This window comes from Giraffa tippelskirchi, chromosome X (genome assembly GCF_054371585.1).
Source record: "Giraffa tippelskirchi isolate mGirTip1 chromosome X, T2T-mGirTip1v1.2.pri, whole genome shotgun sequence".
Lineage (NCBI taxonomy): Eukaryota > Metazoa > Chordata > Mammalia > Artiodactyla > Giraffidae > Giraffa > Giraffa tippelskirchi.
In genome coordinates this window covers 42,062,789-42,206,967 of record NC_137289.1, presented here as the reverse complement: position 1 = coordinate 42,206,967, position 144,179 = coordinate 42,062,789, and the positions used below count along the sequence as shown (strand labels likewise).

Below are 144,179 nucleotides of genomic sequence, written 5' to 3'. Positions count from 1 at the left end.
TCTTTTTCTTTGGGATGGCTTTGTTCACTGCCTCCTGTACAATATTATTGACCTCTGCCCATAGTTCTTCAACCACACTGTTAACTAGATCTAATCTCTTGAATGCAAAAGTAGGAAGTCAAGAAACACCTGGCGTAACAGGCAAGTTTGGCCTTGGAGTACAGAATGAAGCAGGGCAAAGGCTAATAGAGTTTTGCCACAAGAACGCACTGGTAATAGCAAACACCCTATTCCAACAACATAAGAGAAGACTCTACACGTGGAAATCACCAGATGGTCAACATCAAAATCAGATTGATTATATTCTTTGCAGCCAAAGATGGAGAAGCACTATACAGTCAGCAAAAACAAGACCAGGAGCAGACTGTGGCTCGGATCATGAACTGCTTATTGCCAAATTCAGACTGAAATTGAAGAAAGTAGGGAAAACCACTAGACTATTCAGGTATGACCTAGATCAAATCCCTTATGAGTATACAGTGGAAGTGACAAATAGATTTAAGAGACTAGACCTGATAGACAGAGTGCCTGATGAACTATGGACAGAGGTTCGTGACATTGTACAGGAGACAGGGATCAAGAACATCCCCATGGAAAAGAAATGCAAAAAAGCAAAATGGCTGTCTGAGAAGGCCGTACAGATAGCTGGGAAGAGAAGAGAAGTGAAAAGCAAAGGAGAAAAGGAAAGATATTCCCATCTGAATGCAGAGTTCCAAAGAATAGCAAGGAGAGATAAGAAAGCTTTCCTCAGCGATCATTGCAAAGAAATAAAGGAAAACAACAGAATGGGAAAGACTAGAGCTCTCCTCAAGAAAATTAGAGATACCAAGGGAACATTTCATGCAAAGATAGGCTCAATAAAGGGCAGAAATGGTATGGACCTAACAGAAGCAGAAGATATTAAGAAGAGGTGGCAAGAATACACAGAAGAACTGTACAAAAAAGATCTTCACGACCCAGATAATCACGGTGGTGTGATCACTCACCTAGAGCCAGACATCCTGGAATGTGAAGTCAAGTGGGCCTTAGAAAGCATCACTACGAACAAAGCTATGGAGGTGATGGAATTCCAGTTGAGCTATTTCAAATCTTCAAAGGTGATGCTGTGAAAGTGCTGCACTCGATATGCCAGCAAATTTGGAAAACTCAGCAGTGGCCACAGGACTGGAAGAGGTCAGTTTTCATTCCAATCTCAAAGAAAGGCAATGCCAAAGAATGCTCAAACTACCGCACAATTGCACTCATCTCACATGCGAGTAAAGTAATGCTCAAAATTCTCCAATCCAGGCTTCAGCAATACTTGAACCGAGAACTTCCAGATGTTCAAGCCGGTTTTAGAAAAGGCAGAGGAACCAGAGATCAAATTGCCAATATCCGCTGGATCATCAAAAAAGCAAGAGTTCCAGAAAAACATCTATTTCTGCTTTATTGACTATGCCAAAGCCTTTGACTGTGTGGATCACAATAAACTGTGGAAAATTCTGAAAGAGATGGGAATACCAGACCATCTGACCTGTCTCTTGAGAAACCTGTATGCAGGTCAGGAAGCAACAGTTAGAACTGGACATGGAACAACAGACTGGCTCCAAATAGGAAAAGGAGTACGTCAAGGCTGTATATTGTCACCCTGCTTATTTAACTTCTATGCAGAGTACATCATGAGAAACGCTGGGCTGGAAGAAGCACAAGCTGGAATCAAGATTGCCGGGAGAAATATCAATAGCCTCAGATATGCAGATGACACCCCCCGTATGGCAGAAAGTGAAGAAGAACTAAAGAGCCTCTTGATCAAGGTGAAAGAGGAGAGTGAAAGAGTTGGCTTAAAGCTCAACGTTCAGAAAACTAAGATCATGGCATCTGGTCCCATCACTTCATGGGAAATAGATGGCGAAACTGTGGAAACAGTGTCAGGCTTTATTTTTTGGGGCTCCAAAATCACTGCTGATGGTGATTGCAGCTATAAAATTAAAAGACGCTTACTCCTTGGAAGGAAGGTTATGGCCAACCTAGATAGCATATTTAAAAGCAGAGACATTACTTTGCCAACAAAAGTCCATCTAGTCAAGGCTATGGTTTTTCCAGTGGTCATGTATGGATGTGAGAGTTGGACGGTGAAGAAAGCTGAGCGCCGAAGAATTGATGCTTTTGAACTGTGGTGTTGGAGAAGACTCTTGAGAGTCCCTTGGACTGCAAGGAGATCCAATCAATCCATCCTAAAAGAGATCAATCCTGGGTGTTCATTGGAAGGTCTGATGTTGAAGCTGAAACTCCAATACTTTGGCCACCTCATGCGAAGAGTTGACTCATTGGAAAAGACCCTAATGCTGGGTAGGATTGGGGGCGGGAGGAGAAGGGGACGACAGGGGATGAGATGGTTGAATGGCATCACCGACTCGATGGACATGGGTTTGGGTAGACTCTGGGAGTTGGTGATGGACAGAGAGGCCTGGCGTGCTGCAATTCATGGGGTCACAAAGAGTCAGACATGACTGAGCGACTGAACTGAACTGAATTTCTTGAATCTATTTGTTACTTCTACTGCATATTCACAGGGAATTGGATTTCAGTTTTACCGAGCTGTCCTACTGGTTTTCCCTGCATTCTTTATTTTATGCATGAATTTTGCTGTGAGAAGCTGATGAACAGAGCCACAGTCAGCTCCAGGTCTTGTTTTTTTTCTGATTGCATACAGTTTCTCCATCTTTGACTACGAAAAACGTAATCAATCTAATTTCAGTATTGACCATTTGGTGATGTCAATGAGTAAACCCGTCTCTTGTGTTGCTGAGAAAGGGTATTTGCTCTGACGAGGGCATTCTCTTGGCAGAACTCAGTTAGCCTTTGCCCTGCTTCATTTTGTTCTCCAAGGCCAAACTTGCTGGTTATTCCAGATATCTCTTGACTTCCTTCTTTGGTATACCAATCCCCACTGATGAATAGAACAGCTATTTTTGGTGTTAGTTCTAGGAGGTCTTCTAGGTTTTCATAGGACTGATCAGCTTCAGCTTCTTTGGCATCTGTGGTAGGGGGATAGGCTTGAATTACTGTGATGCTGAATGGTTCACCTTGGAAAGAACCGAGATCATTCTGTCGTTTTGGAGGTTGAACCCAAGTAGTGCATATCAGGATTCTTTTGTTGATTATGAGGGCTCTTCCATTTCTTCTATAGGATTATTGCCCACAGTAATTGATATAATTGTCATCTGAATTCAATTCACCGATTCCTGTCCAGTTTAGTTCACTGTTACCCGGGATGTTGATGATTATTCTCACTGTCATTAAGTTAGTAAAAATATAAAGTAGAGCTAATAAGTTAATATGAATATAGAAAGCCCTAGTGTAGTCACTAAGAAAATAAAATTTAAACTATATCATTAATGCAAACCAAAAGCTACACTGAAAAATTTCATTTACAAATGAAGGCAATAAAGATAAAAACAAGGACAAAAAACATGAATTTTGGGAAAAAAAATAAAATAGTCATAAATTTGATCATATTAATAATGATGCAAAAGGCCAGGCTGGATGAAGCACAAGCTGGAATCAAGATTACCAGGAGAAATATCAATAACCTCAGACACACAAGTAACATCACTCTTATGGCAGAAAGTAAAGAAGAACTACAGAGCCTCTTGATGAAAGTGAAAGAGGAGAGTGAAAAAGTTGGCTTAAAGCTCAACATTCAGAAAACTGAGATCATGGCATCCGGTCCCATGACTTTGTGGCAAATAGATGGGGAAACCATGGAAACAGTGAGAGACTTTATTTATTTATTTATTTTTGGCTCCAGCATCACTGCAGATGGTGACTGCAGCTATGAAATGCAAAGACGCTTGCTGCTTGGAAGAAAAGCTGTGTCCAACCTAGACAGCACATTAAAAAGCAGAGACGTTACTTTGCCTACAAATGTCCAGTCAAAGATATGGTTTTCCCAGTAGTCATATATGGATGTGAGAGTTGGACTATAAAGAAAGCTGAACACCCAAGAATTAATGATTTTAAATATGGTGCTGGAGAAAACTCTTGAGAGTCCCTGGGACTGCAAGGATATCAAACCAGTCACTCCTAAAGGAAATCAGTCCTGACTATTCATTGGAAGGGCTGATGCTGAAACTGAGGCTCCAATACTTTGGCCACCTGATGCGAGGAACTGACTCATTGAAAAAGACCCAGATGCTCGGAAAGATTGAGGCCAGGAGGATAAGGGGATGACAGAGGATGAAATGGTTGGATGGTATCACCGACTCAATGGATATGACTTTTAGCAAGCTCTGGGAGTTGGTGATGGACAGGGAAGCCTGGCGTGGTGCAGTCTATGTGGTCTCAAAGGATCAGACACAACTAAGCAACTGAACTGAACTAAATAATGATGTAAATTATGAATGAATTGAACAATCTAATCAAAAAGCAAATATTCTGAGACTACATAAATATGATAAAACTATAAGCTCTCTACAGTAGACATAATTTAGAGTCAAAGATATAGATTTTAAATGAAATGACTGAAAAATACATATAATGCAAACATCAACCAAAGAGAGAATTGGGTATACTGTACTAAGAAAAAAATGATTTTTATTAAAAACTGATGCTAGGGATAAAGAAGGACATTTCATAATGATAAAAAGGGGACTCTATTAGGAAGACATAGTAATTATATATGCACCTAACAAGACAACCAAAAAATGCATGGAGGAAAAAAAAACCTGATAGAATTGAAGAAAGAAATAGACAATTCAACAATAATTGCTATACTTTACTAATCCACTTTCAATAACGGATAGAAAGACTAGGCAGAAGATCAACAATGAAATAGAGATCTTGAATGATAATATAAACCAGATGAACCTAACAGATATCTATAGAGCAATTTATCCAATACAGGATATACAATCATCTTAAGAGTGCAGGGAACATTCTCTAGAATACCCTATATGCTAGGACATAAGACCAACCTAAATAAATATTACAGGGTTCGAACCATATCAAGTCCATCCTCAAAATAGAATGAAATTAGAAAACAAAACATTTTGAGAAACAGATAAATATGTGGAAGTTAAACAGCATACTCCTAAATAATCAAAGGGTCAAAGAAAGAATCACAAGAGAAAGTAGAAAATACATTTGGATCTTCAACAATGTGGGGTTTAGGGCAACAACCTTTTCTGCAATCAGAAATCCATATATAACTTGTAGTTGGTCCTCTATGTGGATCTTCCAAATCAGTGATTTCACCTCTGCAGATTCAACCAGCTGCAGATGGTGTAGTGCTGTAGCAAACGAAGCAATGGACAAAGAATTCATCTCAAAAATATACAAGCAACACCTGCAGCTCAATTCCAGAAAAATAGACGACCCAATCAAAAAGAGGGCCAAAGAACTAAACAGACATTTCTCCAAAGAAGACATACAGATGGCTAACAAACACATGAAAACATGCTCAACATCACTCATTATCAGAGAAATGCAAATCAAAACCACAATGAGGTACCATCTCACGCCAGTCAGAATCGCTGCTATCCAAAAGTCTACAAACAATAAATGCTGGAGAGGGTGTGGAGAAAAGGGAACCCTCTTACACGGTTGGTGGGAATGCAAACCAGTACAGCCACTATGGAGAACAGTGTGGAGATTCCTTAAAAAACTGGAAATAGAACTGCCATATGACCCAGCGATCCCACTGCTGGGCATAAACACTGAGGAAACCAGAATTGAAAGAGACACGTGTACCCCAATGTTCATCGCAGCACTGTTTGTAATAGTCAGGACATGGAAGCAGCCTAGATGCTCATCAGCAGACGAATGGATAAGAAAGTGGTGGTACATATACACAATGGAATATACTCAGCCATTAAAAAGAACACATTCGAATCAGTTCTAATGAGGTGGATGAAACTGGAGCCTATTATACAGAGTGAAGTAAGCCAGAAAGAAAAACACAAATACAGTATCAGTTCAGTTCAGTTCAGTCGCTCAGTCGTGTCCGACTCTTTGTGACCCCATGAATCGCAGTACGCCAGGCCTCTCTGTCCATCACCAACTCCCGGAGTCTACCCAAACCCGTGTCCATTGAGTCGGTGATGCCATCCAACCATCTCATCATCGGTCACCCCCTTCTCCTCTTGCCCCCAATCCTTCCTAGCATTAGGGTCTTTTTCAATGAGTCAACTCTTCACATGAGCTGGCCAAAGTATTGGAGTTTCAGCTTCAAAATCAGTCCTTCCAATGAACAGCCAGGACTGATCTCCTTTAGGATGGACTGGTTGGATCTCCTTGCAGTCCAAGGGACTCTCAAGAGTCTTCTCCAACACCACAATTCAAAAGCATCAATTCTTCGGCACTCAGCTTTCTTCACCTGCCAACTCTCACATCCATACATGACCACTGGAAAAACCATAGCCTAGACTAGACGGACCTTTGTTGGAAAAGTAATGTCTCTGCTTTTAAATATGCTCTCTAGGTTGATCATAAGTTTCCTTCCAAGGAGTAAGCTTCTTTTAATTTCATGGCTGCAGTCACCATCTGCAGTGATTTTGGAGCCCCCACAAATAAAGTCTGACACTGTTTCCACTGTTTCCTCATCTATTTCCCATGAAGTGATGGGACCAGATGCCATGATCTTAGTTTTCAGAATGTTGAGCTTTAAGCCAACTTTTTCACTCTCCTCTTTCACTTTCTTCAAGAGGCTCTTTTGTTCTTCTCCACTTTCTGCCATAATGGTGGTGTCATCTGCATATCTGAGGTTGTTGATATTTCTCCCGGCAATCTTGATTCCAGCTTGTGCTTCTTCCAGCCCAGCGTTTCTCATTATGTACTCTGCATATAAGTTAAATAAGCAGGGTGACAATATACAGCCTTGACGTACTCCTTTTCCTATTTGGAACCAGTCTGTTGTTCCATGTCCAGTTCTAACTGATGCTTCTTGACCTGCATACAGGTTTCTCAAGAGGCAGGTCAGGTGGTCTGGGTATTCCCATCTCTTTGAGAATTTTCCATAGTTTATTGTGATCCACACAGTCAAAGGTTTTGGCATAGTCAATAAAGCAAAAATAGATGCTTTTCTGGTACTCTCTTGCTTTTTCGATGATCCAGTGTTTGTTGGCAGTTTGATCTCTGGTTCTCTGCCTTTTCTAAAACCGGCTGAACATCTGGAAGTTCATGGTTCACATAGTGCTGAAGCCTGGCTTTGAGAATTTTGAGCATTACTAGTGTGTGAAATGAGTGCAATTGTGCTGTTGTTCGAGCATTCTTTGGCATTGCCTTTCTTTGAGATTGGAACGAAAACTGACCTTTTCCAGTCCTGTGGCCACTGCTGCGTTTTCCAGATTTGCTGGCATATTGAGTGCAGCACTTTCACAGCATCATCTTTCAGGATTTGAAATAGCTCAACCGGAATTCCATCACCTCCACTAGCTTTGTTCATTGTGATGCTTTCTAAGGCCCACTTGACTTCACATTCCAGGATGTCTGGCTCTAGGTGAATGATCACACCATCATGATTATCTGGGTCGTGAAGATCTTTTTTGTACGGTTCTTCTGTGTATTCTTGCCACCTCTTCTTAATATCTTCTGCTTCTGTTATGTCCATACCATTTGTGTCCTTTATCGAGCCCATTTTCGCATGAAATGTTCCCTTGGTATCTCTAATTTTCTTGAAGAGATCTCTAGTCTTTCCCATTCTGTTATTTTCCTCTATTTCTTTGCATTGATCACTGAGGAAGGCTTTCTTATCTCTCCTTGCTATTCTTTGGAACTCTGCATTCAGGTGGGAATATCTTTCCTTTTCTCCTTTGATTTTTGCTTCTCTTCTTTTCACAGCTATTTGTAAGGCCTCCTCAGACAGCCATTTTGCTTTTTTGCATATCTTTTCCATGGGGATGTTCTTGATCCCTGTCTCCTATACAATGTCATGAACCCCTGTCCATAGTTCATCAGGCACTCTCTCTATCAGATCTAGTCCCTTACATCTATTTCTCACTTCCACTGCATAATCATAAGGGATTTGATCTAAGTCATACCTGAATGGTCTAGTGGTTTTCCCTACTTTCTTCAGTTTAAGTCTGAATTTGGCAATAAGGAGTTCATGATCTGAGCCACAGTCAGCTCCCAGTCTTGTTTTTGCTGACTGTACAGAGCTTCTCCATCTTTGGCTGCAAAGAATATAATCAATCTGATTTCGATGTTGACCATCTGGTGATGTCCATGTGTAGAGTCCTCTCTTGCGTTGTTGGAAGAGGGTGTTTGCTATGACCAGTGTGCTCTCTTGGCAAAACTCTATTAGCCTTTGCCCTGCTTCATTCTGTACTCCAAGGCCAAATTTGCCTGTTATGCCACGTGTTTCCTGACTTCCTACTTGTGCATTCCAGTCCCCTATAATGAAAAGGACATCTTTTTTGGGTGTTAGTTCTAAAAGGTCTTGTAAGTCTTCATAGAACCGTTCAACTTCAGCTTCTTCAATGTTCCTGGTCGGGGCATAGACTTGAATTACCATGATATTGAATGGTTTGCCCTGGAAACGAACAGAGATCATTCTGTCATTTTTGAGATTGCATCCAAGTACTGCATTTCGGACTCTTTTTTTGACCATGATGGCTACTCTATTTCTTCTAAGGGATTCCTGCCCACAGTAGTAGATATAATGGTCACCTGAGTTAAATTCACCCATTCTAGTCCATTTTAGTTCGCTAATTCATAGAATGTCGACATTCACTCTTGCCATCTCCTGTTTGACCACTTCCAATTTGCCTTGATTCATGGAACTAACATTCCAGGTTGCTATGCAATATTGCTCTTTACAGCATTATCACCAGTCACATCCACAGCTGGATATTGTTTTTGCTTTGGCTCCATCCCGTCATTCTTTCTTGAGTTATTTCTCCACTGATCTCCAGTAGCATTTTGAGCACCTACCGACCTGGGGAGTATACTAACACATGTATATGGAGTTTACTAAATCGTAAAGATAACCCTGTATGTGAGACATCAAAAGAGACACAGATATATAGAACAGTATTATGGACTTTATGGGAGAGGGCGAGGGCAGGATGATATGGGAGAATGCCACTGAAGCATGTAAATTATCATATGTGAAATGAATCGCCAGTCCAGGTTCGATGCATGATACAGGGTGCTCGGGGCTGGTGCACCAGGATGACTCGGAAGGATGGGATGGGGAGGGAGGTGGGAGGGGGTTCTGGAAGGGGAAAACATGTACACCCATGGTGGATTCATGTCAATGTGTGGCAAAACCAATACAATATTGTAAAGTTAAAAAATAGATAAATAAACTAATTAAAAAAAAAAAGAAAAAAAAATCTTTGTATAAGTGGACCTGCAGAGTTCATATGCCTGTTGTTCAAGGGTCAACTTTACTTTGAGAAGAATGAAAGCAAAAACACACCACATCCACGTGAGGGGATGTAGCAAACTAAACTCAAATAGGCAGCCATAGTAAACAATTAATTCTAGAGAAAAATTAATGACATAGAGAATAGAAAAACCACAGAGATACTCAACAAATTAGAATTTGGTTATTTAGAAAGGTCAATAAATTGACACAACTTTAGCGATTTTCATCAAAGGAGGAAAAAGACTCAAATTACTAAAATTAGGAATAAAAAAGGAAAAATTGCTACCAACTTTAGAGAAATAAATATAGTTGTAAAGAAATGCCATGATGCTAGTTAGAAAATTTAGATGAAATGGACAAATTTCTAGAGATACATAAATGACTGAAATTGACTCAAGAAGAAAATGAAAATCTGAATAGCAAGAGATAGAATTAGTCATTTTTAAACCTTTTGCCCAACCCACCTCACAAAAGGCCCCCTTACACTACCTAGATCCCGATAGCCTCGCTGCTGAATTCTACCAAGTATTTAAACCAAAAATCATGCTAATTCTCCACACATGTATTCTAAATGTGTCCACAGAAGTGGAAAGGAACATTTCCCAACTCATTCTATGAGGCAGTATTACTCGGATGACAAAACTAGAGGTCAGTTATTTTGTAGAATTCTCAATTTTGCTCCATCCAGTATTTGCTCATGATGAATTTCATGTTTTGCATCTTTGACAGGAAAATGACAGAAATGATACTGTGTTCATATCATCTCATTCTATCAGGTGGTTCATGATTTCATTGTGTCCCAATATTGATGATATTCACTTGGATCACTTGATTAAAGTGGTTGCTGACAAGATTCTCCACTGTCAAGTTACTCTCCCCTATCTTGTATTTTAAAACATTTTTTTTTTGTATTTTAAAGTACGTAAATATTTTATTCCTCACCAAAATTAGGTTTATTAATTTATTTGTATCTATTTTGTTAAGAGTCTCTTATTTTACTAAATGAATCATGATCTGTCACTATCATTATTTATTTTGAAGTTCACATTGTTCCAGCCTTGGACAGTGGGAACCTCCTTAAGCCTGGCTCTCTGTGCTTTTGCCATCTCCCCATCATTCTTTGACGGAGAAGGCGATGGCAACCCACTCCAGTTCTCTTGCCTGGAGAATCCCAGGGACGGAGGAGGCTGGTGGGCTGACGTCTATGGAGTTGCACAGAGTCGGACATGACTGAAGCGACTTAGCAGCAGCAGCATTCTTTGAAAAATTTGATGCTTTTGGTACAAGATATTCCAGGCTCATCTTGTACTTTTCCTGTCCTAGCCATGGAATTAACAATTTCTCCAAGAAGTCCCAAGTATTTTTAGTGGAAAATGGAATTTAGAATCCAATATATGAGATCTGTGTGTACTCATTATTTCCCAGTTCCTTTCATCGAGAGTCTGGGAAGTGTACACGTGTGTGTGCATGCCTGTGTGTGTGTGTGTGTGTGTGTATCCTCCCGATATAGCTCAGGCTCTGATATTACAAAATGCTGGATTGTCCTCAACTCATGTGAGTGCCTTTCTCAGCATATTCAGACTCTGACACCCACTCCAGGCAACCCTTTTATAAACATACCCCCCTTACCCTCCTTGCGCTTTGATACTCTGCACTGGCATACCCCCATGTGCAGATACTCTCCTTGTTCCACTCAGCCTCTAACTGCCCACACAGAGCTGGATCACTTCCATCCATGAATGCCCTCCTCACCTTGCTTGGCCTCTGACTTTCTACACAAACCTGCCTCCTCCTTGTGGATTTCGTCTTCTCTGGACTGAGGCTTTTACTCTGTATGCCTGGCCAGCTTCCTATTTAATATCCTCCAGATTAAACGGACTCTCATAGCAAGCTGCTCTGCTCTGTGAATGCCTCTTAATCCCACTTTGGCACTGATTGCCCATGACACATCCTAGCATGGATATCCTGTTTTCCCTGCTCAAATTGTGACATCTCATGCTACACACCTTCCTTCCCTGCTCTTGTGGATCTGGTCACTTCAACCTATTTGAGTTCTGACTCCCTATACTAGGCTATTCTGACTGCATGGATATCCTTATCACCCCTATTTCACTTCTAACATCTCACTCTGGCCCACTATGGCTCCATGACCCCTGTCACGGATACTTGTCTTGATCGATCTCACCTAATTTTTTGTGATGAGTTGCTCAGCAAGAGGGAGAAGGGGAAGAGAGAGGGGTGTTCTTGAATTGAGTTTGAAGCATAAGTGAGCATTGCCTATCAAAGATAGATAAACCACATTTCAGGTAGGGAACTTACATGTGAAAAATGGGGTATAGAAAAATAATTCTTCGAGTTTATATTTTTTTCCAGAGGGTTACTAAATAATGCATCAACATTAGTTGAAGAAACTTTCTTCTCCCAGTGTAAAATGACACCTTCTATCTTTATCATATTCTTGATGTGTATGTGTGTCTATGTATCTTAGTCCATTTGGGCTGCTATAACAAAATATCAGGCATAGAGGTGCTTGTGAACAACAGAAATTTATTTCTCACAGTTCTGGAGGCTAGAGGTACAAGATCAGGGTAGCAGTATGGCCAGATGAGGGCCCTTTTCTGAGTTGCACACTTCTCTCCTATAGGAAGTCTCCTGCGTATGAATAAGTTCCATTCTGAGAGTGCACTTTTAAGCCCAGTTTGTTGTAAGCCCAGCAAAGTTAGCCTTAGTACCCAAATAACAGAATCAGCTGTATTCTGCTGCTTTTTAAAAAATTAATTAATTTTTTTATTGAAGGATAATTGCTTTACAGAATTTTGTTGTTTTCTGTCAAATCTCAACATGAATCAGCCATAGGTATACATACATCCCCTCCTTTTTGAACTTCCCTCCTCTCTCTCTCCCCATCTCACCCTTCTAGGTTGATACAGAGACCCTGTTTGAGTTTCCTGAGCCATACAGCAAATTCCCGTTCCTTTCTGTTTGACATATGGTAATGTAAGTTTTCATGTTACTCTTTCCATATATCTCACCCTCTCTTCCCCTCTTCCCATGTCCATAAGTCTATTCTCTGTCTGTTTCTCCACTGCTCCCCTGTAAATAAATTCTTCAGTACCATTCCTCTAGATTCCATATATATGTGTTATGATATTTATCTTTCTCTTTCTGAGTTACTTCACTCTGTATAATAGGTTCTAGGTTCATCCACCTTATTAGTGAAGTGAAAGTCGCTCAGTCATGTCCAATTCTTTGCAACCCCATGGACAATACAGCCCATGGAACATTCTCCAGGCCAGAATATTGGAGAGGGTAGCCTATCCTTTCTCCAAGGGATCTTCCCAACCCAGGAATCTAACCCAGGTCCCCCACATTGCAGGCAGATTCTTTACCAGCTGAGCCACAAGGGAAGCCCATCCACCTTACTAGAACCGACTCAAATGTGTTCCTTCTTATGGCTGAGTAATATCCCATTGTGTATAAGCACCACAACTTCTTTATCCATTCATGTGTTGATGGACATCTAGGTTGCTTCCATGTTCTAGCTGTTGTAAATAGCACTGGAATGAACAATGGGATACATGTGTCTTTTTCAATTTTTGTTTCCTCGGGGTATATGCCTAGGAGTGGGATTGCTGGGTCATAGGGTATACTGCTCTTTTACACGTGCTTTCGGACATCCTGGGCTAGAAATAAATGTAGTGTTCTAGTGTACTCTATACAGTACTGTGCTGAAAAAAACACAAAAGCACAACCGTTTGTAGAGGATGCGCGCATGAGGCAATGTCTGCCAGACACGTGAATTAACTGACGTGACTGGACATGGGAATGCAAGTTTGAATCTTTGAAATTTCACAGTTTGAAGATTCCTATGTAAGGGACTTACTGTATTCTCACATGGTGAAAGGAGCTAGGGAGCTCTGTGAGTTCTCTTTGTAAGAGCATTAATCTCCATTCTTGAGGGCTCCACCCTCCTGACCTAAATATCTCCCAAAGGCCCCACCTTCTAATATCCTCACACTAGACATTAGGTTTACAACATGAATTTTGGGGGTGCCACTTTCATACAAAAGCTGTATGTGTGTGTATGTGTGTGTGTAGTTGAGTTGATTTCTGCTCTCGCTTCTTACCTCATGAGCTGTAAGTCTTACCATGTACCAGTACTAGTCGTATACCAGTACTTCTCTATGTAAGTATGTAGGCTAACCATATGCTTTAAAATATAGTAAGGACAACCTTCATGCTCATTCATCTTCTTTTTCAGAAATGTCCTGCCTCTTATAACATGTTTGTTTTTCCACATATATTATAGAATTAGCTTACTTCTCATACCAATCACATTAGTATTTTTTTGAAATCTCATCATAATTTTAGAATAATTTGGGGACAATTGATATCTGTATAAAATCTTTTCATACTCCCAAAAGATACATCTTTCCATTTCGTCATGCATTTCATTGTGTTTTTCAGTAGTATTTCAGAATTTTCTTCAAATAGCTGTTGCATATTTTTTATTTGTCCTTAAATGTATTCTTAATATTTATCTGTTTCTAGCTATTATAAATGATGTCTTCCATTATAAATGTAATTGGTTGTTAGTGTATAGGAAGACTGTTCTATATATTATTATTTTTATCCAGCCATCTAGCTCAATTCCTTTAAAATACAGCTGTCCCTCAATATCTCTGGGAGATTGGTTCTAAGACACCACTGCCAAAGATCAGATACCCAAATCCACAGATGTTCAAGTCTCTTATAATAAGAAGCATAGCATTTTAGGATTTGCATATAAACTGCCCATATCCTCTCATATACTTTAAATCATCTCTAGATTACTTATACTACCTAATACAATGTAAATGATATGTAAATAGTTGCCAGCATGTGGTAAATTTGAATTTTGATTTTTGGAAATTTCTGGATTTTTTTAAATAAATATTTTTAATCCACACTTCGTGAATCCCTGCATGCAAAACCCATGGATAGGAAAGGCTGACTGTATAGAGTACTTTTCTTTGGAGTCTCCTGTCGTCAGCAAATAATGTTAATGTTGCCTCCATTGCTCTATGTTTTAAAAATAAACTTTAAAAAACCTTAGAATGATTTTAGACTAACAAAAAAAGTGAAGATAGTTGCCATATATCAGAAAGTTCCAAAATATCACACATATTGTTATAAACTAGCATGCCTACTTTATTTCTAAGATTTGTCCTATTAAAATTTTCTTAGTTTTTACCCAATGTCCTTTTTCTGACCCAGGAACCCATCCCGGATCCCACATTGCATGTAGTAGATGTCTCCTTAGGCTCTTCTTGGATGTGACAATTTCTCAGACTTCCCTTATTTTTCATGACCTTGATAGTTTTGAGGAGTACTAGTCAGGTATTTTATAAAATGTTCCTCAACTTGGATTTGTCTGATGTTTTTCCTATTAACCTGGAACTATGAATTTTTTTTTTTGGGGGGGTGTCTTCCTTTGTGGTTCAGCTGGTAAAGAATCCAACTGCATTGCGGGAGACCTGGGTTTGATCCCTGGGTTGGGAAGATCCCCCGGAGAAGGGAAAGGCTACCCACTCCAGTATTCTGGCCTAGAGAATTTCATGGACAGTATAGTCCATGGGGTCGCAAAGAGTCAGACATGACTGAGTAACTTTCATTTTCACTTTCACTTCATGGATTTTGGGGGAAGAAGACCGCAGAGGTTGAGTGTCCTTTTTACCATGTGATACGATCTACATGTCTTATCCCTGGTAATGTTGACCTTGACCACTGGGCTGAAGTAGTGTTTGTCAGGTTATTCCACTGTCAAGTTACTCTTTTTCCCCCTCGCCATATTGCTGTATTTTTTTGAATGAAGTCACTATGTGACTTTTTGAATGAAGTCACTCTTAAGGAATAGGGAGCTCCACCTCCTTGAGAGCACAATTACCTATGTCAGTTATCTGAAATTCTTTCGCGTGGGAAATTTGTCTATTGTCTCACATGTATTCAATCATTTATTTATATCAGTACGGACCCATAGATATTCATTTTATACTTTGGGATATAATCCCAAAAGATGACTAACTTAATTTATTACGTTGCTCGTCTTGTTACAGTTTTGGCCATTGGAAGCTCATTCCTGTCTTCTTTGACATAACTCCGTTACTTCAGGGCTTTTTTATTTTTTTAAAATTTTAAAGCACTTCCTTTTTGATACAGTAAGATCCCCCAGACTCCTCTTCTACATTTCCTCTCTGAGCCCTACAATCAGTAATTTCTCCAAGAAGCCTGGTTCCTTTTATTGGAAAAGAGGATTGGGAACCAAGATCTGTGCTTATTTCTACATCATTGTTTCTTTCAGATTTTGGGAGTATCATTTCTCTTAAGCCCTTTCAGCTAAGAAGGCAAAGAAATATATGTATGTATACTCATGGGCCATCTATTTCACTGCTCAATTCAAGTATGCATGTGTAACAGTATCAGGATTGTTAACCTGTACCCCTACGAGAAAGAACACTATAAACTAGATTACACTGCTTTTATATTTTACTTTCAGTCTTGCAAACTCCATTCATTTCCGAAGTTACTTAAGTCAGGGGATCTTAGTGAGGTGGTTTCATACATTTGTAATATAATTCCATTCTTTAGTCAAATTCTGCATTCTATTCTTGATGTCAGTTTTTCTTAAATATGCATGCATTGCTTTACTTTTTGTGCTGTAAGGTTCTTCTGGTTTTGACAAATATGTAGTGTCATGTATCTTCCATAACATCATACAGAATAGTTTCACTGCCCTAAAACATCCTTTATGCCTGGAGAAGGAAATGGCAACCTACTCCGGTATTCTTGCCTGGGAAATCCCAGGGATTGAGGAGCTGGTGGGCTACTGTCCATGGGGTCTCAAGGAGTCACACACGACAGCGACTGAGTACAGTCATTTTTAAGAACAGTGTTGGCCACACAAAACACATCAGTGGCTCCTAGTTTGTGGCCTCTGGTTTAATATCTTACTTTCCCACTTGTCCCTCTGCTCCATAGGGGTACATGCCCATGGGGCTGCTCTGCTCAGCCCAGTGTTTGGATTCAACAAATGGAATAATGAAAATCGAAAACGGACCCACCCTCCCAGTAGAGCACCAGGTTCAGAAAGAATACATTGGCATGGAAATGGCATTCTGTCACTCCCCACCTCTTTTTCAATTGCCCTCTGGAAATTTCGCTATTTCCCTTTAAGCCCTACTCCCAGTTGACCCCTGCAAGCCTTCTTACCCTCGGCCCTGAAGTCATCACAATGGCCACATGGGTTCTGGTGGGGGCGGGGCCCTCTATGACGTCACCAAGGGCCCAGCCCTGGCTGGTCCTCAGTCTCCAGGTGCCAGGGCAAACCAGCGCACCAGGAGCTGTTTCCTCTCGGCTCACATGTGGTCCATCAAATGGTTCCTGTGCTTTTCCACGGGTGTTACCTGTGTCTGCGCCTTAATGTTTACTTCTCTGAGAGAGAGAGCCGAAGAAATCCAGGGGAAGATGCTCTGCGGAGGATACAGTCTAATTCAGCAAAATCAACCAGAGCATGCCCGAGACTGGCTTAAGATCATGTTTCCCTGGCTTTTCTTCATTGTGCTCATGTATGTGACAGTGAAGTTGATGGGAGAGAGTGGTGAGAGTAATGTGCAGACTCCTCCTGCCTGTCAGGGCGGTTCATTTGGCTCTCCGGGACAGAAAAAGAAAAATGCTTCCCCAGACAAAGACTATATGTTTGCCACCTTAACCCAGCTGGAGATGGACCTTGTGAAATTTGTGTCCAGGGTGCGGAATCTGAAACTTGCCACGGCAACCTGCAGTAACCTCAATGCTCCCAATGTCGAGGTTCCTGCAGACGCACACAATAACATTACACTGTATGAACTCTGGTGCGACGAAGACTCCGATTGAGTGGATTTGTATGTCAGAGTAGGAGAGGAATTGTTGATTGTTGACATACCTTATCCAAACTAATAAAACTATTCTGAAGCAAAAGAAAAAAGCCTCTGATATTTTTTATTTGCTCTACAGTTTGACCTTTTCCAGAGTGTCGTATAATTGGCAGCATGCAGTGTATAACCTTTTCCAGACTAGCTTATTTTACTTTATAACATTCATTCAGATTTCATCCATCTCTTTTTGTGATTTGCTAGCTAATTTCTTTTTATTCTTGAATAATATTCTGCTATGTTGATGTACCAAAGTTTGTTTACCCAGTCGTCTACTAAAGGACACTTTGGTTGCTTCCAATTTGTGGGTGAGAGAGAGAGAGTATGAATTAAGCTGTTATAAAATTCATGTGCATGTTTTTGTGTGGGTATTAACTAGCAAATCATTTGATGAGCAGTCTAGGAGTGTAATTGATAGATCATGTGGTATGACAATGTTTAGCTCTGTAAGAAATTGCTTCCAAAGTGATTCTACCATTTTGCAATCCCACTAACAAGGAATGAGAGTTCCTGTGGTTCCTCATCTTTGCCAGTAATTGGTTTGTCAGATTTTTGTATTTGACCATTCCAATAAGTGTGTAGTGGTATCTCATTATTTTAGTTTCACCAGTCTACTCTAAAAAGTTATCTTATTTCCGTATTTCCATTGCAGCATTTCCATTGTGTTTTATTACCATAAATTCTTCAGGAGTTTTATCTTTAATCTGAGGTTTAAATAGATCTACTGCTCAGCAGAACTTCTGCTGCTGTTTATACCATCAGTGATTATTTTGCTTAAATAGTCTTCTAATAATATTTTCATGAAGGACTCATAACTTGAAATCATGTATAACACTGAGCACGTTTTTGAGAGAGGGCAACAGGCAGGAAGGCCAGGGGTCTCCAAATGGAGGAAATAGGCTGCAAGTGTCAAACATTTTATCTCTCTTAAGCGGCAGGAAAAAACAAACTAGCGATATTTTTTCCCTTCTCTATACAAATTTGAGAGGTTTCTCTTAAAATACTGTGTTGCCATGACACCTGGTTTCAGCTGAAGTTAACTACTCTCAAACTTTGAGTTAACCAATGCATTTTTCTTATGGAAATGTTTGTCTTAAGCTATGTTAATGTACTGTGCATTTACCCCAAACACTGTCTTTCGCCTAAGGCTCAGAACCTACTTGGCAAACCAGTATGTTATACTCAGACATTGTTCCCCTAATCTATGTAAATGAAACTATTTGCATGATCTGCCTTTCTGCAAAATTCAAGTCAATCCTTTTATGGCCTGGAATGTCCGGTGCCCAGATTATTCGAAAATACATCTTATGGATGAGGGGTGTGGTGTCACTCTGAGTTGAAGACATTCCTTTCTTACATTAACAAACTGCTAGTGACTATATAACATCCAGCTGAAGACTAGCAGGGAGGTACTCTTTCTGCCCCCTTCTGATGCCTATGTCAGCTTTCTCTATCTCCTTTATACTTTAATAAAACTTGATCACACCAAAGCTCTGAGCGATCCAGCCTCGTCTCTGGCCCAGGATTGAATTCTTCTCCTCCAGAGGCCAAGAATCCCGGCCGTTTTTCTGTGGCTCAGCAACACCCTTTCATCTTGCGGGCTCGTCCGGAATTCTTCACCACAAGGTAAGGATGCTTAGAGCTCTAGTTCTTTGTTCTCCGAGCGAACACGTTTTCTGCTGTACTTTACTAACTCTACGGCGTGCTTGTGTGAATCTGCGTGAAAGAAGTGAGGAGCCCTGCTCTGCGGTTCCGCGGTGACCTCATACGGCTTATGGCAGAAACCTGTCGGGGGTTTATACCGACCTGCCAATGCCAAGAGGCACCCAGTGTCTCCTTTGGGGACCGAGCAGAAATGGGCAAAGCGTGTGGACCGAACTCTCCTTTCTCGGTCAAACTTTTCGGTCTCTTTGACCATTTCATAGCTCCTTGGGAATTAGAAGTACTAACCTATCTGTCGGGTCATAGACTTTCAAGGGACTTGTGATCTATGCTGTTACTGTGTACTGTTCCTTGGGTCCCAAACTTGAGGTTGGTAGTCAGCAAGCGCCTAGCCTCGCTAGGAATCGAAAGTTTGGAAGCTAGATGGAGCTCTAGCTGCGGGAACATCTCTGAGGTTAAAAGTTACTCAGATTGGAACTGCAATGGATTTTTTTTCCTTTGGTAACACTGGCTCTTAGTGGCCCAGACGAGGCTCTTATACTGGTGTGGTGATGCTTGGAAGGAACATCTCAGTTTTATGTGCGCATTGGTCTTATTGTGGTCAGGAATATATTCAGGGTCGTGCACAGGCACTCAGGTGACAAATGTCTCCTCCAGCGGTCTTGGTCTGGGAGGCATTCTGGAAGGTTACTCTGATTGCACCCCGGGTGGCATCAGAGGCAAGCAAGGTTTTAACGGCGAGGAGCTGGACGTCAGTCAGGGATGCCATCAGGTCTACCCCTGGTGCATCCCCACCCCGTCTCGGTGGTAGAACCGGGAGGGACGAGTACGGCGCCTGCGTCGGTAAGGGACAGACTAAGTCCGACCAGAAAAAGAAAAGCTTTGGTGTCAAGTCTGTCTACACCCCCATCTAGAGCAGGGAGGGACGCCTCCGATAGAAAGAGGGCGCTGGTCGCTTTTTTTCTCTCTTACAGATGGGAGCTAACAATTCCAGCCTCACTCCTTTGAACTGTATCCTGAAAAACTAGGATAGATTTGATCCCCAGGGCTTAAAGAAGACACACCTGGTCTTCCTATGTGATACTGCATGGCCGCGGTACCCACTGGAGGATGGCGAACGGTGGCCAGTTGGAGGGTCTCTTAAGTATAATACTGTTCTACAATTAGACCGGTTCTGTAAAAAAAACAAGAGAAATGGGTAGAAGTAGCATATGTGTTGCCCTTTTTCTCTCTGCGAAATATGCCAGACTTGTGTCCTAAGGGTGTAGGTTTGGGTGTGACACCTTCAGCTCCCTCCTGTCCTCCTACTTTGCCCCCATACCCGGGGCTCCCAACTGAAAACCAGAACCCCACCCCACCCCCGCAAGAAGGGCTGCCTTGGTCTCAGTGGAAACCCAAACTGAGATTCAAACTGCCCATATAGAGGTCGAACCAACACCTGTCTCAGTACGACCTCAGACTACTTTGGTTTCAGTAGAAACTCAGACCATCGAAGTGAGAGATGGGATGGAAGACAGGAGACAAGGAGAGAAAGAAAATCAGGTTTCTCCAATCTATCCCTGGGATCTTCTGCGCAGAGCAGCCAGAGAGACTGAGGAACAGCGGCACAAGCTGTTGCCTCTTCATGAAGCACCCACCGGGAGAAATAATCAGTCTATGAGAGTGAATAAGCCTTTTTCTTATGAAGAAATACAAAGAATTAAGGAGGATCTGGGAGACTATTTAGAGGACCCAGAAAAATATATTAGAGCTTTTAAAGGTGTTACTTTGCTTTATGACCTTACTTGGAAGGATGTGATGTATATCTTGGGACACACGCTGACTCCCGACTCAAAGAGTCGAGTCTTGGAAAAAGCAGTTGCTTATGGAGATAAATGGCTTGGTAATGAATCAGTAGGGAAGAGGGAGGACGAAACAGCCGCTCTCCCCACTGAGAATCAGGCGGTCCCAACTATAGAACCGGATTGGGACTACAACACAGCTAAAGGAAGATGGGGTCAGAGTCATTTTGTCAGATGCATTCTTGAAGGACTCAGGCAGGCGCGTGCTAAGCCTTTAAACTATGGCAAATCGGCAAACATAAAACAGGAGGAAAAGGAAGCTCCTGGTCAATTCCTAGATAGACTGAGAGAAGCCCTTCGCAGATTCACTGAGATTGATCCCGAAAGTGAGGAGGGAAAAGCGATCTCAAAAGATGGATTTCTCACTCGGTCGGCTCCAGATATCCGCCGTAAGCTATTAAAACGGGCGTGTGGACCTAACCAGTCTTTAGATAATCTGTTACAACTGGCTCAGACAGTCTATTATGGTAGGGAATATGAAGAAAAGAAAGAAAGGCAGAAAAAGACAAAGAAAAAGGCGGAAGCCTTCGCAATGGCTGTAAGAACTGTTCTTAAATAGCCTGAGAAAAATGCCCAGAGGGACCCAGGTGAAAAGGGATGGGTTTGCTCTTACTGTGGAAAGGAGAGGCACCTCAAGCGGGATTGCTCTCAGGCATTTAAGCCGCCCCCGGCTCCAGGTCCTGTCTGCAAAGGACCACACTGGAGGAGAGACTGCCCGCAGAGGCGTAGGTTTCAGGGGTCTGACTCTCAAGACAATCAGGACTGAAGGTGCCCGGGGGTCCCCACACAAGCTCCCGTCCTAATTACACCTGAGGAACCCCGGGTATTAATAACTGTGAGAGGCCAATCCGTCAATTTCCTTTTAGATACTGGGGCAAACTTACTCCGTGCTTACTGAAGCCCCTGGCCCACTTTCTTCCCGATTCGCTTCCATAATGGGACTGTCTGGACGAGCCAAAAGGTATTACTTCTGTGTTTCTGTCAGTTGTGACTGGGATTCGGTGCTATTTTCACACGAGTTTCTGATCGTGCCAGAATCGCCCTCACCCCTTTTGGGGAGAGAGATACTGAGTAATGTCCATGCCTCTGTTTTCATGAATATGGAGCCCTCCCTTTCTCTCCCTTTAATTGAACCAAATGTAAACCCTAGAGTATGGGCTGATGGAAAATCGGTGGGTCGAGCACAAAATGCTATTCTTGTAGTTGATAAGCTCAAAGAATTGAGCACTTATTCCCACATAAGAAGCAGTATCCACTAAAACCTGAGGTTAAGGAAGGGTTAAGACCCATCATCGAAAATTTAAAGGAGCAGGGACTATTAATTCCCTGTAACAGTCCATGCAACACTCCTATTTTGGGTATAAAGAAATCAAATGGTAACTGGAGACTAGTTCAAGACTTAGGAATAATAAATGAGGCTGTAGTTCCTTTACATCCTGTGGTGCCTAATCCTTATACTCTATTGTCTGAAATTCCTGAACGAGCCAAATATTTCTCAGTAATGGATGTAAAAGATGCCTTCTATTCAGTGCCTTTGGCGGAGGAAAGTCAATTTCTATTTGCCGTTGAAGACCCTACGCAGCCAGCGTCTCAGTTAACCTGGACAGTTTTGCCCCAGGGATTTCGTGACAGTCCTCACTTATTTGGACAAAGTTTGTCCCGGGATCTACAACACTTTAATAGTTCTGGAGCGGTGGTGTTACAATATGTAGATGATATTTTGCTCTGTGCTGAGACAGAGGAAGCTTGTTCACAAGCCTCAGAAGATGTCTCAAACTTTCTGGCAGGCTGCGGTTACAAGGCATCAAGAGAAAAGGCTCAGCTTTGTCAACAATCTGTTAGATATCTGGGCCTAATCATATCAGAAGGGACTAGGGCCATAGGCCCCGAGAGAATTAAACCTATACTAAATCATCCCCTACCTATGACTTTAAGACAACCGAGAGGATTTTTGGAAATCACAGGCTACTGTCGCATTTGGATTCCGGGTTATGGGGAACTTGCCCGGCCTTTATATAAACGTATCGCTGAAACTGAGCAGGCCCAAACCGACAAACTGGTTTGGGCTCCAGATACTCAAAAGGCTTTTAAGGTTCTACAGGCGGCTCTCCTGCAAGCTCCCGCTCTGAGCTTGCCCACAGGGTCAGAATTTAATTTGTTTGTCACTAAAAGAAAAGGTATGGCCTTGGGAGTTTTAACACAACCCCGAGGACCTCACCAGCAACCTATTGCTTATCTAAGCCGACAATTAGATGTAATTTCACGTGGGTGGCCCCACCGCCTAAGAGTAATTGGAGCAGCGGCTTTATTAGCACCAGAAGCTTTAAAAATAATTAATGGATGAAACCTTACTGTACTGACTTCTCATGATGTGAGTGGAATCTTAAATTCTAAGGTTAATATCTGGATGACAGACAGTAGGCTTCTTAAATATCAGTCATTGTTGTTAGAAGGACCAGTAACTAAGCTTAAAGTTTGTGGGAATTTAAATCCTGCCACTTTCCTTCCTGAGAAGGAAAATGAAACACCAGATCGTGATTGTTCCCAATTTCTAACTTTAAACTATGCAGCTCGGGAAGATCTAATGGATACCCCATTAGACAATCCTGACATGGAAATATTTACAGATGGCAGTTCTCTTGTTCGAGATGGAAAGCATAAAGCAGGTTATGCAGTGGTGATGGCTGAACAGGTTTTTAAAACAAAATCTCTCCCCCAGGGAACTAGTGCTCAGTTAGCGGAGCTTGTGGCTCTGACCCGAGCTCTAGAGTTAAACAAAGGGCAGCGAGTAAATATCTACACTGATTCTAAGTCTGCTTATTTGACTTTACATGCTTGTGCTGCCATATAGAAAGAAAGGCAGGTTAACACAGCAACAGGAGAACCTATTAAACATTTCAGAGAGATCGGGAGACTTTTAACTGCTATATATTGTCCTGAGGAAGTAGCTGTTATGCATTGCAAAAGACACAACAGGGATGGGAGTAAAATAGCCCGAAGGTAATCAGCTGGCTGACGCCAGAAAAGCAGCACTTTACCCAATCCCCTTCACTACAGACGCCTTTGATCTGGACAGGTCCTGTGGAGCGGGAAAAACCACAATATACTGAGGAAGAATTAGAAAGATGAGAAAAGAGGAGCAAAGATTACTGATAAAGGATGGTTACAGTCCGAAGATGGATGATTAATAATTCCTGAAAATGCTCAATGGAAAATCCTTAAGGGTTTACACCAGAGTTTTCATTTGGGTGCAGAGAGTACTTACCAGATGGCTTCTCATTTGTTTGAAGGTAAAAATGTAATAAAAACTTGAAAGAACATTATCAAAAGGTGTGAGGTTTGTCAAAAAAATAACCCAAAGACTAAAAAGCTGGCAAAATCTGGATTACAACGAAGTGGAAAGGATCCTGGAGAGGACTGGGTGGGAAATTGATTTTACTCATATGCCAAAAGCTAATGGATATTCTTTTTTTTTTTTTTTGCTAATGGATATTCTTGCATACAAGTTTGGGTGGATACTTTTGCTGAATGGATTGAGGCTTTTCCCTGTCATAGTGAACAGGCTAAGGAGGTTATAAAGATTTTAATCCATAGAATTATCCCAAGGTTTGGGCTGCCACGGAGCCTTCAGAGTGACAACGGCTCCGCCTTTAAAGCTGCCGTAACTCAGGGGGTGTCTAAAGCTCTAGGAATAGAATATCACTTACACTGTTCCTGGAGACCCCAATCCTCAAGAAAGGTTGAAAAAGCTAATGACATTATCAAAAGACACCTGCGTCAATTAACTCAAGAGACTCAGGACAATTGAAGTCCTACCCATAGCTTTAATGAGGGCTCGAACTGCCCCCAAAAAGGAGGGACTGTCCCCCTTTAAATGTATTTATAGAAGGCGTTTCTTACGCACAGACATTGTTATAGACCCTGAAGCCTTGGAATTAACTAATTATGTAACTCGGCTCTCAGCTTTTCAACAGGCATTAACAGAACTCCGGGAGAGGACTCCTGACCCAGCCTCTGAGTCAAGCAAGCCTCTATTTGAGCCAGGAACTGAGGTCCTCATACAAACTTTGGGTCTGGTGGCCAATCCCTTGAGCCCCTCTGGGAAGGTCCTTGCCAAGTTATTCTTTCTTCTCCCACAGCTGTCAAAGTGCCAGGAATTGATTCGTGGGTACATCACACTCGAGTTAAGAGGTGGCACCCTGACCAGAACTAAGTGGCTTCATTTTATGTCTTGACTTTCTATGCTCTGACTTTGTACCTTTCAGATGGGCCTGATCATCTATGTGAGCCTACTTCTGCTGACTCCAAAGGTCCTGAGTCTGCCGTTTGATCCTCAAGATAATGCCTTCCTGTCCTGGGCTCACTCCTACGCTGCCTTTCATAATCGGTCTAACTGCTGGGTCTGCGGAGCACTCCCCTCTTCATCAGTGGAAGGCTTCCCGTGGTGGACATCTCCACTTCAAGGAAAAGACTTTCTCCAAGTCTGCGAATACCTTCGACAACAATCCTATGTGACGCCTCTTCTTAAACTAATGACATCTAACAACCCTAAAATGGACTGGTGCAACACTTTGTACCTTAACTATGGACATAACGTGACTTTTAATTTTGATTATACATTGTCTCGGTTTAATGACTCTTTTGCCACACATAAGGCAAATAGGTCTAGATCTAATGGCTTTTTACCTGATGTTTATCAAATATGGGATGAGGTTATATGGCTAACTCCTGAAAAAGGACGTCTAATATCTACTGCCCCTATATGCTGGGAACAAATACAGCCATCCCCGGAAGTTAGTCAACAACTTAATTATAATGATTGGAAACACTTGGGACTTTTGCCTCGGGAAATATGCAATGTAATCATTCCCGTGTTTTCCAACCCCAATTCAGGTCCTCCCTTTGTCTGGCCAGGCACTGATTGGGACTGGATATCTCAGTCACGCTGGCTTGCTCCAAACGGGACTTATTGGATATGTGGCTCTTACCTATGGGCATGGCTTCCCCCTGGTTGGACAGGGAGATGCACCCTAGGTCTCGCCTTTACTCACGGCTCTATCTTTTCAGAGCTTCCAAAAAAACCTGCTAATTTACCCCACCTTAAAACTCGGTGGGCAAGGTCTATATTTCACTGGTATGATTATTTGGCTGCAATGTTTGTTCCCTCTTTGGGAACTACAGACGTTATGCTACGAGTAGGTGCTTTGACTAATTTTACTCAACAGGCATTGCAAGATTCTCAAAAAGCTATTTCAGCTCTTAATGCTGAACAAGCACAAATTAGAAAGGTGGTTTTACAAAACAGATTGGCTTTAGATATTCGGAGAGCTGCGCAACGAAGAACTTGTGCCATTATTCATACCCAGTGCTGTACATATATACCTGATACGAGCACCAACGTTACTCATTTTGCTAAACACATGAACAAGATGATTGGGGCTATGGATACTCCTGGAGCCTCGATTGCCTCACTTTGGGAGACGTTAACTAGTTCCCCATGGGGGAAAACTAGTTTAATTACAATAATTCTGGTGATTTTGTTTTTGCTGTTTACTCCCTGCATCCGTAACTGTGTAACTGGATTTGTTTCTAGGTGCATGAGAGCTTTTAAGTTACAGATGGTGATGGTGGCTTAAATGCCTGCTACTGCTGCAGCTTCCTCCAACTACTATTCGGGGCCCCTGGATCAGACACTCTCAATATGAGAGTTAGGAGAATATGTTGCCTCAATAATTTAGGAACAACGCCCCTTGTCAGCTTGGAAGCAGTTATGGAACAAAAACGACATCCCTTTTCCCTAGGCAACATAATTCTCCTAAAAGAAAAGGGGGGAATGAGAGAGGGCAACAGGCAGGAAGGCCAGGGGTCTCCAAACGGAGGAAATAGGCTGCAAGTGTCAGGCATTTTATCTCTCTTAAGCGGCAGGAAAAAACAAACTAGCGATATTTTTCCCCTTCTCTATACAAATTTAAAAGAGGTTTCTCTTAAAATACTGTGTTGTCTCATGCATCGAACATGGAATGGTGTTCTGTTTCACATATGATAATATACATGTTTCAATGCTATTCTCCCAGAATGTCCCACCCTCAGGGCTGGGGCAATGGGATGACCCAGAGGGATGGGATGGGGAGGGAGGTGGGAGGGGGGTCCAGGAAGGGGAACACATGTAAACTCATGGCTGATTCATGTCAATGGATGGCAAAAACTGCTACAATATTGTCAAGTAATTAGACCCCAACTAAAATAAATAAATGTATTAAAAAAAATACTGTGTTGCCATGACACCTGGTTTCACCTGAAGTTAACTATTCTCAAACTTTGAGTTAACCAATGCATTTTTCTTAAGGAAATGTTTGTCTTAAGCTATGTTAATGTACTCTGCATTTACCCCAAATGCTGTCTTCCGCCTAATGGCTCAGAACCTACCTGGCAAACCAGCATGTTAAACTCAGAATGGCACCAGACCCCTCATCCATAGGATGTATTTTCGAATAATCTGGTCACTGGACATGCCGAGTCATAAAACGATTGACTTGAATTTTGCAGAAAGGCAGATCATGCAAATAGTTTCATTTACATAGATTAGGGGAACAATGTCTGAGTATAAGACATTTCTTCCTTACATTAACAAACTGCTAGTGACTATATAACATCCAGCTGAAGGCTAGCAGGGGGGTGCTCTTCCTGCCCCCTTCTGATGCCTATGTCAGAAGCTTTCTCTATCTCCTTTATACTTTAATAAAACTTGATCACACCAAAGCTCTGAGCGATCCAGCCTCGTCTCTGGCCCAGGATTGAATTCTTCTCCTCCAGAGGCCAAGAATCCCGGCCGTTTTTCTGTGGCTCAGCAACAACCTTTCACTAGCAAGTAAGGTTCTTAAAGAAAAAATCATCACTGGGCTCCACATGTCACCCACACCAGGAAACTGAAAGAATCTTTGTCATTAAACACTTCAACAGGCAAAACCAAACCGTTACCAATATCTTTGGGCACATGGTGGTCAGGATGCAGGGGAGATCCAGGGATTTCTTAGAGATGAGCCCAGGGTCCTGTACAGACAGACAGAAAGTGCCCTGATTCCATCATCCAAGGCTTCCAGCAGGAGGCAGCCACACTGGAAGCCTTCTAGAAAAGGATCTTCTTTATCAGAATAAACATTGTTCAAATTGAAAGCATATTGGTTATTATTTGCCAACCTAAAATATTCTTAAAAGCCTGACCCCAGATCTTTGCAGTTCCCACTGGTTTCTTTGTGTTCAGATTGTCAGGGTGGAAACATTCCGTCATTTCAAATTAGTTTCTTCTAATTCTGTTATTGGCTATTATATGAAGGAAAGGTCACACTTGAAAAAATACATAAGAAAATTCCTGCAAAAAGATTGAGTCAAGGAGCCCATAAGCTGCATGAACTCTGCCTTCTAACAGTTTCAATTTCAAAGACTGACGGCAGAAGAAGAAGGGGACGACGGGGGGCGAGATGGTTGGATGGCATCACCGACCCAACGGACATGAGTTTGAGCCAACTCGGGGAGATGGTGAAGGACAGGGAAGCCCAGCGTGCTGAAATCTATGGGGTCGCAAAGAGTTGGACACGACTGAGTGACTGAACAGCAACAAGCAGCTTCAATTTTCTGCCTGGAGAAATCGGATAAAATAGGCATCCTGATTTTTTCACTTCTCTGTTCAAACTCTGCTACAATGAAATTGATATTCATATCAACATGTAAGGATTTCTGAGTTTTGAGATGTCACACCAAGGTAAGAGGTGCTGGTGAAAATAGAACGCTACTGGTAGGCAAAACATTCTTAAAGCTTTGTTTCAAATTGGATTTAAATACAACACTACATGGTTACATGAAGTCTGAACCGAGAGTCTAAATACAGCAGGCAGTATGTAAAAGCAAATTTGACATCCCGTATGTGGGAGTAAAAGCTACCGGTTTTTGCAGTAGTCATATACGGATGTGAGAGTAGGACCACAAAGAAGGCAGAGCACCGAAGAACTGATGCTTTCAAACTGTGGTGCTAGAGAAGACTCTTGAGAGTCCCTTGGACTGCAAGGAGATCAAACCAGTCAATCCTAAAGGAAATCAGTCCTGAATATTCATAGGAAGGACTGATGCTGAAACCAAAGCTCCAATCCTTCGGCCACCTGATGTGAAGAGCCGACCCACTGGAAAAGACTGATACTGGGAAAGATTGAAGGCAAATGGAGAAGGGGACGACAGAGGGAGAGATGGTTGGATGGCATCACCAATTCAGTGGACAGCAGTTTGAGCAATCTCCAGGAGATGGTGAAGGACAGGGATTCCTGGCGTGCTGCAGTCCATGGGGTCACAAAGAGTCAGACACAACTCAGCAACTGAACAGCAACAACCACGGGAGAGTAAATGTTTCTTGTCAGATCTGCAGCTGGTATGCACAAATTGGTTGACAGCACTCTCCAACATAGATTGTCTCCAAGTCTGATTAAGTGTGTCACAAGGGCATGAATCAAAGTGATGTATTCGTTCCAGGATGGAATAGAATGTTACTTGGAACAGTCTGTAAAACGTACACCGAGTCTGTAATCCACTCAAGATTTCAAAGAATAAAACATTTACCTGAAATTTAAAGCCTCTTGGAAAGTTGTGTTCTATCTATGAAAACATTTCATAGATTTCTTTTCATAATCATTTTTCACAGTGATATAACACTTTCACTCCTCAGTTGCTGATGTTATTACCAAGATAAACTTGTCCTCATGGGTGTGGGAGATAAAGTTGACCCATTGTGATTGTTCTCTGGTCAAATGACTCTCGCAATTTCTAATTATGTTCTACATCCACAATATTTCTTGTTATACCCATCAAAGTCTACTTCTCAGATCTTCATGTACACCAAATAATAGATACCTGGTGAGTTCAGATTATATTAAACACTCTTTCCACAGCTCTTCCCATGTCGATTGAATCAGAACAAGGTGAAGCAGGGAGAAGAGTTGAAATTTTCAATGATTTCTAAGGCCTCTAAAAAAAACATTAGACAGAAACCCTAGCCTTTACTGGTCTATACGAAAGAATCACAATGTGCCTGTTTCATGAAATTGCAACAACTGACTAACTAGAGTTGCAACAAGTTGGAGTTATGCTTGGAATGATTTGAGTTGAAACAGTTTGGATGTGGCCATGTGAGGATATATATAGGATGATACATACTTAAGGAGGTATCAACAAGTATGAATCCATAAATTGATAAGGTATACTTTGTAAACAAAGATGAAACATTGAATTTGTTTTCACTATCTGACCCTTCCAGAATTTGCCATCATCTACTGACTCCCCTGGGGACTTGGTTTATTGCCACCAGATTAAAACTAGTTACATGAATCGTGGTTAGCTTTGTTCTCTTTGTTTGAAATTGTTTATGTTTCTCTCTCCTAGTATACTCTTATAAAGGCCACGATCTTTATCACTTATTTTGTCGATAAGGTTGTCTCTTGCATTTTCCACTGTGTAACCATCTTCCATGTATACAGATATTGATATGTCTATGTATATAGATATTTATGTTTCTATGTATCTAGGTATTTATGTATCTATATATCTATGCATATAGACATTTATATATCTATGTACCTAGACATTTATATCACTATCAATCTGGACGTTTATGTATCTATGTACCTAGACATTTATAATTAAGTACACTTATGTATACACAAATAGATGTTTTACCAGTGTAACAGGGCCTGATAAAAAGGGAACGCTCCTACAAAAAGAGTCAGACATGACTTGGCGACTGAACAACAACAACAAAATAGAAAATACATTCCGTTCACCTGCCACCAACAACACATAGTATGTCAGTGCCACCACAGTATAAAATAAAGGTTCGTTTAAAAAAAGAATGCTCAGGGGGACTTCCCTGCAGTTCAGTGGTTAAGATTCTATGCTGCCAATGCAGAGGGCGAAGGTTCGATCCTTGGGCAGGGAAATAAAGATCCCACGAGCCGCGTGGCATGGCCAATAAATACATAAAATTATTAAAATAAATACATAAGAATGTTCAGGAAGAACACACAAGCTTTGGGGTGTTTCTTCAGGTACATTCCATATTAAATTACAGTCCTGAGTTAAAACTCGAAAGTTTTCATTGCCAAGGTTATCACAACTGGGCATGCAAGAATCCTGCCGCCTTGTGGCCATTCCCTGAAATAGCAACCTTAAGAGTTTTGCTTATGAGTACCTCTTTGTTGTTCAGTCCCCAAGTCGTGACCCACACTCTGTGACCCCATGGACTGCAGCACGCCAGGCCTCCCTGTCCCTCATGATCTCCCGGAGTTTGCTCAAACTCACGTCCATTGAGTCGGTGGTGCCATCCACACAATCTCATCCTCTGTCGCTCCCTTCTCCTCTTCCCTTTACGACCCCTCACCCCATGGTGGATTTGGGGCTGACCTCGCACCTCACCCCATGGGGGAGCTGGGGCTGACCCCACATCACCCAGTGGTGGAGCTGGGGCTGACCCCACTACTAACCCCACAGTGGAGCTTGAGCTGACCCCACACCTGACCCCACGGTAGAGCTCGGGCTGACACCACACCTCACCCAACGGTTGAGCTGGTACTGATCCGACACCTGACCCCATGGGCCGGCTGGTTCTAACCCCACACCTCACCACACGGAGGAGCTGGGGCTGACACCACACGTCTCGCCACGGATGAGCTGAGGCTCACCTCACACCTCACCTGTCGGTGGAGCTGGGCCCAACCCCACACCTCAAGCCAAGTGGATCTGGGGCTGATTCAACACACCATCCGACGGTGGACCTGGGGCTGACCCAACACCTCATATCATGGTGCAGCTGGGGCTGACCCCACACCTCACCCCTGGTGGGGCTGACCCAACACCTCACCCCACGGTGGATTTGGGGCTGACACCACACCTCATCCCACGGAAGAGTTGCAGACTGACCCCACACCTCACCCCATGGTGGAGCATGGGCTGACCCCACACCTCACCCCATTGTGGAATTGTGGCTGACACCACACCTAACCGCACGGTGGGGGCTTACCCACAACCTTAGCCCACAGTAGGGCTTACCCCACACCTCACACCATGGTGGACCTGGGGCTGATCCCATACCTCACCCCACGGAGGAGATGAGGCAGGAACCCACACCTCACCCAATGATGGAGTTGGAGCTGAATACACACCTCACCAATGGAGGGGTTGGGAAATGACCCCACATCTCACCCCATGGAGCAGTTGGGGGCTGTCCCCACACCTCACCCCATGATGAAGTTGGGACTGATCCAAAACCTCACCCCACGGAGGAGTTGGGGACTGAACCCACACCTCACCCCATGGTGGAGCTGGTGCTGACCTCACACCTCACCCCCAGTGGGGCTGACCCAACATCTCATCCCATGGTGCATTCGGGGCTGACACCACACCTCACTGCACGTGGAGTTGGGTGGACCCCTCACCTGACCCCAAGTGGATTTCCGCCTGATTTACACCTCACCCCACTTTGGGTTGGGGGCTGACCCCACACCTCACCCCAAATGGAATTGCTGGCTGTGGGTTGGGGCTGATCCCATAGCTCACACCACGGTGGAAATGGGCCTGACCCCACACTTTATCCCACGTGTGTTAGGGCTGACGACATACCTCAACCAACTGTGGAGCTTTGGCTGAACCCACAACTCACCCCAAGTGGAGTTGGATCTGACCCCACACCTCACCTCAAGGTGGACCTTGCGGTGATCCCACACCTCATCCCATGTAGAGTTGCACTAACCCCACACAACAACCCACGTGGAGTTGGCGGTTGATCCCACACCTCAGCCCACGGTGGACCTGGGTCTGATACCACATTTCAACCCAGGTGGAGATGGGGCTGACTCCGCAGCTCAACCCACATGGAGTTTTGGCTAATCCCACTCCTCTCCCCACGTGGAGCTGGGGGCTGAGCACACACCCCACCCCACAGAGGAGTTGGTCTGACCCCACACCTCACCACGTGGCGGGGTTGGGAGCTGACCCCACACCTCACCCAATGGTGGAGCTGGTGCTGACCCCACACCTCACCCCCAGTGGGGCTGACCCAAACATCACCCCACGGTGGATTTGGGGCTGACAACACACCTCATCCCATGGAAGAGTTGGGGACTGACCCCACACCTCAACCCACGGAGGACTTGTGAGTAGACCCCAGACCTCAGCCCACGGTGGAGCTGGGGCTGACCACACAACTCACTCCACAGTGGAGATAGGGCTGACCCCACACCTCACCCCACGGTAGAGATGGGCCTTACCCCACACCACACCCTACAGTGGAGTCGTGGATGACCACACACCTCACCCCATGGTGGACCTGGGGCTGACCCAACACCTCATCCCACGGTGGAATTAGGGCTGACACCACACCTCACCACTCGGAGGAGTTGGGGGCACACCCCACAACTCACACAATGGAGGAGTTTGGGGTAGACCCCAGACCTCACCCCTCTGTGGACCTGGGGCTGACCACACACCTCACCCCACAGTGGAGATGGATCTTACTCCATACCACACCCTACGGTGGCGTTTTGGCTGACCACACATCTCACCAGATGGTGGAGCAGGGGCTGACGGCACAGCTCACCCCATGGTGGAGCTGGTGCTCACCACACAACTCACCCCATGTGGAGTTGAGACTGACCCCACACCTCACCACACATACAGTTGGTGCTGACCCCACACCTCACCCCTCGTGGGGTTGTGTGAACCGACACCTCACCCCACGTGGAGCTGGAGCTGACCTCAATCTCACCCCATGGTGGAGTTAGGGGCTGACCCCAGACTTCACCCCACAGAACAGTTGGGCTGACGCCACACCTCACCCCATGGTGGAGCTGGGGCTGAACCCATACCTCACCCCACGTGGAGTTGGGGCTGATCCCACAGCTCACACCACAATGGAAATGGGCCTGACCCCACCCCTCATCCCACACGTGTTAGGGCTGACGACATACCTCACCCTACTGTGGAGCAAGCACTGACCCACAACTCACCCCAGGTGGAGTTGGATCTGACCCCACATCTCACCTCAAGGTGGACCTGGGGCTGATCCCACATCTCGCCCCACTGTGGAGCTGGGGCTGAACCCACTTCTCACCCCAAGTGGAGCTGGGGGTGAAGCCACTCCAAACCCCATGGTGCAGCTGGGGCTGACCTCAAACAACACCCCATGTGTAGTTGGGGGCTGACCCCTCACCTCACCCCATGGAGGAGTTGGGGGCTGACCCACACCTAAACCCTTGGTGGAGCTGGCAGTGACCCACACCTCACCTCCCTGGATTTCGGGGCTGAGGCCACACCTCACCCTCTGTGTTGAGCTGACCCCACACCTCCACTCAGTTCCACCTAGAGATGATCCTCTACATCCCTCAGGTAGAAAAATGGATGAACTTCACAATTACGTCTCAGAGAGCCTGAGTCTGAGCCTACATCTCACCTCAAGTGTAACAGTGCTTGTTCCCACACTTGAGCTCCTTGGCAGCTAGGAGTCATCCTACAACGCATCAGTGTTGGGTGGAGCTGAAGAAGATCCCAGGGTGGATCACACACATCACTTCGGTTTACACTGGAGTTTTTACCTGTCACCTCAGGTTAACATGCAGTTGATCTCCCACCTCACCTTGTGCAGAACTGCAATTGATCCCACCCCAGTCACCGCAGGACGTCTGTCTCAGCAGCTGACTGACAGGACATCCAAATGGGCTCATCCCTTATCATTGTTGTTCAGTCACTGAGTCATGTCTGACTCTCTGCGACCCCATGGACTGCAGCACACCAGCCTTCCCTGTCCCTTCACTATCTCTCGGAGTTTGCTAAAAACTCACGTCCATTCAGTCGGTGAGGCCATCCAACCATCTCTTCCTCTACCCCTTATCATTTGCTGGTTTAAGTGACAAATGAGGGGAGACTGACATTTTGTTACCGTGCCTGCCTCCCGAGACAGGCCTGGAGGTACCTGAGCAACACAGCTTTTATTTAAGGTGAGTCTGAAGGCAAAGCATGGGGGACGAGGGGCGAGGGCGGGGGTCCAGTGCTGGCGTGCAGGCTCCGCCTCTGCTCCCCATGCCTCCGTCTATGATTCTGTTCAGCCAGAAGGAGCCCCGCGAGCTATGTGAAGAGAAACAGCTGCTCCTCCTTGTCCTTGTCCATCAGCTCGTGCTTGGACTGCTCCTCGGTCTTCAGGGCAGGTGGCTGAGACTGGCACACTAGCCTCTTGCCCCGCTGAGGGGAGAGGACGCCGTGAGCCTGCACCCTGGCCTCAAGGTGGGTACTGAACCCTAACCCTAACCGCAAACCCTAACCCAACCCCTAACCCCTAACCCTAACCCTTTCTAGGACCTTGACACCACCTCTGACGGCTTCGTGGCGTCTTTCCTCTCTAGGAACGGACGCCACCTCTCACTGATCCCAGACGTCTTTCCTCTCTAGGACTGGACGCCGCCTCTCACTGATCCCTGACGTTGTCCTCTCTAGGACAGGACGCCGCCTCTAACTGATCACAGACCTCATTCCTCTCTAGGACTGGACGCCACCTCTCACTGATCCCAGACGTCTTTCCTCTCTAGGACTGGACGCCGCCTCTCACTGATCCCAGACGTTGTCCTCTGTAGGACCTGACGCCGCCTCTCACTGATCCCAGAGGTCGTCCTCTCTAGGACCGGACTCCGCCTCTCACAGCTCCGTGATATCTTTCCACTCTAGGACCTGACGTCTTCCTTTCTAGGACCTGAGGCCGCCTCTCACTGATCCCTGAGGTATTCCTCTCTAGGACCTGAGGCCACCTCTCACTGATCCCTGACATCGTTCCTCTCTAGAACGTGACACCGCCTCTCACATCTCCGTGCTATCTTTCCTCTCTAGAACATGACGCCGCCTCTCACTGATCCAGGAGGTCGTCCTCTCTAGGACCAGACGCCGCCTATCACTGATCCCAGACGTCTTTCCTCTCTAGGACCGAACGCCGCATCTCACTGATCCCTGACGTATTCCTCTCTAGGACCGAACGCCGCATCTCACTGATCCCTGACGTATTCCTCTCTAGGACATGACGCCCCCTCTCACTGATCCCTGAGGTCGTCCTCTCTAGGACGGGACGCCGCCTCTCACTGATCCCTGACGTATTCCTCTCTAGGACATGACGCCCCCTCTCACTGATCCCTGAGGTCGTCCTCTCTAGGAGGGGACGCCGCCTCTCACTGATCCCTGACGTCGTCCTCTCTAGGATGTGACACCGCCTCTCACTGCTCCAGTCTTTCCTCTCCAGGACGGGACGCCGCCTCTTATGGCTCCGTAGCGTGTTTCCTCCCTAGGACCGGATGCCGCCTCTCACTGATTCCTGACGTCTTTCCTCTCTAGGAAGTGATGCCGCCTCTCAGTGATCCCTGACGTCGTTCCTCTCTAAAACGTGACGCCGCTTCTCACATATCTGTGATATCTTTTCTTTCTAGGACCGGGCGCCGCCTCTCAATGATCCTTGAGGTCGGTCCTCTCTAAAACGTGACGCCGCATCTCACAGCTCCGTGATATCTTTCCTTTCTAGGCCCTGACGCCGCCTCTCACTGATCCCTGAGGTCGTCCTCTCTAGGACCGGACGCCACTTCTCACTGATCCCACACGTCTGTCCTCTCTAGGACTGGACGTCGTCCTCTCTAGGACGTGACGCCACCTCTCACTGATCCCAGACGTCTTTCCTATCTAGGATGTGACAGCACCTCTCACGACTCCAGTCTTTCCTCTCCAGGCCAGGTCGCCGCCTCTTATGGCTCCGTAGCGTATTTCCACCCTAGGACTGGACACCGCTTGTCACTGATCCCTGACGTCTTTCCTCTCCAGTATTGGACACCACCTCTGACGGCTCTGTGACGTCTTTCCGTGACGTCTCTCCTGTCTAGGACCTATCGCCGCCTCTCATTGGTCCTTGAGGTCTTCCTCTCTAGGACTTGAGGCCGCCTCTCACTCATCCCTGACGTCGTTCCTCTCTAGAACGTGCCACCACCTCTCACATCTCCGTGCTATTTTTCCTCTCTAGGACATGACGCCGCCTCTCACTGATCCCTGAGGTCGTCCTCTCTAGAACGTGACGCCGCCTCTCACTGATCCCTGATGTCATTCCTCTCTAAAACGTGACGCCGCATCTCACATATCCGTGACATCTTTCCTCTCTAGGACGTGACGCCACCTCTCACTGATCCCAGACGTCTTTCCTCTCTAGGACTGGACGCCGCCTCTCACTGATCCCAGACGTCTTTCCTCTCTAGGACTGGACGCCGCCTCTCACTGATCCCAGACGTTGTCCTCTCTAGGACAGGACACCGCCTCTCACTGATCACAGACGTCATTCCTCTCTAGGACTGGACGCCGCCTCTCACTGATCCCAGACGTCTTTCCTCTCTAGGAATGGACGCCGCCTCTCACTGATCCCTGACGTTGTCCTCTCTAGGACCTGACGCCGCCTCTCACTGATCCCAGAGGTCGTCCTCTCTAGGACCGGACTCCGCCTCTCAGAGCTCCATGATATCTTTCCTCTCTAGGACATGATGCCGCCTCTCACTGGTCCCTCACGTCTTCCTCTCTAGGACCAGACGCCGCCTCTTACTCATCCCTGACGTATTCCTCTCTAGGACATGATGCCGCTTCTCACTGATCCCAGACGTCTTTCCTCTCTAGGACCTGTCGCCGCCTCTCACTGATCCGTGACGTCTTTCCTCTCTAGGACCTGTCGCTGCCTCTTACTGATCTGAGGTCGTCCTCTCTAGGACCGGACACTGCCTCTCATGGCTCCTTGACGACTTTCCGTGATATCTTTTGTCTCTAGGATCTGTTGCAGCCTGTTAGTCATCCCTAACGTCTTCCTCTCTAGGCGGTGACGCTGCCTCTCACTTATCCCTCCGGTCTTCCTCTCTAGGAAGTGACGTTGCCTCTCACTGATCCCTGACGTCGTCCTCTCTAGGACTGGACGCCGCCTCTCACTGATCCCAGACGTCTTTCCTCTCTAGGACTGGACGCCGCCTCTCACTGATGCGAGACGTCTTTCCTCTCTAGGACTGGACGCCCCCTCTCACTGATCCCAGACGTCTTTCCTCTCTAGGACTGGACGCCCCCTCTCACTGATCCCAGACGTCTTTCCTCTCTAGGACTGGACGCCACTTCTCACTGATCCGTGACGTCATCCTCTCTAGCACCGGACGCCGCATCTCACTGATCCCAGACGTCTCTCCTCTCTAGGACTGGACGCCGCCTCTCACTGATCCCTGACGTTGTCCTCTCTAGGACAGGACGCCGCCTCTAACTGATCACAGACGTCTTTCCTCTCTAGGACTGGACGCCGCCTCTCACTGATCCCTGAGGTCGTCCTCTCTAGGAACGGACGCCTCCTCTCACTGATCCCTGACGTCGTCCTCTCTAGGATGTGACACTGCCTCTCACGGCTCCGTGATGCTTTTCCTCTCTAGTACCCGTGCCCACCTTTCAATGATCCCTGACGTCTTTCCTCTCTAGGACCTGTCGCTGCCTCTTACTGATCTGAGGTCGTCCTCTCTAGGACCGGACACTGCCTCTCATGGCTCCTTGACGACTTTCCGTGATATCTTTTGTCTCTAGGACCTGTTGCAGCCTGTCAGTCATACCTAACGTCTTCCTCTCTAGGCGGTGACGCTGAATCTCACTTATCCCTCCGGTCTTCCTCTCTAGGAAGTGACGTTGCCTCTCACTTATCCCTGACGTCGTCCTCTCTAGGACTGGACACCGCCTCTCACTGATCCCAGACGTCTTTCCTCTCTAGGACTGGACGCCGCCTCTCACTGATCCGTGACGTCATCCTCTCTAGGACCGGACGCTGCCTCTCACTGATCCCACACGTCTTTCCTCTCTAGGGGCCGACGCCGCCTCTCACTGATCCCAGACGTCTTTCCTCTCTAGGACTGGACGCCGCCTCTCACTGATCCCAGACGTCTTTCCTCTCTGGGACTGGACGCCGCCTCTCACTGATCCCTGACGTCGTCCTCTCTAGGAACGGACGCCTCCTCTCACTGATCCCTGACGTCGTCCTCTCTAGGATGTGAAACGTCCTCTCACGGCTCCGTGGTGCTTTTCCTCTCTAGTACCCGTGCCCACCTTTCAGTGATCCCTGACCTCGATCCTCTCTAAAACGTGACACCGCCTCTCACATATCCGTGATATCTTTCCTCTCTAGGACCGGACACCGCCTCTCACAGCTCCGTGATATCTTTCCTCTCTAGGACATGACGCCGCTTCTCACTGATCCCTGAGGTCGTCCTCTCTAGGACGGGACGCTGCCTCTCACTGATCCGTGACGTCATCCTCTCTAGGAGCGGACGCCGCCTCTCACTGATCCCAGACGTCTTTCCTCTCTAGGACTGGACGCCGCCTCTCACTGTTCCGTGACGTCATCCTCTCTAGGAGCGGACGCCGCCTCTCACTGATCCCAGACGTCTTTCCTCTCTAGGACCTGTCGCTGCCTCTTACTGATCTGAGGTCGTCCTCTCTAGGACCGGACACTGCCTCTCATGGCTCCTTGACGACTTTCCGTGATATCTTTTTTCTCTAGGATCTGTTGCAGCCTGTCAGTCATCCCTAACGTCTTCCTCTCTAGGCGGTGACGCTGCCTCTCACTTATCCCTCCGGTCTTCCTCTCTAGGAAGTGACGTTGCCTCTCACTGATCCCTGACGTCGTCCTCTCTAGGACTGGACGCCGCCTCTCACTGATCCCAGACGTCTTTCCTCTCTAGGACTGGACGCCGCCTCTCACTGATCCCAGACGTCTTTCCTCTCTAGGACTGGACGCCCCCTCTCACTGATCCCAGACGTCTTTCCTCTCTAGGAATGGACGCCCCCTCTCACTGATCCCAGACGTCTTTCCTCTCTAGGACTGGACGCCACCTCTCACTGATCCGTGACGTCTTCCTCTCTAGGACTGGACGCCGCCTCTCACTGATCCGTGACGTCATCCCCTCTAGGACCGGACGCCGCCTCTCACTGATCCCAGACGTCTTTCCTCTCTAGGAGCCGACACTGCCTCTCACCGATCCCAGACGTCTTTCCTCTCTAGGACCGGACGCCGCCTCTCACTGATCCCTGACGTTGTCCTCTCTAGGACAGGACGCCGCCTCTAACTGATCACAGACGTCTTTCCTCTCTAGGACTGGACGCCGCCTCTCACTGATCCCTGAGGTCATCCTCTCTAGGAACGGACGCCTCCTCTCACTGATCCCTGACGTCGTCCTTTCTAGGATGTGACACCGCCTCTCACGGCTCCGTGATGCTTTTCCTCTCTAGTACCCGTGCCCACCTTTCAATGATCCCTGACGTCGATCCTCTCTAAAACGTGACACCGCCTCTCACATATCCGTGATATCTTTCCTCTCTAGGACCGGACGCCGCCTCTCACAGCTCCGTGATATCTTTCCTCTCTAGGACCTGAAGCCGCCTCTCACTCGTCTCTGACGTCTTCCTCTCTAGGACGTGGGGCCGCCTCTCACTGATCGCTGTCGTATTGCTCTCTAGGACCTGAGGCCGCCTCTTACTCATCCCTGACGTATTCCTCTCTAGGACATGACGCCGCTTCTCACTAATCCCTGAGGTCGCCCTCTCTAGGAAGGGACGCTGCCTCTCACTGATCCCAGACGTCTTTCCTCTCTAGGACTGGACACCACCTGTCACTGCTCTAGTTTTTCCTCTCCAGGACGGGACGCCGCCTCTTATGGCTCCGTAGCGTATTTCCTCCCTAGGACCGGACACCGCCTCTCACTGATTCCTGACGTCTTTCCTCTCTAGGAAGTCATGCCGCTTCTCACTGATCCCTGACGTCTTTCCTCTCCAGTATTGGACACCGCCGCTGACGGCTCTGTGACGTCTTTCCGTGACGTCTCTCCTGTCTAGGACCTGTCGCCGCCTCTCACTGGTCCTTGAGTTCTTCCTCTCTAGGACTTGAGGCCGCCTCTCACTGATCCCTGACATCGTTCCTCTCTAGAACGTGACACCGCCTCTCACATCTCCGTGCTATCTTTCCTCTCTAGGACATGACGCCGCCTCTCACTGATCCAGGAGGTCGTCCTCTCTAGGACTGGACGCCGCCTATCACTGATCCCAGACGTCTTTCCTCTCTAGGAGCGAACGCCGCCTCTCACTGATCCCTGACGTATTCCTCTCTAGGACATGACGCCCCCTCTCACTGATCCCTGAGGTCGTCCTCTCTAGGCGGCACGCCGCCTCTCACTGATCCCAGACGTCTTTCCTCTTTAGGACTGGACGCCGCCTCTCACTGATCCCAGACGTCTTTCCTCTCTAGGACTGGACGCCGCCTCTCACTGATCCCTGACGTCGTCCTCTCTAGGACGTGACGCCACCTCTCACTGATCCCAGACGTCTTTCCTATCTAGGATGTGACAGCACCTCTCACGACTCCAGTCTTTCCTCTCCAGGCCGGGTCGCCGCCTCTTATGGCTCCGTAGCGTCTTTCCTCCCTAGGACCGGACACCGCCTCTCACTGATTCCTGACGTCTTTCCTCTCTAGGAAGTCATGCCGCTTCTCACTGATCCCTGACGTCTTTCCTCTCCAGTATTGGACACCGCCTCTGACGGCTCTGTGACGTCTTTCCGTGACGTCTCTCCTGTCTAGGACCTGTCGCCGCCTCTCATTGGTCCTTGAGGTCTTCCTCTCTAGGACTTGAGGCCGCCTCTCACTCATCCCTGACGTCGTTCCTCTCTAGAACGTGCCACCGCCTCTCACATCTCCGTGCTATTTTTCCTCTCTAGGACATGACGCCGCCTCTCACTGATCCCTGAGGTCGTCCTCTCTAGAACGTGACGCCGCCTCTCACTGATCCCTGATGTCATTCCTCTCTAAAACGTGACGCCGCATCTCACATATCCGTGACATCTTTCCTCTCTAGGACGTGACGCCACCTCTCACTGATCCCAGATGTCTTTCCTCTCTAGGATGTGACACCGCCTGTCACTGCTCTAGTCTTTCCTCTTCAGGACGGGACGCCGCCTGTTATGGCTCCGTAGCGTGTTTCCTCTCTAGGACCGGACGCCGCCTTTCACTGATCCCTGATGTCCAAAGAGTGGGACACGACTGAATGACTGAACTGAACTGAAAATCTAACAGCACTCGTATATTCGTATGTGAAATAATAGAGTATTGCATATGTAGACCAAGGAAACCTGCATCCAAATGTCTTTGCGTGAAGTATAAAATATACCAAATTTCAGGTAAGATAATCTGTACCTCGATTTTCATTTTTGAAATGTACAAAGTTTCTATTTCATGAGTGAAAATTTGCATCGTGCTTTCATATTTGAGCTATGGACAACATACTTCATGTCAGAAGATGTTAATAGAGATTTTCATATAGAAAATATATAAAATTCCGTATTTCAAGCAGGAAAATGTATGCTCAAATTTTCCTATGTAAGATATACACAATTCCATATTCATGTAGGAAAAAGTGTGCACAGACATCCAGATGCGTAACATTCCATAAGCCATGTATCACGACCAAAAATATACAACTAGATTTTCAAAAGGGAAATGCAGATTTCATATTTCATGTAGAAAACTCTGAACCCATATTTTCATCTGTGAAACATAGAAAAGTACATATTTCATGCAGGAAAATCATCCTTCAGGTGTACATATGTATGAAGCGGGGCATCCAAAGCCAGTGATCTGGAAGAACCCAGAGGAATAATGTGGGGAGGGATGTGGGGTGGGCTTAAGGATTTGTTGGACACATGTGTACCTATGGCTCACTAAGGTTGATGTATGGCAAAAACCGTCACAATGTTGTATAGTAATCATCCTCCAGTTAAAATAAAGAAATCAACTTAACTTACTAACAAAATCAGAAAGAAAAGCACAAGGAACTCTAGTCAGTGCTCTGGAGACACAAATGGGAAGACAATCCAACACGGAGGGATCTATGTTAGCATATAATTGATTCACACTGATGTGCAGGAGAAACTAATACACCAATGTAAAGTAACTATACTCAAATAAAAATTGATTTAAAAATATTACAATGCAACTAGACCTCCAGCAGTGAATAAATAAATGGGTCCCCCATTTGCAATGTATATGTCTTTAGGGGCATTCCGCTAAGTAAAATATTTCAGTTAGAGGAAGACAAAAACTTGATCATCACATGATATTGTTAGTTAAAATACCTGAGTTATAGAAACAGAGAGATGAATGTGGTTATCAAGGGCTAGTGGAAATGGACCATGATGGCCCAAGATACCAACTTTAGTCATACGTTGAATAATCTCACCAAAGAAGATGCTGTAAGAGGGCAGGAGGAATATGGAGCTGCACACTTAGCTCATGTCCATTAGTGAAGTTCGAAATCCAGCTCCACCAGAGTCAGCCTCTCAGAAGAGTTTAGTTAAAGATATATTGCAGGCTTTGCCCAGGGCCCTCCAGGTCCTCTGGCCTCGTGCCGGGTAGCAAGCCAGGGCACCTGGGGACAGGCTAAAGGCTGTGTCTTGCAGTGGCCCAGAGCCGCTTGCTAGAGCCACTCACTGGCCTGGCTCCAGGTTCAGAGCAATAGCCAAGCGCTCCCATCCCCACCTCCATGACTGAACGGTTGTGGCTTCTGCATGAGTCAGTCTACCGAACCCAGCCCCTGCCCGCTGAGGAGACTGAGGGTCAGCTGCATGCTGGACACCTGGCTCCCTCATTGAAGATGGCTGGGCAAAGTATGGGGACCTTGGTAAGAGGAGGGCACAGAGAACTGAGAGCTGCCTCTTCAGCTGGGACTGGCTTCCTGTGGGAGGATCAAGACTGGGTGCTGGATGAATGCTCCCAGTCAGGATAACCAGCATGCCCAGGGCCCCCCCCCACTCCTAAACAGGACCTTGGAGTGTGAAAGTCACGCTTGGAAGCTTTTCTTTCAGCATAGGGAATCATATTTGTTTCGATAGAGGCTTACATGAACACTGTTACCTCACCGTGACCTTATTTCACTAGCAGAGGATCTGACAGGGATACGTTTGCAACGGTTAATCACACCCCTCCCTCACCTCTCCCAGAAGTGTATTTGGCTGAAAACCCTTGGGGAGTTCAGGATTTTTAAAGCCATATGCCATCCTTTCATGGCCCTGCAATAAAACTCTCTCTGCTTTAAGCTCCAATGTTCTGATATTGCTTGGCCTAACTATACTGGGTACGTTGGTATTCATTAACAGTAGCACCTAAAGTCCTATTTCTGAAGAGGGTAACTATCTGAGAGAATACCTCACTCCCAAACCACATTCAGTCATTAAATTATGTGCAATTGATCATTCTTCCAAACACTGATGGCTACAACAAATTACCAGGTGAATTTAGGACAAAAGAACGGTGACAAATGTTGTCATCAGGTCTTCTTTGAGGAATACATGTTACTTTGTAACCTTTGTAATGACTGTGCTTTAATAGGATCATTTCAGTCACTCAGTCGTGTCTAATTTTTTGCGACCCATGCACGCCAGGCTTTCCTGTCCTTCTCCATCTCCTGGAGCCTGTTGAAAGATATGCCCATTGAGTCAGTAATGCCAATCCAACTTTAAATCAGTATTGAAAGTAAGCAAAACGTACATTTGACTCATGATAACATATTAAATAGAAAAATATTCATCAGGCACAGTACCAGACATATGAAAACATGTGTCTTTAGATTTCTCTTCTCTTGAAAATCAAAAGCATATGAAAAGGTTGATTAAAATATCTTCCCCCCCAAAGAGAACTAGCACATTCTATTTGCTGACACGAAACCAAGGCTGTGGATAACTGAACTATAACAAAGCTCTAAGTTGAGCTAGTTAAAACTGAACATTAGATTTTCTGTAAATCTATGTTCTATTGAGGTGCTTTCTAATTTATCTTCTCTGTATAGACTACATGCAAGAACATTTGGACTTTCATAAATACAAAATACACTGAGAGAAAATTAATTCGGCTATTCAATAGCAAACAGTTTAGTTACTGTTCTTTTTGAAGTCTATTTTCTTCAATAACTATACCAACATATTTTATGGCTGTTCTCTCTTTCAAAGATTATATCAATGGGTTCGTTTGAATCTCGATGGAGAAGAGGCACAGACTGTTAAAAACTGGAATAATGAGCAATAGTTTTTCAAACACTATGAAGAACACACATAATACAGTGAAGACTCATATAAAATACACATATGCTTGTAGTGAAACTTCATGATAAATGTAAAACTGCAACTGCAACTGGTACGCATACCGATTTGGTTAACATCTCGAAAGGATAGAAGAGAATCAAAACAAACCAAAGAAAAAGGGGAGAAGTTCATCCTGAACTTCAAGTTTTGTGTGGAAACGCTGAAGAATAGTGGACAAAGCAATACTCAGGAAAAGAAAATGTGCTCAGTGTTGTTCGATTAAAAATATTTTTTTCTAATATGCATGATTTCAACTTACGGGTCCTTCATGAAAAAGTTATTAGAGGACTAATGAAGGAAAGTAATCACTGATGGCATAAACAGAAGCAGAAGTTTTGCTGAGCAGAAGATCTATTTAAACCTCAGAAAACCAGTGAAGTTGGTCAGTCGTGTCTGACTCTTTGTGATCCCATGGACTGTAACCTACCAGGCTCCTCCATCCATGGAATTTTCCAGGCAAGACTACTGGAGTGGGCTGCCATTCCCTTCTCCAGGGGATCTTCCCAACCCAGGGATCGAACCCAGATCTCTCGCATTACAGGCAGATGCTTTACCGTCTGAGCTACCAGGGAGGCCCCAAATGTAGGCGATGTCAGGAGTGAGATTAAACCTCAGGTTAAAGAAAAAACACCCGAAGAATTTATGGTAATAAAACACAATGGAAATATGGAAATAAGATAACTTTTTAGAGTAGACTGGTGAAACTAGAACACTGAGATACAACGACAGACTTATTGGAATGGTCAGATACAAAAATCTGACAAACCATTTGCCGGCAAAGATGAGGGACAACAGGAACTCTCATTCGTTGTTAGTGGGAATGCCATTTGGAAGCAATTTCTTACAGAGCTAAACATTGTCAGACCGCATGATCTAACCATTGTGCTCCTAGATAGTTCAGCAAACGATTTGATAGCCACTGCCCACACAAAAACATGCACATGAATTTTATAACAGCTTAATTCATGCTATCTCTCTCCCTGTCTCTCTCTCTCACACACACACACACAAACACAAATTGGAAGCAACCAAAGTGTGCTTTAATAGACGACTTGATAAACTACTGTAGTACATCAACATAAGAAAATATTATTGAAGAATAAAACAAAGTGAGCTATCAAATCACAAAAAGAAATGGATGAAACCTGAATGAATGTTATAAAGTAAAATAAGCTAGCCTGGAAAAGATCACACACTGCATGCTGCCTATTATATGACATTCTGGAAAAGGTAAAACTATAGAGTGAATGAAAAATATCAGAGACTTTTTTGTTTTGCTTCAGAATAGTTTTATTAGTTTGGATAATGTATGTCAACGTTTAACAATGCCTCTCCTACTTTGACTCACAAATCCAGTCAGTTGGATTCTTCGTTGCCCCAGAGCTCATAGGTCTGCAGGAACCTCGACATTGTGGGGGCGGTGGTTACCACCAGTTGACGTGGCGAATTTCAGATTCCACACACTGGACACAAATTTCACGAGGTCCATCTCGAGCAGGGTTAAGGTATGGAAAAGGTAGTCTTCTTCAGAGGAAGACTTTTCCTTTTTCCTTCTGAGAGAGCCAAATGAACGGTCCTAATGGGCTGCAGGAGGAGGCTGCACTTTACTCTCGCCACTCTCTCCTGCCAACTTCACTGTCACGTACATCAGCACAATGAAGAAAAGCCAAAGCAACGTGATCTCAAGCAAGTCTCGGACATGCTCTTGTAGATTCTGCCGAATTAAAAAGTGCCCTCCACAGAGCAGCTTCCCCTGGGGTTCTTCAGCTTTCTCTCTCAGAGAAGTAAACTTTAAGGCGTAGACACAGGTAACACCCATGGAAAAGCACAGGAACGATTTGAGAGACCACATGGTGAGCCGAGAGGAAATGGCTCCTGGTGCGCTGGTCTGCCCTGGCACCTGGAGACTGAGGTCCAGCCAGGGCTGGGCCCTTGGTGACGTTTTAGAGGCCCTGCCCCATCCAGAACCCATGAGGCCATTGTGATGACTTCAGGGCAGAGGATAAGGAGGCTTGCAGAGGTCAACTGGTAGTAGGGCTTAAAGGAAGATGGTGAAATTTCCAGCGGGTAGTTGCAAAAGGGTTGGGGGGTGACAGAATGCCATCTCCTTGCCAGTGTATTCTTTCTGAACCTGGTGCTCTACTGGGAGGGTGGGTCTATCTTTCATTTTTATTTTTCCATTTGTTAAATCCAGACACTGGGTGAGCAGAGCAGACCCATGGGCACGTGGCCCTGTGGAACAGAGGGCCAAGTGGGAAAGAAAGATAGTAAAGGAGAGACCGCAAACTAGGAGCCGCTGAGGTGTTTTGTGTGGCCTTCACTGTTCTAAGTCGTGAGTGACTCCTTGGGACCCCATGGACTGTAGCCCAGCGGGCTCCTCTGTCCCTGGGATTTCCCAGGCAAGAATACTGGAGTGGGATGCCATTTTCTTCTCCTGGCAGAGAGGATGTTTTAGGGCAGTGAAACTATTCTGTATGATGTTATGGTAAATAGATGACACTGCATATTTCCCAAAACCCTCAGAATCTTACAGCACATAGAGTGAATCAATGTATGCATATTAAACAAATTTTGACCTCAAGAATGGAATACAGAATCTGTCTAAACTATCCAATTATATTGCAAATATTTAAAACAACCTCAATCAGATTCCCTGACTTAAGTAACTTTGGAAATGAACAGAGTTTGAAAGACTGAAAGCAAAAGATAAAAGCACTGTAATCTAGTTGATCGTGTTCTTTCTAGTAGTGATACAGGTTAACAATCTTGATATGGTTGCACATGCGTACATGAATTAAACTGTTAAATAGATGGCACATGAGTATACATACATACATTTCTTTGTTCTGTGAGCTGAAAGAGTCTAAGAGGAATGATACTCCCCATACCTGAAAGAAACAACGATGTAGAAATAAGCACACATTTTGGTTCCCAATACTTTCCCCAAGGAAAGGAACCAGGCTTCTAGGAGAAATTGCTGATTATAGGGCTCAGAGAAGAAATATAGAAGAGGAGTCTGGGGCATCTTATGGTATCAAAACGGAAGTGAAAAAAAAAAAAGCCCCACAGTAATGGGGTTATGTCAAAGTAGACAGGAATGAGCTTCCAATGGCCAAAACTAGAACAGGATGAGCAACGGAATAAATTAAGTAAGTCATCCTTTGGGATTATACCCCAAAGTATAAAGCAACTATTCATAAAGCAATTTGGTGAGGTCTATCAAGACAGGCATCCATGATAGGGGATGTGGTACTATAGTGGGCCAGATGAGATGGTAGGGATGAAGAGGATATCCATGAAGACAAAGTAGCCTAGTATGGGGAGTCAGAACCCAAATAGGGTGAAACGCTAAGATCCACAAGAACAGGGAAAAGAGGTGTGTAGTATGAGATGTGATCACACCATTGGACTTATCTGTGTCATTAAGATCTTTTCTGTATAGATCTGTGTATTCTCGCCACCTCTTCTTAATATCTTCTGCTTCTCTTAGGTCCATTCCATTTATGTACTTTATTGTGCCTATCTTTGCATGGAATATTCCCTTGGTATCTCTAATTTTCTTCAAGAGATCTCTAGTCTTTCCCATTCTACTCTTTTCCTCTATTTCTTTTCCTTCATCACTGAGGAGGCTTAAACTCTTTGCTCTTCTTTGGAAGTCTGCATTCAGATGGCTATATCTTTCCTTTTCTCCTTTGCCTTTCATTTCTATTATTTGCCCAGTTATTGGTAAGGCCTCCTCAGACAACCATTTTGCCTTTTTGCATTTCTTTCTCTTGGGGATGGTTTTGATCACGGCTTCCTGTGCACTATGACGAACCTCCGTCCATAGTCCTTCAGACACTCTCTCTATCAGATTTAATGCCTTGAATTTATCTGTCACTTCCACTATAAAATCCTAAGGGATTTGATGTAGGGCATACCTGAACCATCTCATGGTTTTCCCTACTTTCTTCAGCTTACGTCTGAATTTGGCAATCAGGAGTTGATGATCTGAGCCAGAGTCAGCTCTCAGTCTTCTTTTTGCTGACTGTATCCAGCTTCTCCATCTTCATCTGCAAGGAACATAATCGATCTGATTTTGGTATTGGCCATCTGGTGAGGTCCATGTGTAGTGTTGTTTCTGGTGTTGTTGGAAGAGGTTGTTTGCTATGACCAGTGCGTTCTCTTGGCAAAACTCTGTTAGCCTTTGCCCTGCTTTTCATTTTTTACTCCAAGGCCAAACTTGCCTGTTATGACAGGTATCTCTTGACTTCGTGCTTTTGCATTCCAGTCCCCTATGATGAACAGGACATCTTTTTTGGTTTTAGATCTAGAAGGTCTTGTAGCCCACCAAAGAACCATTCAACGTCAGCTTCTTCGGCATTATCGTTGGGGCATAGACTTGGAGTACTGTGATATTGAATGGTTTCCTTTGGAAACGAACAGAGATCTTTTTCTCATTTTTGAGATTGCACCCATCCCATCGGAGGCAAGTAGCCTAACCTATCCGTGCTTCCGTATCTCAGCCGTGTGATCTTAGGCAGGTTGCCTGACCGTTCTCTGCTTTCACTCCTGAGCTCTATGATCCTAGGCAAGATGCCTGTATGTGCTGTTCTTTCATATTTCAGCCGTGTGAGCTTAGATAAGTTGCCAAAACTCTCTGTGCTTCTGCATGTGAGCTGTGTGATGTTAGGCAAGATTGCTAACCTCTCTCCTTCCACTTCTGAACTGTGTGAACTTAGGTAAGTTGTCTGATCTCTCTGTGTTTCCACTTCTGAGCTGTGTTCTTTGTCAAGTTGTCAGACCTCTCTGTGCTTATGTGCTTATGTCCTTATGAGCTATGTGACCCTAGGTAAGTTGCCCGACTTCACTGTTGTTCCGCATTGAAGCTCTGTGATTTTAGGCACGTTGCCTGACCTCTCTGTGCTTCTTCATATGAGCTGTGTGATCTTAGGCAAGTTGGCTGACCTCCCTGTGCTTCCACTTCTGACCCATGTGATCTCAGCACCCGGCCTGACTTCTCTGGTCTTAACATTAAGAGCTGTGTGATCTTGAACAAGTTGTCTGACCTCTCTGGGCTTCCACGTCTGAGGTCTTTGATCTTAGGGAAGTTGCCTAAACTCTCTGTTGGCTTCCCTGTCTATCAACAACTCCCGGAGCTTGCTCAAACTCCTGTACATCGACTCGTTGGTGCCATCAACCTACTCATCCTCTGTCATCACCTTGGCCTCCTGCAAACAAACGTTCCCAGCATTCACGTCTTTTCCAATGAGTCAGTTCTTCACATCAGGTGGCCAACGTATTGGAGCTTCAGCTCCAGCATCAGTCCTTCAAATGAATATTCAGGACTGATTTCTTTTATGATGGACTGATTTCATCTCCTTGAACTCAAGAGACTGTCAAGAGTCTTCTCCAATATTCCAGTTCAAAAGCATCATTTCTTCAGTGCTCAGCTCTCTTTACTGTCCAACTCTCACATCCATACATGAGCACTGGAAAAACCACAGCTTTGACTAGAGGAAAGTTTGTCAGCAAAGTAATGTCTCTGCTTTTTTCATATGCTGTCTAGATTGGTCAGCGCTTTTCTTCCTGCACGAAGCATCTTTTAATTTCCTGGATGCAGTCTTGTTTCCTTTTATTTTATTTTATTTTTTTGTTAGGTTTTACGTGTGTGTGTAGGGGGCTTCACAGGTGGGGCTAGTGGTAAAAAAAAAACCCACCTGCCAGTGCAGGAGACAAGAGATGTGGGTTCGATCCCTGGGTTGCAAAGATCCCCTGGAGGAGGGCATGACAACCCACTCCAGTATTCCTGCCTGGTGAATCCCTGGACAAAGGAGTCTGACAGGCTATGGTCCACAGAGTCTCAAAGAGCTGGTTGTGACTGAAACGACATAGTACGCACAAATGTGTGTATGTATAGCGAGAACACAATTAGATATACTCTTAACAAATTTCGGGGCTTCTCAGGTGGCTCAGTGGTAAAGAATCCACCTGCCGTTGCAGTATATGCGGGTTTGATCCCTGCACCAGGAAGATCTCCTGGAGGAGGAAATGGCCACCCATGTAAACTCTAGAGCCTGGAAATTTTCCAGCTAGCATTCTTGCCTGGAAAAATCCCATGGACAGAGGAGCCTGGCAAGCCACAATCCATAGGGTCACAAAGAGTCCAATACGACTAAACAAGCAACAGATTTTGAATAATACTTTAAAAATCTTCCTTCATTGTGCATTTAATATCTGAAAGCTCTGTATTGATGTCCCCTATGGCATTACTGAAATTGGTAATTAGTGTCACTACTTGCTTTTTCTCTCTCTTTTTTTAATCAACCTGGTTGAAAGTTTATTATTTTGTTAATCTATTCAAGGTATCAACAATTGGTTTCATGGAGTTTTCTGGTACTACTGATTTTCGGGTTTCTATTTAATTGATTTCTGTTCAGATGTTTGTTAATCTTTTTTTTTTTTTTTTTTTGCTGGTTGTGGATTAAATTTTATTGTACTTTTCTAGCTTCTTCAGTAAGAAGGTTATTGGTCTTTGAACGATCATTGGCCTTTTTCCTTTTCTAATACAACGATTTAATGCTATAAATTTCCCTCTTTGAAGATTTGGTGTCACCTCATAAATTTTGATCTGTTGTATTTCCTATTTCTCCTTTGATCTTGGCATTAATTTGAAGTGGTTTTAATTTACAAATAGTTTGTGATTTTCTAGCTATCTTTCCACAGCTAATTTCTACTTTAATTCTCCTGTGGTCAGGGAATATACTTTGTATGATTTCAGTCCTTTTGAACTCATGACGTTTTTAAAATCGCATATCTCATGAACTTCCATATTCACTTTAGAAGAATATGTATTTGGTTGCTGTTGTTCTGTTGGTCTTTCCAGGTGGTGCAGTGGTAAAGAATCTGCATGCCAACGCAGGAGAGGCAAGAGACGCAGGTTCAGTCTCTGGGTCCGGAAGATCCCCTGGAGTAAGAAACGGCAACCCACGCCAGTATTTTTCCCTGGAAAATTCCACGGACAGAGAAGCCTGACAAGCCACGATCCATAGGGTCACAAAGAGTCCAATACGACTAACCATGCAACAGGCTACAGTCCGTGGGGTCTTAATGAGTTGGACACAAACGAGTGACTGAGCACATTCTATAAATATCAATTAGGTCAAGCTGGTTCATAGTATTATTCAAGTCTTCTATATATTTTCTCATTTTTTTGCTCTCTTATTGTATTAACGACTGGGAGTGAAAAGTTAAAGTTTCCAGCTGCAACTGTGGATTTGTCTGTTTCTCCTTTCCATTCTATCAGCTTTTGGCTCCTATATTTTTAAAATAGCCTACACATTCATGATTGTTACGTCTTCTCAATGAACTGAATTCTCTATCATTATGCACTGTCCTTCTTTATCTTCAGTAAAAGTCCTCATTCTGAAGTATAGCTTAATGGGATTAATTCAGCCTCTCCAGCTTTGATTTGATTTGGAATTTGAAGGTGTAAGTATTTCCACCCATTTAATTTTAAATTATTAACTTTTTTAGGGTGAGATCATTTTTGACCATACATAATGTGATCTGACCAACTAGGTCTTTAAGTATTTATCTGGCTTCATGGGCCTTCGCTGCTGCGTGCAGGCTTCTCTCTAGTTGCAGTGTATGGGCTTCTCTTGTTGCAGCACAAGGGCTTCGTTGCCTCGAGACATGTGGGATCTTTGCTCCTAGACCAGGGATCACACCTGTGTCACCTGCATTGGAAAGCAGATCCTTAACCACTGGACCACCAGAGGAGTCCCCCAAAGTAGGTCTTTTAGTTGACATGTGTAGGCAAGTTACAATTAGTGTGTACACAGTTCAGTTTTAAATCTCCCATCTGGATATGCTTTTCTTTATATCACATATGTTCTTTCAGTGACCAGTTGTCCATTTCTTCTCTTCGTTTAGATGGTTGTTTTCTTTAATTAGTCCATTCTATTGCCTCTATTGGCTTTCTAGCTATACATCTTATGAAAAATCTTTCTAGGGAATTCCCTGGCACTCCAAGGATTAGCTCTTGGTGCTTTCACTGCCATGGCTCCAGGTCCAGTCCTTGGTTAGGGAACTAAGATCCCACGAGCTGAGTGCACAGCCAAAATAATCTTTCTAGCGGTGGCTCTAGAGTTTACAATATGCATTTTATACTTCTTCCAATAAGCCCTCAATTAATACTATACCCAGTTCCTATCGAAGAACCTTAAAACTGTGTGTTTCCCTTTCCTTCCTGCTATTCTTTTCTTACATTTTATTTTTGCATATGTAACAAACACCACGGTACGCTTAATATTTTTGCTTTCAATGATTATCATATGAGATTAACTACTTTTAAAATGTATATTTATAAAAAGTATTACTATTTCCAGTATGAGTCAATTCTTTGTACAGACCCACGTTTTTCTATCCTTTTCCTTCTTCCTTAAGAACTTCATTAAAAGACTTTGTATGGCAGATCTGTTAGCAATGAATATTCTTAGATTTTTAGTTTGATAGTCATTGGTTTAAATATTTCCACTTCATCTTCACGTTTCAAACAGCATTTGCACTGATTAGACAATTCTGGGTGGTATAAATTCTGATGAGAATTCTGCTTTCTCAAATTTGTTCCTGTGTATGAAACGTGTCTTTTTGTTTCTCTTTCTGCCACTGCTGATGTCACATCAGAGTCGCTGCTGATGTTTGAGTCAATCTTTTCAGTAGTTGAGCTGGCCTTCAGTTGTTTTCTGTCTATAGACATTTTCGATGCAATACAGTTTTTTACTATACTCTAGACATGGAGAATTGTACCTTGTTGAGTTCTGGATTTTATGATAATAGTAATAGCAATAATAATAATTCCTTTCAGTAGTTTTGAGACCGAGCCTGTGATGCATTTCAGATGCTTAGAAGGAGATTTATCCTTTTCAGGCTTGCTTTCAATCATTGTTAGATTGGACCAGAGCAGTCACTAATCTAGGGCTAATTTGCCCCGCTACTGAGGTAATATCTTGCTGAGTAATGTGCAAGATACCTGCATATTATGAGTGTTTTCTTCCCTCTGGCAGGTAAGAAGAAGAACTATCTCCATCCCTCTGTGAACTCTGAGATCGCTCCACCCACTCCTTTTCGGTGGTTCTTTTCGTGGCCTTAGGTGCATTCTTCACACATATGAGCTGATCGGAATGGAGCAGGGGGCTCCCAGGGAACCCTGTACAAATATCGGTAGCGCTCGCTCCTGTTCTCTCTCTCTCTCTGCAGTCCTCCCTGCTAGGTGCAGCTCCCCTTTCTCTTGTCCTGTGTTCCAGGATTTCTAGCTGTGTTGGCCTCCCTGAATGCTGTACTCTGTTTCGTCAGATCTGGCAGAGTGCTGGCCTCTGGGTGGGTTCCCTCTTCCTGCACTAATGCTTGAAAACTTCTTCAGGAAGTAAGCCAGGGAAAATTGTAGTTCTCACCTCGTTTTCCCCCTTCTCTCAGGCATCAGCATCTTGCAGGTTCTACTATGTATGAGAACCATCACAAAATTTCAGTTACTTAAAGTGGGAGGATAAATACAAGCCTGTTAACTCCTCATGGGCTGAACCAATTCCTAAGTCAGTCTTGTTGTTTTCTAAAATGTATTTATTTATTTTAATTGGATAATTGTTTTTTTAAAAAGTTTATCTTTAATTGATGTCTTTACAATTTACATTTCTGTATCTATTTTGTAAAAGACATAATTTATTAGCACAATAGTAAACCTGTACCATAAATAGAGTGTCTGTGCACCGCAAGGAAAGATCCGCAACTCAATTTGGGGTGCACGGACTCGCTAGCTGTGCCACAGGCTCAGTGGTTGGAGCGAATTCGCATGCCCTGCACTGCAACGTGAATTCTTAACCATAGGATTACCAGGGAAGTCCCCTCAAGTCCATCTTAGTTAGTTATTGAATTCTGGGTTCAGAGGGTCAGTTATCTTTCCTTATGACGTGTCTGTGTTTGTGTGTTCTGCGATGAAATGGTTGAGGGAAACTCCCAAGGAGTTGACATGAGTGCAAAGACGTAACAACTTTGATGCAGTCCTGAAAATTACCTCTATTTATGATGCGGCGGAGGCTGTCACGAGGGTCTGGAGTCTGCACCAACCCCATCTTCTCTATTGTACCTACACCAGAAGCGGATCAGCAGGGAACATTTACCGTGGCCATGTGCTGCTCTTCCCTACCCTCACATGAGCTGGGTTCCCTTATGCACACTAACTGCCTGGCCCTGGGCCATGTAAGTTTGAGAACCCTGTTCCTGGACATCTTCCAGAGGCCCTCACATACAAATGCTCTGTGCTACAGGTATTGTTTTCATCATATGACCTTGCTTTATATATTAATAGTTACTCAAATATTATCTGAGTACGGGGCTGGTGAGATTCCATTAGTATATCAGTACATGGACTACACAGGTCATCTCACTCCACGTTCTCTGCTCCCAGGACCTACCACTGGGGTTAGTTATCACTGCCTCCTTGTTCCTTTCAAACAGGTTTCTCTGTATTTAAACCACACACACACACACACACACACACACACACACACACGGCTTTCACAAACACACACACACACACACACACACAGGGCTTCCCTGGTAGCTCGGCTGGTAAAGAACCAGCCTGCAATGTAGGAGACCCCGGTTCGGACCTGGGTCAGGAAGAACCCTGAGAAGCAATAGGCTACCGACTCTGGTATTCTTGGGTTTCCCTGGTGGCTCAGATGCTAAAGAATTCACCTGCAATGCAGGAGACCTGAGCTTGGTCCCAGTGTTGGGAAGATCCCCTGGAGGGGGGCATGGCAACCCACTCCAGTATTCTTGCCTGAAGAATCCCCATGGACAGAGGAGCCTGGAGGGTTACAGTCCATGGGGTCGCAAAGAGGCAGACACGACTGAGCGACTAAGCACAGCAGAGCACACACACAGACAAATACACACACAGAGCAGGCCCCACTATGAGCATCTCCCATTTGCTTCCCCTCCCCACAACTATTAACAGCATCTCCTGAAGCAGTTCCATAGGATCAGTACACACTGGTCCCCTCATTGTGTTCCACGGCCAGTGCGTGCTGCATGCTCTACCATGAACCCCTCACCGTTAGTTTACCATCCAAAGATCATTGACAATTAATGGACATAAAGAGGTTTTGCACAATTATTTGCTACCACCTTCCTTCTACACACAGGTCTACGAATGTGGGTGTGTTGATTATACATTTTTAAAGTGGAGCTGCTGGATCAAGACTCAGTCGGTCACCAATCACCCAATGAGCACCTACTATGTGCTGGGCACTGGGGTGACTGACAAAACTGGACAGAAAATATCCTTCCTTCAGGGACAGGACAAGGATTTTGAAAGGAGTGTTCACTTTGATAGATGCTGCCACAGCGCTGTCCAATCTACAGTGCAGGAGAAGTCAAGCTTGCTTCCTACCTCCTCACATCATTCTCAGGGCGGACAGAGGGGAATCCCCTTTCTCAGATGTCCAGGAGGCCACTCCAACCCCCATTTTGCCCACGCCCGTCCCCTGCACATTAGCATACACAGGCAGCAGTTTTTGGTTGTGGGGCTTGGAAGGCAAGGAATACTAGACCACTCTGCACAGCCCACGTGGAAAACGCAGGTTCAGGCTCTCGCGGGGTACAGCGACAGAGACCCCAGATCAGACCAGGGCTCACACAGGCACTGAGGCTGATGAGCAAGAGCTTGCAGTGGGGGCCTGGGGCCTGAGCACCGAAGGGCCAGTGGAACCCAGTTTCCAGGAGTGTTTGCTGCCCAGTCAACAGGCTGGAGAGGCTTCCCCAGTCAGTGGCTGCTTTAGCGAGGTCACTCTAGGAGTCAGCAGGCATCCTTGGGCGGGGCTCTGAGTTTCAGGTAATCATCCTTCTGAGTTGCAGTGTCCTAAGCACTTCTAAGGTGCCATCTCACTTCTTCTTCACTAGGTCCCTTGAAGAAAACCCTGTCACACCTGTGGGACCTTGAGTCTGGCTCTTTCTCTCACAGACCCTCACCCTTTCCCAGCAGCCCTGAGGGAAGTGCCCTGGACTCCTGGTCTGGGTCTGGATATTCGCTGGATCTTGGAGAGATTTTCCGTTCCTCCCTCAGCAGGAATTTGTGACAGACCCCTGTGTGTGGGCAGGAGAGAGGTGTCCTGAAGAATGCAGGGAGTAGACAGGGTCCTCACGGGATCCTCTGAGGAAGGGGGGTGCCAGCTGAGAGGCCACAAATGGAGTGAGGGTGTCAATGAGGCCCTGGGAGTCGGGCTGGGGGAGGGGCTAAAGAGGCCCCTGAGGTGGGAGGGGAGGCCTCTTGGAAGATGAGGGGAGGGGTGGGAATTTGCGGAGAGAGAGGAGTTGTGGCAGCTGTCACCAGGAGAGGGACTCTGGAAGATGACAGATGATTAGAGGGATGTAAGGGAGTTGTCATAGGCACAGTGAGGGGAAACCCTCTCCGATCTCCAGAATTCAGTAGCCCACAGTGGGTGCTGAGAGAGACGACCAAGTCCCCGGGGCTTCTTCTCTGGATCTGGGATTCACTCTGAACCTCCCATGGGGCAGGATACAAAGTTACCATGACCAGAGGTGACCGGTGATGGGGGGAGGGTTAGGGCCTAAGTCAGGGACCCAGACATGGGAAATCAGTTTCAGAACCCCTCAGCTCTAAGGCACACCACACCCCTGGAGTGAAACTGCCTTCCTCAGAATGACATGCTGGTGAATGCAGACTGCAGGGGTTGCAAGACTTGCGGCCTCTCTCCCTTGGTGTTGACTTAACAGAGTCTCAGTGCCACTGCCCACACGGAAGTCCAGAGGGAAAGAATTGGGGCTCTGTGTCCCAGGGTGCAGCCTGTCGGCCCTGTGCGGAGGGGTGTGACGCCTCCGAGCTAAAGGGGAGCTGTTAGCTTGAGTAGTGTCTACTTAGAGAAAAACATACGGTGGAAGTGTTGGGAGTCTAAGTTGGATTCAGGGTCTTCTGGGGACTAGAACCCAGGACACAGCTACTCTGTTAGCTCTGAGGAACCTGCTCTGAGGAGGTAGCAGAGAAGTCAGTATGATTTTGGCTAGGAAATACATTCAGTCAAGTATGGATATTGGTGAAAGATTACTGTGAAACACAGAGATCAGATATCACAAGTTACCGCTTTTCATGCTTTTCTGTGTTTGGGAAGATGCAAGAATCTGGCGTCACTGAACCTTTTCCTGAGGTATCCGTGCAACGAAATAAAGGCCAGCTGGTCCAAAGCATAGTGTGCCTCATCCTGTTTTTCACTCTGAATTCCTTCAGGATGCAGTGTCATTCAGCAACCACAGAGGTTACAACCTCACCCGATAGAACTGGCTGTGAGCAACGCTGTTTGTCTTAGGGATCCTAACTCATCTGAGGCCACAGTGGGAATTTCTGAGCTGGTTAGGGTCTGTGTCCTCAGGTGTGACATATTTGAGCTGCTTGGTATTGGTGTCCAGGATGAGCAGGCTCGGAACTATTTGTGGATCTCTGTCCCAGGTATGGAGTCTCTGAACTATGGGGAGGAGGGGTGGTCTTTGTCCAGAGGGATGGGCCTCTGAGCTGTTCATGTATCTGCAAATGAGAGTGTTCTTGAGATGAAGGCTGGATAGACCCCACTCTCACGGGTCTAGAAGTAGACCTGTGATTTCACATTTGCTATGATTTCTACCATGCCTGCCTACAGAGATGAAAGCTTGGGGCCCCATCCTCAGGGAGAGTAAGTGATGTGCAGTTCACAGGAGCCCATGGAAATAACTCTGATAAGAACAAAACTTTCTGACATGATGACCACCCTTGATAGGGGCCCTGTGACCAAATCTGTGTTCACACACTCACTCATTCAATCTGCCCAACCCACAACAAGGAGGGCACTGTTTGTAGATGGGAGCCCAATCCAAAGCCCAGTGCAGATGGAAAGTCTCAGCACCGGAGGAGGGGAGAAACTGGATGTAAGCCTGGGTTCCTTGGAGGAGGCAGGGAAGACTCAGCACAACCCTGGCCAGGTAGTGAGGGAGGGGGGCATTTGCACAGGGCCGCAAGGACCCTGTGACTGACGCACTGTCAGGATATTTCTCTGTGTCTCCCCATCACACACTCAGCTGGTTACCGGATATATGGAATGCAACCTTCTCATCCCCTGGGAGGTGGTGCTGAAAATTACAGAGGTGAGGCTCCAAGCAGGTGGGGAGAAACTTCACACTCAGCAATTTTCATGAGGCTCCACCACAAATGCAGAGACCCCTGCCTCTCTTTCCCCCATTAAAGCATTCATTGGCACTGAGGTCAGCAGGAGTGTAGTCTGGACAGAAGAGGTTGTGAGGGACCCTGTGTACAGCATGAGCCTCCCCATGACTGGAACATGTCCTTGTCTTGATGGGCAGAGGCCCCTGATGTGTGTCAAGGGAGCATGACCGATGCCCTGGCCATGGGTAACTCAATCACTCCCTAGAGGCAGTCCCCGAGGAGGGGCCTCTTTTCTCCTGTAGAGACAGGTACATCATCCAGTAGCAGGGCTGGGCACCCATAGGTGGCTGCTAACTAAGTGGGGACACTTTGCTTCCAGAAAGAGTCTCTCTGCTCCTATCTAATGCTCTAGCTTTGTCTTTCTCCCTGACAACTCCGTGCCTGTTACATCGTCCCTCTTTGCCTCTGTAAGACTGAATGTGACCTCACTCACACCACGAGGGTCCTTGTTCTGGCTCTCCTGAGGGTATCATCCATTGACATGGATGTTCACTGGGAGCAGTAGGGGGCATTCCCCTTGAGAGTGGGGATTCGAGGAAAGGCACGTTCAGCTTCAGAGGGCCTGTGGTTTTCTTGGGGGTAAACCAGGCGTTCCTCAACAATCATTGTCTGACCTGGGCCTCTGAAGGAAGCATGGGGGCTTCTCTTGTAGGAACCCTCCTGGGGCTCAAGTCAAAGTCCTCCCCATGGCCAGTACGCCCTATGGGACCTGCCCCTCGTTACCTCTCTCATCCAATCTCCTGGCTCTGCCTCCATCACGCTGTGACAGTCACATCAGCCTCCTCACTGTTTTCACACACACGACACTGAGTTCCACTCCCCACTTTTTCCACTGGCCATTATCTCTGTCTGGGGTACTCTTCTCCCAGAGAGGCATCTCTTCTAGGCTTTTGCTCAAAAGTCACAATCTTAGAAAGAACTTCCGTGACCACTCTTTCTAGACATGATCCCCTCTCTCTATTTCACTATCCCGATTTAATTTTAATCACGGCAGTTACAAACGCCTGAAAAATTACTTAGAGTTTGGGGGTGTATGATCCCAACAGAATGTACATTCCATGAGGGCAAGGTTGATTTTCTCCTTCCTAACACTCATAGTTGTGCTTCACACATACATGTGCTTCACACATGACTGAATGACAGAATGAATAAATTTAAACTCGTTGAGAGAGGCACAGCTAGACAGGCTGAGGATTCTGCTAGGGAACATATTCAGGGATGACAAGATGATGACAAAGCTGTGGTCTTTATCTCACCTACATGGTGTCCTTGGGTCCCCTTGGAGATGACCCCTTTTCTAACAGAATGGAAAGTCCTGTTGTCCTTTCACATATCACTCGCAGTCAGCGACAGAGGCCGTCCCCACGCCAGGCCTTCGGATTCCATTCTCAGTAGCTTTATCTCTTCTGCCAGTTGGGGGACTGTGGCCGCCTTTCCCCATGAGACCTATTCTGTGTTAAGCAGGAAAGCACAAACAAGCACCAATGCCAATGCTCAGCACAGAGAAAATTCTTTGAATGCTTCCTGTTACAATAGTGGCCACCACAGAGGAGTAATCTTCAGTTTATGAAGACTTTTTTCCGAGTCCAAGAGTGTGGCAATCTGTGGGGTTTTCCTCCTGACTTTGTCTTTCCACCCTTTGCATTATCATCCTGGGAAGGTTGGGGAATCTACGTCTGTTGTTCCCCAATCTCACCACCAAGAGGCGCTCGAGATGAAACAGTTTTGTCCTGGGATGTACCGCTGAGGGGTAGCGGTAGGACCACCCACTCTGGAAGGTACCATTGGGAGAGTGCGTGTGACAACACAGAGGGTCCCCTGACACCGCGTCGGGCATCGACCACAGTTCCCAGCGGAGGCACTCATGGCGCCACTGGGTCCAACCGCATTCGCTCCACTCCGCCTTCCCGCCGCATTTGAATTTGAGTGGACACTGATATTAAGCCGCAACTTTCTTTGTCTCTTTTCCAACTCCACCCCTTCGTTTTGACATGGTCACATCCAAGGTGGGGATGGCTCCAGAGCGAGAGATTGGCTGCCGCTTTGGGGGTAAGGCGACCGGGAGATGGCCGGAATTAGTTCTTCCGGAGCGCGAGTATACGCGGAAGTCCGGCTACTCCCGCCCTCCTTTTTCTCCTGCTCAGTTCCCATTGGCTGCCTGTCTTAGACAGGCACTGAGGTCGCGGAGCTGGACCTCTGGGCGCGAGGCGTGTGTATACCAGTGCGCCTGCGTTCGTTTGCCCGGCTTTTCAGAGTGTGCCATGTTTTCTCCGAGTTTTACCGCTTTTCCCGAAGGGGTTGAATGGCTGCCTTGGTTACTGGCGAGGTTCGGCACAGTCAGTGGCTGTGCAGGGCGACCGTGTTTCAGTCTTACTGAGCTCTCCCTCAGTCTGGATCAGATGGCAACGCGCGGTAAGTCGCACAGATGCATGCAATTCATGACCAGGGAGAGGTCTCAGGGCTTGTTTCGTGTCTCTCCCTGGAGAGTAACCTGGGTCAGGGAGCTTGGGGTTGTGTATGGCTACGTGTGACATCACAGATGCTGTTTTGGGTACGCTTGATCTCTCTGAGCCATTGGCCAGGATTGTGGGTGATGGGGTATTTGATCGGAGTGGATTTTGAGAGCCATAGTCCAAAGCCTCTAGGATGTGTGTGCCTGTGTGCCGGGATGTGCATTTTTGGAGCTTTGGGGCACTTGAGTCCCTGGGTGTGAGATGTCTGTGTAGGCGTCTGCGCCCCAGAATGTGAGATCTCTGAGCTTTTGATTCTGGGTCCCAAGTTGTGCTGTCTCTGAGCTGCTTTGAGGAGGGGTTTGTCTTAAGGTGGAAACTCTCAGCTGCTTGGGGTCTGCGCACAGGGTGCAGGTTTTCCATTTGTCTGGGAACTTTATCTGCAGGTTGTATGATGTTCTTGAGTTACTCAAAGTTATGTCTTTCTGCTTAGCGGTTTCTGTATTAACTTAGTAAGTGTCCGGAGTGGTTCGGAAGTCAGTCTCCGTGATGTGAAGTATCTGTGCGATTCTCATTTGTTTCTGTCTTGACGACCTTGGTCTGTTTGGAGGCTCTTTGTCGCAGTGTGTTTGGTCTCTGTCGTATTTGAGGGTCTGAGGCTCGAGTTGTGAGCTCTCTGTGCAGATACTCAGTGACCTTTTTTTGTGTGTCTGGGTATCTACCTGAGCTGTTTGGAGTCGTTGTGTTAGAAATAAAACCTCTTGAGTTCTTGGCTGTGAGGTCTCTGTCCAGGAGCTGAGGATTTGGAAGCTGGCAGATATGATTCCGAAGCCTGGAACCTGACATGCTGACTGTGTGTCATTGAGCGTGTATGATAATTAATTCAGTGGGGCCAGTGTCGGTCTTGGAGGGTACCTGTGCATGTTAGCGATGTGTGTAAAGGGCCTGGCTCCCGACTGTCCTTCAGCAAATGTTTTCTGAGCACCTGCCATATACCAGAGCGCTATTCGAGGAGTTTGTAACAGGACAAAACGGACCAAGTCTCTCGTTTCAGAGACCTGGTAGTCAGTAAGTAAATCAAGGGTGGGTGGCAGGCACTATGAAGAAAGATAATACTAGATCAGGGGAAAGGGGGTGTGTGGGGTATGATGTTATTATTTTATTCAAGATAATGAGGGAAAATCTCCCTGAAAGATGGCAATTAAGCAGAGATGTGGAGGAAGTGAGGGAGCAGGCCATGGGCTTACCTAAGGGAAGAGCATTCCAGGCTGAAGGAGCAATAAACGCAACAGTCCTGGCAGGGAAATCTACTTGAGGTGCTTCTGAATGTCAAGGAGTCCCGTGATGCTCTGAGTTTGTCATGTTTCATTGGGTTTAGCACTCATTGCAAAGGGTCTGGTGCCGAAATCTCTGTTTCTCCCACAATTTGTGGTCATCCGCATTTCACAGATGAAGGACTCAAGGCTCCAACGTGTGCCCTGCACCTTCTCTCCTAGCTATACCTGAAATTAGGAGTGAAACCTTCTGGTCCATGATGAGACAGAAAGCTTGAGTATACCAGCTGCAGGGATGATAGCATCCAGCTGAATGTCAGTCAGCCAGCGGATATCAGTTACAATATGGGAATCGCGCCTCATAACACTGCTACTCTTGATGCAGGGCAGGACTTAAGAAGGAGGAAGCAACTGGGGCAAAGGAGGGAGGCAGGAAGGAGAAGCTGGAGGACAATGAGAAAATAAAACCAATGGCTTCATCACATTGCTTGGATTTGGCCCATTTTACCTTGAGTAACTGGTTGTGTTAGAATATAGTCACCTTTTCTCTGTCCCTACCCATTTTTTCCCTCCCTTTGTCTGTTGTGCCAGGGATACCACCTGGGCCTGGAGATTTCTGTAAATTTTTCAACTACAAGCTCGATTTTTAAATAGATTATCTATTTCTTTTTGGCTCAACTTTGTTAGTTAGTTCCTTTCACCGAAATTGCCAGATGTAGTTATTATAATCATTCACAGAATCCTTTTAATTTCTGTGAGATCTGAAATCTATTTTACTTCCGATATTCGTAAGTGTTGTCTTTAGATATCTTGCTTTTTTTGGTCTACATGAGTAGACGTTTATGAATTTGTATTGATCTTTTGAAAGAGCCAGCTTTGGGTTTTGTTGATCATCTCTACTTTTTTTTTTTTCTGATATGTGTTCTGATCGCTATTTCCCTTATTTTGCTGACAGTCTCGCTACTAATGAGGTTTACTAAAGTCCCTGAGAGTTTCCCAAGCATAGTGAAAACGGACAGATTCTAGGGCACTATTGTAGCTGCACTAAGTGAGATGCACCGAGTGCGGATCATGAAATCTCCATTTTTCTTTTTTTAGAATTCCTCAGTTCTGATTGACATGGACAACTTGTCTAGGCACTACTAGAGCAGAGGAATGGTCTTATTTTGCCTCCTGCCAGGCTCTGTCTCCACTGGGAGCATGTGTAGGTGACAGGGGTTTGCTGCCTTCTCTGATGCACAAACCCAAGACCTCCAGTCTAGGAGACTCACTGACCTGCTGTCTGCTGTTCTGAGGAGGCTCTCAGACTATCCTTTCTACAAAACATCCTGATGCAGTCTTGCCAAGCCTCTATCTGAAAGATTTCTGAAGAAATCCGATTTCTATTTCGTGTGCATTTCTATGAGGTAAGATCAATTTGTGTTATGTGGTAGCTGTTATTCTACATATTTTGCCATAGCCGTTGGATCTTAGCCTTGACTGAATAAATACAGAACACACTGAGGTTTCCACAATGCCTCGAGACCGGTGGTTCCCTGACTGCTGGGCGACTCTGAGCAAGTAACATAGTGTCTCTGTGCCTCATTCTTCCATTAGCCACATAGAAGCACTAGCTTGGGTAAATTTAACTACTTCATGGGGCAGTGTAGAACACTGACCATGTTAAGACAGGGGAAAGTGTCAGAACAGTATGTGCCATATGGTACGTTCCCGGTCAATTCTAGCTGTTGTCATTACTGTAGTTAATATTATTGCTGTTCCACATTTCCCTGGATAGTGCTCCAGGGACACAGTGTCAAGACCACCTTTGACTCACCGCATGGACCTTGCAGCATCACTTCAGCCCTTCAGGGCCTCAAGAATGGATTGTATGAGGCATGGGGGAAGGATTTTTTTTTTTTTTTTAGCATAATGAGTATTCGGCTCTTCCTGTGGGGACATTGTGAAGCCTAAATACAACACTGAGGCTTCATCATGTGCTCGTATGGAAAAATTTAGTGCATATTCTCTATGCAGTTACAAGTCTAATGACCCCTTCCTATGATATGTATAATGACAGGAAGTAAGTGGTCACTGGCCAGTTATAGAACTAGAGTATATAAAGTTTTAAAAACCTTACAGAGGGTCATTTAAAGGCCAAGAAACTTCTTCACATAGGTTTTTTTTTATTTTGGCTTTCTTTTTATCAAGTGTAATTCCCCTGTATCAAATTCTGAAAATCTCAATCTAATGAAGATATGAAAATGTTAATAGTCAAACTTTCATCATTAATGCTTTATTTCTTGTTTAGTTTTCACATTGCCAGTTTTAGTGTGTTTCTTATTTCTTCTGCTAATATTCATGATTTTTAATCCAAGGGTAATGGTATGGATATTTTCTGAGGTAAATCATGAGGAGATCGTCAGCCATGATTTTGGATGGAGAGTCTGAGGATGGAACACGGGTGCTAGAGAGCGGAGTTGGGGTGGGAGGGGAAAAGGGTGGGGGCGGGGACGGGGGTGTGAGTACAAGCAGAAACGGAAGTGAAGAGAGGCAGGAAGATAAGCTCACCCTTCTGAACCGTGGTTAGCTCTCCATGTGTGCACGTATAATGAAGTCTTTGAGTACTCATCACAACACTATGAGGTAGCATTTTTAATGCTGTCATCCCTTTCGGCAGCTGAGGAAGCAGAAACACGTAGCGGTTAACGGGTGAATGAATTTACCCAAAGTCACCTCCCTGGCAAGAGCTGAGTCAGATTGGTGCCAGGTGGAGAGGAACAGAGACGTGTTGTATCTGACCCCCAATCTGGAACACATTGCGGTGTCTAGTGTACTCTGGATCAAAAGGCAGATCCACATGTCCATCCGCAGGAAACTTTACCGTGTACGGATTGAACACAGTGTCTCCTAAGTGCATGAAAGACCATGGGATGTCAGGTCAGCATGCACATATCACAGAGAACAGTTCCTGGTCCAAATAATAGATACAGTATCATGAAGACATTAACTCCCCTATCTCATACTTTTTAAAAATGAAGAGAACGGAACCTGGAAGGCAATAGATCACATATTAAGGGGTTTTTTCCCTCTCAATTGTGACATTCTAGGTAATTTCCAAATTAACCTATTTCTAGCTTTTAACAAATATTTATTTTTCATTGATTGATTATTATTTACAGTATTGGTTTGATTTCTGTCACACCTCAACCTGAATTAACCATAGTTTTCGGTGTACATATGTCCCCTCCCTCTTGAATCCCTCCCACTTCCCGCTCATTCCCACCCCTCTAGGTTATTACAGAGCCCCCGTTTGTGTTCCCTGAGTCATACAGCAAATTCCCATTGGCTATCTATTTACATATGTTAATGTATATTCATCCATGCTACTCTCTCCATTTATCTCACCCACTCCCTCTCCTCCCCTACCCTTGTGCACAAGTCTGTTCTCTATGTCTGCGTCTCTATTGCTGCTCTGGGATCAGGTTTATCAGTACCATCCTTCTAGATTCCACATGTATGCGTTAATATACGGTATTTGTTTTTCTCGTTCTAACTTACTTCCCTCTGTATAATAGGCTCTGGGTTCATCCACCTCCTTAGAACTGACCCAGATGCATTCCTTTTTTTCTATGGCTGAGTAGCATTCCATTGTATATACGCACCTCAGCTTCTTTATCCATTCCTCTGTCGATGGACATCTAGCTTGCTTCCATGTCTTGGCTACCGTAAATAGTGCTGGAGTGAACACTGGGGTACGTGTGTCTTTTTCAGCTTTGGTTTTTGGAAGGTCATATGCCTAATAGTGGGATTGCTGGGTCACATGGTGGTTTTATTCCTAGTTTTTTAAGGCATTTCCACACTGTCTTCCATAGTGACTGTATCAATTTACATTCCCACCATCTCTAGCACTTGTTGCTTGTGGACTTTTTGATGATGCCCATTCTGTCTGGTGTGAGGTGATATCACGTTGTAGTTTTGATTTGCATTTCTCTAATAATGAGCTTCTCTGGTGCCTCAGATGGTAGAGAGTCTTCCTGCAGTGCAGGAGCCCCAGGTTCAATCCCTGGGTCAGGAAGATCCCCTGGAGGAAGAAATGGCAACCCACTCCAGTATGCTTGCCTGGAAAATTCCATGGACAGAGGAGCCTGGTGGGCTACAGTCCGTGAGCTTGCAAAGAGTTGGACACGACTGAGCGACTAACACTCTAATCATGAGTGATGGAGAGCATCTCTTCATGTGTTTCTTAGCCATCTCTATGTCTTCTTTGGAGAAATATCTGTTTAGGACTTTTGCCCACTTTTTGACTGGGTTGTTTGTTTCTCTGGTATTGACTTGTATGAGCTGTGTGTATGTTTTGGAAATTAATAGTTTGTCAGTTGTTTCAGTTGCTATTATTTTCTCCCATTCTGAGGGTGGTCTTTTCACTGTGTGTATAGTTTCCTTTGCTATGCAAAAACTTTTAAATTAAATTAGCACCTAGTTATTTATTTTTGTTTTTATTTCCTTTATTCTAGGAGGTTTGTCATAGAGGATTTTACTATGATTTGTGTCATAGAGTATTCTGCCTATGTTTTCTTCCTAGAGTTATATAGGTTCTGGTCTTACATTTAGGTCTTTAGTCCATTTTCAGTTTATCTTTGTGTGCGGTGTTAGGAAAGTTATGACCAACCTAGACAGCATGTTAAAAAGCAGAGACATTACTTTGCCAACAAAGGGCCGTCTCGTCAAGGCTATGGTTTTTCCAGTGGTCATGTATGGATGTGAGAATTGGACTATAAAGAAAGCTGAGCGCAGAATTGATGCTTTTGAACTGTGGTGTTGGAGAAGACTCTTGAGAGTCCCTCGGTTTGCAAGGAGATCCAACCAGTCCATCCTAAAGGAGATCAGTCCGGGGTTTTCATTAGAAGGACTGATGTTGAAGCTGAAACTCCAATACTTCGGCCACCTGATGGGAAGAGCTGACTCATTGGAAAAGACCCTGATGCTGGGAAAGTTTGAGGTCAGGAGAAGGGGATGACAGAGGATGAGATGGTTGGATGGCATCACCGACTCAATGGACGTGGGTTTGGGTGGACTCCGGGAGTTAGTGATGGACAGGGAGGCCTGGCGTGCTGCGGTTCATGGGGTCGCAAAGAGTCGCACACAACTGAGCGACTGAACTGAACTGAACTGATGGTGTTAGGAAGTGTTCTAATTTCATTCTTTGCACTGAGTTGTCCAGTTCTTCCAGCACCACTTACTGAAACTGCTGTCTTGTTCCCATTGTATATTCTTGCCTCCTAAGTCAAAGATAAGGTGCCCACATGTGTGTGGGTTTTTCTCTGGGCTTTCTATCTTGTTCCCTTGGCCTTTATTTCTGTTTTTGTGTACTGTCTTGATGACTGTGACTTTGTAGTATAATTTGAAAGCAGGTAAGTTGATTCCTCCCGCTCCATTCTTCTTTCTCAAGATGACTTTGGCTATTCAGGGTCTTTTGTGTTTCCGTACGAACTGTGGCTTTTTTTTTTCTAGTTCTGTGAAAAATGCCATTAGTACTTTGATAGGGATCACATTGAATCTGTAGATTGCATTTGGTAGTATAGTCATTTTCACAATATTGATTCTTTCTACCCAGGAACCTGGATTATCTCTCCATCTGTTTATATCATCTTTGATTTCTTTCATCAAATTATAATTTTCTGTATATAGTTCTTTTGTCTCCTTAGGTAAGTTTATTCCTAGATGTTTTATTCTTTTTGTTGCAGTGGTGAATGGAATTGATTCCTTAATTTCTCTTTCTGATTTTTCATTGTTAGTATGTAGGAATGCAAATGATTTCTGTGTATTGATTTTGTATCCTCCGACTTTGCTAAATTCACTGGTTAGCTCTAGTAATTTTCTGATAGTATCATGGTATTCTATGTACAGCATCACGTCATCTGCAAACAGTGAGTGTTATACTTTCTTCTCTTCCGATCTGGATTCCTTTTATTTCTTTTTCATCTCTGATTGTTGTAGCTAGGACTTCCAAAACTATGCTGAATAATAGTGGTGAAAGTGGACACCCTTGTCTTGTTCCTGATCTTAGGGGGAATGCTTTCAGTTTTTCACCATTGAGAATAATATTTGCTGTGGGCTTATCATATGTGGCCTTTACTATGTTGAGGTAGGTTCCTTCTATGCCCATTTCTTGAAGAGTTTTAATCAGAGCCAATGCCCCCACAGACTGAGGGGTCCACAGGTCATGATTTTAGAGCCCCCACCACTTGATTTACACTGGGTGACTCTGCAAACCCTCCAACCCCTCTTGCGGATACAAACACACACAACAGCACAGCAGAAATTGTGAGCCTGTCTTTGTCTCCTGAGGTAATTGCAGATTTGTGGACTCACTACCCAGAGTTGTCACTGGCCATCCTTTGCTCATTCTTGTCCTGAACAGGGTCACCGCAGAGATGCGTGGACCAGTCTCCCCTAGACTGTAGACGTCTCCTGCCTCCTCTTCTCGTTGTTAGACATCTCATGTTCTTTCGCCTTCATCTCCCATGTCAGCAGGGGGCTGGGCCCATGCACATACACGCAAACACAGGTGACACAAGCACACACCTGTACACACGCATGTGCAAGGCACAGGGACACAAACAGGGAACAAATGTGTCAGTACCTGAAGAACCAGTGGTTCACACGAAATGCAGTGATTTCATATTTCTCATAGGAAAATCCATTCTGATCTTCAAATGTGAAATATACAGAAGTCCAACTTCCATGAAAGAGTGTTCAAGCCTAGATTTTGATAGAAGAAATACAAAGAATTCCATATTTTGCGAAGAAGCAGTGGTGCACATATTTTCATTTGTGAAACAGAGAGAACTCCAATACCATATAGGTTCTCCATATCTTAAGAAAACCAACGCCATGATTTTCGTCTGTGAAATATAGAGATTTCCATATTTAATGTAAGGAAGTCACCACCCAGATTGTCATATATGAGGTATAGAAAATACCATATTTCATGTAAGAAACTCAGCATCCAGATTTTCCTAAAGTGAAATACAAAAAGTTCAATATTTCATGATGTAAATTCAGCACTGACATTTTCATATGTAAAATATAGAGAATTCCATTTTTAACTGAGTAAAATTTCACCCTGATTTTCATATGTGAAATATACCGAATTCCATAGTTTAGGTAGTAATATTGGTGCACAGATTTTGATATCCAGAATATACACAATTCCGGATTGTACATGGGTAAATTAGCACCCAGTTTTTCATGTGTGACATACATAATGTTAAGTACTGCCTAGAGGAAAATTTGAGCAGAGATTTTCCTATATGATATATAGAAGATTTCATATTTTGTGGTAAATGGGTGTCCAGGTTTCACATGTGATTCTATAGAGAGAACTCCACATTTCATGTGGGAAAATTGGCAACTGTATTTTCATATATGAAATATAGACTTCAGGGTTTTTTTGTATGAATGTCTGGGATGGGATTTCCTTATATGAAAGATGAAAAATTTCTTATGTCATGTGTGAAAATCTGTTCACTGATTAATATATGTGAAAAGTAGAGATTTCATATTTCATGTAGGTAAAGTTTTTCCCAGTGTTGTATAATGTGAAATATAGACAGTTACATATTTATGTAATAAAATCATAAGATTTTCATATATGAAAAATACAGAATCCCATGTATCAATATAGCAGAAAAACCCTTCCTCCAATTATCACCTGTAAAATATACAGAAGTCCATATTTCATTTAGGAAAACTTCTAATGTGATGTCCACATGCAAAACACAAAATTCCACATTCACATTTGAGAAACTATGCCTACAAAACCCATGCTAATATTTTAATATGTGAAGTTTAGGGAATTTAATATTTAGTGTAGGAAAATGAAAGTCTATATTTTCAAATGCTAAACACAGAGAATTCCATATACCATGTAGGAAAATGTGCAGCCAATATTTATAAATGCGATACGAAGAATTGAACATTTCATTTGTGAAATGTAGAGAAATACATATATTGTAGAACACACAACGCCAATATTTTCATATGTGAAATATAGATTAGTCTATATTTCAATCAAGGAAATCTGTGCTCAGATCTTTTATATGGAATGTAAAGAGTACCACACCTCATGTAAGACAAGCTCTATCTAGATTTTCATTTGTGAAATGTACACATTTCGTATTTCTGGAATGAATATTTGCTACTGGAATTTCATATTTGAATGATAGAGAATTGTACATCTCTTGTCAGAAAATTTAATTGAGAAATTCATTTATGAAAGTAGAATTCCATGATTCAGCAGGAAAATGGATACTCAAATTTTCCTATGTGAATAATACAGAATTCCCTATGCATGCAGGAAAATACGTGCACATATATCCATATGTGAAGCAAGCAATATTTCATATATCATGACCAAACATATACAGCTAGATTTTCAGACATGAAATACAGATTTCATACTTCCTGGAGAAAATTCTGTACCCATATTTTCGTGTATGAAATATAGAAAGTTACATATTTCCTGTAGGAAAGTCATCTTTCAGGCTTTCCTATATGAAATATAGAGAATTCCATATTTGAAGTGGGAAAATCTGCACTAATACTTTAATACAAGAAATGTACAGAATTTCATATTTCATGTAGAAAATCTGCACCTAGATTTTCAAATGTGAAATATAAAGAATTCCATTGTTCGTCAAGTTAACCTGCCCTCATGTTTTGCAAGGGACATACAGAGAATTCCATATTTCATGTGGGAGAATCTAAACCAAGATATTCATATATGACATGTAGCGAATTGCACATATTATGGAGCAAAATCAGGGTCCACATGTCATATAGGAAATATAGGGATTCTATATTTCATAGAAGCATATCTAAGGTAAGTTTTCCATATTTGAAACATAGAAAATTCCATAATTCATGTAAAAAATATGAACTCAAATTTTCGTATCTAAAATATACACGTTTCATATGTCATGTAAGAAAATCTGTACCCTGGTTTTCATATGAGAAATGAACAAACGTCCATATTTCATCTCAAAACTTCCTCATCTTGTTTTTACTTGGGAAATATAGAGAGTTCCATATATTTTCTAAAATATCTGGCCTGAGAGTCCCACATACGAAACGTGGAAAATTTCATATGTGATGCGTGAATATCTGTACACTGATTTCTATATGTGAAATATAGAGATGTCATAGTTCAAGTAGGAAAATCTGTTCCCAGATATCTATATGTGAAATTAGAATTACATATTCTATGTCAAAAAATCATAATTAAGGTTTTCTTATATGAAATATGCAGAATCCCATATAGCAATATAGCAGAAAATCTACACTTAACTTATCATCTGTAAGATATACATGATTTCATACTTCATTTAGGAAAATCTGCACTCAGATTTCCACACGTGAATCATACAGAATTATATAATTTCACAGTTGAAAACCTAGGCCCACAACACCTGTGCCAATATTTTAATATGAGTTCTAAGGAGAATTTAATATTTAATGTAGGTTCCTGAATGTCTATATTTTCCAAAGAGAAACACAAGAGAATTCCATATGTCATGTGCAGAATGTGCACACAGATTTTAATAAGTGTAAAATAAAACATTCAGTATTTAAGCAGGAAAACCTTTTTCCAGATTTTCATATAGCATATTGCATGTTTCATGCAGGAAAACCTGTGTCTAGATTTTCAAATGGGAAATATAGAGAGTTACATATTTAGTGTAGAAACATCAGCACCCATGTTTTCATATGTGAAATACAGAGTATCCCCAAACAAGGAGATCTGTGTCCATATTTCTTTATGTGAAATATGAAATATGCCAACTTTCATGTAGGAAAATCTTTACCTAGATGATCATTTATGAGATGTACAAATTTCCTAGTTCAGTAATGAAAATTTGCCTCGGTGTTTCATATTTGGACTATGGAGAATTATATACTTCATGTCCGAAAATCTTAAGTGAGATTTTCATTAGAAAACTGCAAAATATTCCATACTTTATTCAGGAAAACATGTGCTCAAATTTTCCTATGTGAAGAATACAGCATTCCATGTTTATGTAGGGAAAAGAGTGCAGAGATATCCAGATGTGAAACATACAATAGTCCATCTATCATGACCAAAAATATACAGCTAGATTTCCAAACATAAATACAGATATCAAATTTAATGTAGAAAAAACTACACCCATAACTCATATGTGATATAGAGAAAATTGCATATTTCATCATTCAGGAAAATCATCATTCAGGTTTATATATGCATAAAGCAGGGCATTCAAAACCAGTGCTCTGGAACAACCCATAGGAATAGGGTGGGGAGGGAGGTGAGTGGGGCTTAAGGATGTGTGGGACACATGTATACCTATGGCTCATTAATGTTGATATATGGCAAAAAGCATCACAATATTGTACAGTAATTATCCTCCAGTTAATACAAATAACTTAATTTGAATTCAAAAACGAAAAAAGTGGAAGGAACTCTACTCAGTGCTCTGTGGTGACCTAAATGGGAAGACAATCCAAAAATGAAGGGATCTATGTATGCCTATAATAGATTGACTTAGATGTACAACGGAAACTAATATAAGATGGTAAAGCAACTCCATTCCAATAAAAATTGTTTTCAAAATATAACAATTCAACTATAGCTCCAGCAGTGAATGAATAAATGGTTCCCCCATTTGCAATATATATGTCTGAGGGGACATTATGCTTTTTAAGTATAATATTTCAGTTAGAGGAAGATAAAAACTATATCATCACATGATATTGTTAGTTAATTTACCTGAGTTATAGAAACAGAGTAGAATGTGATTATCTTGGGCTAGTGGAAATAGACCATGATGGTCTAAGTTACCCACTTTCAGTCAAAGTTTGTATAATCTCACCAAGGAAGATACTGTAATAGGGGCAAGATGGGCATGGAGCTGCCGTCCTTAGCTAAAGACCATAGAGGTTAGAAGACCAGGTCCACCAATAGTCAGCCTCTCAGCAGAGTGTAGTAAAAGGTATATTTCAGCCTTCGTCCATGGCCCTCCAGGTCCTCTGGCCTTGGTCTGGGTAGCAAGGGGTGGAGCCTGGGGACAGGCCAAAGGCCGAGTCTTGCAGAGGTCCAGAGACCTTGCTAGAGACACTCACTGGCCTGGCCCAGGGTTCAGAGCACTAGGCAACCTACCTCTGCCATCCCCACCTCCATGACTCAACGCTTGCAATAATCTGATTGGGTCAGAGTCTACAAGACCCAGCTTCCCCCCCAAAGTTAGGGTAGACTGAGAAGACTGAGGGCAACTGTGGGCTGGGCACCTGGCTCCCTCCTTTAAGGTGGCTGGGCAGGGTATGGGGACCTTGGTAAGAGGAGGGCCCAGAGACTGAGAGCTGCATCTTCAGCTGTGACTGGCCACTGGTGGGAGGACCAAGACTGGGTGCTGGATGAATGCTCTCAGGCAGGATAATCAGCTTGCCCAGGAAGCCCCTCCTCCTAAACAGGACCTTGGAGTGTGAAAGTCAAGCTTGGAATCTTACCTTTCAGCATTGAGACTAATATTTGTTTTGCTAGAGGTTTACAGGAACACAGTTACCTCACTATGACTTTTCTTCAAGAATAGAATATCTGACAGCAAGAAGGTTGTCAGAGCTAATCACATTCCTCCCTCAAGTTTTGTATAAGTGGGCATTCTTGAAAGTGTTTGGAAAGTTCAGGATTGTTAAAGGCATAAGCCACCCATCTCCTTGCATGGCCCTGCAAGAAAATGCTCTCTTCCTTAAACTGCAATGTTCTGATGTTGTTTGTCTAACTAACCCATGGGTACATCAGTTCAGTTCAGTTTATTCAGTCAGTCAATGTCAGTCGTGTCCGACTCTTTGCGACCCCTTGGACGGCAGCACGCCAGGCCTCCCTGTCCATCACCAACTCCCGGAGTTTCCCCAAACTCATGTCCATTGAGTTGGTGATACCATCCAACCATCTCATCCTCTGCCGTCCCCTTCTCCTCCCACCTTCAATCTTTCCCAGCATCAGGGTCTTTTCAAATGAGTCAGATCTTCGCATCAGGTGGCCAAAGTACTGGAGTTCCAGCTTCAACATCACTCCTTCCAATGAACACCCAGGGCTGATCTCCTTTAGGATGGACTGGTTGGATCTTCTTGCTGTCCAAGGGTCTCTCAAGAGTCTTCCCCAACACCACAGTTCAAAAGCATCAATTCTTCCACGCTCAGCTTTCGTTATAGTCCAACTCTCACATCCATACATGACTCCTGGAGAAACCAAAGCCTTGACTAGATGGACCTTTGTTGGCAAAGTAATGTCTCTGCTTTTTAATATGCTGTCTAGGTTGGTCATAGCTTTTCTTCCAAGGAGTAAGCATCTTTTAATTTCCTGGCTGAAGTCACAATCTGCAGTGATTTTGGAGCCCAAAAATATAAAGTCTGCCACTGTTTCCACTCTTTCCCCATCTATTTGCCATGAAGTGATGGTACCAGACGGCATGAGTTCTCTGAATGTTTAAGCAAACTTTTTCACTCTCCTCTTTCACTTTCATTAAGAGGCTCTTTAGTTCTTCTTCACTTTGTGCCATAAGGGTGGTGTCATCTTTATATCTGAGGTTATTGATATTTCTCCCGGTAATCTTGATTCCAGCATGTGCTTCATCCAGCCCAGCGTTTCTCATGATGTACTCTGCATATAAGTTAAATAAGCAGGGTGACAATATACAGCCTTGATATACTCCTTTTCCTATTTGGAACCAGTCTGTTGTTCCATGTCCGGTTCTAACTGTTGCTCCCTGATCTGCATACCGATTTCTCAAGAGGCAGATCAGGTGGGCTGGGGTTCCCTTCTCTTTCAGAATTTTACACAGTTTCTTGAGATGCACACAGTCAAAGGCTTTGGCATACTCAATAAAGCAGAAATAGATGCTCTTCTGGAACTCTCTTGCTTTTTCGATGATCCGGCGGATGTTGGCAATTTGATCTCTGGTTCCTCTGCCTTTTCGAAAACCAGCTCAAATATCTGGAAGTTCACGGTTCACGTATTGCTGAAGCCTGGCTTGGAGAATTTTGAGCATTACTTTACTGGTGTGTGAGATGAGTGCAATTGTGCGGTAGTTGGAGCATTCTTTGGCATTGCCTTTCTTTGGGATTGAAATGAAAACTGACCTTTTCCATAGTAGGGAAGAAGTATTAAAAAAAAAAGGTACTTGACTGCTTTGCATTTCAGGATCCATCCATTATGATCCCCATATTATTGTGCTTGCTCAGAAATTTGTTGTGAGCATTGAGTAAGTACATATTGGAACACTTAGAACAGTACAGTGGGTATATTTCTGATGACAGTGTACAATATATAAAATTTGTTTTTTTCCAATACGGTCATTTTGGTTATTTAAAAAGATGATTTCTAAAAATGTGAGATACCCTTTTACTTGCCACTTATAGGCTGTAAAGAAATAATTTCCCATATATTTTAATAGAGAGACTCATATGATACTATTTGTTTAATATTTAAATTTTGCATGGAAATAAGCACGGTTTTCTCTATGCAAAATAACTTGTTTTAGGACAGTAGTATAAACATCTAAAATGTTAGAGTCTAACTCCAAATTTTACCAAATGAGGTTGTTCTAAGTCAGATCCTGCCCTAATTAATACAACTTTTCTTTCTATCGATATTATCACTGTATTTTCAGCACCAAATATGGTACCTGGTGCATCATCTGCTACTGCTACTGCTAAGTCGCGTCAGTCGTGTCCGACTCTGTGCGACCTCATAGACGGCAGCCCACCAGGCTCCCCTGTCCCTGGGATTCTCCAGGCAAGAGTACTGGAGTGGGTTGCCATTTCCTTCTCCAGGGCATGAAAGTGAAAAGTGAAAGTGGAGTCACTCAGTCGTGTCCGACTCAGTGACCCCATGGACTGCAGCCCGCCAGGCTCCTCCATCCATGGGATTTTCCAGGCAAGAGTACTGGAGTGGGGTGCCATTGCCTTCTCCAGGTGCATCATCTAGGTACTCAATAAATATTTGGTGAATGAAAGAATCTCATGCTCAACTAATTTTCAGTCTTTGTAGATGAAATCATTTTAATTATACATTATATGATCTAACAGAGAGATTCAGTTCCAATGTGGGATATTATCTGTTTTTAACACTTACTCAACAAAGTTTTTAATATCCAAGTAATTCATTCTTCTAAAAGAATGTGAGAAGTACAAAACATTAAATAAGAAAATATGCCCCAATCCCCAACTCAGAAATATTCAACTACTATAAGCACTTTGGTCTTTCCTTTATTTGCATTTTTATATGTATGGTTTTTTGATCAACCTGACTAAAGTCATACATTGCTTTTTTTTCAGATTACATGAGATAGATATTATAATAAGCCTTAAAATATTTGTGAATATTTATGGATTATTTAAAAAATAAGTCAACTTATTTTAAAATTTCTGTTTCAGTAAAATGATCAACCTTTCAGTTCCTGATACAATTGATGAGAGAGCAATCAACAAGAAGAAACTCACACCATTCATCATTCAGGTATGCACTCTTCTCCTCTCCTTCCATGAAACTATTATTTGAGGACCTGTTTTACAGACTGAAGGCTCTGCATTTTGCATTGTCTCATTTAATTCTTACAACAGCTCTGAGTTGAGGATTATTTTCCAGATTTCATAGAAGCTGAGATGCAGAAAGATTTCAGAGCTGTACCAAGGTTAATAGTGCTGGAACTAAAGTTCAAATCCAGGTGTAACTGCAAAGCCCTATATTCTTTTCATTACATTTTGCGTTCAAACATACAGAAATAAGCAAGCATGTTTAAGCTCTTAGTTAATTAGCATGCTTGAAGAATAGAAGGCTTTTATTTTCCATCTCGTATTAGGGCGTTATATAGCAGTATTTCCTCATGCAAGGCCATCTCTTGGGATGAGGAGATTCAGAACTTCTAGAACTCTCATGTGTATTCAGTAGACCTCTCATTTAGGCATTTTAAAAAATTCAACACATAACCCACATGGATATACTTACTCTAGTAACTCAGCCTTTTCCTTTAGGGTCGGTATCTTTCAATCGAGGCTAACTAAAAATGCTGTTAACTTGCCTTGGAAATCTGGAAAAGACTATAAAAATGAGGATAGATTTGTTTTAGCTATGCTTTTAACACCAAAGCTTGGATATTACTTTCTGTGGATCATGTATGGGTAAACTTAATACATAATGTCATTACTGAGTGTTATTTCAGTGAAGGGAGAAAAAGACTGTAAAAAAACAGAAAGGTCAAGAAGCAAGTGTTATAAATTGGCTGTCTTGCAGGAAAACTTGAACTTGGCACTGAATTCAGCTTCTGCCATTGGATGTCATGTTGTGAACATTGGTGCAGAGGATTTGAGGGCTGGGAAGCCTCACCTGGTTTTGGGACTGCTGTGGCAGATCATTAAGATCGGTTTGTTTGCTGACATTGAATTAAGCAGGAATGAAGGTAATGAAACACAGTCATGATCTTGAAAATTGTTTATTGGTTATTTTTTTCTAGTCATGCAGACTGTCACGCTTTCACCTAATTGAGGTGATTAGATGATAATTAGAATTAACAGAAGGTAATGTTATAGTGTTATTCAGGAAAACAGCCTAATTATAACTTTCTTCTTTAGTAGTAATTAACATTTGTCTGGCTCTTTAGAATTCATTTCACAATAAAGACACGAAAACCCAGAGAGTTTAAGGAATTTGTGCAAAGTTCTTTTCTGCTCTACTCACATAGTCCCCACCCCATTACCACCCTCAGGCACACCATCTCCTATTAATTTTAATACCTTTTCTATTCTATTATAGATTTAAGACTCTTCAAAAATATTCTAACCTGCCCTTGATGGTCTCATATTTCCTGAATTAGCAGAAGCACCGTTTTTATAGCATAGGGTTTGATATCACATCATAGACTTGTAGAATGTATAAGCATATGTGATACAATTGTCCTAAGGTCCTAGGAAGTGCTACACTGTCCTCTCCTTTTGAAGTTTAAAATATTAAGCATCACTCCAAATATTCACGTTTTTTTCCGGAAATCACCATATCAATCTTCAGTTACTTTGGGGGAAGAATATATATTGGGAGTTCTCAGTATTTCAGGGTCTCACAATACCTGTCAACAGTCCTATTCTGCACATTTATCCAAGACTTTATGATACTTAAAATTTTCAGTCCACTCAAAGTGGGCTGTATTTAAACAAATAAAATTTTTCTAGTTGCTAGCCTCTTCAGAGCAGTGTTTATCTTGTTAGAGTTAAAGTCCATTGAACAAGGAAAGGAAGACAACAAAATTAAACTACATTGGCTCGTGTAATAAGTCAAATGATTTATCTCTGACAAGGTCTCAGGTGCAGGGAGGTCAGGCTGTTTAATCCTTTCCAGCCTTTTGACTTGGAGATGGAGAGCATGAGGAGGTTTCTGTACAAGTGACAATGTTGCCTCTGCCTTTACTTAAATCCCTCAGTGCCAGAGTGACATGGTGTGAAGTGGAGTCTATGAAAGATGAAGTTTGCCCATTAGAGATATTACTTAGACCTCTTTGGAAGTCAGGCAGTTTTAGTCTTCTTGTTCAGTGTAAATCTCCTTTTATCCTATGGGAGGGAATTATTGCATAAGGACTATACAACTTCTCCATAAAAACAGTACCTAAATTTAGACAATTCTCTGTGCAGATGCCCAAGCTTCTACCTCTTATCTCTGGGGATATTTAACCAAAAACCCTTGGCTTCTTCTGCACATTTAATTCAATAACAAAAAAGTGTTGAGGAACCTTTACATATTAGGTGCTATAGACAATGTAAAGTTGAATTCTTTTTCTTTAAAAACAGGTATGGCAAAAGCCACTACAATATTGTAAAGTAATTAGCCTCCAATTAAATTAATTTAAAAAACCAGGTGTAACATTTCAAGAGTTAGTTATGCTTAAATATAAATACCATAGGGTTTGAATACTCTTTAAATCAAAAGGCTCCAAAGTTTTAAACATACTCCCCCAAGCCTCTGATTTTAATATTATTTAAGAATAGTTTATGTAAATATATGACATAATGTAACAATGTTCAACTTAAAGCTAGAACTTACTTGGTATTTGGAATGTGATGAATAATCAAGATGTTAAAATATGTAATGCTGTGTATTCTTATAATTAAGTGTTTCTATCTGTATCATCTTATAACTCATTATATACTTTCATTTATCTTTATTATTAGACTGTGAGTACCTGAAAACCAGGAACTAGGTCACAGTACTTTTTGTACCTCTGTTACTTACTTAACAGAGTGTCAAAAGACTCAATAAACATGTAATGACTGTTACCATATAATATATCGGTTGGGTTTTTCTTTTTTTCCTTTGTAGCCTTGGCTGCTTTACTTCGAGATGGTGAGACTTTGGAGGAGCTTATGAAATTATCTCCAGAAGAGCTTCTGCTTAGATGGGCAAATTTTCATTTGGAAAACTCAGGCTGGCAGAAAATCAACAATTTTAGTGCTGACATCAAGGTAACTGTTTAGTTAAATACTTCAGTTCAGTTCAGCTGCTCAGTTGTGTCCGACTCCTTGTGACCCCATGAGCCGCAGCACGCCAGGCCTCCCTGTCCATCACCAACTCCCAGAATCCACCCAAACCCATGTCCATTCAGTCGGTGAAGCCATCCAACCATCTCATCCTCTGTCGTCCCCTTCTCTTCCTGCCCTCAATCTTTCCCAGCATCAGGGTCTTTTCCAATGAGTTAACTCCTTGCATCAGGTGGCCAAAGTATTGGAGTTTCAGCTTCAACATCAGTCCTTCCAATGAACACCCAGGACTGATCTCCTTTAGGATGGACTGGTTGGATCTCCTTGCAGTCAAGGGACTCTCAAGAGTCTTCTCCAACACCACAGTTTAAAAGCATCAATTCTTCTGCACTCAGCTTTCTTTATAGTCCAACTCTCACATCCATACATGACCACTGGAAAAACCATAGCCTTGACTAGACGGACCTTTGTTGACAAAGCGATGTCTCTGCTTTATAATATGCTGTCTAGGTTGGTCATAACTTTCTTTCCAAGGAGTAAGCGTCTTTTAATTTCATGGCTGCAATCACCATCTGCCATGATTTTGGAGCCCAGAAAAATAAAGTCAGCCACTGTTTCCACTGTTTCCCCATCTATTTCCCATGAAGTGATGGAACCAGATGCCATGATCTTAGTTTTCTGAATGTTGGGCTTTAAGCCAACTTTTTCGCTCTCCTCTTTCACTTTCATCAAGAGGATCTTTAGTTTTTCGCTTTCTGCCATAAGGGTGGTATCATCTGCATATCTGAAGTTATTGATATTTCTCCCAGCAATCTTGATTCCAGCTTGTGCTTCCTCCAGCCCATCGTTTCTCATGATGTACTCTGCATATAAGTTAAATAAGCAGGGTGACAATATACAGCCTTAACCGTTTAGTTAAATACTTGACAGGGACATAATAACATGGAGACTTCAGGTCAGCTTAAAGGAGGGAAAATCCTATGAGTTTATCACCCAACCTTGTTGCCTCTAGGCCCTGATGGTAGATTTCAGTAGAGAGACTGAGCCAAGTAAGAGCACCAGCACTAAGTCTAGCTTTCATTTTGTGGAAAGGGGTTTAAATATTACAGTGCTAACATTTTCTATTCTGCCTACTGTTCAACATGCTGTACGAAAAGATCGGCAGTCATGACTTCTGTTCCTAACTGCCTTTCCCAGGCCTCAGTGGATCTGTGTTAGTAAAGGCCTAGAGAGAAAGGGCCTCAGGATTCCCCATTCCCTTTCTTATTTGGCTCCTCTTCTGTCATGTGCTCCCTCCTTCAGGCATTCAGTTCTTGGGGGTAGTTATATACTCTTATGTATGTTTGTATTTCTTACCTCAACCCTGCCCCTATTTTTTAAATTTAAATATATTTTTAAAAATGTTACAATGTTATATTTGTTTCTGCCATACCACAACGCAAATCAGCCATACATTCCCCTCCCTCTCTGGCCTCCTACCCCTCTCCCCATCTCATCCCTCCAGATCATCACAGAGCACCAGACTGGGCTCCCTGTGCTACACTGCAACTTCTCACCAGCTATCCATCTTACACTCCATAGTGTGTGTGTGTGTGTGTGTGTGTGTGTGTGTGTGTGTGTGTGTGTGTGTATATATATATATAGATGCTACTCTCTCCATTCGTCCCACTCTTTCCCTCCCCCACTGTGTCCACAAGTCCATTCTCTGTATCTATGTCTCCATTCCTTCCCTGTAAATAGGTTCATCAGTGTCATTTTTCTAGATTCCATATATATGTATTAATCTACTATATTTGTTTCTCTCTTTCTGACTGACTTCACTCTCTTTAACAGGCTCTAGGTTCATCCATCTCACTAGAACTGACTCAAATTCGTTCTTTTTTATGGCTGAGTAATATTCCATGGTGTATATATACCACATCTTCTTTATCCATTCATCTGTTGATGAACATGTAGGTTGCTCCCATGTCATGGCTGTTGTAAATACTGCTGCTATGAATGTTCGGCTTCCCTCGTAGCTCAGTCGGTAGAGTCTGACTGCAATGCAGGAGACCTAGGTTCAGTCACTGGGTTGGGACGATCCCCTGGAGAAGGAAATGGCAACCCACTCCAGTATTCTTGTCTGGAGAATCCCATGGATAGAGGAGCCTGGCAGGATACCGTCTATGCAGTCGCAAGAGTCAGACACAACTGAGTGACTAAGCACACGTGAATATTGGGGTACATGGATCCTTTTCAGGGTATATGCCCAGTAGTGAGGTTGCTGGGTCATATGGTATTTATTCCTGGTTTTTTAAGGAATCTCCATACTGTTCTCCATAATGGCTGTATCAGTTTACATTCCACCAACAGTATAGGAGGGTTTGCTTTTCTTTACATCCTTTCCAGCATTTATTGTTTGTAGAATTTTTGATGATGGCTATTCTGAATGGTGTGAGGTGATAGCTCATTGTAGTTTTGATTTGAATTTCTCTAAGGATTAATGATGTTGAGCATCTTTTCATGTGTTTCTTGGCCATCTGTATGTCTTCTTTGGAGAAATGTCTGTTTAGGTCTTTTGCCCATTTTTTGAATGCGCTGTTTGTTTTCCTAATATTGAGCTATATGAGCTACTTATATATTCTGGAGATTAATCCTTTGTCAGTTGTTTCATTTGCAATTATTTTCTCCCTTTCTGAGGGTTATCTTTTAATCGTGTTTATTGTTTCCTTTGCTGTGCAAAAGCTTTTAAGTTTAATTAGGTCTATTAGGTTTTTTTTTGTTTTTATTTTCATTACTCTAGGAGGTGGGTCACAGAGGATCTTGCTGTGATTTATATCAAGGAGCATGCTGCCTATGTTTTCTTCTAAGCTTTATAGTTTCTGACCTGATATTTAAGTCTTTAATCCATTTTGAGTTTATTTTTGTGTATGGTGTTAGGAAGTGTTCTAGTTTCATTCTTTTGTAGCTGTCCTGTTTCCCCAGCACTACCTATTGAAGAGGCTGTCTTTTCTCCGTTGTATATTGTTGCCTCTTTTGTCAAAGATAAGGTACCCATAGGTGTGTGTAAGCTTATCTCTGGACTTTCTATCTTGTTCCATTGGTCTATGTTTCTGTTTTTGTGCCAGTACCATACTGTCTTGATGACTGTAGATCTGTAGTATAGTCTGAAGTCAGGAATGTTGATTCCTGCAGCTCTGATTTTCTTTGTCAAGATTGCTTTGGCTTTTCAGGGTCTTTTGTGTTTCCATTAAAGTTGTAACTTATTTTGAAAAAAAAAAGTTGCAACTTATTTTGGTTCTATTTCTGTGAAAAATATTATTGGTAGTTTGATAGGGATTACATTGAATCTGTAGATTGCTTTGAGTAGTATAGTCATTTTCACAATATTTCTCCCAATCCAAGAACATGGTATATTTCTCCATCTGTTTGTGTCATATTTGATTTGTTTCATCAGTGTCTCACAGTTTTCTGCATACAGGTCTTTTGTCCCTTTAGGTAGGTTTATTCCTAGGTATTTTATTCTTTTTGTTGCAATGGTGAATGGAATTGTTTCCTTAACATCCCTTTCTGATTTGTCATTGTTAGTGTATAGGAATGCAAGGGATTTCTCTGTATTAATTTTATATCCTACAACTATACCATATTCATTGATTAATTCTGGTAATTTTCTGGTGGAATCTTTATGGTTTTCTATGTTATCATGTCATCTGCAAATAGAGTTTTACTTCTTGTTTTCCAATCTGGATTCCTTTTGTTTCTTTTTCTTTCTTCTCTGATTGCCATGGCTAGGACTTCCAAATCTAGATTGAATAATAGTGGCAAGAGTGGGCACCATTGTCTTGTTCCTAATCTTAGAAGAAATGCTTTCAGTTTTTCGCTATTGAGAATAATGCTTGCTGTGGGTTTGTCGTATATGGCCTTTATTATGTTGAGGTAGGTTCCTTCTGTGCCTACTTTTTGGAGTGTTTTTATCATGAATGGGTATTATATTTTGTCAAAAGCTTTCTCTGCATCTATTTATATGATCGTATGACTTTTATCTTTCAGTTTATTGATATGGTCAATCACATTGATTGATTTGCATATGTTGAAGAATCCTTGCATCCCTGGGATAAATCACCCTTGCTTATGGTGTATGATCCATTAATGTGCTGTTGGATTCTGGTTGCTAAAATTTTGTTGAGGATTTTTGCATCTATATTCATCAATGATATTAGCCTGTAATTTTCTTTTTTGGTGGTATCTTTGTCTGGTTTTGCTCTCAAGGTGATGGTGGCCTCATAGAATGAGTTTGGGAGTTCTCCTTCCTCTGCAATTTTCTGGAAGAATTTGAGCATGATAGGTGTTAGCTCTTCTTTAAACTTTTGGTAGAATTCACCTGTGAAGCCATCTGGCCCTGGGCCTTTGTTTGCTGAAAGATTTTTAAATCACAGTTTCAATGTTGGTGCTTGTGATTGGTCCGTTTGTGATTTCTAATTCTTCCTGTTTCAGTTTTGGAAGGTTGTACTTTTCTAAGAACTTATCCATTTCCAGGTTGTTCATTTTATTGGCATATGGTTGCTCACAGTAGTCTTTTATGATCCTTTGTATTTCTGCGTTCTGTAGTAACTTCTTTTTTGTTTCTAGTTTTATTGATTTGAGTCTTCTCCCTTTTTTCCTTGACGAGTCTGGCTAGTGGGTTGTCAATTTTATATTCTCAAAGAACCAGCTTTTAGTTTTATTGATCTTTGCTATTGTTTCCTTCATGTATTTTTCATTTATATCTTTACGATTTCTGTCCTTCTACTAACTTCAGGGGTTTTTTTTTTTTTGTTCTTCTTTTTCTATTTGCTTTGGCATAAAGTCTGGTTGTTTATGATGTTTTTCTCATTTCTTGAGGTAGGCTCGTATTGCTATAAACTTCCCTCTTTTGCTGCGTCCCATAGGTTTTGGGTTGTCATGTTTTCATTGTCATTTATTTCTAGGTATTTTTAATTTCCTTTTTGATGCCTTCAGTACCTGTTGGTTATTTAGAAGCAGGTTGTTTAGCTTCCATGTGTTTGTGTTTTTTTTTTTTTTTCCTGTAATTCATATCTAGTCTCATAGCATTGTGGTTCAGAGAAAATGCTTGATACAATTTCAGTTTTCTTAAATTTCCTGATGATTGTGATTGAAGATGTGATCTGTCCTGGAGAGTGTTCCGTGTACACTTGAGAAAAAAGTGTATTCTGCTGTTTTGGAAAGGGAATCTTATTTTTAAATGAATATTGTAAAAAATTCTCCTTTGATATTTTTTTAAAAAAATATTCTGCTTTTAATAGTTTTAAAAAGCAGAGGATTTCTGGGTAATGTGAAAAGGAAGTTCCAATTTATGTTCACATTCAAATTTTCACCTAAAGCCCCTTTTTGGGGTAGTAAGTTACAGACTCTTTGGGGTTTACTCTTCACCTGTCTTTCTCAAGTGCATAGGGAGAAGGCACATACAAATTATTTCTGCACCCTTAGTAGATAGTTGTAAGTGAAAGCACTTTCACAACTGTAATGCCCTACTCCTTAGGAGATAACCTCTGTGCCACTAATGTAAGATCTGGGTTTGCGTTCCATGAATTTCTCTGCAGTGGCTTTCACTCTCACCTGATTCTCCCCATTCTTAGAATAATTTCTGACAAGTGTATCAAACGTACATAGTTGGCTCATTGAAGATACAGCTTTCTAGGCCTCTCCCAGAGCTCTGTACTTAGCAGGTCAGAGCTTACATCTGGCCATCTCCATATTCAGCAACTTCCCTGGGGGATTAGGGTGTACACAATCCATAGGAGTTACCATGAGAAACATTCCTTTATAATCTGTTTGGACTGTCAAGGCCCAGTAATAGAAAACTACCAAAGCTGGGAAGGTGATCTTCAGATGTAACATTGATCTCAGGTGGCCTCGGCCTATAGCAGCTTGAGGCAGGGATTCTGTTCCCAGCCAGAGATTGAGGTCAGGCTACAGCCGTGAGAGAACTGAATCTTAGCCACTAGACCACGAGGGACCAGTGGGACCAAGGCCCTGGCCCATCAGCTGTGTAGAAATGAATTTCCACATAGAGACTGAGACAAGTAAAACAAGTGTTTATTAGGAGGAAAACGTATATGTGAATAGACTCACATGGGTGGGCTCAGAGAGACAGTTGCACCCTCGTGGTGGTTGAAGTCACTTTCATGGAGCATTTCTTCTGGGTTTCCCTTTGCCAGTCATCTTGCTTTGTCTGGTTCTGAGTCCGTGTTTGGTTTATCTCAGGATCCTCCCATGTGTGCATGTGTATCTCTTAGCCAAGATGGATTCTAGTGAAGAGGCCTATGGGTAGGTTGACATCACTTACTATGAGCTTGAGACAGGAGATACATGGGTCCAGACTGAAGAGTTTCTCCCCTGTGGACAGAAATTCTATAATAGAAGAAACTCCATAAAAACTGGATGATGGAGGAGGCTGGGCCTTGCCCAGATAAGAAATAAAAGACCATATATTCCTCATTCTTGAAGTCAAGGATACCTTTCTGACTACACAGGCACAGGAAGGCTCAATGGAGGTCAAAAGGAAGGGGGCAACACCTCAATTTCTGGCTGGGAACCAAAGCCCTGCTTCAAGGCACTGTGGACTGAGGCTACCCAAAATCACCGTGATGCTACCTCTTCTATCTCTTATCTGGACAGGGCCCAGCCTGCTCCATCATCCAGCTTTTATGGAGTTTCTGCTATTACTATTATGGAGTTTCTGTCCACAGGGAGAAACTTCAGCCTGGGGCCCATGTATGTCCTGCCTCAACATGATAAAGAAACTTCACTCCAGTTCCTGTCCTCTGGTATTCCAGAGAGGCAGAATTGTACTTGACATGTGTGTTGGAGACCCTCATTAAATGTTTACACTAATATAGTGGTTTTCAGGTTTTGTTCTGTGTAGCATCCACACAGCCTGAATTCACCCAGCCCACATCCCATATGAGCAATACCATTTTGTTTTAGGTATTGGTATTCCAAGTAAAAGTGTTCCAGTGTTGAAAGAGGTCAAGGGCTTAAAACAAAGAGAAGCTCATTTGGTTAAATATATTCAGATGATTAAGGGTTTACTGTTATTTCACCACCTCAAGTAGAAATCATTTAAAAATTTTTGTCATTTCAATTTATAATTTAATGCATTGTTAACACAACTAATCTCTTCTCCATAGGTTATGGTATATACATATTATGCTTTGTAATGATATAACCTGTTTATTTTCTCTTTCCCTATGCTTCCTGGATTTCTCCTATCCTACTTGTTTCTCGTGCTTGTTTTATCTGTCAAGCTTATTGACTTCAGTAACTCAGTGAAGGTACAGAACTAGTTATATGTTTTCTAGCATTATTATATTGATGATTTCAATAAATTGTAAAGTCATGACAAAATCCAGTTCATCCATATTCAAGGCAGACATAAGGCCAGATAGGTGGACTTTTCTGGGAAAAGGAACTGTTAAATAAGAAGATAGAGATTTGTGTCACATTCTTACAAAATCCAATGCAAATATCCTTCCACACATGGGACAATAGGATACATTCATTCTTTGTAAATGTGATCTCACTGACATTTGCAATTCATTTTTAGGATTCCAAAGCCTATTTTCATCTTCTCAATCAAATCGCACCAAAAGGACAAAAGGAAGGTGAACCACGGATAGATATTAACATGTCGGGTTTCAATGTAAGTATAGATGTTCTTGTGAATTCTACAAGCTTACAAAATTGTCAATTTCTTATAGATAACAAGAATGCTTATAATTGCATGTTGTGATGTTGGCAGTTTTAAGTATTATCTTAAATTTTATTACTGTAGATGTAATTTATAGACAGAAAGACCAGCTTTGATTTATATTAATAGTTTATTGGTGAGTTCTGTAGTTATGGTGTTGTTGGTTTTTATGGATGGCATAAAATATTCAGAGTAAGTGTGGGGAAATAAGCACTAGAGGCTAACCTTTTCTGAGTGTTTGGATTATAATCACAATGATAGATTTAATGAAAACATATTCTTATGTTGAGAGTAATGTGAATGTGTTTACAAACTCCTGATCTCTCAAATCCAATTTGGTGAATTACTGTCACAGACCATGTTCCCTTGTTACATCACTTATTTGCTCAATGACCTTGGACAAGTTCCTTTGTTCATACATGAAGTAACAAGTTGGCCTAGACTATTGAGTCTCAACTTTCTAGGATCCTGTTGTTCTTTGTATTCATTAGATATGGAATGGATTCTACTGATTTTTAAAAAATGCACATTTCTAGCATATTTCATATCCACTTCAGGATTGAGTGGATTACACTTGCTAAACATTTTATGCAGCCCTTATCAGAACTGAATTTGTCACTGACTTGTAGTACTTACATTTCTGTCTGTTTTTAAATCTGAAATTCTTCAGTTCAGGTCCCTCTTGGCACAAATGAGGGGCCCTCCTGTGCATGAAGGAAGCTATCTGGGATGGCTAGCCAGGTGATCTTATGCCTGGGTAGATAACACCAGTGTACTGATTCTGATTATGATACAGCTCTTCTCTAGTCACTTCTCCCTGGTTGATCTTAAAGCACTCCCTTCGCTGTCTCTGTCCTCCTCAGAATCCTTTAAGGATTCCCCGTTGACTTAAGAGTTCAATCTGAAATGTTCTGCTGTGCACGTGAAGCCCTGCTACACCATCTTGCTCCATTTCTTCTAGCCAGGGCAATTTCCTACTGCTCTGTCCACACATTCATTTTACTGTTGAGCCTTTCATCATGCTTTTCCTTTGTTTTTCAGTGTCCTTTATCTTTGTCAGTCTTATACCTTCTTTAGGGATATGTATCTCCATCATAACATCCAGTTTCCTCATGATCCTTTGTGATTCCTCTCTGCCTCCATACTCCACCATCCCAGGCAACCACTGATTTGCTTTCTTTCAATGTAGTTTGAATTTTTGAGAATTTTATGGAATCATATAATAGGTGCCCTTTTTTTAATCAAGCTTCTTTCAGCGTTATTATTTTGAGATTCATCTGTGTTGTTACATAAATCAGAAATTCATTCCTTTTTATTGCTGAATAATATTTCAGTGAATGGATATGCTATAATTTGTTATCCATTCACCCCAATGAACATTTGGATTGTTTCAAGTTTGAGGCTATTACAAATACAGCTGCTCTGAACATTCATATACAAGTCTTTGTGTGAGTTTATGCATTCATTTATCTTTGGTAAATACCTAGGAGTAGAATGGCTGGGTAATGGTATATGTGCGTTTAACTTTTCTAAGCAGCCGCCAAGTTGTTTTCCAAAATGGTTGTACCATTGCACATTGCTACCAGTAGCACATGAAAGTTCCAGTTCATCCACATGCTCACTGACACTTTAATGTGGTTAGTTTAAACATTAAGAATTTTGGCAGTGGTAGAGGTGTCTCATTGTGATTTTAATTTGCATTTCCCTAATGGCTAATGATGTTGAACATCTTTTCATGTAGTTATTTGCTGTCTATACATCTTTGTTTAAACACTTTACCCATTTTAATTGCATTGTTTGTTTTCTTATCAAGTTTTGAGTGTTTTATATATTTTGGATATAAGTCCTTGATTGGATATGTGATTTGCAGATACTTAGTCCCAGTGGTTTTCCAAGAACAGGCATTGTTTAATTTGAACAAAGTCAGATTTAGTCATTTTTTTTCTTTGACAAATCATGCTTTTGATGTTGTATCTAAGAAATTTTAGCCTAACACAAGGTCACAAACATTTCTTATGTCTCCTCTTAGAGGGTTTATAGTTGGGGTTTTATATCTAGTTTTTTATTTATAGTTTTGGGTTTATACATTTACATGTGTGTGTGTATTGAAGGTTAATTTTGAATATGATGTGAGGTATGGGCTGAAGTTCTTTTTGGCATATATATATATATTTATTTGATTGTCTTTTGTTTCATTATTCTGTATCTTAATTTTTTAAAATTGTTGCTATTTCAACGTTTCCTTCTACTCCAATATCATCAATGCTTTTTGTTTAAGAATGCCGAGATGATAAAAAATATGAGATTTAAAAATAAAGATAGTAAATAGCATGAACCAGAAGTATTAAAGTAACAGAAAATAGAATAGGCTCTATGAGATGAACTCACTAGGCTCATGGAGAATCCCAAAGGCTGAATCCCAGTCAACTGCTCATCTGCTGGTGGTTACTGATTGCTCTGCAATGGTAACAGTGAAGGGTAACACAGTAAATACCCATTCTTCTGGAGACCTAGATGATCGAGGCCCCTCACTGGAGATGAAAAAAGTAAAGATAGCATCACCCATTAAAGACAGAGTTAAGACTCAAATTATAGAATCTGAACTGTGTTGGTTTGTAAGTAACATTCCTCAAATTTCCTTTATCTCTTATTTCCCCCTTATTATAAAAATCCCTTCTTACCTGACACTCTTTTCCAGAAGACATACATTTACCCTGGGGCATACTGGGGTGGCCACATCTATAGTAACTGCCAAGAGAAGTCTAGAGGGGGCAGATCACTGGAAACGAATAATCCAAAAGCAATTGTTCCTCCTGCAGCTCCAGTTTTTTTTTACTTTTATTGTTGGGAGGTGGGGATGGTGAGCACTTGGGAAACTATCTTTAATTTGGTATGAAATTATCAGATCTGTAACTTATACTCCTCACCAAACTGTATGTTAGTCAAGAAATCAGCATGCATCTTTCCAAAAGGAAAGAAGTTGGGGTTGAGGGGGTGGGGGGGACAAAACAGAGAAGAAGTTAGGAGTCCTAGGAATTAGCTGAAAGTAAGTATTTTACACAGAAATAGACAACTTTGCTTCCTGGATGGAAAAGTAAAATCAAAAACTAGTTTAAGAGAAAGATGATAATTTGAAATATGTAATTTAAACCTCAAAATTATTGGAGCCTGGTATCCTTGATTATTATTGTAAAAAATTTCTTCATAATTCCTTCATCTTTTTCAGCCTTACACCCTCTTTAGGGCCTAAATTTAAAATCTGAACAAGTTTCACTTTTTTTCTTAATGAATTTTGGCATGAGAGAAGTAATTTCAGTTGAGTGAAATGTATCCTGTCCTTAGATTCGTGATCTGGTGCCATCTAGGGTATTTTCAAGGTACTGCATATCCAGCACAGGCAACTTTTTTTTTTTTTTTTTGCATTCAAAACAGTAATATAAGTACCATGTGTTGGCTAAGAAAAAATAGAATTGTATACCCAGCTTATCATTGTAGGGCAAAGTTTCTATATTTTTAGTATGGCCTTTTTTAAAAAAAAGTCTTATTTTACTTCAACAGGAAACAGATGATTTGAAGAGGGCTGAGAGTATGCTTCAACAAGCAGACAAATTAGGTTGCAGAAAGTTTGTTACCCCAGCTGATGTTGTCAGTGGGAACCCCAAACTGAACTTAGCCTTTGTGGCTAACCTGTTTAATAAATACCCAGCACTCACTAAGCCAGAGAACCAAGATATTGATTGGACTCTATTAGAAGGTAATAGAGTATACAGGTTTAGTATACAGGTTTCTTAAATTATATTTGGGGCTACACAGTAGAAATACATAGGCCACGATGATTTCATAATCTTGATTTAATAAGTTTCCTTATCTACTTTCCTTTAGCAACTGTCTACTATAAGTAGTCCCAAGGGCTGAGTAAAAAGTGGCAACTGATAGAAAGGGATGATACAAGGGAACTTTTATTTTAATTTACTTATTTTTGGCTGCTCTGGGTCTTTGTTGCTGCGTGTCGGCTTTCTCTAGTTGCTGCACCCGGGGGCTACTCTTTGTTTTGGTGCTCAGACTTCTCATTGGGGTGGCTTCTCTTGTTGAGGAGCGTAGGTTCAGTAGTTGGGCTTCGTTGCCCCATGGCATAGGGGATCTTCCTGAACCAGGGATCGAACCTGTGTCCCCTGCTTTGGCAGGAGGACTTTTATCCACTGTACCACCAAGGAAGTCTGGGAACTTTTAAAGTAAGCTAGCCTAGGATCACTTAGTATAAGGCCACTTAGTAAACCAATGTTTTATTTTAATATTTTGTATTTAGGTCACTTATTTTTAAACCTCCCTCCAAAAAAATGCACGTGTGCATAAAATTTGACCTATGTAAATCTGCAGTATTTGATTCATTCTTGCATAGTCAGACTAACTGAAACTGCTCTCATTTCCTTTCACCTTTAACCTACTCAAAAAATAATAATAATGCATGTAAATATTCATTTAATTTGGGAAAGGCAGAGTATACCTTTGCCAGATTATATATGCATGAAGTATAGTACTTAAAAATTAACAAATGTAATTAGTAGCTCATTGCATATCCACTAGCATTATTATGAAATCAGATGGTAAAGAATCTGCCTGCAGTGCAGGAGACCTGGGATCAATCCCTGGGTTGGGAAGATCCCCTGGAGAAGGGAATGGCTGCCCACTCCAGTGTTCTTGCCTAAGAAATCCGTGGACAGAGGATTCTGGAAGGCTACAGTCCATGGGATCACAAAGAGCTGGACACAACTTAGCGACTAATACTTCAAACTCTCAATTAGCAGCTCATTGCATATATACTAGGATTACTGTAAAATCTTTAAATTTTATGCTTTTGAAGTTTCAAATAATTTGTTGCTCTAATATAGGCACGTAAAAAAAAGTACATATATGTAACTTAGTATCAGTATTTTTAAATGGGTAGAGAGAAGATGTAAATTAATGTGAGTATAGAGGTTTGTATGACCATGGTAAATTTTTCTAATAAAAACTAAACCAATAATATCAGTTACTTTAGAAGTATGGGGATTTGGGGAGATACTGGAGAAGGATGAGATAGGGAAGAGAGTATAAAAAGTTCATATACCTCTTAGCTGGTTATAATAAGGTTATATTTTTACTTTTAAAAGAAAGTCATCCAATTTAAAAAACAAGAGAGTATGTATTTAGAGAGACTGCTTAGAGATTCATATTGGAGAAAACCTTTAGATCTGAAAAAAAAATAATCATCTAATTGTGGGTTGATGTTATATGCACATATGCAAGGTGTTTAATGATTATATAAACACTGTGAATATTTTTAATAGGAGAAACTCGCGAAGAAAGAACCTTTCGTAACTGGATGAACTCTCTTGGTGTTAATCCCCATGTAAACCATCTCTATGCGTAAGCCTTCCAATGCTCTTGTAAAGTTTTGAACATCATGAATGGATGCTGCATAAATAATTATAGCTCTAAACCTTTTCTAAATGTTAGTTTGTAGCCATTACTTTATTGGAAAATGTGGTGACTTCCGTTATCATTTCCCAAATACACAAAAGCCCAGATTATTTCTTTACATGGTCATTAAGTGAAAAAATGTATAAATATCTTTCTAACACCCTAGGGAACAGAGACTTTATATTTTGAAACGGAGACCAGAGAGCACATTAAGTAGACCATCCATGATGCCTTGAGGTCTTTGTGTTCACTGTTCTCTCAGCCTGGAATGTTCTTTTCCACATCAAATGCTTTATTCCCTTGCTATATTCAAGCCGCTGATTCAGATCCTAACCACCACCTACCACTCCCTAACTCCTAACCTCTTTCTTTTTGTTTTTCATAGCAATTAAATACATTCCCCTAACCCATTTATCCATATACTTGTTTATTCTCTTTCTTTCTCTGACTCTAAAGGCCTGGAATTTTTCTCCTATGAGCCCAGCTTCTAGAACAGTTCTTTGCAAACAATAAGCTCTCAATAACTATTTTTAAGTGAATTGGATGGTGTTAGCTCCATTTTTAGCACAGATTAATAAAATACATGAGTCTTTTGACAGTGTAGTGTCCTTGTTTTTAAGGAAACAGGCTCTGCTCTCTGAAAACACTGATCAAACTCTTTTTAAATCATCAGTGACCTGCAAGATGCCCTGGTAATCTTACAGCTATATGAACGAATTAAAGTTCCTGTTGACTGGAGTAAGGTGAATAAACCTCCATACCCGAAACTTGGAGCCAACATGAAAAAGGTAGCTAATTAAGTTGCTGCACATATTTGTTACGGACTGTTTTTATTCTCAATTTGTTTCTTTTGTTTGGGAAACTCTTTGACTCTGAGCTTCTTGAGGACAGAAACTGTGTCTTACTTTGTGCGCACCTGCATATAAAGATTAAACAAGTGAAAATCTTTAATCATTTGCTTTTGTTTGTTTGCAGCTAGAAAACTGCAACTATGCTGTTGAATTAGGGAAGCATCCTGCCAAATTCTCCCTGGTTGGCATTGGAGGGCAAGACCTGAATGATGGAAATCAAACCCTGACTTTAGCTTTGGTCTGGCAGCTGATGAGAAGGTATAGTATACAATTTTAACTGCTCAAGTTCACTATCATACAGGTCTGTGATCTAGTCTTTACTATTTCTAAGGAAACGTATCAATGACTACACCTTTGAAATTTTTATGTTTAGACTCCGAAGTGAGTTTAAGTAATGAGTATATGTTGGATGGTCAATGGGAAATGCCTTCTCGATAGTGAGGCAACAGAATTGTGAATATTTCCCTTTTTTATAATCTGCCTGACACAGACCTGAGCCTCATTTAGAGTTGGTGAATAAAAACAGCAAAAATTATGAACATGTATACATTTGAGAAAGAAGATCTCTTAACTGTAATGCTAAAAAGCAATTCATTATAACTGGGTACCAGCCAAAGCACAGCTTACTTTAAGTCGTTACCAGGGGTTGGCCTAGTACACAGTGAGCCTGCAGTAAGTAGACTGGTGGACTTACTCAGTAGAGCGCTGAAAATCTTCCCACCAGCAGTGCAAAAGGCAGCTCAATGGCAAGCCACTACTGCCTGAAATTTTTTTTTTCATATAGTGTGAATGTCTTCTCGTGAAATCTTTCCTTTAATCTCTCAAACCTAAGGAAAAGAAATGAAAGATAAAGCATTCTAATAATTGTATTTTTTTTCTAATAAACTAGGACAGAAACTGTTCTGCTGCTTTTTTAAAATTAATTTCTATTGGTGTTTAGTTGCTTTACAATGTTGTGTTAGTTTCTGCTATACAGCAAAGTGAATCAGCTATATGTTTAAATATATCCCGTCTTTTTCAGCACAGAGCATTGAGTCGAGTTCCCTATCCTATGCAGTAGCTTCTCATTAGTTACCTATTTCTTCTGCTGCTTCATTTAGATATACCCTCAATGTCCTGGAAGATCTCGGTGATGGTCAGAAAGCTAATGACGACATCATTGTAAGCTGGGTGAACAGAACATTGAATGAAGCTGGAAAATCAACCTCCATTCAGAGTTTTAAGGTAAGAATTCCATGTTTGACTATTAAACGTTATGTTTGCTATAAAAAGTATCTATAGTTTGGAAAGCTAGCCTTTGGATTCTTTGTGAGTGAGATCATTGTGGGGCTAACGACATGATTCTTTTCTAATTCACTAGACTTTGTTTTTGACAGCGTTATATAAGTGATCATGCATTAATTTGTACACATGGAAATTCTCAAATGTATTGTCCTTTTACTCTAGGATAAGACGATCAGCTCTAGTTTGGCAGTTGTGGATTTAATTGACGCCATCCAGCCAGGCTGTATAAACTATGACCTTGTTAAGAGTGGCACTCTGACAGAAGATGACAAGCACAATAATGCCAAGTAAGGGATGCTGCCTAATATCCTCATAAGGGCATAGACATTGTAGGCAGGCAGATCTGCATTATCATTCAGGTTCTGCCACTCAAGAATGGTGTCAGCTGGGGGAAGCATCTTCTAGCCTCAGATTCCTCATCCATAAAATGGGAGCAATAATACTTACCTTGGAGATTTTGAAATGAGTAAAATACGTTAAGAGCCTAACATTGCTGCACCTGACCTAATAGGTAGGTGCTCAGTCAGCCATTGGTTTGTAGGTTATAGAAATAATGTATGTGTTAAAGCAACTTAGCTGCAAACTTAGAACAGAAGAAAAATGGGCTAAGGATAACCATGCCTTTGATAGGGTTTTCTTTTGTTGCACTCTTTTCAAACGTTTTTAAAACTTACTGTGCATAGCCCACCTTACTACATACACTGAGTTTATCTTGGTCCCTTAAGTGGGCAGGATGCTAAACCCTCAGCTGAAACCGTGCCTTGAAAGTTCCCTGCATTTTGACAACATGCAGAAGGTCCTTCCCACCTGCCTCTTCCCTTCTTCTCCAAAGATCTAGACTGTGATCTGGTTTCATGGGCAACCCATGAAAGCTCTCCTAGTATACACTGAAAATCAGCTCCCAACAGGGCTTCACAAGATAGCTAAGAAGCATTACTGTAAAACTTCATTTTGGCATCACATACTGCATCACATCATTTCTTCCCTCCTTGAAAAAAATATTTGCAGCATAATATGATAAAGATTTATAGAGAACTCCTCAAAGTTCTTTTTCCAGAAACTTGATCATATTTAAAGATTCCTGTTATAGAACACCTAGAAATGCCTTGTGTATTAATTGAGGGGTGCTCCTGCAAATTTCCTCGGCTGGACATGTCAGTTCTTAACTCCTTTCCTTTTTCTACCCTTTTCATTCCTTGCTTCAGCCACACTGGCATGTACCATACAGACTGTCTCTCCTCCCTTGGATATTTCGAAGTATTCACTGCATCTATGAAATTGTATTTTGCATCTGGCACAGTTTTCCATTCTGTGTCTCTAAGATCTCGTGATAGCCACTGTTATCTTATTACATGCTCAATGAGAATATCAATATCTGAGTAATTATATATACATATTTTCAACATCTGGGTATATATACATATATGTATATACACACACACACACATATTCTAGAAAAGTGTTTTTTCGTATCAGTGCTCCTAAATTGTTCTCATTTTACATTGTAGAAAAGGAGTGAATAAATATCATCAGCCCCAAATAGTAGAGCTTAAAAATCTGGTATCACTTATGAGTGACCTCAAAAAATAAAAGAGAAGACAATGAAAAATAAAGTCATTCTGATCTGAACTCTCACTGTAGAAGTTTTGCATCCTAGACAGTTGAGTATATAAGAGGAAATAGATGCCTCATGTCAGTGCCCATGACTGACCAGAATTGCACTTCAATTTTTGTTTCCTCCAAAAAATAGGTACGCAGTGTCGATGGCTAGAAGACTTGGAACCAGGGTGTACGCTCTCCCAGAAGACCTTGTGGAAGTAAAGCCCAAGATGGTCATGACTGTGTTTGCATGCTTGATGGGCAGGGGTATGAAGAGAGTGTAAAATAACCAATTTGAATAAAAAACAACCTTGCTCCCAGGTGCATGATTAGCAGTACAGCAATTTCTGGCCGAAGTGCTCATGGCTTAAGAAACTATTGGTTATTGAAAGGACTTTTTAGTTTTCACAAGACTAAGCTCATCATGGGAGCCCTCAGGTGAAAGAGTTTTAGTAGCAACAACTCCTCTTTCCCATAGTCAAGGTGGATTTGTCAGGCCCACCTGAAATGTGCCCGTAGTCAAATCATTTACTCGCTCCTCATAGATCGCTGCCCTTGACATTTTCCATTGCTGTACGTATTTCTATGTATCTGTTTTCCTCTTAGAATGTCCACCTCGTGGGACTTGCTTAGATGATTGAATATGAATATTATTGATATTAGGCAATAATTTGCTTTCCATCCAGTATGCTAGTTCTTATTCAAGAACTGTGGTCAGAGGGTATTTGTATATGAGTATCCTTTGCTTATCTTTCTAGTACTGAAAATTGACAGAAGTAACTGGCTGTGCAGAATGTAATAGAAGCTTTTCATATTCTTTTATTCTTAAAATCAGTATCTTTTTACAGTATTCTGTCTACATGATCCTTTTTTGTACATTTAAGAATATTTTGATTACGTTAAATAAGACTGCTGATTTTGCTACTTTTTTAAGGGGTCTTCAAGTAAGTAAAAAACATAGAGGGAAATGTACCTTGAATTTCCATCTTCCCTCCCACACTAAAGCTGTAAACACTTGACATATTTTGTCCTGAAACATTGGTTCAATATATGCTTATTTGTTTTAAAACATGTACCATCAAACTCTCTCTTTAGATTTAAAATGCTGTTGAATATGACACTTTTGAGGAGAGAGTGGGCTCAGAATTTAGGAAGGATATGGTAGGCCAAGTATGCTAAGTGTATATTAAATTTTCTAATTTTACACCTAAGATAAGGAGATGTGGTCACTAAAAAATAAACATATATGTAGGACTTAATGTACTCTAATGTACTCTTGCTTTGTCAAGCTGTTTGCTATAGTTTTTAAGATCATAATGTTACTCTAACTCTAATGTAATCTGGTAGCGATTATTAGTTCAAATAAAGGCATTTACATAATTAGTCTCTTCGTGCCTCTGTCCCTTCTTAGTATGCCTATAATGTTTGCCAGTTTTTTTTCTCCAATATTCTAACTCATTTTCTGGTGTACTTTATAATATGATGTTTGTTAAATTTATGCTTTTGGAGCTGAATTACACAGATGGACAGATTAAGGTTATAATCCTCAATGAGGTAAGATGGTTTTCTCCAACTTACCAAAATTTCTTAGTCCATTTTCTCCCTTTTTCTTTCTTTTCATGTCATTCAATCTTTTCAGTGTTCAGTAATGACACGATATGTGTTTGCATGCGTGCTAAGTCACTTCAGTCTTGTTGGACTCTTTGTGACCCTATGGACTGTATCCCGCCAGGCTCCTCTGTCCATGGGATTCTCCAGGCAAGAATACTGGAGTGGGTTGTCATTCCCTTCTCCAGGGGATCTTTCCAACACAGGGCTAGAACCTGCATCTCCTGCAACTCCTGCATTGCAGGCGATTCTTTACTGCTGAGCCACCAGGGACGCCTGTTCTATGGTATACAGAAGGTCAAAACAATGGGGATCCAAACAACCAGGGAGGAGAGGTGGCTTATGACAGGTTTTCTTAGCCTCATCACTATTGACATTTTGGGCTGGATAATTCTTTGTTGGAGGTGGGAGGGAGCTGTCCTGTGCATTATTGCAGAGCATTTAGCTGTGTCCCTGGCCTCTATCCACTAGATGTCAGTAGCATACCCCCAGTGTGTAGACCAAATATGTCTCCAGAACCAGTCAAATGTTCCAAGGTGGGGGCAAAATCATCTCTAGTTGACAAAATGTTGTTTATGGTACCGTTTTAACGTTTTGTGTGAATCAGTAATATGAAATGCAATCCTTTAAGGAACTACATGGTGATACTATAAAATAGTTTTTATTTACAGCCTAAGAATAAGAAAGACCTTTCTTAATATGATATAAACCCCAGAGCTATAAAAGAAAGATAAATGTGACAATTCTACTTTTGCAATAAATGAGTAAGCAAAGTCACAATATAGATGACTGAGAAAAAATGTTTGGTCCCATTGTCTTAGTCCATTCAGGCTGCTGTAACAAAGTATCATAGACTGCGTGATTTATAAATACCAAATTTATTTCTCACAGTTAGGCAGTCTGGAAGTCCCAGATCAAGGCACTGGAAGGTTTGCTGTGTGGTGAGAGCACACCTCCTAGTTCACAGATGGCTGTCTTTTAGCTGTAACCTCACATTGTGATAGGGACAAGGAGCTCTGGAGTCTCTTTAATAAGGGCACTAACCCCACTCATGACTTCACCTTTATAACTTAATGTCCCACCTCCTAATACCGTCACACTGGGAGATTGTGTTTCAACATGCAAATTTTGGAGGAGCCTGAAACATTTAGTCTATAGTACCCGTATGATGGATTTTCTTAATATAAGGATAAAAGACCAGTCTCTGCAAATATATACCAGGGTAACTGATAAGACAGGACAGTTATCCCTTATGACCTGTCTTCTACTTTGTATTTCCCATGCTTATCTACATATGTTTCCTTCCAGGTACAAAAGTTCTCTGTAAGTAATGCCTTGAAGTGGCTTTGAAGCAAGATATTAATAAAAAAGACTTATTCCATCTTGCCCTTTATTCAAAACAGGAGCTAGTTTCTTGGGTGGTTCACTGTACAGAGCCCACCATCTGTAGGAATGCACCTTTGGTTACTTAAGTGTTCACATGAGACAGTTGGCCTGAACACACCATTCTTCTTTCCTCCAAATAAAGGGCTAAAATCACTAATATATTAAGAAATCTAACAAATCTGTAAAAGAGAAAGTTCCATTAGAAAAATGGGCAAAGGAGATCAATATCCAATTCAAAGCCTATAATCAAACAAAGAACATTAAAAGGGAATGCTGATTCTCAAAAAGTAACGAGGGTTATGTAGTTTCAACCAACAAAGAGCTGCCTTTTTTAGTAGACTTTATTTTTAGAGCAATTTTAGGTTCACAGCAAAATTGAGTAAAATGTACAAAGATTTTCCACATACCTCCAGCCCACACACATGCATGAGCCTCCCTCACTAACAACATCCCCCACCAGAGTGGTACATTTGTTATAGTTGATGAACCTACATGGACACATCCATAATCACCTAAAGTCCATAGTTTACCTTGGATATTCTGTGGATTTTGACAAACGTGTAATGACATGAATCTACCTTTATAGTATAATATATAGGATTTTCACTGCCCTAGAATCTTCTGTTCTCTGCCTTGCCATCCCTCCCTATTCCCTAACCCCTGGAAACCACTGATCTTTTTACGATCTCCATAGTTTTGCCTTTTCCAGAATGTCAGAATCATACAGTATAGCCTTTTCAGATTGTTTTCTTTCACTGAGTAATAGGCATTTAATAGAACTGCCTTTTTTATGAACTGCCTGCCATTGATTTTTTTAAACAGTAATTGATAAATTATTTGATGCTAATGAAGGTATGAGCATACAGGCATTCTCTGACACCACAGATGGAAGAGTGATCAGTTTATAGCTTGTTGAAGGCAAGTTGGTAATTACAGAGAAACCAAAAACTAGCATATCCTTCAACTCTGTGCAGCCAGCAAGTACAGCAGTGTGCCATGATACATCTTGTAATATAATAAAGGGTTGGTGAGATAAATATGGTCCATCTACACAATGCAATAGTTATGTAGTTGTTAAAAAGATGGCTGTGACTCAGAGCACCGGCTTTGAGTGCCCTGCTTCCTGCATAGAACTTGCACTGGTCATCTATTTTACATATGGTAATATACATGTTTCAATGCTATTCTCTCAAATCATCCCACCCTCACCTTCTCCCACTTAGAACAAAAGTCTGTTCTTTATGTGGAATCTAAAAAAAAAGGCGAGGTACAAATATTTACAAACCAGAAGTAGAGTCACGAATGTAGAAAACAATTTTTGGTTACTACAAGGAAAGGAGGGGATAAATTGGGAGATTGGGATTGGCATATACACACTACTATATATAAAATTGACATTTACACACTGCTATATATATAAAATAGATAACTAATGACAACCTACTGTATAGCACAGGGAGCTCTACTCAATACTCTGCACTGACTTGTATGGGCAAAGAATCTAAAAAAGTGGATATATGTATAACATACACTTTGCTGCATAGCAGAAACTAACACAATATTGTAAGTCAACTATTCTCCAATAAAAAGTTTAGAAAAAAGATGGCTGTGACTCTGTAATGACGAGGAAAGATGTCCTGTGTTAATCCCACTTTAGAAAAATAAATGATAGTATATATATAGATAAAGGGACTTCCCTGGTGGCTCAGACGGTAAAGTGTCTGCCTACAATGTTGGAGACCTGGGTTCAGTCCCTGGGTCGGGAAGATCTCCTGGAGAAGGAAATGGCAACCCACTCCAGTATTCTTGCCTGAAAAATCCCATGGACAGTGGAACGTGGTAGGCTACAGTCCATGGGGTCGCAAAGAGTCGGACACGACTGAGCGACTTCACTTTCATATAGATAAAAGTGTTAGAAATTCCATAAATATATTTGTGTAGTTATACTTGGAGGGATGGAGTGTGATTAACAAGGGGTTTTTACTTTTTATATTACATATTTCTATAATATCAGAAGGCTAAGATTAAAATACACTATTACCATACTCAGGCAAATAACACAAATTTTTTTAACCTACAATGAAGTTAAGAGTGTTATAGTGAACATGTATATATTCTTTACCTACATTCCTCAGTTGTTAGCATTTTGACATAGTTGTTTTGTATCTGTGTGTTCCTCTGCTGAACCATTTGAAAGTAAATTGTAGATATTGTGACATTTTACTCTTAAATATTTCATCATAAATCTGAGAATAAGGACATTCTCCACAAGCTGGAATCAAGACTGCCGGGAGAAATATCAATAACCTCAGATATGCAGATGACAACACCCTTATGGCAGAAAGTTAAGAACTAAAGAGCCTTTTAATAAAAGTGAAAGAGGAGAGTGAAAAAGTTGGCTTAAAGCTCAACATTCAGAAAACTAAGATCATGGCATCTGGTCCCATCACTTCATGGCAAATAGATGGGGAAACATTGGCTGACTTTATTTTTCTGGGCTCCAAAATCACTGCAGATGGTGATTGCAGCCGTGAAATTAAAAGACACTTACTCCTTGGAAGGAAAGTTATGACCAACCTAGACAGCATATTAAAAAGCAGAGACATCACTTTGTCAACAAAGGTCCGTCTAGTCGAGGCTATGGTTTTTCCAATAGTCATGTATGGATGTGAGAGTTGGACTATAAAGAAAGCTAAGTGCCAAAGAATTGATGCTTTTGAACTTATGGTGTTGGAGAAGACTCTTGAGAGTCCTTTGGACCGCAAGGAGATCTAACCAGTCCATCCAAAGGGAAATCGGCCCTGGGTGTTGATTGAAAAAGGACTGACGTTGAAGCTGAAGCTCCAGTGCTTTGGCCACCTGATGCGAAGAGCTGACTCATTGGAGAAGACCCTGATGCTGGGAAAGATTGAGGGCAGGAGGAGAAGGGGACGACAGAAGATGAGATGGTTGGATGGCATCACCGACTCAATGGACATGGGTTTGGGTGTACCCAGGGAGTTGGTGATGGACAGGGAGGCCTGGTGTGCTGCGGTTCACGGGGTCGCAAAGAGTTGGGCGCGACTGAGCGACTGAACTGAACTGAACCCACATGCTACAACAACATTGTCATGATATCTCCAAAGTATAACATAGATATGTCTAATACAAAGTCTAAATTCAAAATTTCCAGATGATTCCAAAAATATCTTTAAAAAATTTTTCTTGGCGGATAGTTAATTTTCAATGTTGTATTAGTTTCAGGTGTCCAGCAAAGTGATTCAGTTATACATATATTCCTTCTTTTTATATTCTTTGCTCACACAGGTTATCACAGAATATTGAAGAATAGTATTCCCTGTGCTATCAAGTATGTCCTTCTTGGTTATCTATCTTATGTGTAGTAGTGTGTATGTGTTCATCCCAAGATTCTGATTTATCCATCCCTGCCAGGGTTCTGTTTTGGTAACCATAAGTTTGTTCTCAACATCTGTAAGTCTGTTTGTATTTTGTAAACAAGTTCATTTGTATCTTTTTTTTAAATTAGATTCCACATATGAGTGATATCATATGATATTTGTTTTTCTCTGTCTGGCTTGTGTGATAATCTCTAGGTCCATCCATGTTGCTGCAAATGGCATTAATCCATTGTTTTTTATGGCTGAGTAGTAGTCTATTATATATGTATACCGCATCTTCTTTATCCATTTCTCTGTCAATGGACATTTAGTATAGCATATCTCTCCATTTAGTTAGGTCTTCTTTGTTTATTTAATCAGCATTTAAAATTTTTTAGTATACAGATTCAGTACATTTTTTAAAGTTTATGCCTAAGTATTTCATTTTATTTGGAGTTTTTGGGTAAGTTTTTTGGGACTTTCTACACAGACAATCATGTCATCAGCAAAAATCTGTTAAGACGGTAGATCTCATGTTAAGTGTTCCTAAAGTTAAAAACAAATCATTGCTAATTTAATGGGAAGTGGTTCTCTGTCCTTCATATACTTTCCCAGAAGCACTGCATGGGAAGGTTTATTTCAAGGATCAGCAAGATGGAGATGACGACCACTTACTGGAAAGCAAATAGTATTGGTGAAAGGTTTTTAAGTAAAACCATTAAACCCCAGGTAAAGGAACTTGCAGCAACTCATGAGGTATTTATCAGATTTTGTCCACTTTGTGAAATGTCCCTCAGGGAAGAATTTAGGACTTCAGTCTTCCTCTTTGTCACCTTTTATTCAATATACTTCCTGTGCCTAGAGAAGTTCTCCAAGTTACATTTTACTTTGAGTCTTATGTTAAAATATTTTTCATTAATGGTCAGTTAAACAATACTGAGCAACTGCTTAATTTCAGGCTTTTGTCTAAGGCCTGAATAAAATGAATGAGACCCATTCTTTTCCTTGAGCTCAACAGTTTCAGATCTGGGATATGAACACTTACCACTAGGTTAAAGTGTGACTGTGGAAGTTTGTATCCAGAGTACAAAGTCAAAAAGGGAAAATTTGGACAGGGGTAGACAATGTGTGTGGCTTGGGGTCATGGTACTTGGCAAAATCCCCAATGCAAAGTGATGCTTTAGCTGCTGATTTATTTCTTGCAAATTTGATTGGCGATAAAGGGTCCCAGAAAGGTTTTTCGAAATCCTGCAGGCTTCTTCCGGAGAAGGCAATGGCACCCCACTCCAGTACTCTTGCCTGGAAAATCCCATGGATGGAGGAGCCTGGTAGGCCACAGTCCATGGGGTCGCAAAGAGTTGGACACAACTGAGCGACTTCACTTTCACTTTTCTCTTTCATGCACTGGAGAAGGAAATGGCAACCAACTCCAGTATTCTTGCCTGGAGAATCCCAGGGACGGCGGAGCCTGGTGGGCTGCCGTCTATGGGGTCACACAGAGTCAGACACGACTGAAGCGACTTAGCAGCAGCAGCAGCAGGCTTCTTCTTGAGATACAGATTTGACCCATATTTACTCCTGGGTTTCAAAATCTTAATTTCAAAACTGCTACAACTGGCTGAATTTCATGGAAGGGGCCCCTTGTAAGGCTTGACAGCCAAGACTTAAAATATAGATAAGACAGTCCTCTCAGAGTCTGTCACCGATGAGAAAGCGGAAAATAGCCCCTGGCCTATGGAAGCTGGCCTGGCATTCACGGCTCAGTCTGTTCTCTCGTGAGCATGAAGAAATTCACGCGCCAACATCCGACAAGGCCCCTCTGGGGTGGTGACAAAATGAGACCAAAACAAGGCCACTGTGTAATCTTGTCTGAACACAGACAAAACATGAATGTCCTCTAAGTCTCAGAAATGAGCAAACATCCTCTCCTCGCTGATAGGAGGTACTGCTGCTATCTTTTCCCTAATACAGCTTTAGCCTTGGTAAAATCTAGTGTGGTTTTATGGTGTTGATTATAAATATTTCTTGTCTTTAGATACTTAGGACTTACACCTTGTCTTCTCTGACAACTAGCCTTGATTTTGCCTTTCCCAAATCTAGGCTCCAAATTCAGAATCATACAATTACTAAGACATCGTCTATGCCTAAACTATCTTTGGGTGTCCTGAAGTGGCCACTAGAGAATATGAAGATTTGAGTCTCAATTCTATATAAGAATAAATTTTTCTACCACTTAATCAAGTCCAAACTAAAAATAATGGTGATGATCAACTTGACAAATTAAGAGTTTTTATTCCTATGTTAATTTTGCATAAATAAAGCATGGTAGTTATGTCTTTCAATGACTGAATACATTTCAAGTTAAAAGAAACATACATTTAAGCACAGAGACTGACGCACTGACTCTGCCAAGTATTTTTGCAGGATTCTGGATTCACGGATTGTTTTTCTTTTTTGTTCAAAATATTTGTGGGTAGGCACTGGGGGTACTGACTCAGTTACATAGGATTGGTGAAAAGTCTATTTTTTAGATTCAGTAACCAAGACATACCCTCTTTGCAAGCTGTAACAGCAACAACAAAACATGTGAAAACTTCAGTAACTTGGTTCTCAAGTCTTCACTAAATGTAATTGCTCTAGTGCTGTATACACTCTTCCATGAAAGAAAAGCGCTCACCACCTTTCAGCTAGTCACCTAAGAAATATTGCAATATTTCAGAGCTAGTCACGCGCCTTCCTTCACCTGAAACGGAAAACCGCTATGGTTGCTTATGGCTTTTAGGAGACTGTCTATGTGCCCTGGACAGACCTCCTAGAGACTCAAAGAACTGTGATGCATTTGTATTTGTTAATGGTTCCAACAGAAAAAGTAAAACCAAAAAATTGCTACCTAAGATATGCTATTACAGACTTAAATATCCCCTTGAAATATTGAAAACTTCTCATAGAAATTAAATCAGTTCTTATGGCTCAATTAATTGTCTGTGCTCAGACTAACCTACAAAATATTTAAGAGAATATTTTATATTGATAGTAAACAGGTGATTTTAGGTTAACTACATGATGTCTACATGGTATAGAAACAAAGATTTCCTGACTTCTCCAGGAACCCCTATAAAATAAACAATGATTTAACAGACCTTGAGATGCTTGGCCATTATCTAAGAAGATAACCTTGATAAAAACAGATTTTAGCAAAATTGCTTCATGGTAGCACACTCAATAGCAGAGCTAGTTTGACCACAACATTGAACTAACAGTCAGGGAAATGGTAAGAAGTATTGCTGAGGGTGGTTTCAGGGCATGTCCTACCTGCAATCTCACACATTCTCAAAGTCTGTAAATGTAGGAAATAGGAACCCAAACTTCAAGGTCCCCTTAAACATTTCCAAGTGGGCGATGACTGGGTTCTGGTTATTGTATATTCTTGGGGTAGTTTGAGGCCTCTCTGCTGGAGAGCCAAGTGAAATGATTTCCAACTCCTGATGTTAGAAATCCCAAGGTATCTCTCTAGTAACAGGGACACACATTTTGCTGGTATCGTTATTTTTAAATCCTTTAAAGTATTAACATTTTACTCAGAAATTCCTCTGTACATACCATATTCAATCTCAAAAAATAAAGAAAGTTAGGAGAATTCTAGAATTTTAGCTATTAAAGCTCTCAAAAACCCTTGGACTTCCCAGGCCTAAAGTACTGCCATTAGCCCTATGATGATAAACTCAGGCCACTCAAGGTTCCACAGTTTTCTTCCTTGTATGTTAATAAAAAGCTGCCTCGTGCATCTGGGAATTTCACTTCCAATTCCAGATTCTACTTTATTTACAGGCTAATGTGACTGAGTACTCCAGGAGACTTATGAAATATCTCCAACTTTATGAATAATGGATATAAGGCACATCTTCAAACTACTTACCTAAACATCCCCTGTGAGATCTGCCACCTGGAGGTTTGGTCTTCTGAAATAGACAACAGAGATAAAACTTCATTGAGTTTTAGTGAAAAGTATCTTGTTGGTACTGTTAACAACCGATATATCAGTAAAACTCCAAGATACTGATACTTAGACTTTTTTTTTTAAGTATATCAAATGTTTACCTTAAAAGATATACATCATTTCCTCCCACATTACTGGACATTCATTTCATCAGAAGACCTTAGACTGAGGATTTGTAGGAATCCTCCAGACGCTGCTAACTGCGGAAGTGGGCAGCTTCTGCCCGAGACAGCAAAAGCTTCTGTCTTCAGAACTGGATAGGTTCCACCCAAGATGACAGAATGGAGATTAATTTTCTCTTTTTTTAACACTCTTTCTGTCCCTTTACCCTTCTACTGATATTACCTATTATGACACTTTTACACCCTCCGGAACACTCTTGTGATCTCTCTTCTATTGCTGTTCAGTCACTAAGTCATGTCCAATTCTTTGCAATGCCATGGACTGCAGCACACCAGGCTTCCCCATCCTCCACCATCTCCTGGAGTTTGCTCAAACTGCTCAAACTCATGTCCATTGAGTCGGTGATGCCATCCGACCATCTCATCCTCTGTCACTCCCTTCTCCTGCCCTCAATCTTTCCCAGCATCAGGGTCTTTTCCCATGAGTCAGCTCTTCACATCAAGTAGCCAGAGTATTGGCGCTTCAGCTTCAGCATCAGTCCTTCCAATGAGTATTCAGGGTTGATTTCCTTTAGGTTTGACTGGTTTGATCTCCTCGCTCTCAAAGGGACTCTCAAGAGTCTTCTCCAGCACCACAACTCAAAAGCATCAATTCTTCGGCACGAAGCCTTCTTTAAAGCTTATCTTCATCCTATTATTTTCATCTTTTTAATTTTTTTAATCTTTTCTTATTTCATCCCATTATATGTTATCTTCTGTTAGATACTCTATCACCATCCAGTTAGTTTTAAACCCCTATTGCCCTCTTCTGCCACTTTAGGGAAAACAAAACTCTCCTATATGTTTTTCCCAGTCATAGCTGCTGCTCTGAATTTATCTGATTGCTAGATCTAATATCCTCCACCAGACCCTGGGGACACTAATTTAATATAAGTTCCTTTAAACATCTTGGAAGGAAGACTCTCTGATAAGCCCCTTTTGGCACTTAAGCTCCCCTCATATCATTAATCCCACTCTTCAGCCTTATAAAAATGGACCTTGACCTTACAGTATCAGAACACTTCTGCTAAGGTTTTTATAATACCATCAGCAAGACCTGCTAGTCAGTAGTAGACAATAATATTGAGGCCTCTTGACCATGACAGTCAGTTCACCCTCTTTCGAAAACACCCTGCTTTGCTGACCTATTTAATTCCACTCAAAAGATATGTCTTATCGTACTTAATACAATTGCACTATACACTTAAAAATTGTTAAGATGGTGAATTTTGTTATGCATATTCTACCACAACAACAAATAAAAAATGCACTCTGAAAAGAAAAAAAGTATCTTCCTTGAAGGATACCAAGCTGGTCTTCCCTTGTGATAAATGATACTTACACTTCCAGCATAGTCTACTTCCAACTAGGGTACTCCATTTTACATGGATAGGCTTCCACCGATCTGCCACACACTGATTTATTCTGTGTACTCAGGATAATTATGAGGCACTTCTACATATTTAAAGGTACCATCCTTCCTGTGGATCATGTGAAAAAAAATAGTACCCAGAAACCTTCAAAATGCAGTGCACCCAAGCTCATTAAAAAACAACTCCTCCAGAAGTTCTGGTTAAATGCATACTTTATAAGTGGAAATTCCCTCTGACGAGTAATATCACTGACAAACACAGCCCAAAACTTGCCTTAGACCTTAATAAATCATAAGTAATACAATTTCAACTTTGAAAGACAAACTAGTCTAAACCCATCAGGATTGCTATGGACAATCACTCAGGCCTTGATAACCTCTTAACCAGCCAAAGTGGAATTTACTCTATGGCAAACACTCCTTGCTGTACCTATTGATAAAGGTGAGTCATATATCAGGACCCCAGTGGCCAGGCCCACATCACAAATATAAACCTAAATCAGCAGGCACTTATAGGAAACACCTGTCAAGGAATCCTTACACACCGATAACTATCCGCCAACTCCGCTTTAACTAAGATTTACCTTAGAAAACAGGGCTTACTAGCCTTAGAAGGAAATCCCCGACCTCCTAGCAAGTCATGCCGTCTTTTGGCACTGCCTCTTTTACCTCTATAAAACTTGCTCTTCCCAAAATCCCTCAGGAAGAGCGCTTCACTGTTTGTGAGGCACTGCACTTCACCATCCAGGGACTGTTTTCCCCTACATAAAGGACATCAAACTCGTAACCAAATTGTTTTGTTTCATCAACTGACAGTTTTGGCAATGAGTTGAGACCTGAAGAGAGCTACTGAGATTCCATGAACTGCTCCAAAACACAGGTGAAGATACTCACAGAACCCTGTTGGTTTGCTGCCTCTTCAGCCATTCGGAGAAGGCAATGGCACCCCACTCCAGTACTCTTGCCTGGAAAATCCCATGGATGGAGGAGCCTGGTAGGCCACAGTCCATGGGGTCGCTAAGAGTCAGACACGACAGAGCAACTTCACTTTCACTTTTCACTTTCATGCATTGGAGAAGGAAATGGCAACCCACTCCAGGGCTCTTGCCTGCAGAATCCCAGGGACAGGGGAGCCTGGTGGGCTGCCGTCTATGGGGTTGCACAGAGTCAGGCACGACTGAAGCGACTTAGCAGCAGCAGCAGCAGCCATTCTCTGGGATCTCAGGTAAGCTTCTCTCAGGTTTATCCCTGCTTATTTTGTGTTCTGAGCTTTTGGAGTTTGTTTCTCCTAATCCTTCTGAGTGGAAAATTGGGGCGTGAAAGACTCCAGACTTTTCTAGGTGAGACTTACTGGGCCACAGCATGTGAGTTTGTTGCCAACTTCCCCTAGCACATAAGCCAACTTCAGGAGGTTTTGATAGGTCTCATGAGCCGTGCACAGGCAGCCAGAAACAGTAAGTCTCATTGAACTAGGGAGGGTTATTTCAACAAGGGAAAATAATGGATACCCTTCAATCTAAGAAAACAAGATGGGCACTGTTAGGGGCTTTGCAAATCTTCAAGGTAAGTCCACAGCATAAACCAAAGGGGGACTCGGGGAAACAAGATAAGAAATTCTAACTGCTTTGACCAGTGATACATCAGAATCTAAGTAGGCACATGTCAGACTATTTAAAAACATTAGGATGTCTGCCACTGTAAAGAAATCTTGTGAAAGAAATAATAGATCTATTGCTAATGCAAATCTTGGAAACCATAGCCACAAAATTGGTGACTACAGGTGAAGCACTTAAAAGCCCTTAAGAGTGCTTGCTACCTAACTCTAACCTTACCTGCCAACCTCAAGAAGCGTGTGCATGCTCAGTTGCTTCAGTCGTGTCCAACTTTTGTGACCCATGGACTGTAGTCTGCCAGGCTCCCATCTCCATGGGATTCTCCAGGCAAGAATACTGTAGTAAGTTGCCATACCCTCCTCCAGGGGATCTTCCCATCCCAGGGATCAAACCTGCATCTCTTATGTCTCCTGCATTAGCAGGCGGGTGAAGGTCTATACAAAGAGGTATGCTGTAAAACACCACAAAATCCCCAACCCAGTAGCACATTCCTCTTAGGTATTAATTTGTCTCCGAGAGACCTAAGACTTAGCTGAAGAAATGGCATCCTCAAGTTTCAAAGAATTAAGCACACCATCTTCTGGCACACCTGCTAAAACTGTGTTTCAGTAATGCACTCCCTTCTGAAGCTATCACTACCTACAAAAATGGCAGAATCTTACTAAGACCACCTAGAATCACAGTGGTCACTGTGGGGTACACTTCAATTAGACAAGGTCATTCATTTAAGAAGTGTACTCAGAGATCAAATTGCCAACATCCATTGGATCATCAAAAAAGCAAGAGAGTTCCAGAAAAGCATATACCTCTGCTTTATCGACTATGCCAAAGCCTTTGACTGTGTGGATCACAATAAACTGTGGAAAATTCTAAAAGAGATGGAAATACCAGACCACCTGACCTGCCTTTTGAGAAACTTGTATTCAGGTCAGGAAGCAACAGTTAGAACTGGACATGGAACAACAGACTGGTTCCAAATAGGAAAAGGAGTAAATCAAGGCTGTATATTGTTACCCTGCTTATTTAACTTATATGCAGAGTACATTATGAGAAATGCTGGACTGGAGGAAGCACAAGCTGGAATCAAGATTGCCGGGAGAAATATCAATAACATCAGATATGCAGATGACACCACCCTTATGGCAGAAAGTGAAGAGGAACTAAAGAGCCTCTTGATGAAAGTGAAAGAGGAGAATGAAAGGTCGGGTTAAAGCTTAACATTCAGAAAACTAAGATCATGGCATCCGGTCCCATCACTTCATGGGAAATAGATAGGGAAGCAGTGGAGACAGTGGAAACAGTGGCTGACTTTATTTTTTGGGCTCCAGAATCACTGCAGATGGTGATTGCAGCCATGAAATTAAAAGACACTTACTCCTTGGAAGGAAAATTATGACCAACCTAGATAGCATATTAAAAAGCAGAGACATTACTTTGTCAACAAAGGTCCATCTAGTCAAGGCTATGGTTTTTCCAGTGGTCATATATGGATGTGAGAGTTGGACTGTGAAGAAAGCTGAGCGCTGCAGAATTGATGCTTTTGAACTGTGGTGTTGGAGAAGACTCTTGAGAGTCCCTTGGCCTGCAAGGAGATCCAACCAGTCCATCCTAAAAGAGATCAGCCCTGGGTGTTCATTGGAAGGACTGATGTTGAAGCTGAAACTCCAATACTTTGGCCACCTCATGTGAAGAGTTGACTCACTGGAAAAGACCCTGATGCTGGGAGGGATTGGGGGCAGGAGGAGAAGTGGATGACAGAGGATGAGATGGCTGGATGGCATCACTGACTCGATGGACATGAGTTTGGGTAAACTCCAGGAATTGCTGATGGACAGGGAGGCCTGGCATGCTGCAATTCATGGGTTCACAAAGAGTTGGACATGACAGAGTGACTGAACTGAAATGAACTAATTTGATGGGACCAGATGCCATGATCTTAGTTTTCTGATTGTTGAGTTTTAAGCCATCTTTTCACTCTCCTCTTTCACTTTCATCAAGAGGCTCTTTAGTTCTTCTTCACTTTCTGCCATAAGGGTGGGGTCATCTGCATATCTGAGGTTATTGATATTTCTCCTGGCAATCTTGATTCCAGCTTATGCTTCATCCATCCAGCATTTTGCATGATGTACTCTGCATATAAGTTAAATAAGCAGGGTGACAATATACAAAGGTTACAAATATTGTTAAATATTATATGATTCCACTTATATGAGGTACTTGTTGCTGTTGTTCAGTCACCCAGTCATTTCCAACTCTTTTTGACCCCATGGACTCCAGCATGCCAGGCCTCCCTGTCCCTCAAAATCTCCCGGAGTTTGCCCAAGTTCATGTCCACTGCATCAGTGATGTCATCCAGCCATCTCATCCTCTGACACCCTCTTCTCCTTCTGCCCTCAGTCTTTCCCAGCATCAGGGACTTTACCAATGAGTCAGCTGTTCACATCAGATGGCCAAAATACTGGGGTTTCAGCTTCAGCATCAGTCCTTCCAATGAATACTCAGGACTGATTTCCTTTAGGATTGACTGGTTTGATCTCCTTGCTATCCAAGGGGCTTTCAGGAGTCTTTTCCAGCACCACAGTTCAAGGTATCAACTCTTTGGCACTCTGCCTTCTTTACGGTCCAGCTCTCATAAGTGTACATGACCACTGGGAAGACCATAGCCTTGACTATATGGACCTTTGTCGGCAGAGTAATGTCTCTACTTTTCAACACTGTCTAGGTTTGTCATAGCTTCCCTACCAAGAAGCAGGTGCCCTCTGATTTCATAGCTGCAGTCACCATCTGCAGTGATCTTAGAGCCCAAGAAGAGTAAATCTGTCACTACTTCCACCTTTTCCCCCTCTATTTGCCCTGAAGTAATGGGTCTGGATGCCATGATCTTAGTTTTTTTAATATTTAGTTTTAAGCCAGCTCTTTCACTCTCCTTCTTCACCCTCATCAAGAGTCTCTTTAGTGCCTCTTCACTTTCTACAATTAGAGTGCTATCATCTGCATATCTGAGGTTGTTGATGTTTCTCCTGCCTATCTCGATTCTAGCTTGTAACTCATCCAGCCCAGCAGTTCTCATGCAGTGTTCAGTGTACAGGTTAAACAAGGTGACTGCAAACAGCCCTATTGTACTCCTTTCTCGATCTTATTTTTTTTTTAGCAGTAGCTATTTGCATTTGTTTTATTATAGTTATTCAAAAAGTATCCTACAAGTCAGATTTTTTTGTTGTCCAGTTGGTAAGTCATGTCCGACTCTTTGTGACCCCATGACCTGTAGCACACAGGGTTCCCTGTCCTTCACTATTTCCCCGAGTTTGCTCAAATTCATATCCATTGAATCAATGATGCTATCTAACCATATCATCTTATTCAGACTTAATATTACTTCTAATGGCCCTTCTCTGTTATGTTTAAAGCAATTAATTTTTTTAAAATTTAAATTTATTTATTTTTGACTGCACTGAGTCTTTGTTCCCTCAAGGGGTTTTCTCTAGTTGCAGCAAGCAGGGGCTACTCTCTACCTGTGGTGCAGGCTTCTCACTGTGGTAGTTTTTCTTGTTGTGGGGCATGGGCTCTAGGGCACGCAGGCTTCAGTAGTTGCGGCACATGGGGTCTGTAGTTGTGGCTCCCGGACTCCAGAGAACAAACTTAGTTGCTTTACAGCATGTGGGATCTTCCCAGATCAGGGATCAAAGTCATGTCTCCTGCATCGGCAGACAGATTCTTTACTCCTGAGCCACCAAGGAAGCCCTAAATCAGTGTAGTTTTTTTCTAAGTTTATTTATTTTTTAGTTGAAGAATAATTGCTTTACAGAATTTTGTTGTTTTCTGTCAAAACTAAATGTGAATCAGCCATAATTATACCTATGTCCCCTCCCTCTTGCACCTCCCTCCCATCTCCTTCCCCATGCCACCCCTCTAGGTTGATACAGAGCCCATGTTAGAGTTCCCTGAGACAGAGGAAATTCCCATTGGTTATCTATTTTATATATGCCAATGTAAGTTTCCATGTTACTCTCTCCATACATCTCACTCTCTCCGCCCCTCTCCCCTTGTCCATAAGTCTGTTCTCTATGTCTGTTTCTCCATTGCTGCCCTGCAAATAAATACTTTGATACCATCTTTCTAAATTCCACATATATGCATTAGTGTACAATATTTATCTTTCTCTTTCTGATGTACTTCACTCTATATAATAGGCTCTAGATTCATCCACCTCATTAGAACTGACTCAAATGCATTCTTTTTTATGGATGAGTAATTTTCCATTGTGTATATATACCACAAGTTCTTTATCCATTTATCTGCTGATGCACATCTAGGTTGCTTCCATGTTCTAGCTATTGTAAATAGTGCTGCAGTGAACATTGGGGTACATGTGTCTTTCAATTGTGGTTTCCTCAGGGTATATGCCTAGGAGTAGGGTTGCTGGGTCAAATGGTGGTTTTCTTCCTAGTTTTTTTTTTTTTTTTTTTTAAGGAATCTCCATACCATCTTCCATAGTGGCCGTATCAATTTAATTCCCATCAATAGTGCAAGAGTGTTCCCTTTTCTCCCCACCCTCCCCAGTATTTATTGTTTGTAGAATTTTTGATGATGGCCATTCTGACTGGTGTGAGGTGATGTCTCATTGTAGTTTTGATTTGCATTTCTCTAATAATGAGAAATATTGAGCATCTTTTCATGTGTTTGTTAGCCATCTGTATGTCTTCTTTGGAGAAATGTCTGTTTAGGTCTTTTTCCCACTTTTTGATTGGATTGTTTGTTTTTTCTGCTATTGAGTTGTATAAGCTGCTTATGTATTTTGGAAATTAATCCTTTGTCAGTTGTTTCATTTGCTATTATTTTCTCCCATTCTGAGGGTTGTCTTTTTGCCTTGCTTATAGTTTCCTTTGCTGGAAAAAGCTTTAAGTTTAATCAAGTCCCACTTGATTACTTTTGTTTTTATTTCCATTACTCTAGGAGGTGGGTCATAGAGGATCTTGCTTTGATTTATGTCACTGAGTATTCTGCCTATGTTTTCCTCTAAGAGTTTTATAGTTTCTGGCCTTACATTTAGGTCTTTAATCCATTTTGAGTTTATTTTTGTGTATGGTGTTAGGAAGTGTTCTAATTTCATTCTTCTACATGTAGCTGTCTGTTTCCCCAGCACAACTTATTGAGGCTCTGGTTTCTCAATCTTGAACCAATCAGTTGGTCCATACAGGGTGCTACCTGTTGCTTCTTGACACATGTACAGGTTTTTCAGGGGACAGGTAAGATGGTCTGGTATTCTCATCTCTTTAAGAGCTTTTGTTAATTTGTTATGATCCACACAGTCGAAGGCTTTAGTGTAGTTGATGAAACAGACATAGATGATTTTGGGTATGCTCTTGCTTTCTCCGTGATCTGGCAAATACTGTCAATTTGATCTCTGGTGGCGCCTCTTCCTTTACTAAACCCAGCTTGGACATCTGCAAGTTCTTGGTTCAAATAATGCTGAAGCCTAGCATGCAAGTTTTTAAACCTGACTTTTACTAGCATGGGAGATGAGTGTAATTGTCCGATAGTTAGCACATTCTTTAGTACTACCCTTCTTGGGAATTGGGATGAGGTTTGACCTTTTGAAGTCCTGTGGCCACTGCTGGGTCTTCCAGATTTGCTGACATATTGAATGCAACACCATAATGGCATCATCCTTTCGTGTTTTGGACAGATCTACTGGAAATCCGTCTCATTCTCTAGCTTTATTAACAGTATTGCTTCCTAAGGCCCTCTTGACTTCACATTCCAGAATATCTGGCTCTGGGTGACTGACCATACCATCATAATAATCTGGTTCATTAGGATCTTTTTCATACACTACTTATGTGTATGCCCTCCATCTCTTCTTGATCTCTTCAGCATCTACTAGGTCTCTACCATTGCTGTCCTTTATTGTGCCCATCTTTGGCCGAAATATCCCCCTGATATTTCTAATTTTCATGAAGAGATCTCTATTCTTTCTCCTTCTCTTGTTTTCTTCTAGTTTTATGCACTGTTCATTGATTAAGGCCTTCTTGTCTCTCCGTGTTTTTCTGTGGAACGCTGCATTTAGTTGGATGTACCTTTTCCGATCTCCCTTGGTTTTTGCTTCTCTTCTGTCTTCAGCTATTTTAAAGCCTCCTGAGATAGCCTCTTTGCCTTCTTTCTTTTCTTTTTCTTTGGGATGGCTTTGTTCACTGCCTCCTGTACAATATTATTGACCTCTGCCCATAGTTCTTCAACCACACTGTTAACTAGATCTAATCTCTTGAATGCAAAAGTAGGAAGTCAAGAAACACCTGGCGTAACAGGCAAGTTTGGCCTTGGAGTACAGAATGAAGCAGGGCAAAGGCTAATAGAGTTTTGCCACAAGAACGCACTGGTAATAGCAAACACCCTATTCCAACAACATAAGAGAAGACTCTACACGTGGAAATCACCAGATGGTCAACATCAAAATCAGATTGATTATATTCTTTGCAGCCAAAGATGGAGAAGCTCTATACAGTCAGCAAAAACAAGACCAGGAGCAGACTGTGGCTCGGATCATGAACTGTTTATTGCCAAATTCAGACTGAAATTGAAGAAAGTAGGGAAAACCACTAGACTATTCAGGTATGACCTAGATCAAATCCCTTATGAGTATACAGTGGAAGTGACAAATAGATTTAAGAGACTAGACCTGATAGACAGAGTGCCTGATGAACTATGGACAGAGGTTCGTGACATTGTACAGGAGACAGGGATCAAGAACATCCCCATGGAAAAGAAATGCAAAAAAGCAAAATGGCTGTCTGAGAAGGCCGTACAGATAGCTGGGAAGAGAAGAGAAGTGAAAAGCAAAGGAGAAAAGGAAAGATATTCCCATCTGAATGCAGAGTTCCAAAGAATAGCAAGGAGAGATAAGAAAGCTTTCCTCAGCGATCATTGCAAAGAAATAAAGGAAAACAACAGAATGGGAAAGACTAGAGCTCTCCTCAAGAAAATTAGAGATACCAAGGGAACATTTCATGCAAAGATAGGCTCAATAAAGGGCAGAAATGGTATGGACCTAACAGAAGCAGAAGATATTAAGAAGAGGTGGCAAGAATACACAGAAGAACTGTACAAAAAAGATCTTCACGACCCAGATAATCACGATGGTGTGATCACTCACCTAGAGCCAGACATCCTGGAATGTGAAGTCAAGTGGGCCTTAGAAAGCATCACTACGAACAAAGCTATGGAGGTGATGGAATTCCAGTTGAGCTATTTCAAATCTTCAAAGGTGATGCTGTGAAAGTGCTGCACTCGATATGCCAGCAAATTTGGAAAACTCAGCAGTGGCCACAGGACTGGAAGAGGTCAGTTTTCATTCCAATCTCAAAGAAAGGCAATGCCAAAGAATGCTCAAACTACCGCACAATTGCACTCATCTCACATGCGAGTAAAGTAATGCTCAAAATTCTCCAATCCAGGCTTCAGCAATACTTGAATCGAGAACTTCCAGATGTTCAAGCCGGTTTTAGAAAAGGCAGAGGAACCAGAGATCAAATTGCCAATATCCGCTGGATCATCAAAAAAGCAAGAGTTCCAGAAAAACATCTATTTCTGCTTTATTGACTATGCCAAAGCCTTTGACTGTGTGGATCACAATAAACTGTGGAAAATTCTGAAAGAGATGGGAATACCAGACCATCTGACCTGTCTCTTGAGAAACCTGTATGCAGGTCAGGAAGCAACAGTTAGAACTGGACATGGAACAACAGACTGGCTCCAAATAGGAAAAGGAGTACGTCAAGGCTGTATATTGTCACCCTGCTTATTTAACTTATATGCAGAGTACATAATGAGAAACGCTGGGCTGGAAGAAGCACAAGCTGGAATCAAGATTGCCGGGAGAAATATCAATAGCCTCAGATATGCAGATGACACCCCCCGTATGGCAGAAAGTGAAGAAGAACTAAAGAGCCTCTTGATCAAGGTGAAAGAGGAGAGTGAAAGAGTTGGCTTAAAGCTCAACGTTCAGAAAACTAAGATCATGGCATCTGGTCCCATCACTTCTTGGGAAATAGATGGCGAAACTGTGGAAACAGTGTCAGGCTTTATTTTTTGGGGCTCCAAAATCACTGCTGATGGTGATTGCAGCTATAAAATTAAAAGACGCTTACTCCTTGGAAGGAAGGTTATGGCCAACCTAGATAGCATATTTAAAAGCAGAGACATTACTTTGCCAACAAAAGTCCATCTAGTCAAGGCTATGGTTTTTCCAGTGGTCATGTATGGATGTGAGAGTTGGACGGTGAAGAAAGCTGAGCGCCGAAGAATTGATGCTTTTGAACTGTGGTGTTGGAGAAGACTCTTGAGAGTCCCTTGGACTGCAAGGAGATCCAATCAATCCATCCTAAAAGAGATCAATCCTGGGTGTTCATTGGAAGGTCTGATGTTGAAGCTGAAACTCCAATACTTTGGCCACCTCATGCGAAGGGTTGACTCATTGGAAAAGACCCTAATGCTGGGTAGGATTGGGGGCGGGAGGAGAAGGGGACGACAGAGGATGAGATGGTTGAATGGCATCACCGACTCGATGGACATGGGTTTGGGTAGACTCTGGGAGTTGTGATGGACAGAGAGGCCTGGCGTGCTGCAATTCATGGGGTCACAAAGAGTCGGACATGACTGAGCGACTGAACTGAACTGAATTTCTTGAATCTATTTGTTACTTCTACTGCATATTCACAGGGAATTGGATTTCAGTTTTACCGAGCTGTCCTACTGGTTTTCCCTGCATTCTTTATTTTATGCATGAATTTTGCTGTGAGAAGCTGATGAACAGAGCCACAGTCAGCTCCAGGTCTTGTTTTTTTTTCTGATTGCATACAGTTTCTCCATCTTTGACTACGAAAAACGTAATCAATCTAATTTCAGTATTGACCATTTGGTGATGTCAATGAGTAAAACCGTCTCTTGTGTTGCTGAGAAAGGGTATTTGCTCTGACGAGGGCATTCTCTTGGCAGAACTCAGTTAGCCTTTGCCCTGCTTCATTTTGTTCTCCAAGGCCAAACTTGCTGGTTATTCCAGATATCTCTTGACTTCCTTCTTTGGTATACCAATCCCCACTGATGAATAGAACAGCTATTTTTGGTGTTAGTTCTAGGAGGTCTTCTAGGTTTTCATAGGACTGATCAGCTTCAGCTTCTTTGGCATCTGTGGTAGGGGGATAGGCTTGAATTACTGTGATGCTGAATGGTTCACCTTGGAAAGAACCGAGATCATTCTGTCATTTTGGAGGTTGAACCCAAGTAGTGCATATCAGGATTCTTTTGTTGATTATGAGGGCTCTTCCATTTCTTCTATAGGATTATTGCCCACAGTAATTGATATAATTGTCATCTGAATTCAATTCACCAATTCCTGTCCAGTTTAGTTCACTGTTACCCGGGATGTTGATGATTATTCTCACTGTCATTAAGTTAGTAAAAATATAAAGTAGAGCTAATAAGTTAATATGAATATAGAAAGCCCTAGTGTAGTCACTAAGAAAATAAAATTTAAACTATATCATTAATGCAAACCAAAAGCTACACTGAAAAATTTCATTTACAAATGAAGGCAATAAAGATAAAAACAAGGACAAAAAACATGAATTTTGGGAAAAAAAATAAAATAGTCATAAATTTGATCATATTAATAATGATGCAAAAGGCCAGGCTGGATGAAGCACAAGCTGGAATCAAGATTACCAGGAGAAATATCAATAACCTCAGACACACAAGTAACATCACTCTTATGGCAGAAAGTAAAGAAGAACTACAGAGCCTCTTGAGGAAAGTGAAAGAGGAGAGTGAAAAAGTTGGCTTAACGCTCATCATTCAGAAAACTGAGATCATGGCATCCGGTCCCATGACTTTGTGGCAAATAGATGGGGAAACCATGGAAACAGTGAGAGACTTTATTTATTTATTTATTTTTGGCTCCAGCATCACTGCAGATGGTGACTGCAGCTATGAAATGCAAAGACGCTTGCTGCTTGGAAGAAAAGCTGTGTCCAACCTAGACAGCACATTAAAAAGCAGAGACGTTACTTTGCCTACAAATGTCCAGTCAAAGATATGGTTTTCCCAGTAGTCATATATGGTTGTGAGAGTTGGACTATAAAGAAAGCTGAACACCCAAGAATTAATGATTTTAAATATGGTGCTGGAGAAAACTCTTGAGAGTCCCTTGGACTGCAAGGATATCAAACCAGTCACTCCTAAAGGAAATCAGTCCTGACTATTCATTGGAAGGGCTGATGCTGAAACTGAGGCTCCAATACTTTGGCCACCTGATGCGAGGAACTGACTCATTGAAAAAGACCCAGATGCTCGGAAAGATTGAGGCCAGGAGGATAAGGGGATGACAGAGGATGAAATGGTTGGATGGTATCACCGACTCAATGGATATGACTTTTAGCAAGCTCTGGGAGTTGGTGATGGACAGGGAAGCCTGGCGTGGTACAGTCTATGTGGTCTCAAAGGATCAGACACAACTAAGCAACTGAACTGAACTAAATAATGATGTAAATTATGAATGAATTGAACAATCTAATCAAAAAGCAAATATTCTGAGACTACATAAATATGATAAAACTATAAGCTCTCTACAGTAGACATAATTTAGAGTCAAAGATATAGATTTTAAATGAAATGACTGAAAAATACATATAATGCAAACATCAACCAAAGAGAGAATTGGGTATACTGTACTAAGAAAAAAATGATTTTTATTAAAAACTGATGCTAGGGATAAAGAAGGACATTTCATAATGATAAAAAGGGGACTCTATTAGGAAGACATAGTAATTATATATGCACCTAACAAGACAACCAAAAAATGCATGGAGGAAAAAAAAACCTGATAGAATTGAAGAAAGAAATAGACAATTCAACAATAATTGCTATACTTTACTAATCCACTTTCAATAACGGATAGAAAGACTAGGCAGAAGATCAACAATGAAATAGAGATCTTGAATGATAATATAAACCAGATGAACCTAACAGATATCTATAGAGCAATTTATCCAATACAGGATATACAATCTTCTTAAGAGTGCAGGGAACATTCTCTAGAATACCCTATATGCTAGGACATAAGACCAACCTAAATAAATATTACAGGGTTCGAACCATATCAAGTCCATCCTCAAAATAGAATGAAATTAGAAAACAAAACATTTTGAGAAACAGATAAATATGTGGAAGTTAAACAGCATACTCCTAAATAATCAAAGGGTCAAAGAAAGAATCACAAGAGAAAGTAGAAAATACATTTGGATCTTCAACAATGCGGGGTTTAGGGCAACAACCTTTTCTGCAATCAAAAATCCATATATAACTTGTAGTTGGCCCTCTATGTGGATCTTCCAAATCAGTGATTTCACCTCTGCAGATTCAACCAGCTGCAGATGGTGTAGTGCTGTAGCAAACGAAGCAATGGACAAAGAATTCATCTCAAAAATATACAAGCAACACCTGCAGCTCAATTCCAGAAAAATAGACGACCCAATCAAAAAGAGGGCCAAAGAACTAAACAGACATTTCTCCAAAGAAGACATACAGATGGCTAACAAACACATGAAAACATGCTCAACATCACTCATTATCAGAGAAATGCAAATCAAAACCACAATGAGGTACCATCTCACGCCAGTCAGAATCGCTGCTATCCAAAAGTCTACAAACAATAAATGCTGGAGAGGGTGTGGAGAAAAGAGAACCCTCTTACACGGTTGGTGGGAATGCAAACCAGTACAGCCACTATGGAGAACAGTGTGGAGATTCCTTAAAAAACTGGAAATAGAACTGCCATATGACCCAGCGATCCCACTGCTGGGCATAAACACTGAGGAAACCAGAATTGAAAGAGACACGTGTACCCCAATGTTCATCGCAGCACTGTTTGTAATAGTCAGGACATGGAAGCAGCCTAGATGCTCATCAGCAGACGAATGGATAAGAAAGTGGTGGTACATATACACAATGGAATATACTCAGCCATTAAAAAGAACACATTCGAATCAGTTCTAATGAGGTGGATGAAACTGGAGCCTATTATACAGAGTGAAGTAAGCCAGAAAGAAAAACACAAATACAGTATCAGTTCAGTTCAGTTCAGTCGCTCAGTCGTGTCCGACTCTTTGTGACCCCATGAATCGCAGTACGCCAGGCCTCTCTGTCCATCACCAACTCCCGGAGTCTACCCAAACCCGTGTCCATTGAGTCGGTGATGCCATCCAACCATCTCATCATCGGTCACCCCCTTCTCCTCTTGCCCCCAATCCTTCCTAGCATTAGGGTCTTTTTCAATGAGTCAACTCTTCACATCAGGTGGCCAAAGTATTGGAGTTTCAGCTTCAAAATCAGTCCTTCCAATGAACAGCCAGGACTGATCTCCTTTAGGATGGACTGGTTGGATCTCCTTGCAGCCCAAGGGACTCTCAAGAGTCTTCTCCAACACCACAGTTCAAAAGCATCAATTCTTCGGCACTCAGCTTTCTTCACCTGCCAACTCTCACATCCATACATGACTACTGGAAAAACCATAGCCTAGACTAGACGGACCTTTGTTGGAAAAGTAATGTCTCTGCTTTTAAATATGCTCTCTAGGTTGATCATAAGTTTCCTTCCAAGGAGTAAGCTTCTTTTAATTTCATGGCTGCAGTCACCATCTGCAGTGATTTTGGAGCCCCCAAAAATAAAGTCTGACACTGTTTCCACTGTTTCCTCATCTATTTCCCATGAAGTGATGGGACCAGATGCCATGATCTTAGTTTTCAGAATGTTGAGCTTTAAGCCAACTTTTTCACTCTCCTCTTTCACTTTCTTCAAGAGGCTCTTTTGTTCTTCTCCACTTTCTGCCATAATGGTGGTGTCATCTGCATATCTGAGGTTATTGATATTTCTCCCGGCAATCTTGATTCCAGCTTGTGCTTCTTCCAGCCCAGCGTTTCTCATTATGTACTCTGCATATAAGTTAAATAAGCAGGGTGACAATATACAGCCTTGACGTACTCCTTTTCCTATTTGGAACCAGTCTGTTGTTCCATGTCCAGTTCTAACTGATGCTTCTTGACCTGCATACAGGTTTCTCAAGAGGCAGGTCAGGTGGTCTGGGTATTCCCATCTCTTTGAGAATTTTCCATAGTTTATTGTGATCCACACAGTCAAAGGTTTTGGCATAGTCAATAAAGCAAAAATAGATGCTTTTCTGGTACTCTCTTGCTTTTTCGATGATCCAGTGGATGTTGGCAGTTTGATCTCTGGTTCTCTGCCTTTTCTAAAACCGGCTTGAACATCTGGAAGTTCATGGTTCACATAGTGCTGAAGCCTGGCTTTGAGAATTTTGAGCATTACTAGTGTGTGAAATGAGTGCAATTGTGCTGTTGTTCGAGCATTCTTTGGCATTGCCTTTCTTTGAGATTGGAACGAAAACTGACCTTTTCCAGTCCTGTGGCCACTGCTGCGTTTTCCAGATTTGCTGGCATATTGAGTGCAGCACTTTCACAGCATCATCTTTCAGGATTTGAAATAGCTCAACCGGAATTCCATCACCTCCACTAGCTTTGTTCATTGTGATGCTTTCTAAGGCCCACTTGACTTCACATTCCAGGATGTCTGGCTCTAGGTGAATGATCACACCATCATGATTATCTGGGTCGTGAAGATCTTTTTTGTACGGTTCTTCTGTGTATTCTTGCCACCTCTTCTTAATATCTTCTGCTTCTGTTATGTCCATACCATTTGTGTCCTTTATCGAACCCATTTTTGCATGAAATGTTCCCTTGGTATCTCTAATTTTCTTGAAGAGATCTCTAGTCTTTCCCATTCTGTTGTTTTCCTCTATTTCTTTGCATTGATCGCTGAGGAAGGCTTTCTTATCTCTCCTTGCTATTCTTTGGAACTCTGCATTCAGGTGGGAATATCTTTCCTTTTCTCCTTTGATTTTTGCTTCTCTTCGTTTCACAGCTATTTGTAAGGCCTCCTCAGACAGCCATTTTGCTTTTTTGCATATCTTTTCCATGGGGATGTTCTTGATCCCTGTCTCCTATACAATGTCATGAACCCCTGTCCATAGTTCATCAGGCACTCTCTCTATCAGATCTAGTCCCTTACATCTATTTCTCACTTCCACTGTATAATCATAAGGGATTTGATCTAAGTCATACCTGAATGGTCTAGTGGTTTTCCCTACTTTCTTCAGTTTAAGTCTGAATTTGGCAATAAGGAGTTCATGATCTGAGCCACAGTCAGCTCCCAGTCTTGTTTTTGCTGACTGTACAGAGCTTCTCCATCTTTGGCTGCAAAGAATATAATCAATCTGATTTCGATGTTGACCATCGGGTGATGTCCATGTGTAGAGTCCTCTCTTGCGTTGTTGGAAGAGGGTGTTTGCTATGACCAGTGTGCTCTCTTGGCAAAACTCTATTAGCCTTTGCCCTGCTTCATTCTGTACTCCAAGGCCAAATTTGCCTGTTATGCCACGTGTTTCCTGACTTCCTACTTGTGCATTCCAGTCCCCTATAATGAAAAGGACATCTTTTTTGGGTGTTAGTTCTAAAAGGTCTTGTAAGTCTTCATAGAACCGTTCAACTTCAGCTTCTTCAATGTTACTGGTCGGGGCATAGACTTGAATTACCATGATATTGAATGGTTTGCCCTGGAAACGAACAGAGATCATTCTGTCATTTTTGAGATTGCATCCAAGTACTGCATTTCGGACTCTTTTTTTGACCATGATGGCTACTCTATTTCTTCTAAGGGATTCCTGCCCACAGTAGTAGATATAATGGTCACCTGAGTTAAATCCACCCATTCTAGTCCATTTTAGTTCGCTAATTCATAGAATGTCGACATTCACTCTTGCCATCTCCTGTTTGACCACTTCCAATTTGCCTTGATTCATGGAACTAACATTCCAGGTTGCTATGCAATATTGCTCTTTACAGCATTATCACCAGTCACATCCACAGCTGGATATTGTTTTTGCTTTGGCTCCATCCCATCATTCTTTCTTGAGTTATTTCTCCACTGATCTCCAGTAGCATTTTGAGCACCTACCGACCTGGGGAGTATACTAACACATGTATATGGAGTTTACTAAATCGTAAAGATAACCCTGTATGTGAGACATCAAAAGAGACACAGATATATAGAACAGTATTATGGACTTTATGGGAGAGGGCGAGGGCAGGATGATATGGGAGAATGCCACTGAAGCATGTAAATTATCATATGTGAAATGAATCGCCAGTCCAGGTTCGATGCATGATACAGGGTGCTCGGGGCTGGTGCACCAGGATGACTCGGAAGGATGGGATGGGGAGGGAGGTGGGAGGGGGTTCTGGAAGGGGAAAACATGTACACCCATGGTGGATTCATGTCAATGTGTGGCAAAACCAATACAATATTGTAAAGTTAAAAAATAGATAAATAAACTAATTAAAAAAAAAAAGAAAAAAAATCTTTGTATAAGTGGACCTGCAGAGTTCATATGCCTGTTGTTCAAGGGTCAACTTTACTTTGAGAAGAATGAAAGCAAAAACACACCACATCCACGTGAGGGGATGTAGCAAACTAAACTCAAATAGGCAGCCATAGTAAACAATTAATTCTAGAGAAAAATTAATGACATAGAGAATAGAAAAACCACAGAGATACTCAACAAATTAGAATTTGGTTATTTAGAAAGGTCAATAAATTGACACAACTTTAGCGATTTTCATCAAAGGAGGAAAAAGACTCAAATTACTAAAATTAGGAATAAAAAAGGAAAAATTGCTACCAACTTTAGAGAAATAAATATAGTTGTAAAGAAATGCCATGATGCTAGTTAGAAAATTTAGATGAAATGGACAAATTTCTAGAGATACATAAATGACTGAAATTGACTCAAGAAGAAAATGAAAATCTGAATAGCAAGAGATAGAATTAGTCATTTTTAAACCTTTTGCCCAACCCACCTCACAAAAGGCCCCCTTACACTACCTAGATCCCGATAGCCTCGCTGCTGAATTCTACCAAGTATTTAAACCAAAAATCATGCTAATTCTCCACACATGCATTCTAAATGTGTCCACAGAAGTGGAAAGGAACATTTCCCAACTCATTCTATGAGGCAGTATTACTCGGATGACAAAACTAGAGGTCAGTTATTTTGTAGAATTCTCAATTTTGCTCCATCCAGTATTTGCTCATGATGAATTTCATGTTTTGCATCTTTGACAGGAAAATGACAGAAATGATACTGTGTTCATATCATCTCATTCTATCAGGTGGTTCATGATTTCATTGTGTCCCAATATTGATGATATTCACTTGGATCACTTGATTAAAGTGGTTGCTGACAAGATTCTCCACTGTCAAGTTACTCTCCCCTATCTTGTATTTTAAAACATTTTTTTTTTGTATTTTAAAGTACGTAAATATTTTATTCCTCACCAAAATTAGGTTTATTAATTTATTTGTATCTATTTTGTTAAGAGTCTCTTATTTTACTAAATGAATCATGATCTGTCACTATCATTATTTATTTTGAAGTTCACATTGTTCCAGCCTTGGACAGTGGGAACCTCCTTAAGCCTGGCTCTCTGTGCTTTTGCCATCTCCCCATCATTCTTTGACGGAGAAGGCGATGGCAACCCACTCCAGTTCTCTTGCCTGGAGAATCCCAGGGACGGAGGAGGCTGGTGGGCTGACGTCTATGGAGTTGCACAGAGTCGGACATGACCGAAGCGACTTAGCAGCAGCAGCATTCTTTGAAAAATTTGATGCTTTTGGTACAAGATATTCCAGGCTCATCTTGTACTTTTCCTGTCCTAGCCATGGAATTAACAATTTCTCCAAGAAGTCCCAAGTATTTTTAGTGGAAAATGGAATTTAGAATCCAATATATGAGATCTGTGTGTACTCATTATTTCCCAGTTCCTTTCATCGAGAGTCTGGGAAGTGTACACGTGTGTGTGCATGCCTGTGTGTGTGTGTGTGTGTGTATCCTCCCGATATAGCTCAGGCTCTGATATCACAAAATGCTGGATTGTCCTCAACTCATGTGAGTGCCTTTCTCAGCATATTCAGACTCTGACACCCACTCCAGGCAACCCTTTTATAAACATACCCCCCTTACCCTCCTTGCGCTTTGATACTCTGCACTGGCATACCCCCATGTGCAGATACTCTCCTTGTTCCACTCAGCCTCTAACTGCCCACACAGAGCTGGATCACTTCCATCCATGAATGCCCTCCTCACCTTGCTTGGCCTCTGACTTTCTACACAAACCTGCCTCCTCCTTGTGGATTTCGTCTTCTCTGGACTGAGGCTTTTACTCTGTATGCCTGGCCAGCTTCCTATTTAATATCCTCCAGATTAAACGGACTCTCATAGCAAGCTGCTCTGCTCTGTGAATGCCTCTTAATCCCACTTTGGCACTGATTGCCCATGACACATCCTAGCATGGATATCCTGTTTTCCCTGCTCAAATTGTGACATCTCATGCTACACACTTCCCTTCCCTGCTCTTGTGGATCTGGTCACTTCAACCTATTTGAGTTCTGACTCCCTATACTAGGCTATTCTGACTGCATGGATATCCTTATCACCCCTATTTCACTTCTAACATCTCACTCTGGCCCACTATGGCTCCATGACCCCTGTCACGGATACTTGTCTCGATCGATCTCACCTAATTTTTTGTGATGAGTTGCTCAGCAAGAGGGAGAAGGGGAAGAGAGAGGGGTGTTCTTGAATTGAATTTGAAGCATAAGTGAGCATTGCCTATCAAAGATAGATAAACCACATTTCAGGTAGGGAACTTACATGTGAAAAATGGGGTATAGAAAAATAATTCTTCGAGTTTATATTTTTTTCCAGAGGGTTACTAAATAATGCATCAACATTAGTTGAAGAAACTTTCTTCTCCCAGTGTAAAATGACACCTTCTATCTTTATCATATTCTTGATGTGTATGTGTGTCTATGTATCTTAGTCCATTTGGGCTGCTATAACAAAATATCAGGCATAGAGGTGCTTGTGAACAACAGAAATTTATTTCTCACAGTTCTGGAGGCTAGAGGTACAAGATCAGGGTAGCAGTATGGCCAGATGAGGGCCCTTTTCTGAGTTGCGCACTTCTCTCCTATAGGAAGTCTCCTGCGTATGAATAAGTTCCATTCTGAGAGTGCACTTTTAAGCCCAGTTTGTTGTAAGCCCAGCAAAGTTAGCCTTAGTACCCAAATAACAGAATCGGCTGTATTCTGCTGCTTTTTAAAAAATTAATTAATTTTTTTATTGAAGGATAATTGCTTTACAGAATTTTGTTGTTTTCTGTCAAATCTCAACATGAATCAGCCATAGGTATACATACATCCCCTCCTTTTTGAACCTCCCTCCTCTCTCTCTCCCCATCTCACCCTTCTAGGTTGATACAGAGACCCTGTTTGAGTTTCCTGAGCCATACAGCAAATTCCCGTTCCTTTCTGTTTGACATATGGTAATGTAAGTTTTCATGTTACTCTTTCCATATATCTCACCCTCTCTTCCCCTCTTCCCATGTCCATAAGTCTATCCTCTGTCTGTTTCTCCACTGCTCCCCTGTAAATAAATTCTTCAGTACCATTCCTCTAGATTCCATATATATGTGTTATGATATTTATCTTTCTCTTTCTGAGTTACTTCACTCTGTATAATAGGTTCTAGGTTCATCCACCTTATTAGTGAAGTGAAAGTCGCTCAGTCATGTCCAATTCTTTGCAACCCCATGGACAATACAGCCCATGGAACATTCTCCAGGCCAGAATATTGGAGAGGGTAGCCTATCCTTTCTCCAAGGGATCTTCCCAACCCAGGAATCTAACCCAGGTCCCCCACATTGCAGGCAGATTCTTTACCAGCTGAGTCACAAGGGAAGCCCATCCACCTTACTAGAACCGACTCAAATGTGTTCCTTCTTATGGCTGAGTAATATCCCATTGTGTATAAGCACCACAACTTCTTTATCCATTCATGTGTTGATGGACATCTAGGTTGCTTCCATGTTCTAGCTGTTGTAAATAGCACTGGAATGAACAATGGGATACATGTGTCTTTTTCAATTTTTGTTTCCTCGGGGTATATGCCTAGGAGTGGGATTGCTGGGTCATAGGGTATACTGCTCTTTTACACGTGCTTTCGGACATCCTGGGCTAGAAATAAATGTAGTGTTCTAGTGTACTCTATACAGTACTGTGCTGAAAAAAACACAAAAGCACAACCGTTTGTAGAGGATGCGCGCATGAGGCAATGTCTGCCAGACACGTGAATTAACTGACGTGACTGGACATGGGAATGCAAGTTTGAATCTTTGAAATTTCACAGTTTGAAGATTCCTATGTAAGGGACTTACTGTATTCTCACATGGTGAAAGGAGCTAGGGAGCTCTGTGAGTTCTCTTTGTAAGAGCATTAATCTCCATTCTTGAGGGCTCCACCCTCCTGACCTAAATATCTCCCAAAGGCCCCACCTTCTAATATCCTCACACTAGACATTAGGTTTACAACATGAATTTTGGGGGTGCCACTTTCATACAAAAGCTGTATGTGTGTGTATGTGTGTGTGTAGTTGAGTTGATTTCTGCTCTCGCTTCTTACCTCATGAGCTGTAAGTCTTACCATGTACCAGTACTAGTCGTATACCAGTACTTCTCTATGTAAGTATGTAGGCTAACCATATGCTTTAAAATCTAGTAAGGACAACCTTCATGCTCATTCATCTTCTTTTTCAGAAATGTCCTGCCTCTTATAACATGTTTGTTTTTCCACATATATTATAGAATTAGCTTACTTCTCATACCAATCACATTAGTATTTTTTTGAAATCTCATCATAATTTTAGAATAATTTGGGGACAATTGATATCTGTATAAAATCTTTTCATACTCCCAAAAGATACATCTTTCCATTTCGTCATGCATTTCATTGTGTTTTTCAGTAGTATTTCAGAATTTTCTTCAAATAGCTGTTGCATATTTTTTATTTGTCCTTAAATGTATTCTTAATATTTATCTGTTTCTAGCTATTATAAATGATGTCTTCCATTATAAATGTAATTGGTTGTTAGTGTATAGGAAGACTGTTCTATATATTATTATTTTTATCCAGCCATCTAGCTCAATTCCTTTAAAATACAGCTGTCCCTCAATATCTCTGGGAGATTGGTTCTAAGACACCACTGCCAAAGATCAGATACCCAAATCCACAGATGTTCAAGTCTCTTATAATAAGAAGCATAGCATTTTAGGATTTGCATATAAACTGCCCATATCCTCTCATATACTTTAAATCATCTCTAGATTACTTATACTACCTAATACAATGTAAATGATATGTAAATAGTTGCCAGCATGTGGTAAATTTGAATTTTGATTTTTGGAAATTTCTGGATTTTTTTAAATAAATATTTTTAATCCACACTTCGTGAATCCCTGCATGCAAAACCCATGGATAGGAAAGGCTGACTGTATAGAGTACTTTTCTTTGGAGTCTCCTGTCGTCAGCAAATAATGTTAATGTTGCCTCCATTGCTCTATGTTTTAAAAATAAACTTTAAAAAACCTTAGAATGATTTTAGACTAACAAAAAAAGTGAAGATAGTTGCCATATATCAGAAAGTTCCAAAATATCACACATATTGTTATAAACTAGCATGCCTACTTTATTTCTAAGATTTGTCCTATTAAAATTTTCTTAGTTTTTACCCAATGTCCTTTTTCTGACCCAGGAACCCATCCCGGATCCCACATTGCATGTAGTAGATGTCTCCTTAGGCTCTTCTTGGATGTGACAATTTCTCAGACTTCCCTTATTTTTCATGACCTTGATAGTTTTGAGGAGTACTAGTCAGGTATTTTATAAAATGTTCCTCAACTTGGATTTGTCTGATGTTTTTCCTATTAACCTGGAACTATGAATTTTTTTTTTGGGGGGGGTGTCTTCCTTTGTGGTTCAGCTGGTAAAGAATCCAACTGCATTGCGGGAGACCTGGGTTTGATCCCTGGGTTGGGAAGATCCCCCGGAGAAGGGAAAGGCTACCCACTCCAGTATTCTGGCCTAGAGAATTTCATGGACAGTATAGTCCATGGGGTCGCAAAGAGTCAGACATGACTGAGTAACTTTCATTTTCACTTTCACTTCATGGATTTTGGGGGAAGAAGACCGCAGAGGTTGAGTGTCCTTTTTACCATGTGATACGATCTACATGTCTTATCCCTGGTAATGTTGACCTTGACCACTGGGCTGAAGTAGTGTTTGTCAGGTTATTCCACTGTCAAGTTACTCTTTTTCCCCCTCGCCATATTGCTGTATTTTTTTGAATGAAGTCACTATGTGACTTTTTGAATGAAGTCACTCTTAAGGAATAGGGAGCTCCACCTCCTTGAGAGCACAATTACCTATGTCAGTTATCTGAAATTCTTTCGCGTGGGAAATTTGTCTATTGTCTCACATGTATTCAATCATTTATTTATATCAGTACGGACCCATAGATATTCATTTTATACTTTGGGATATAATCCCAAAAGATGACTAACTTAATTTATTACGTTGCTCGTCTTGTTACAGTTTTGGCCATTGGAAGCTCATTCCTGTCTTCTTTGACATAACTCCGTTACTTCAGGGCTTTTTTATTTTTTTAAAATTTTAAAGCACTTCCTTTTTGATACAGTAAGATCCCCCAGACTCCTCTTCTACATTTCCTCTCTGAGCCCTACAATCAGTAATTTCTCCAAGAAGCCTGGTTCCTTTTATTGGAAAAGAGGATTGGGAACCAAGATCTGTGCTTATTTCTACATCATTGTTTCTTTCAGATTTTGGGAGTATCATTTCTCTTAAGCCCTTTCAGCTAAGAAGGCAAAGAAATATATGTATGTATACTCATGGGCCATCTATTTCACTGCTCAATTCAAGTATGCATGTGTAACAGTATCAGGATTGTTAACCTGTACCCCTACGAGAAAGAACACTATAAACTAGATTACACTGCTTTTATATTTTACTTTCAGTCTTGCAAACTCCATTCATTTCCGAAGTTACTTAAGTCAGGGGATCTTAGTGAGGTGGTTTCATACATTTGTAATATAATTCCATTCTTTAGTCAAATTCTGCATTCTATTCTTGATGTCAGTTTTTCTTAAATATGCATGCATTGCTTTACTTTTTGTGCTGTAAGGTTCTTCTGGTTTTGACAAATATGTAGTGTCATGTATCTTCCATAACATCATACAGAATAGTTTCACTGCCCTAAAACATCCTTTATGCCTGGAGAAGGAAATGGCAACCTACTCCGGTATTCTTGCCTGGGAAATCCCAGGGATTGAGGAGCTGGTGGGCTACTGTCCATGGGGTCTCAAGGAGTCACACACGACAGCGACTGAGTACAGTCATTTTTAAGAACAGTGTTGGCCACACAAAACACATCAGTGGCTCCTAGTTTGTGGCCTCTGGTTTAATATCTTACTTTCCCACTTGTCCCTCTGCTCCATAGGGGTACATGCCCATGGGGCTGCTCTGCTCAGCCCAGTGTTTGGATTCAACAAATGGAATAATGAAAATCGAAAACGGACCCACCCTCCCAGTAGAGCACCAGGTTCAGAAAGAATACATTGGCATGGAAATGGCATTCTGTCACTCCCCACCTCTTTTTCAATTGCCCTCTGGAAATTTCGCTATTTCCCTTTAAGCCCTACTCCCAGTTGACCCCTGCAAGCCTTCTTACCCTCGGCCCTGAAGTCATCACAATGGCCACATGGGTTCTGGTGGGGGCGGGGCCCTCTATGACGTCACCAAGGGCCCAGCCCTGGCTGGTCCTCAGTCTCCAGGTGCCAGGGCAAACCAGCGCACCAGGAGCTGTTTCCTCTCGGCTCACATGTGGTCCATCAAATGGTTCCTGTGCTTTTCCACGGGTGTTACCTGTGTCTGCGCCTTAATGTTTACTTCTCTGAGAGAGAGAGCCGAAGAAATCCAGGGGAAGATGCTCTGCGGAGGATACAGTCTAATTCAGCAAAATCAACCAGAGCATGCCCGAGACTGGCTTAAGATCATGTTTCCCTGGCTTTTCTTCATTGTGCTCATGTATGTGACAGTGAAGTTGATGGGAGAGAGTGGTGAGAGTAATGTGCAGACTCCTCCTGCCTGTCAGGGCGGTTCATTTGGCTCTCCGGGACAGAAAAAGAAAAATGCTTCCCCAGACAAAGACTATATGTTTGCCACCTTAACCCAGCTGGAGATGGACCTTGTGAAATTTGTGTCCAGGGTGCGGAATCTGAAACTTGCCACGGCAACCTGCAGTAACCTCAATGCTCCCAATGTCGAGGTTCCTGCAGATGCACACAATAACATTACACTGTATGAACTCTGGTGCGACGAAGACTCCGATTGAGTGGATTTGTATGTCAGAGTAGGAGAGGAATTGTTGATTGTTGACATACCTTATCCAAACTAATAAAACTATTCTGAAGCAAAAGAAAAAAGCCTCTGATATTTTTTATTTGCTCTACAGTTTGACCTTTTCCAGAGTGTCGTATAATTGGCAGCATGCAGTGTATAACCTTTTCCAGACTAGCTTATTTTACTTTATAACATTCATTCAGATTTCATCCATCTCTTTTTGTGATTTGCTAGCTAATTTCTTTTTATTCTTGAATAATATTCTGCTATGTTGATGTACCAAAGTTTGTTTACCCAGTCGTCTACTAAAGGACACTTTGGTTGCTTCCAATTTGTGGGTGAGAGAGAGAGAGTATGAATTAAGCTGTTATAAAATTCATGTGCATGTTTTTGTGTGGGTATTAACTAGCAAATCATTTGATGAGCAGTCTAGGAGTGTAATTGATAGATCATGTGGTATGACAATGTTTAGCTCTGTAAGAAATTGCTTCCAAAGTGATTCTACCATTTTGCAATCCCACTAACAAGGAATGAGAGTTCCTGTGGTTCCTCATCTTTGCCAGTAATTGGTTTGTCAGATTTTTGTATTTGACCATTCCAATAAGTGTGTAGTGGTATCTCATTATTTTAGTTTCACCAGTCTACTCTAAAAAGTTATCTTATTTCCGTATTTCCATTGCAGCATTTCCATTGTGTTTTATTACCATAAATTCTTCAGGAGTTTTATCTTTAATCTGAGGTTTAAATAGATCTACTGCTCAGCAGAACTTCTGCTGCTGTTTATACCATCAGTGATTATTTTGCTTAAATAGTCTTCTAATAATATTTTCATGAAGGACTCATAACTTGAAATCATGTATAACACTGAGCACGTTTTTGAGAGAGGGCAACAGGCAGGAAGGCCAGGGGTCTCCAAATGGAGGAAATAGGCTGCAAGTGTCAAACATTTTATCTCTCTTAAGCGGCAGGAAAAAACAAACTAGCGATATTTTTTCCCTTCTCTATACAAATTTGAGAGGTTTCTCTTAAAATACTGTGTTGCCATGACACCTGGTTTCAGCTGAAGTTAACTACTCTCAAACTTTGAGTTAACCAATGCATTTTTCTTATGGAAATGTTTGTCTTAAGCTATGTTAATGTACTGTGCATTTACCCCAAACACTGTCTTTCGCCTAAGGCTCAGAACCTACTTGGCAAACCAGTATGTTATACTCAGACATTGTTCCCCTAATCTATGTAAATGAAACTATTTGCATGATCTGCCTTTCTGCAAAATTCAAGTCAATCCTTTTATGGCCTGGAATGTCCGGTGCCCAGATTATTCGAAAATACATCTTATGGATGAGGGGTGTGGTGTCACTCTGAGTTGAAGACATTCCTTTCTTACATTAACAAACTGCTAGTGACTATATAACATCCAGCTGAAGACTAGCAGGGAGGTACTCTTTCTGCCCCCTTCTGATGCCTATGTCAGCTTTCTCTATCTCCTTTATACTTTAATAAAACTTGATCACACCAAAGCTCTGAGCGATCCAGCCTCGTCTCTGGCCCAGGATTGAATTCTTCTCCTCCAGAGGCCAAGAATCCCGGCCGTTTTTCTGTGGCTCAGCAACACCCTTTCATCTTGCGGGCTCGTCCGGAATTCTTCACCACAAGGTAAGGATGCTTAGAGCTCTAGTTCTTTGTTCTCCGAGCGAACACGTTTTCTGCTGTACTTTACTAACTCTACGGCGTGCTTGTGTGAATCTGCGTGAAAGAAGTGAGGAGCCCTGCTCTGCGGTTCCGCGGTGACCTCATACGGCTTATGGCAGAAACCTGTCGGGGGTTTATACCGACCTGCCAATGCCAAGAGGCACCCAGTGTCTCCTTTGGGGACCGAGCAGAAATGGGCAAAGCGTGTGGACCGAACTCTCCTTTCTCGGTCAAACTTTTCGGTCTCTTTGACCATTTCATAGCTCCTTGGGAATTAGAAGTACTAACCTATCTGTCGGGTCATAGACTTTCAAGGGACTTGTGATCTATGCTGTTACTGTGTACTGTTCCTTGGGTCCCAAACTTGAGGTTGGTAGTCAGCAAGCGCCTAGCCTCGCTAGGAATCGAAAGTTTGGAAGCTAGATGGAGCTCTAGCTGCGGGAACATCTCTGAGGTTAAAAGTTACTCAGATTGGGACTGCAATGGATGTTTTTTCCTTTGGTAACACTGGCTCTTAGTGGCCCAGACGAGGCTCTTATACTGGTGTGGTGATGCTTGGAAGGAACATCTCAGTTTTATGTGCGCATTGGTCTTATTGTGGTCAGGAATATATTCAGGGTCGTGCACAGGCACTCAGGTGACAAATGTCTCCTCCAGCGGTCTTGGTCTGGGAGGCATTCTGGAAGGTTACTCTGATTGCACCCCGGGTGGCATCAGAGGCAAGCAAGGTTTTAACGGCGAGGAGCTGGACGTCAGTCAGGGATGCCATCAGGTCTACCCCTGGTGCATCCCCACCCCGTCTCGGTGGTAGAACCGGGAGGGACGAGTACGGCGCCTGCGTCGGTAAGGGACAGACTAAGTCCGACCAGAAAAAGAAAAGCTTTGGTGTCAAGTCTGTCTACACCCCCATCTAGAGCAGGGAGGGACGCCTCCGATAGAAAGAGGGCGCTGGTCGCTTTTTTTCTCTCTTACAGATGGGAGCTAACAATTCCAGCCTCACTCCTTTGAACTGTATCCTGAAAAACTAGGATAGATTTGATCCCCAGGGCTTAAAGAAGACACACCTGGTCTTCCTATGTGATACTGCATGGCCGCGGTACCCACTGGAGGATGGCGAACGGTGGCCAGTTGGAGGGTCTCTTAAGTATAATACTGTTCTACAATTAGACCGGTTCTGTAAAAAAAAACAAGAGAAATGGGTAGAAGTAGCATATGTGTTGCCCTTTTTCTCTCTGCGAAATATGCCAGACTTGTGTCCTAAGGGTGTAGGTTTGGGTGTGACACCTTCAGCTCCCTCCTGTCCTCCTACTTTGCCCCCATACCCGGGGCTCCCAACTGAAAACCAGAACCCCACCCCACCCCCGCAAGAAGGGCTGCCTTGGTCTCAGTGGAAACCCAAACTGAGATTCAAACTGCCCATATAGAGGTCGAACCAACACCTGTCTCAGTACGACCTCAGACTACTTTGGTTTCAGTAGAAACTCAGACCATCGAAGTGAGAGATGGGATGGAAGACAGGAGACAAGGAGAGAAAGAAAATCAGGTTTCTCCAATCTATCCCTGGGATCTTCTGCGCAGAGCAGCCAGAGAGACTGAGGAACAGCGGCACAAGCTGTTGCCTCTTCATGAAGCACCCACCGGGAGAAATAATCAGTCTATGAGAGTGAATAAGCCTTTTTCTTATGAAGAAATACAAAGAATTAAGGAGGATCTGGGAGACTATTTAGAGGACCCAGAAAAATATATTAGAGCTTTTAAAGGTGTTACTTTGCTTTATGACCTTACTTGGAAGGATGTGATGTATATCTTGGGACACACGCTGACTCCCGACTCAAAGAGTCGAGTCTTGGAAAAAGCAGTTGCTTATGGAGATAAATGGCTTGGTAATGAATCAGTAGGGAAGAGGGAGGACGAAACAGCCGCTCTCCCCACTGAGAATCAGGCGGTCCCAACTATAGAACCGGATTGGGACTACAACACAGCTAAAGGAAGATGGGGTCAGAGTCATTTTGTCAGATGCATTCTTGAAGGACTCAGGCAGGCGCGTGCTAAGCCTTTAAACTATGGCAAATCGGCAAACATAAAACAGGAGGAAAAGGAAGCTCCTGGTCAATTCCTAGATAGACTGAGAGAAGCCCTTCGCAGATTCACTGAGATTGATCCCGAAAGTGAGGAGGGAAAAGCGATCTCAAAAGATGGATTTCTCACTCGGTCGGCTCCAGATATCCGCCGTAAGCTATTAAAACGGGCGTGTGGACCTAACCAGTCTTTAGATAATCTGTTACAACTGGCTCAGACAGTCTATTATGGTAGGGAATATGAAGAAAAGAAAGAAAGGCAGAAAAAGACAAAGAAAAAGGCGGAAGCCTTCGCAATGGCTGTAAGAACTGTTCTTAAATAGCCTGAGAAAAATGCCCAGAGGGACCCAGGTGAAAAGGGATGGGTTTGCTCTTACTGTGGAAAGGAGAGGCACCTCAAGCGGGATTGCTCTCAGGCATTTAAGCCGCCCCCGGCTCCAGGTCCTGTCTGCAAAGGACCACACTGGAGGAGAGACTGCCCGCAGAGGCGTAGGTTTCAGGGGTCTGACTCTCAAGACAATCAGGACTGAAGGTGCCCGGGGGTCCCCACACAAGCTCCCGTCCTAATTACACCTGAGGAACCCCGGGTATTAATAACTGTGAGAGGCCAATCCGTCAATTTCCTTTTAGATACTGGGGCAAACTTACTCCGTGCTTACTGAAGCCCCTGGCCCACTTTCTTCCCGATTCGCTTCCATAATGGGACTGTCTGGACGAGCCAAAAGGTATTACTTCTGTGTTTCTGTCAGTTGTGACTGGGATTCGGTGCTATTTTCACACGAGTTTCTGATCGTGCCAGAATCGCCCTCACCCCTTTTGGGGAGAGAGATACTGAGTAATGTCCATGCCTCTGTTTTCATGAATATGGAGCCCTCCCTTTCTCTCCCTTTAATTGAACCAAATGTAAACCCTAGAGTATGGGCTGATGGAAAATCGGTGGGTCGAGCACAAAATGCTATTCTTGTAGTTGATAAGCTCAAAGAATTGAGCACTTATTCCCACATAAGAAGCAGTATCCACTAAAACCTGAGGTTAAGGAAGGGTTAAGACCCATCATCGAAAATTTAAAGGAGCAGGGACTATTAATTCCCTGTAACAGTCCATGCAACACTCCTATTTTGGGTATAAAGAAATCAAATGGTAACTGGAGACTAGTTCAAGACTTAGGAATAATAAATGAGGCTGTAGTTCCTTTACATCCTGTGGTGCCTAATCCTTATACTCTATTGTCTGAAATTCCTGAACGAGCCAAATATTTCTCAGTAATGGATGTAAAAGATGCCTTCTATTCAGTGCCTTTGGCGGAGGAAAGTCAATTTCTATTTGCCGTTGAAGACCCTACGCAGCCAGCGTCTCAGTTAACCTGGACAGTTTTGCCCCAGGGATTTCGTGACAGTCCTCACTTATTTGGACAAAGTTTGTCCCGGGATCTACAACACTTTAATAGTTCTGGAGCGGTGGTGTTACAATATGTAGATGATATTTTGCTCTGTGCTGAGACAGAGGAAGCTTGTTCACAAGCCTCAGAAGATGTCTCAAACTTTCTGGCAGGCTGCGGTTACAAGGCATCAAGAGAAAAGGCTCAGCTTTGTCAACAATCTGTTAGATATCTGGGCCTAATCATATCAGAAGGGACTAGGGCCATAGGCCCCGAGAGAATTAAACCTATACTAAATCATCCCCTACCTATGACTTTAAGACAACCGAGAGGATTTTTGGAAATCACAGGCTACTGTCGCATTTGGATTCCGGGTTATGGGGAACTTGCCTGGCCTTTATATAAACGTATCGCTGAAACTGAGCAGGCCCAAACCGACAAACTGGTTTGGGCTCCAGATACTCAAAAGGCTTTTAAGGTTCTACAGGCGGCTCTCCTGCAAGCTCCCGCTCTGAGCTTGCCCACAGGGTCAGAATTTCATTTGTTTGTCACTAAAAGAAAAGGTATGGCCTTGGGAGTTTTAACACAACCCCGAGGACCTCACCAGCAACCTATTGCTTATCTAAGCCGACAATTAGATGTAATTTCACGTGGGTGGCCCCACCGCCTAAGAGTAATTGGAGCAGCGGCTTTATTAGCACCAGAAGCTTTAAAAATAATTAATGGATGAAACCTTACTGTACTGACTTCTCATGATGTGAGTGGAATCTTAAATTCTAAGGTTAATATCTGGATGACAGACAGTAGGCTTCTTAAATATCAGTCATTGTTGTTAGAAGGACCAGTAACTAAGCTTAAAGTTTGTGGGAATTTAAATCCTGCCACTTTCCTTCCTGAGAAGGAAAATGAAACACCAGATCGTGATTGTTCCCAATTTCTAACTTTAAACTATGCAGCTCGGGAAGATCTAATGGATACCCCATTAGACAATCCTGACATGGAAATATTTACAGATGGCAGTTCTCTTGTTCGAGATGGAAAGCATAAAGCAGGTTATGCAGTGGTGATGGCTGAACAGGTTTTTAAAACAAAATCTCTCCCCCAGGGAACTAGTGCTCAGTTAGCGGAGCTTGTGGCTCTGACCCGAGCTCTAGAGTTAAACAAAGGGCAGCGAGTAAATATCTACACTGATTCTAAGTCTGCTTATTTGACTTTACATGCTTGTGCTGCCATATAGAAAGAAAGGCAGGTTAACACAGCAACAGGAGAACCTATTAAACATTTCAGAGAGATCGGGAGACTTTTAACTGCTATATATTGTCCTGAGGAAGTAGCTGTTATGCATTGCAAAAGACACAACAGGGATGGGAGTAAAATAGCCCGAAGGTAATCAGCTGGCTGACGCCAGAAAAGCAGCACTTTACCCAATCCCCTTCACTACAGACGCCTTTGATCTGGACAGGTCCTGTGGAGCGGGAAAAACCACAATATACTGAGGAAGAATTAGAAAGATGAGAAAAGAGGAGCAAAGATTACTGATAAAGGATGGTTACAGTCCGAAGATGGATGATTAATAATTCCTGAAAATGCTCAATGGAAAATCCTTAAGGGTTTACACCAGAGTTTTCATTTGGGTGCAGAGAGTACTTACCAGATGGCTTCTCATTTGTTTGAAGGTAAAAATGTAATAAAAACTTGAAAGAACATTATCAAAAGGTGTGAGGTTTGTCAAAAAAATAACCCAAAGACTAAAAAGCTGGCAAAATCTGGATTACAACGAAGTGGAAAGGATCCTGGAGAGGACTGGGTGGGAAATTGATTTTACTCATATGCCAAAAGCTAATGGATATTCTTTTTTTTTTTTTTGCTAATGGATATTCTTGCATACAAGTTTGGGTGGATACTTTTGCTGAATGGATTGAGGCTTTTCCCTGTCATAGTGAACAGGCTAAGGAGGTTATAAAGATTTTAATCCATAGAATTATCCCCAGGTTTGGGCTGCCACGGAGCCTTCAGAGTGACAACGGCTCCGCCTTTAAAGCTGCCGTAACTCAGGGGGTGTCTAAAGCTCTAGGAATAGAATATCACTTACACTGTTCCTGGAGACCCCAATCCTCAAGAAAGGTTGAAAAAGCTAATGACATTATCAAAAGACACCTGCGTCAATTAACTCAAGAGACTCAGGACAATTGAAGTCCTACCCATAGCTTTAATGAGGGCTCGAACTGCCCCCAAAAAGGAGGGACTGTCCCCCTTTAAATGTATTTATAGAAGGCGTTTCTTACGCACAGACATTGTTATAGACCCTGAAGCCTTGGAATTAACTAATTATGTAACTCGGCTCTCAGCTTTTCAACAGGCATTAACAGAACTCCGGGAGAGGACTCCTGACCCAGCCTCTGAGTCAAGCAAGCCTCTATTTGAGCCAGGAACTGAGGTCCTCATACAAACTTTGGGTCTGGTGGCCAATCCCTTGAGCCCCTCTGGGAAGGTCCTTGCCAAGTTATTCTTTCTTCTCCCACAGCTGTCAAAGTGCCAGGAATTGATTCGTGGGTACATCACACTCGAGTTAAGAGGTGGCACCCTGACCAGAACTAAGTGGCTTCATTTTATGTCTTGACTTTCTATGCTCTGACTTTGTACCTTTCAGATGGGCCTGATCATCTATGTGAGCCTACTTCTGCTGACTCCAAAGGTCCTGAGTCTGCCGTTTGATCCTCAAGATAATGCCTTCCTGTCCTGGGCTCACTCCTACGCTGCCTTTCATAATCGGTCTAACTGCTGGGTCTGCGGAGCACTCCCCTCTTCATCAGTGGAAGGCTTCCCGTGGTGGACATCTCCACTTCAAGGAAAAGACTTTCTCCAAGTCTGCGAATACCTTCGACAACAATCCTATGTGACGCCTCTTCTTAAACTAATGACATCTAACAACCCTAAAATGGACTGGTGCAACACTTTGTACCTTAACTATGGACATAACGTGACTTTTAATTTTGATTATACATTGTCTCGGTTTAATGACTCTTTTGCCACACATAAGGCAAATAGGTCTAGATCTAATGGCTTTTTACCTGATGTTTATCAAATATGGGATGAGGTTATATGGCTAACTCCTGAAAAAGGACGTCTAATATCTACTGCCCCTATATGCTGGGAACAAATACAGCCATCCCCGGAAGTTAGTCAACAACTTAATTATAATGATTGGAAACACTTGGGACTTTTGCCTCGGGAAATATGCAATGTAATCATTCCCGTATTTTCCAACCCCAATTCAGGTCCTCCCTTTGTCTGGCCAGGCACTGATTGGGACTGGATATCTCAGTCACGCTGGCTTGCTCCAAACGGGACTTATTGGATATGTGGCTCTTACCTATGGGCATGGCTTCCCCCTGGTTGGACAGGGAGATGCACCCTAGGTCTCGCCTTTACTCACGGCTCTATCTTTTCAGAGCTTCCAAAAAAACCTGCTAATTTACCCCACCTTAAAACTCGGTGGGCAAGGTCTATATTTCACTGGTATGATTATTTGGCTGCAATGTTTGTTCCCTCTTTGGGAACTACAGACGTTATGCTACGAGTAGGTGCTTTGACTAATTTTACTCAACAGGCATTGCAAGATTCTCAAAAAGCTATTTCAGCTCTTAATGCTGAACAAGCACAAATTAGAAAGGTGGTTTTACAAAACAGATTGGCTTTAGATATTCGGAGAGCTGCGCAACGAAGAACTTGTGCCATTATTCATACCCAGTGCTGTACATATATACCTGATACGAGCACCAACGTTACTCATTTTGCTAAACACATGAACAAGATGATTGGGGCTATGGATACTCCTGGAGCCTCGATTGCCTCACTTTGGGAGACGTTAACTAGTTCCCCATGGGGGAAAACTAGTTTAATTACAATAATTCTGGTGATTTTGTTTTTGCTGTTTACTCCCTGCATCCGTAACTGTGTAACTGGATTTGTTTCTAGGTGCATGAGAGCTTTTAAGTTACAGATGGTGATGGTGGCTCAAATGCCTGCTACTGCTGCAGCTTCCTCCAACTACTATTTGGGGCCCCTGGATCAGACACCCTCAATATGAGAGTTAGGAGAATATGTTGCCTCAATAATTTAGGGACAACGCCCCTTGTCAGCTTGGAAGCAGTTATGGAACAAAAACGACGTCCCTTTTCCCTAGGCAACATAATTCTCCTAAAAGAAAAGGGGGGAATGAGAGAGGGCAACAGGCAGGAAGGCCAGGGGTCTCCAAACGGAGGAAATAGGCTGCAAGTGTCAGGCATTTTATCTCTCTTAAGCGGCAGGAAAAAACAAACTAGCGATATTTTCCCCCTTCTCTATACAAATTTAAAAGAGGTTTCTCTTAAAATACTGTGTTGTCTCATGCATCGAACATGGAATGGTGTTCTGTTTCACGTATGATAATATACATGTTTCAATGCTATTCTCCCAGAATGTCCCACCCTCAGGGCTGGGGCAATGGGATGACCCAGAGGGATGGGATGGGGAGGGAGGTGGGAGGGGGGTCCAGGAAGGGGAACACATGTAAACTCATGGCTGATTCATGTCAATGGATGGCAAAAACTGCTACAATATTGTCAAGTAAT

General features: G+C 42.3%; 1 protein-coding gene, 1 long non-coding RNA gene and 2 pseudogenes across 3 annotated transcripts; all 4 read left to right on the top strand.

Annotated features, from left to right (window-relative positions):
• Window positions 1-16,807: 16,807 nt before the first annotated feature.
• LOC145535627 (protein FAM209 pseudogene) lies at window positions 16,808-17,260 on the top strand (annotated as a pseudogene).
• A 22,590-nt stretch (window positions 17,261-39,850) lies between these two features.
• Window positions 39,851-46,052, top strand: LOC145537102 (uncharacterized). The gene is made up of 2 exons (XR_014076204.1): window positions 39,851-42,080; window positions 44,904-46,052. It is a non-coding gene; the product is annotated as an uncharacterized LOC145537102 (long non-coding RNA).
• Window positions 46,053-61,054: 15,002 nt separating this feature from the next.
• LOC145537101 (plastin-3-like) lies at window positions 61,055-98,857 on the top strand. 2 transcript variants are annotated; one of them, XM_081567771.1, is made up of 13 exons: window positions 61,055-61,698; window positions 64,109-64,416; window positions 77,465-77,546; window positions 78,321-78,486; window positions 80,394-80,536; window positions 88,137-88,232; window positions 91,839-92,034; window positions 93,608-93,686; window positions 94,414-94,528; window positions 94,716-94,849; window positions 95,692-95,815; window positions 96,038-96,162; window positions 97,626-98,857. In XM_081567771.1, the coding sequence occupies exons 2-13, from the start codon at window positions 64,412-64,414 to the stop codon at window positions 97,756-97,758; spliced, it is 1,398 nt and encodes a 465-aa protein (XP_081423897.1). In that variant the 5' UTR covers window positions 61,055-61,698; window positions 64,109-64,411; the 3' UTR covers window positions 97,759-98,857. The 2 variants fall into 2 exon arrangements, with proteins under 2 accessions (XP_081423897.1, XP_081423898.1); XM_081567772.1 differs by lacking the exon at window positions 64,109-64,416 and having other exon boundaries at window positions 61,380-61,698.
• A 35,100-nt stretch (window positions 98,858-133,957) lies between these two features.
• Window positions 133,958-134,410, top strand: LOC145535626 (protein FAM209 pseudogene; annotated as a pseudogene).
• The last annotated feature ends 9,769 nt before the right edge of the window (window positions 134,411-144,179 follow it).

Excerpts from the sequence above, each read along its gene's own strand:
- LOC145537101 (XM_081567771.1), top strand. Across the intron at positions 94,850-95,691 it reads GTCTGGCAGCTGATGAGAAG|ATATACCCTCAATGTCCTGG; the intron begins GTATAGTATACA and ends TGCTTCATTTAG. Across the intron at positions 96,163-97,625 it reads GACAAGCACAATAATGCCAA|GTACGCAGTGTCGATGGCTA; the intron begins GTAAGGGATGCT and ends TCCAAAAAATAG.